The sequence below is a fragment of the Notamacropus eugenii genome, chromosome 2 (assembly GCF_028372415.1).
Source record: "Notamacropus eugenii isolate mMacEug1 chromosome 2, mMacEug1.pri_v2, whole genome shotgun sequence".
Taxonomy (NCBI): Eukaryota; Metazoa; Chordata; class Mammalia; order Diprotodontia; family Macropodidae; genus Notamacropus; species Notamacropus eugenii.
In genome coordinates, this window is record NC_092873.1 from 316,282,119 (window position 1) to 316,396,710 (window position 114,592).

The 114,592-nt window shown below is 36.9% G+C and overlaps 3 protein-coding genes across 10 annotated transcripts; 2 read left to right on the top strand and 1 right to left on the bottom strand.

The window, feature by feature from the left end:
- The first annotated feature begins 1,803 nt into the window (after window positions 1-1,803).
- On the top strand, window positions 1,804-15,923 carry TMEM220 (transmembrane protein 220). The gene is made up of 6 exons (XM_072645080.1): window positions 1,804-2,063; window positions 3,490-3,519; window positions 7,098-7,158; window positions 10,207-10,330; window positions 12,934-12,993; window positions 15,655-15,923. Exons 1-6 carry the CDS (start codon window positions 1,974-1,976, stop codon window positions 15,788-15,790), a joined length of 501 nt encoding a protein of 166 aa, XP_072501181.1. The 5' UTR covers window positions 1,804-1,973; the 3' UTR covers window positions 15,791-15,923.
- ADPRM (ADP-ribose/CDP-alcohol diphosphatase, manganese dependent) lies at window positions 8,168-41,169 on the bottom strand. Of its 7 annotated transcripts, none has more exons than XM_072645076.1 (5): window positions 41,020-41,047; window positions 23,134-23,759; window positions 22,698-22,814; window positions 20,486-20,611; window positions 8,168-8,935 (listed from the first exon to the last, which is right to left on the bottom strand). In XM_072645076.1, exons 2-5 carry the CDS (start codon window positions 23,732-23,734, stop codon window positions 8,721-8,723), a joined length of 1,059 nt encoding a protein of 352 aa, XP_072501177.1. In that variant the 5' UTR covers window positions 23,735-23,759; window positions 41,020-41,047; the 3' UTR covers window positions 8,168-8,720. The 7 variants fall into 7 exon arrangements, 6 of the variants coding, with proteins under 6 accessions (XP_072501177.1, XP_072501173.1, XP_072501175.1 ...); XM_072645072.1 differs by having other exon boundaries at window positions 40,621-41,026; XM_072645074.1 differs by lacking the exon at window positions 8,168-8,935 and adding an exon at window positions 10,356-10,868 and having other exon boundaries at window positions 40,621-41,026.
- Window positions 41,132-65,399, top strand: SCO1 (synthesis of cytochrome C oxidase 1). 2 transcript variants are annotated; one of them, XM_072645079.1, is made up of 6 exons: window positions 41,132-41,513; window positions 43,341-43,431; window positions 45,562-45,759; window positions 49,120-49,212; window positions 54,212-54,327; window positions 58,844-58,948. In XM_072645079.1, exons 1-6 carry the CDS (start codon window positions 41,220-41,222, stop codon window positions 58,853-58,855), a joined length of 804 nt encoding a protein of 267 aa, XP_072501180.1. In that variant the 5' UTR covers window positions 41,132-41,219; the 3' UTR covers window positions 58,856-58,948. The 2 variants fall into 2 exon arrangements, with proteins under 2 accessions (XP_072501180.1, XP_072501179.1); XM_072645078.1 differs by lacking the exon at window positions 58,844-58,948 and adding an exon at window positions 64,604-65,399 and having other exon boundaries at window positions 41,135-41,513.
- The last annotated feature ends 49,193 nt before the right edge of the window (window positions 65,400-114,592 follow it).

Sequence of the window (114,592 nt, forward strand, 5' to 3'; positions counted from 1 at the left end):
CCTTCTGACTTTAATTCTACTGGTTTTGTTTGTACAAAAACAATTTAATTTTACGTAATCAAAATTGTCCATTTTGCCTTCTGTGATTCTCTCTGTCCCTTGTTTGAATTCTTCCTCTATCCATAGACAATTTTTTTCTTTGTTATTCTAATTACTTTGTAATGTCACCCTGTATTACGTCTGTCATGTGCCCATTTTGAGCTTATCCTGATATATGGCATGAGATGTTGATTTATAGATAATTTCTGCCACAATACTTTCCAGTTTTTCAAGCACCTTTCATCAAATGATGAGATCTTTAGCCAGTATCCCAGATCTTTAGGTTTATCAAATACTAAGGCTACTGTGCTCATATGCCTCTGTATATTACGTAATTGCATACTGTATAATTGTATGTTATATAATGTATCTAATCTATTCCAACAACTGACATTGTTTAAGCAGCATGGAATCACTTTGAGAACTACTGTTACTACTTTTAATATAGTGTGAAATCAGATACTGCTGGGATCTCTTCTTTTCCATTTTCCCCCATTATTTCCTGTGAAATTCTTGGCCTTTGGCTTCTCCAGATCATTTCCCCCCTAACTCCTTAAGGTAATCTTCTGGCAGTGTAATTGCAATGGCATAGAATAAGTGCATTAATTTTGGTAATATTACCATTTTTACTAATGGATACTGTTACCCATGAGCAATTCATATTTCCCCAATTATTTAGATCCATATGTGTCCAAAGAATGTTTCCTAGTTCTGTTAATAAAGTTACTATGTGTGTCTTGGCAGGCAGACCAAGTATTTAATATATTCTCAGTGGAGTTTATCTTCCTGCTGGATTTTATTGGTAATTTGCAAATATGCTGATGATTTCTGTGGGTTTATATATTCCAGAACTCTGCAGAATTGTTCCAATTATTTTCGGTTATAAGTTTAATTTTGTATAAATTGAGTTTAGGATGAGTCTAGAATGTCTACGACATCGATTTTCAAAGTCCAATAGACAATAAATACATATAAGTACATATATGTATACACACAAACATACATTTGAATATTATATACATCTCATTTTAAAAAAATCTGTTCTGTGTTCCAAAATATCTGTCACAGAAAACCATCATTTTTCTATGAGGTTTCTAGAGTTTCCAAAGATACTAAAGAGCGTACAAAAATTTTTTATAATTAAATGTCATCCCTGTAAGGATGGTACTCGATACTTTTGGCCTCTGATTGTGCCAGTTTGCTCCTGGAAGCTGGGTGGTCTAGTGGGAGGAATCCACTCCTGGGCATTGTGGAAAGCCTGGGTTAGACCCGTCTCAGATTTTTAGGTGTGTGGCCCTAGGCAGGTAAGTCTCTCAGCCCTGTTTCTCCCGCTGAAAAATTGGGAGAATAATAACAAACATCCCAAGGGGTTGTTGAGGGGATCAAATACTTTTTTAAACTCTGAAGTGCTTTTTCACTGTAAGTGGTGATCGAAAAGCTCCCCGGGCTGCCGGGCTGCTAGAGCCAGCCCTCCCGCTGGTTTAGACAGCGGATGGTGAGCGTCTGCAACACGACGGGGGAATGTATCCATCGGGATTGGATTGTGTGGTTGGGATGGGAAATGTTAATAGCGCGAACTGGACTGAAATGAAGTCTACACTTCCCGCTGTTGCGGAGAGGCGGCTGCTGAACAATCACTGGACTTTGTCGCTTTCTCTGTCCCTCTATATTCTTACCCGTAAAATAAAGTGCTGACCTCACACCGGCGCAAGGCTGAAGCACAGACCTGAGGACCTGGAGCCGCCGCGGGCCTCCACGTGACAGGAGGCGGGGCGCTCCCACTTGGCCAGCACGGAGCGGGTCCAGGTCAGAGCGGGAGGGGTGGGGCCCCGGAGGAGGGGGCGTGGCGTGGGCGTGGCCAGAACCCAGCTGCTGCCGCCGCTGCGCTCCTGGAACCCACGGACTCCGGAGGTCTGCGCTCCCACGAGAGCGGCATGGCGTTCCTGACGTCCCCGGCCGAGGCTTTATGGAGGAGCTGCAACGTGGTCATGGCCGCCTTCTTCGCGCTGGCAGCCTACGTGCAGGTCGGCTCAGGGACAGCCCCCACAGGCTAAGCTCCGGATGTAGGCGTAGGTTCCGACGTCAGCTTGTGGCGCTTCAGTTTGTGGTTGGTGGGAGAGAGCGGAAGTGAAAGGGATAGGGGCTGTCTGACGTGGGGGTGGGTGGGTTCTGAAGTGTTGGTTAGTACCCCCCCAGTCCCCCAGGGCTCTCCCGGGGAGGAGTCCGTAAGACGCGCCTTCCAGTACAGCTTCAGGCACTGGGGTCCTGGGCATTCGTCAGTTTCATCCTCTGTCAGATGGGGTAATCATAGCGCCTGCCTCCTGTTTGTTAGGAGGACTAAAAGAGACGTTTGTAAAGCGCTTTGCAAACCTCACAGCACTGCATGGACGTGCTGTTTATTAGTATTAGGAAGAAATCTAATCTCTAAATTTCTGAAGAAGAAAATTCCCACTGTGGCTCCATTGTTTTACAGGTGGGAAAACTCCGTGCGGAATAAGTAACAAGATTGGGGTTCCTACCGAGGTCTTTTATCCCAATGCACCTCACTACTTAGGAATACACCTGGCCCTGTCACCTTGGGCAGGTGATTTAACCCCTGTGGTTCTCAGTTGTAAAATGAGGATGTTGACTGAATGACCTCAAAGGTTTTTTTCATCCCAGAATCTTTGATCCCTTGATCTGCAGGCAGTTTGGGATCAGTCATCAAAGTTGGTAACTTTGTTGAGTGGGAGGAACCCAGATAAATTTAGCTGTTAAGGATGAGCCCTGACATTTATTTGCTGTCCATTATAACTGTGGCACACTTCCTGTGAGCACCAAACAGTACTTAGTGGAAACACAGTGGACCCTAAATGCTTGCTGAATATCTGTAAATCCCACAAATGCTGTGGTAAGAGCTCTGGTTTGGGAATTAGAAGACCTGGGTTAAAATTCTGGCCCAGCTATTTACTACCTGTGTGACCTCCAGTTCAGTCAATAAATATGTTATTATTTAATGCTTACTTTGTGCTAAAGGGGGGGAAGACAAACACAAGTGAGACAGACCCTGTTTAGATTCCTCACCTGTAAAGTGAGAGGTTGTCCTAGGTATTAAATGATCTCTAAAGTCTTTTTTAGCTTTAAATCATATCTTTCCTCCTTGATACTTTTTTTTGCAGTGTAGCATCTTTTTTTTTTCTCAACACTTCTCTATGGTCACTCCAAAAACTTTTTTTCTTTTCCCATATCAGTCAGCAACCCCATTCTAGGCCTGACCTATGCACTTTAGAGACCCAAGATAGTTCTTGGAAATAGTAAAGCCATCCTTTGGTTTAAGCTGGAATGAGAACTTACTTTAATAAAGCAGCTGTATTTGACTCTCATAGTAGACTAAATTTGGTATGGAGTGTGGTTAAACAGTCTTCTCCTTATGTGCTTATCTAAGTTTCAGTGCCTGTTTTGCTGTTACAGATAAATGACCCAGATGCAGAACTGTGGATGGTGAGTATGACTTACATTTGGTATATCACACTCTATCTTTGTCTATCTGATTCTTTAAATTCTCTGAATTTACTTGCATATCAGACTTTTTGAAGCCTTTCTCAAATGAAGGGAAAAAAATAACTTTGCAAATCACACATACCTTCTTGTATATAAATTAAGCATTTTCTGGAGACTTCCAGACACTGGACAAATGATTACTACTTAATTTATTGAGAAGGCTGCAATATACAGCATTACCTGAATACCACATCAATGAAATCACACATCTTCTAAAATATAAAAATATGGAGACTTAGAGATCTCTATTACTTACATTAATTGCCTTTCTTGAATTGGCAGTAGTAATAGACCTTTTTTTTTATTTTTTAGGAATGCCAAAAGAGATTTCTAAGTCTGTAGCAACTGTTCATATTGTGTATATTTTAGCCTTTAAACCTGCAGGAACCATCTAGCAAATTCTATAAGACTTGTCCTATGAATTTTTACCAGGAAATCACATGAACCAGAGTTGTGCTTCTACTAAGTCTATAAGGGATAGTTACAAAATAAAATCAAAGTAGACTATAATTAAAATACTCAGTTCATCTAAACACTGTGATTTGGAGTACATGAGAAAGAGGGATTGTGAAGTCTTTTCCTTTGCTTGCATAATATAATGAGTAAATGAACTTCAAGATCTAGGTTTGATTCTTATCTCTGACCATAGATATGTGACCATGGGCAGTTGTGACCTTTTTCCTTTGAGCCTCAATTTTCTCACCATTTTGGAAGAGTAGTGGTACTAATCTGTGTTTTCACTGATGTTCAGTTAAAAAAAAAAAAATTCCCTCTACCAATGTAGAACAGCAATGATTCTGCAACTTTACAGTTATCTGAGCACCTAGAAAGTTAAATGACTTGTCCAATAGTCACATAACCAGTTTATGTCTCACCATAGCGGGAGCTTATTAAATGCTAAATTTGTAAAATGAAACTACTACTGCCCTATAAGGTTATTAAAATGTTTAAATCTTAAAGTACTATACAGTATCAAGTAATTATTGTTATACTATCATGGAATATCTGGAATTTTTATATCTAGAACTTATTCTATTGTTTGGTCTGACCCAGGCATGGTTGTATTGTATTTCTGTTATAAGGATTCCCAGACTTTTGTCTTGTTTTGAACTGTGTAGCAATAGTAGCCAATGTTCTGATTTTATTTTAATCAGTTCCCCTATACTTTAAATTGTCAAATTTAAATCAATTTACTGATTAAGCAGAATCTTATTGTAATGCTGCTTATATTTTTCTATTATATGACATAATAAATCATATTATTGTCCCCTTCTTTTTGTGGTAGGCCCGTGGGCCACTGTCAGTGTCACCCTCTGAGAACCAGTGAGTTAGTTATACCAGAGGTTTTCTCAAACCACTGGTTCCTCCCTGCCCTTACCCCCAGCCCTCCTTCTTGGTGCCCCCTGGCCTATCTTCTCTTCCTACCAAAGTTGAGGCAGTGGAAAGATCCTAAGAGGTGACTTGTGATCTTGTTTGATCTTAAGGTGGTGGTGGGGGGGGGGGGGATGTTTGAAGAATATCCAAAGGTTGACCTTCTTAGAGAAAATGTAACTCTTCTGTCCCTACAGCCCCTTCCTCTGATTGGTCAATTCCTCCCTAACCAGGCTTCCCTTAGATACCTTCCCTACCCCCCACCCCTACTCTCACCTCTTCCTCTTCAATTTTTAGCTTTCTTTTATGTATCATCTTCAAGTTCCTTGAAGGCAGGGACTCCTTTTCTTTGTCTTGTATTAATATCCCCAGTGCTTAGCACAGAGCATGGCACATCAGTGCTTGTTGATTATTCAGATGCAAAATAGAGGCAAATCAAATGCCAGAAACTTGGATAAATCTGATGAAACAGCTCCCAAAACTAACCTAGTATCAACATTACAAATAGATTTTGCTGTATTCATTGAGTGTTCACAGTGGGCATCGTTGTTTTCCAAGTACTATGAGACAAGTTTACAAGTCAATTAAAAGTAAATTTAAAAATCTCTGGCCTGAAGTTTAGTATTCATTCAAGAAGAACAAATGCATAATTTTAAAGATTTAAGTGCAGATCACTATGACAGTTGCGGTGAGAAAATAATTGCAAAAATTTTTAAATTGTGCTATCTTAGTAGGATTCAAAGTATTGGAGGAAGGGAAGGGACCTTAAAAACCACCTAGCTCAGTCCCTTCATTTTGCATATGAGGAAACTGTAGACCAGAAGTACCTTGCCCAAGATCAAAGGTAGTTAGTTGCAGAATTGAAACTAGAACCAAGGCCTCTTGGTTCCCAGCCCAGTGATTTTTCCACTTCAATATGTCTTTTGTGCAGTTATATTTAGACTTGTTAGGAATTGGTTCTTTCTTAAAGAAGCCAAATGCCTTTTCTTTCCTAAATGTCTTAGAGAGTTTTGAAAATAAGTGGAATGCCTGTTTTAGCAAAAGAAAACTTTTTCAGTGGTAATCAGGCATTGATCAAAGGGGAGTCAGACTTGAAAGGAGTATAGTGACTTAGGAGTGCTGTTGCCAAAATAGCTTTTCTAACCAAAAGATCATTATGGAGAAAACTATTCTGCTTGCATTTTCTAGCCTCATTCTTCTTTTGCTATAGTTGACAGGGAAATAAGATATAAGACTGAGTCAGAAGATAGGACTCAGAAAGTATCAGATTGACAGCTCAAGAGCTAACAAGACTTCATGTTTTGATTTTAATAAGCATCCAGATTGGTCTGGAGTAAGTGGTAAGCTTGAGCTACTATGAGCTGTATAGCCAACACCTATGGATGAGCTCTAAGGACTTTTACCTATAAAATACTATGACTATGGGCAGTTAGGTGGCATGGTGGATAGAGCACTGGCCCTGAAGTCAGGAGGACCTGAGTTCAAATCTGTCCTCACATACTTACTAGCTGTTTGACCTCGGCCAAATCAGTTAACTTCAATTGCTTAAAAAAAAAAAAAATTAAATACTATAACTAAGAGAAAGGCTTATCTTAAAGTGGAAAGTTAAGATTTCATAAATCAACAGTTATTAACAGTTAAATTTTCTAGCAGGCACCTGTCTAGCCTAGATGTTTATATTGCTGTAAGTCTTGCTGGTAGAAATTTCTTAAAACTAGCAGGATGATTTTAAGCCTAAATCTATTAAGGACCAATGCCATAAACTGGAAAACTGGATCTTAATGGTTATTTCTTAGAGGTAGTATGGTACAATGGAAAGAACAAGGGATTTGGAGTCATCAAAGAACCAGTTTCTGCCATACTACCTTGTGATCATGGGCAAAAAGACCAAACCTATCCAGACCCTCAGGTTTCAACTATAAAAGGTTTTAGACTAAATGATCTCTAAGGTCTCTTTACACTCTGTTTATGATACCATGATGTAAAAGTTCAGAAGAGTTACTCAGACTTAAGTATGAACAATGACATCCAGTGATTCCATCTATTTACTTTCTCTGTCTTTTGAATGATTTGTACTCTGGGTCCATCTCCTATGGTAAATAATTCTGCAATCATGTGATATTGGGGATATTCTGTTTTGCTAACAGGTTATATACATGATACCTGCTATTCTTACTCTACTTGTTGGACTTAATCCTCTGATCACAGGTATGAAATTAGCTTTTGAACTGAGCTAAAGCAGTTTTATTACCTTCACCCCTGCTTAACTTTTGAGAGGAAATGAGGCAATCTGTATTCATTGTACTTTGTCTTACAAGCTTCTTTTCTCTCTGAGTCTTCCTTATTCTTCTGGAACTCTCTTCTAGCTCTGGTCTTTCTTTTCCTTCAGCTTCTCAAGTAGCCTCAAATTTCACCTACCCAAATTCATTCTCTGGTCTTCAGAATTCCAAAACCTTCAAAATTTCTGATTCTCCATTACATTTTCTTCTTTCAATTTCTCCTACAAGTCCTCCTTTCAGAAGTGATATTCATGCCTCTGGAGATACTAGAAATTACTGTAAATGCTAAATTCATAGAAGTCATTTTTGATGGATTTGTATGTAGTTATTAAGGTAGAAATTTCCTCTAATAATCAGTGTCCATGACAGTGATCATCAAATGCTTCTCTCAAGTAAATTATACATTTAGTGGGGCTCAGCTTGCCAGGCATTTTATTGTTCATTGTTGCAAAGATCATAAACTAAGTGAGTTCTAGTATCTTTAAGAAATGTGTCATGAGTAGTTAGTTGTTTGTCTGCTATCTCCAATAATCTAATCATTCCTTTCCTTAGCCTAGAAAGAGGATATTGACAGAATATGATCAAAGCCAATGAAATCATAAAGGGCATGAATAAAATCAGAGGATACCCTGTGAAACTTAATGAAATAAGCTGTTTTACGACAATTAAGGAAGTATTTTATATTCTGCATAGCAAACCTGTTTATTGTAATTTTGAGAGATGGGTAATTTTAAATTGATTCCAAAAGGGTTTAGATTAAATACACATAAAATTATATTCTTTACTTTTTGAGATAGTTACTGTTATCTTCCCACATATTCGTTGATGCCACTTTCAGAGTCAGAGTGTATGGCCTATCAGCCTAATCCTAAATGACATTTTAAATTTTCTTATGTATAGAAAGTAAAACCAACAGGGCCATCTAGCAAAATGCTAGCTGTTCCTTTACTTATTTTTATTATTATTATTGTTTTTTAAATTCTGAACTTAACAAACATCATGAATACACATTTTTCCATATGCAAAGCAGAACAGAAAAAGAAGATATTTATCTCAAACCACTGATCCCTATTAGGTACACAAATAAACAGAACATCTTTTAAACACAGTAAATGTTCATGTACATTTCAGAATTGTCATGCAAATCTAGTGCTTAGCATACTGCCTGGCACATAATAAGTGTGCATAAATGCTGTGTTAGCAGTCATCCCATCTCTTTACCAGTTGCCTCATCCCTTACCATTTCTGGCTTGGAAGCTTCCAAAACTGCTGTTGCTGTTGTTGCCTCCCAGGTCTGTAACTGTTATTACTCTGGGCTGGCTCCCATTCCAGTATCATAGATCTCTCCTTCCAACCTCCTAGTTGTTTTGGGCTGGAAAAATGCCTCACCCTAACCTTTTGTTGGTTCTGCCACTCCAGAATTTGATTTGAGGCATTATTTTAAAGTTGTTTGGAGAGGAATGTTGGGAGGAATGGGCTGTAGTGCTTCTTCTACTGCATGCATATTGGCTCTGCCCCCAGATGTCTAAATCTCTTTTTAACATATGAATCCCATACATTATTTTCAAAACTGTCTTGCTTCTTTGTAGTTACTTCCGAACTTCCTTTTGTTCTATTTTGTGCATTTAAATCAATGGATTTTTTTGCAACACTGTTGCTATCTTCCTTTCCCCCTTCAAAATATTCTTCATCAGGCAGTTTCCTGTCTGAGGAAAGTGAGGCAAACAGAGATTAAGTGACTTGCCTAGAGGCACACAGACAGCTACTATCTGTCAGAGGCTAGATTTAAACTCAAGGCTTCTTGACTGACTTCAGGCCTAACTCTATCCATTGTGCCACCTAGCTACATAGAAATGATAGTTGAAACCATGGAAATGAAATGAGATCAGCAAGTGAAACAGTATAGAGGAAGAGGAGATGACCCAGGATGGAATCTTGAGAGAAGACAAGTACATATGCAGCATAAAGTTATTAAACATATATAAGACATATATATGTAAACATGTACCAAGTAGTTAAATACAAGGTACTCTAAAGGAAGGACAGAAGTAGTTGAGAGGGTCAGGAAGGGCTTCATAAAGAAAATGGTAGTTGCACTCCATCTTAAAGGAAGAAAGATTCTGAAGGACAGTTAAGAATGAAAGGCATTCCAGCCATGGAGGATGGACATGAGTGAGAAGACAAATTTGGCTGGATCAAACAGCATGAAAAGGAGTAATGTGGAAGAGAGATAGAAAAGGTAGGTTGAGGCTAGACTGAATGGTTTGAAAAGCTAAGCAGAGGCAATAGGAAGCTATTGGAGTTGGTTGAGTAAAGAAGAGTCACATGGTCAGATCCGCACTGAAGGAAAATTATTTTGGCAGCAATGTGTAGAATGGACTGGAGTGGTAAGAGATTTGAGGCAAGGAGGACATCTTTGGATTTAGACATACAACTATTTCTTATTTTCTTCATCCTTCAAAACCTAGCTTCAGACCCCATCCTTCATAAATGCTTTTCAGGTTTACTTCAACTCCAATAATTATATCCTTATTGCGACACTCTCTGATGCTTATAAAGCTTTATCACACATTTGATTGTTACTTTCAAATTATTTTGTTTCATATGTATGTATGTTTTATCTCCCCAAGCAGAGTGTATACAGGGATTATCTTTTATTTCTTTTTCACAGTAAATGCTTATAGAAGTGATATATTCTATCCTGGTGGAGAAATTTGTCATCTAACAAGTGCAGTGACTCCATGCTTGGCAGCCCCATTTTCATCAGCTAATATGCTTCTTCCACAAAACATAGATTGCCTGAGTGCAGCACCCATCCAAAAGTTTGCCTTGAATATCTGGCATTAGACTATTATTGTTAAGATCTTAAATATAAGGCAATTGACTCAGACTCTATAACCTTAATTTTCTCCTTACAGAAAGCCCTTATCTAAAACATGTGGTCATGATTAATATGCCTTAGTATTATTTGTCCTAGGTAATTTTATCTGGAAGAACCTTACCAAGTTGCACTTGTTCCTTTGTGCTCTGGGAATTGTTAACTTGGGCTTCTACCTCTTCTATCATACAGAAGGGAACATCTTACATGAGGAGGAAGGCAGGTGAGCAGTGACTTTTGGTTTGCTTTAAAAAGGTAGAGAATTAAGGAATCTTTAATTGCTTAAAGAAATGCCTTATTCTTGTTTTTAAATCAACTTTTTTTCAAATAACAAAAATTCATTTTCTCTTCTTCCCACCACCTCTTCTTCTAATGCATTAGACAAATAAACAAACGCTTGTAACAAATTGCTGTCAGGCAAACAAATTCCCCCCTTGGTCATGACTCACTCTACACCCTGGGCATATCAACACTGTTAGAAGGTGTGTAACATGCTCCATAACTGCTCATCAGAAATCATGGCACTGATAAGAGTTCTTCAGTCTTTCAACGTTGTCTTTACAATTTATTGTTACTGCATGCATTGTTCTAGTTCTGCTCACTTCACAATGCATCAATTCATATGAGTCTTTGGAAGTTTCTCTGAATCTGTTCTTTCAAGTATATCTTACAGCACAATAGTATTGCATTATATTCATATACCATACTTTGTTAAGCCATTCATTCCTTAGTTGTTGGACAATTCCTTAACAGTTCTTTGTCTACAAAAAAAAGAAAAAGCTGCTATAAATAGATCTGAGATATAGGCCTAGAAATGGTACTGCTGAGTCAGTAGGTACATACAATTTAGTAACTTTTGGGGGACTATTCTAAATTGCTTTCCAGAAGGATGACCAAGTCACAGCTTCATCAGCAAATATAGTGATGTAGTATCTTATCTTTGCACAGATCTTTAATTTTCAGAGCATTTTTAAATTATCACATGTGATTCCTACAATATCCCCATGGACTAAGCATGACAGACTGTATCCCTATAATGAAAATGAACAGATGGTGAAGCTGGCAATTAAATCCAAGTGTTCTGACTGCAGCTCCAGAGGTCTTTCAGCTGTACCACACTGCCTTTCCAGAGTATCTACTGCACATCATGGAACTGAATCAAATCTCTCCAATGACAAGCATCACTTTACTAAAATGCAATCTCATTAGCTCAGCAAATCCTTAAAAGGATTCTAAGGCAAAGAATCATGAATGATTCACAGTATTAGGGTTGTCTGTTTACTATTTCAGTGTTTCCTTTTTCAGCATTCTATTTCAGCTCTAGTTCAAGCTAAATTCTCAGTAATGTCTAAGTTTAATCAATCAACTGAGTAGTAACATTTGAGGCCTAACGCTAGTGAAATTTCCTTGGTTTATGTCTGTTCCCTATGTCCTTAGTAGTCTCCTCCCATCAGCCACTCCTAATGCCTATTTGTACATGTCCCCACAATGCAATGAACTTACCTTTCATCAACCTCTGTAGCTAATATTCTACTTTTATTCCCATAGTCTGTATTTATAACCATCTGTTGAAATTCAGAGACTTTACAGGTAAATTTATACCCACTAGTTTCTATTACTGTCTTCAGATCCAGTCTAAAACAGCTGAGGTCTACGCTCAAGCTGCCACAAGTTAAAAAGTTACTGCTTCATTGATGAACCTGAAAATAAACTATATAGCATATAAAATATTTGAATGGTGCCAATGAGCAGAGTGTATTGAATCTGAGGTCGAGAAAGGAAACCCAGCAGGATGGGATGAACTAGTTTTGTCAAGCCCTGTACCCATACCCAATAACTTTGGCTTTGAGCAGTCTATTTCCTACCTTATGTAAAAGTTAAGAGCCATATTTCATCATAACTCATACTAACTCCATCTAAAAGAGCATATGCTCTTTAGCCATCCCAAATTCCTCTTCTTCAGTGGTTACTCCTCCTTACTGCCAGACAACTAATTCAAACTCCAGCATTAAATGTGCAATAAACAGCTCTTGAGATGTGATTTTACCTTATTACAGTACTTTTTTCTCTATCAATAATAATAGTAATGATAATAATAGCTAACAATTTAAATTTATATAGAATTGTAATGTCTGCAAAATACTTATATTATTTTATCCTTACAGTAGTCCCATGAAGGAGGTTTGTTATCCCCACTTTACTGGTGAGGAAACTGAGGCTGAGAAATTAATTTAATGACTTTTCTTGGTTCATACAGGTACTAAATGTTTGAAGTGGGATTTGAACTTGGGTCTTCCTGACTCCAGTTCTACATCAAGCTGCCTCAGTACTAATGCAGTTTTAGAGAATTGTTTGGGAGTTGAGGAGTTAAGTGATTTGCCCAGGGTCATGTTGCCACTATGCAACAGGGGCAATTTTTAAAATGTATAATCTTGTATATTAGGAATACTATTTTTTTATATATTTGTAGGAAACAGGAATCACATTTCCTTGGTTCTTGTTCAGTAGCAATAGTGCCTGGCATATATTAGGTTCATAAATAAATTCTTGTTGATTTAACCATTTTGTTTGGTTTTTTTTGTTTGTTTCTTTTTCACAAATAAAGTTGAGAGTTACTTATATTGGGTTTTGAAACTTCTGAATAAAATGATTGATGACTCATCATCATTAAGGTGGGAAACATCCTTAGGAGCTGATACAGACTGAGGGTAGATATTCAATCAGAAACTAGTATTAGAGGAATCTTGGCTATGGTAACTAATTTGATTTGCTTTTCACTTTTTACCACTTTAAAGATATAAAAAATACCATACTTTTTCCTCCTAGGGAGCTGTGTGGACTTGGGATTATTATACTATGGCTGAGTCTTTGCCACATCTCAACAAAGTAAGTTTTCATCCCATTAGTTTAAAATTAAGGAACTTCAGGACTATCAAACCAAGTACTATTGATGAAAATGCCAGTGAAAGAAGATGGTGGAGTAAAAGCAGGGACTTGCTAGAGCTCTCTCCCCAAACCTAGCCAAATACCTGTAAAAAATGACTCTAAACAAATTCTGGAGCTGAAGAACACACAGAATGACTGAGTGAAGCAAATCTCCAGCCCAGGACAGTCTGGAAGGTCAATGGGAAGCATCATACTGCACCAGGCTGGGAGCAAAGTACATTCCAGGGTGGACCGTGCTGTCACAGACAAGACCTAAGCAGGCTTCGGAGGGACTGAATCACTGGCACCTGTGGCAATTTCCAGACTTTATGACTCCAAAATGCCAAGGACAAATTGGAAGGTTAGTGGAAAAAAAGCTGTCAGACCTATGTAAGAGAATAGAGTGGTCTGGTTCCACCCCAGGGTAGCAGAGGGGGCAGAGGAGCCCAGGCAGCAGCAGCAGTAGCAGAGGCAGTGGCAGCAGCTGTTTCTGGAGCTCTAAGTCCACAGAGTTTGGGGGGAACAAGCAGCTGACAGTACAACCCCCACCCGCACTGGAAGCACAGAACTACCACAAAGAGCTCAAAAGTCAAGTAATTGGCTGGGGAAATGAGCAAAAACAGGAAAAAAAATCAGTCTATAGAATCTTACTGTGGTGACAAGGAAGATCAAAACATACAAACATAAAGAGACAACAAAGTCAAAACTCCTATACCCAAAGCCTCTAAGAAAAATATGAATTGATTTCAGGCCATGGAAGAGCTCAAAAAGGATTATGAAAATCAAGTAAGAGAAGTAGAGGAAAAATTGGGAAGAGAAATGAGAGTGTTGCAAGAAAAGCATGAAAAACGAGTCAACTGCTTACTACAGGGGACCCAAAAAAATGCTGAAGAATATGACACCTTAAAGAATAGACTAAACCAAATGGCACAAGAGATCCAAAAAGCCAATGAGGAGAAGAATGCCTTAAAAAGCAGAACTGGCCAAATGGAAAGGGAGGTCCAAAAGCTCACTGAAGAAAATAATTCCTAAAAGATTAGAATGGAGCAGATGTAAGCTAATGATTTTATGAAAAAGATCAAGAAATTATAAAACAAAACCAAAAGAATGAAAAAAGAGAAGACAATGTGAAATATTTCATTGGAAGAACAAGTGACCTGGAAAATAGATCCAGGAGAGACAATTTAAAAATTACAGGTCTATCTGAAAGGCATGATCAAAAAAATAGCCTAGATATCATCTTTCAAGAAGTTATCAAGGAAAACTGCTCTGATATTCTAGCACCAAAGGGGTAAAATAGAGGTTGAAAAAATCCATTGATTGCCTCCTGAAAGAGATCCCAAAAATTAAACTCCTAGGAATATTATAGCCAAATTCCAGAACTTCCAGGTCAAAGAGAAAATATAGCAAGCAGCCAGAAAGAAACAATTCGAGTACTGTGGAAATAAAATTAGGATAATACAAGATCTAGAAATTTCTACATTAAGGGATTGAAGGGCTTGGCAAATGATATTCCAGAAGTCAGAGGAGCTCGGATTAAAACCAAGAATCACCTACCCAGCAACTGAGAATAGTATTTCAGGGGAAAGAAATGGTGATTCAGTGAAATAGAGAACTTCCAAGAATTTTTGATGAAAAGTTCAGAGATGAATAGAAAATTTGACTTTCAAATAGAAGAAATCAAGAGAAACATGAAAAGGGAAACAGGAAAGAGAAATCATAAGAGACTTACTAAAGTTGAACTGTTTACATTCCTACATAGAAAGGTAAAGACATGAGAGAGGAATATATTGGGAGGAGAAAAGGAGAAATAGAATGGGGTAAATTATCTCTCACAAAAAAGAGGCAAGAAAAAGCTTTTTCAATGGAGGGGAAGAAGGGGGAGATGAGAGGGAAAGTGAATCTTATTCTCATCAGATTTGGCTTGAGGAAATAACATACACACTCAATTTGGTATAAAAATCTTATCACACACTACAGGACAGTAGGGGCAAAGGGGATAAATGGGGAGGATGATAGAAGGGAGGGCAAATGGGAGGAATGTGTAATTAGAAGTAAACGCTTGAGGAACAGGGTAAAAGAGAGAATAGAATAAATGGAGGCTGGGAAAGGATAGAGGAAAATATAGTTAGTCTTTCACAATATGACTGTTATGGAAGTGTTTTGCATGACTACACATATATAACCTATCTTGCCCTACAGGAAAATAGAAAGGAAGGAGATAAGGGGGTGGTGATACAAGGGAGGGCAGATTAGAGGAAAGAGTAATCAGAATATATGCTGTCCTGGGGTGGGGAGAGGGGGGAGACAGGAAGAAAATATGAAATTCAAAATTTTATCTAAGTGAATGTTAAAAACTGAAAGTATTTTTTTTAAAAAAGTCACCTATCCAGAAGAAAAAATAAAATAGACCCAGAAAAAAAAAAAAGAAAATGCTAGTGAAAGATTCTACTTTTCTAGAGAAAGCTAATACTAGTTGGTTCTGTGATTTAAGACTACTACTCATACAGTAAGCTGTCTTTTCGTCCTAGCCATGTTACAAGAAGTAACACAGTTATTAGCATTTTTGAAGGGATAATTTTAAATTAAAATAATAACACTGATATTTTTGTTTCTTTCTAGAAATCTAGCTGGTAGAAGAGTTCAACTGATTGTTGCCATTGCTATTTCTCTTTGCCCATTTATCACATGGTTCTACATATATATAAACAAAGAGATGCGATCCACTTGGCCAACACATTGCAAGACAGTCATTTAAATGAATTTTACCATCCTTTTCATAACATGAATATTTTCATCTGTCACATTAAATTTGATTACAGTCTAGTCAATTTAAGTATTTTGTATGATTTAAGTTATACTAATAATACTAGTAAAAGATTTTGACCCAAGAGCTCTTTAAGATTGATTGACTATAATACAGTCTAAGATTAGAAAGAAATGACAAGTCATTAGAAAGTGCTATGAGATAGTGGAAAGAATACTGAACTGAGTCATGGGATTTGACTGCTACTCTGAACTATTATTATTTACTATGAGACAAGGCATTTATCTTCTCTGGGCCTATTTCTTCATTTTTAAAATGCCCAAAACGCTACATCTACTATTCACAAAGTTATGAAGAAAGCTCTTTGTAAACAGTAAAGCACCTTAAAACACAGGCTGTGTTACTTGGGCAACTGGTCAACTTCTCCCTGTTTATTTCCTTATCAAAAAAGGGAAGTATCTCCCCTTCCTACCTCATAAAATTATTTTGATGATCAAATAAACTAACATTTTTATAAATGTTAAAGTATAAAAGCACTCTACAAACTCGGAGTAGCATTGTTTTTAAAAAGAGCATGTTTAGTGGTACACATGTGAGAAGGGTAAAAGGAAGGGAAGATGGCTGAGATATATTTCCAAGACAACAAATAAGAGTCAAATTCGTGAATGGTTCACCATACTGAACTAGTATAGTAAGATAGAGGGATCTTGGATATTCATTATAATCTTAAGGTTGAAAAAGAACACAAAGGAATGTCTATTCTAAAAAGGTAAGAGTAAAAGAAGTTTGCTATGATGGGGAAACTTCAAGGCAGATCAGGAAATAGGGAAAGTATTGTCCAACACACTTAAAAGAGAAACAGACCAAAGTCTGGCCCTGAGTTTTTCTTTAGAAAAAAAATTTAAATGAGATTAAGATGCAGCTTCTTAAGACTTGATAAATAGCACTACTAACCAATTAAATGAAACAATTAGAATGTAAAAGAACTGCAATTATGCATCTTCCCAAAAGCCTGAGGCATTTTATATTACTGCTGTAAAGGAAATCAGTAGATAAGCTTTAATTGACCTATGTGACAGAAAAACTTTTAAGTTTTTTCTGTCAATGCCTGTCACCTGTCTTATACTTCTGGCAAATATCAAACTTCAGTTATGAATATAGGCTTATAAGAAAACGACTGACTCAATTCAAGCAGTAGGATAGCTGATAACAATTACTGTCTTAGAGACTGGATCAGTGTGCATATATCCATGACTTCAACTTTTTTACTGTCAACAAGAGGGAAAACATAGGGCCTTATACATAGATTCGAAGGAAGTCATTTGCTGAATAAACATGAAAGGATGTCTTCTGTAGATTTGCATGTAGAGAAAAAGAATATTATAGAACTGATAGCTAGACAGATAAATTTCATTAGCAAGATGCCTTACGAAGCAACAAACTGTAAGAGGCTCTGAGTAATCAAATATTCGTTGCTTTTAACAAAATTATTTGACATTGATGGCTAGAATATTCATATGTACAGCACTTCATATACATCTGATTTTTTGTCACAACTGACATGAAAACGTCTTATGCAAAATTTGCAAATAGAATGTGAACAAACAATGAAATTACCTTTTAAAATCTACTTTATGTAAGAAAAAGAGTAAAGCTTTTTTAGTTTCTGAATTCTCTGCTTCAACTCAATAAAGTGTTTTTTTTTTTAAAAGCCTCAATTATTACCCTGGGACAGGTCTCATTTGCCAAATTGTAAATAGATTAATTTCAGCCTTCTTAATATATGTCAGTTTGCCTCAAACACTCAACATTTTTCTAAGGAGAGTGTAATAGTGAATAGAAAATTCATTTCTACAGTGAGGACAGTATGTGCAAGGTATATTGTTGTATCCTAGAATACAGAGGTAAAAAAATATATATATATATAGTCCTTGCCCTCAAGGTACTTAAAACATGATAAGCAACATGATGTAGTGGAAAGAGCACTGAAGTTGCAATCAGAAGTCCTGGGTTGAACTCATTTAAGAAAACAGGCTCAGGTTATCTGCAGGATGGAAATAATAGGATAATAGATTTAGAGCTGGAAAACATGTTAAGAGATCATGTAGTCAGATTTTATTTAGGAGATTGAGGCCCAGAGAAGTTAAGTGACTTGTTCAAGCCCACAGAGGAAGTAGCATAGCTAAGTTTCAACCTAGATCCTCAACTACCAGTCCAGTACTTTCTACTACCCCAAGCCTCAGGTTTTATGGAACTGTTTTGCAAAATTTAAAGCTGAGTTTTGAAGAAGTAGTCAAAACTATTGTATATTTCGGATAGTGCTACCATGGTTGTAGTAGAGGTGGTAACAGCTAAACCATTTGGCCAAGGACGGACTCTGACAGATCTTCAGTCACAGCTGAACCCACTGGGCAAGAGTCTCTGCTTCTTCATGTTCTATGTACATCGGTCTGGGATAAGACTGGCCAGGTTCTTTGTCTTTTGGAGCTACAGTAGGACCACTTCACCCTGGCAGAAGAGATACTGCATTCTTTTGGCCTGTTGACTGCAACACAGTTTTATGGATGGTGGAACACTAGGGGAATGGGACCACAACTGTGGATAGACACATACTCAGGAGGACAAGATGAACCTTAAAATCTTATGCTTTGGCTAGTAAAATATTATCTGCTTTTTCAAAGTGGTAAACATTTCACTATTATTTGTAACATCTTACTTGTGAAAAGTTGATTTTTCTGCTATAGCTGTTATAAAGACAAAATATCAAACTTAATTAATAGCTGCCCCCTCTCTCACTTATCTTCAGTCTTTCCTTGTCTACTGGCCACATCCCTACTGCCTACAAACATGTCTACATCTCCTTCATCTTTACTTGTTTTATTCATCCCCACTACCAATTTCCCCTTATCCCTCCTGCCTTTCATGGTTTAATTCCCTGAGAACCATCTGTAAGAAACACCACTTTAGTTTCTTTTCATTCTTTTTTACTTAACTCTATAGTCTGGTTCCAACCTCATCATTCAACCAAAACTACAATATCTAAATTCCTAAATCTGAAGGTCTTTATCAGTTCTCATCTTGGAACACAGTAGATGTTTAAAAAATGTTTGACTGACTAGCTGGCAGGCAAATAGTTGCATTTAGTGATATCATCAATGACATGCCATGTTTTGAGAAACTTTACAACCAAAAAAAAACCAAGCCTATTCTTAACAACGATACCTCAATAGAATGTAATCTTGATAGCAAGAGATTTTAACTTTGTCATTATTTTTTCAGTGTATAATACAGTGCCTCACATAGGTGCTTAATGCTTGCTGATTTATGATTATTTTAATAAATAATAAATGTGAACATTGTAAAGGATTTATCATTGAAAGTATGTTAACAGTAAGTTGAATATTGCTTATGTACCTTTGGGCATCGTAATCTCTTTGGGACTGAGTTTCCTTATTTGTAAAATGAATGGGTTGGCTGGATTAATTGGTAACTGAGGTCCCTTATGAAAGTGGTTATAAAAATTTTTTTAAATTTTTAATTTTATTTGAGTGATGTATGAGCTAAGAATTATTTTCATAGCATTTTATGAAGCATGACAATGTTTCATAAAGGTAACCTTTACTATATAAAGTTCAGAAACTACTGCCTTACAGCAGGATATATGAATGATTAGCATTATTAAAATAAAGTGGGGGCTTAAGTACAAAAAAGTATAATAGAGGATATTCTTGGACTGGACTTGTGAATTCATCAATATGGGAAACTTAAGAGTATGGATAGTTCTTCTGCTAATGGAGATCAGCAACTCCTCTCCTTGCCTGAAGTACTGAAAAGTTCAGTAACTTGCCCATGTCACACTGCAAGTATAGGTCTGAGGCAGGACTCGAAAACAGTTCTTGACTCTAAGTTCAGCTCCTTCATATCAGGCTGGCTCTCACTGCCCAGGCCTCTGATTAAAAGTAGCATGTGACCTCTGACTGGTGACTTCAGTATACTAGGTTATTGCATTTAGTATCTGAGTTAGTTACGGTTATGATGATAACTTTTGCAGAAAGGTCCCCACATGGTGATACACAGCCTCTACATATTCACCAATGAACCGATTCCCTACCTTATTCATGAATGACCAAATTAAGTAGCTTTCAGAGCAAAGAATAATACAAGTATCTACCTTCTAGAGTTGTTGTGAGGATAAACTACAACCAAACATTTATAAAGCACTTTGCAAACCTTTCAATCCTATGTAAATGCTTTATTATTACTTATTATTGTTGCTGTTGTTAGTAGTTCCATGACAGGTAACAGGAAGATAGTAGTTATTGTTCTAACCACAAAACAAAAGAGAACTTCTAAAATATCTAATGAACATGATAACGTGAAAATATATTGTTTATTATATGTATTAGACAGGCCGAATGTAGACTAAGTTATTTATTAACAAAAACAAATTTACTTCTATATTTCTTAAAATTAACCGAAAATAGAAAAGCCATTCCAAGGAAGAGAATTTCCCTTTTCAGTCCTTCTTGTAATACATGATCCTATCTGGAACTCTGCCTCTCCCTTTCAACACCATTTTATCAGGATAAACATGCACTGAACCAAAAGCCTGGCTGTCTGGTGGGGTTTCAATAACCCCTTCCAGTGTGATATGGTGCACACCATGAGTATCTATGCAGTACCCACCATCATGATTATGACCAGCAAAGAAACACACCACACATTTATGAGACCAAATGACTGAGAGAGCATCTCTGTAATTCCAGGCAAGGCATTCTTCTTCAGAGGTGTCTGGGTGAATAGGAACATGACCTGTAATTAAAAAGAAAACACTATGAACTAACTCAGGAATACTGTCACGTCTTTCCATCAAAATTACTGGTTGCTGAGAACTATTATTTGGCAGTAATGTGAAACACCACCTTGATATTCTGACTAATGAGGACCAGGCATGACTCAGATTAAAATTCAAATAGTCTAGCAAAATGTTTCAAGACTGTCCCCCTTTCTAGCAAAATGGGGTGAGAAAGTTTATAGTGACAGAAACATCATCCTTCATAGTTTGATGTGATGATACTTTAAGCATGTGCATAATCTCAAGGTAATAAGCACAATGCCTTGGTTTGAGGGAGTAGAGAGTTGCCCTTTATGCAAGCTAAGATAAAGAGGAAATTAAAAAAAGAAAGAGATCTGTATATGTGTGGTTAGGATAAATAAGCTTGCGTTTTCCTCTTAAATCTAAATAGTTTACATACATCAAACATGGAATCCAAAGGGTATGGGCTCATGCATGCAACACAATTAACTTAGAATCCTGTTTCTGTCTTTTTTAAATTTTCTTCCTCACACCTGTACCTGTGAGGTTCTGTGTGTTTACAGAGAAGAAAACCATTGGAAAAGGGAAAATATTTCCTCTGTGTCCCAGTATAAGTGTCTAAGTATAGCCAGAAAGACCAAGAGCTCCTGAATCCCTACAGGGATACATGATTTACACGAAGACTCTCAGTTGCCTGAAAAATAGACTAGGTGCATGCATGCTAACTAACTGTTGTGGTAATAATCAGCAGTATGAACCTTCATTAAAGTGATACCTCATCAGGCTCCTGAGGGGTATATGCCAACAAAGCATAAGCTCTTAACAAGCTGCAGAGTCATCTGAGCTGAATTCTTATATTTCAATGTATATAATTCATTAATAAATTCTATTTTATATAAAATAATCACATTAGTGGTTTTGTCTTGAGATTCTCTGCCAAGGCAGACTGAAACAAAGAGCACAGAGGAGAAAGATATACATACAGTTTAAGAGTTCATCAATATAGTACTTGGCCAGAAGGTAACCTTGTATACTGGTAACCTTGTATATTGGGAACAAAGCTATGATTCAAGGAAGTAATTAAAAATATGATTCTGCGTCAGAAAGTCTACGCACTTTACTATTAGGAAAGAATTTGAAGGCTTCATTCAAGTTTATTTATGCTTATCTTACAGATAAAAAAAGTGACAAGTTTGATTTTCTGGTTTTTAGGTACTTCCACTTCCCTACACTCATGGTTATATCCCCAAATCTCCAAACACTGAAACAATGTCTTCTCAAGACTGAGACTCTTTGAAATTTGTATGCCAACAGGCAGAGTATTCAGTACTACCTTCTATCTATTCTGTATATTTTGTTATGTACCTTGTTATTTACATATTGTATTATCTTGTACATTACTTGGTGGCAGTGACCATTTCTTGCTTTCCTTTGTATCCCTAGTGTTCAGCAAAATGACTGCTTGGCACAGTAAATCACTTCACTTCTGCTCAGTCAATTTTCACTGGCGAGAAACTTTCTAAGATTTTGTTTGAGGTCCTGGAATAATTCATTTCATTTTATATTTGACATATATTTCACATCTGAGGGAGACTTTTAAAAATTTAAATGTGGATTGACACAATAAATACATGGTTGCAGAAATAATAGTAGGAAGAGAACAAGTAAGAGAGGAAGGAAAAACAATATCATTTACGTATGCATGACTGGGCAGTACTCACTAGAGCACATTGTGGTAACTTGTAAGACTTTAAATTGTAGGACAACTACCAACCTGTACTAAATGAGTGAATTTCCTCACAAGGGGCTCCTTACCCTAATTAAATGACTAATTCAAATGAAAATGTAGGGGTTTAAGGATAGAAAAACATTGTTATTTTATAGTCATTTCTTGATTCACCCTGAAAAATTAATAACATTCATGTATTTCCTAATAAGAAAATGAAACAAAACATCCATTTTATAAAATTGGGATAGCAAAATAGAGTAACTTTCTTTTCTTTTTTTAAAAGCAAAAATTCTCCCATTTCCTAAAATATTCAAGTAGAAAGTAATTCAGAAAGGCACAAAGCTAAAACTTACCCACAACCACTACCTTTTCTTGGTTTGTGTCAGAGAAGGTAAGAACTGCATTGAACCAGTCCAACTGGTCCTGACTGAATCCTCCATTATACCGGACAAACTGAGGTTCGGAAAGTCCTGTAACAAATAAGGCAGGTCAAACTTATATGTCTGATCATTTGAATATTTTGTTTTATGTTAAGACTGGGAAAGGAATAAATATTTATTTTGCTTAAATAGATGTAACACGTTAAAAATCACTAGATCTTTCAGTTAAGAAACATAAATCATAATCTGTAGCAAATAAGCTAAGTGACACTTATGTTTGTCACTGAATCCTGACACTGAATAGCAACATTATAGTTTTACCTTAATTGTTCATCTTCCTGCTGAATAAAAGGTATCTGAAGAATTTTAAGAAAATTTATTACATTCTCAGTTCAAAGGAATAATTCACCTTGAGGGCTATTCAGTTCCTTATTTGGATTCTTCTCCTTCAGCATCTTCATACAATCTTGATATTTTGGAGAAGATTGATCCAGTCCAAGGACACTTAGATCATAAGCATCAAGTAAAACAAACCGAAATTTAGGGAAAGGTACAAAGTGGTAAGCATAATAGTTTTCTGAAGGTATGGTCTCAGGACAATGTGCAATTTGATCTCCTAAAAATTTTGTGTTAAGCTTAGAGTTTTTTAAATAGTCCCTGCTGAAGTTGTAGAATTCATGGTTTCCCCATGAATGATGAACAGGGGCTTTGAGTTTTTTAAATTCCTTCAGGACATTCTCTAGTGACTCTTCTGACACTTTATACTGTGCATTAAATCCATCAATGATATCACCAAGTTGCAACACAAAAAAGAGGTGATTGCTTTCTTCATTCCATTCTTCAATAGCTCCTTGAAGATGACAGAGACTGTATCGGTAGTATCTCGTTCTGGTTCTTAGGAAATTATAGCCATCTTCTATATCAGCATATTGAATATCTGAGATTATTCCAAAGCTGAAACATGGTTCTGAGATCTCATCTATGGCTCCTGAACTGAGGTTTTTATCCATAACTTTTAAACTGGTTTCCTGAAAACTAAATTATATAAAAAAAGACAACTCAGTTTTAAAACAATAATTTTCTAGTTAAGGACTGACAATTTATTCAGACTAGAAAAAGTACTGAAATGACTAACTCTGAAATAAATTCTAAATGAAGCTGAATGTAGGTTTGCATAAACTAAAAATAACTAATACATTTAAGACCAATAAATTAATCATCTTCAAAAATACATGCAAAAATGACTAATCTTGGCATCACAAACACTTAAAATAAGTTCCTACAGCTGGCACTTATGAGCTGTGTGATCATAATCAATTCACCTAATCTTTAAGTGTCTAACTCTCTAAGATTAAATTACAGGTAAGTTGTTAGAAGAAATCTCCACAATGGGAGTTGCCAACAAATGAAATTATAGATTTAGACTGGGAGGTTTTAATTTTATAAAATAAATGTTTTGCTTCAATTTCTCCTTAAGAAATACAGAAATGTCATTATTATTAATATTTCAAGATTTCAAATATTTCAAGATTTCATCAATGTAGGGATTCCCTTGTGAGAAAATGGCAACTGCTGTGAATCTAGAACTGTTCTACAACTTTAAAAGTCTTCTACAATTATACAACTGCCAAAGGCAATGTGCCCTACTGGTTTGTCCAATATCATAGATATTGCTAGCTATAATTATTATTAAAAGTATATGCTGTATCAAATAAACCTCCTGCTGCTCAGTCATTTTTCAGTTGTGTCCAACTCTTTATGACTCTATTTGGGGTTTTCTCGGCAAAGACACTGGTGTAGTTTACCATTTCCTTCTCTAGCACATTTTAGACATGAGGAAACTGAGACGCACAGGGTTAACTGATTTGCCTTGGGTCAACCAACCAATCACTACTACGTTATTTATAATTATGGTTCTTCCCCCAATTGTGTAATCTATCCCCACCTCCCTTTCTGTAGGTAAATGCTATTTCATATTTGTTCCAGTACTTGAAATGGTGACAGATGATTGAGAACTTATTGAGTAAGAGGAGTGACATAGTTTGGCAGCTCTGTGTAGAATGGACTAAAGCTGGGAAGGAACTGAAGTAGTGACCAAATTAGGAGACTAATTCAGTTCAGGCAAGAGGTGATGTGATAAATTACGGTGGGGACCTTTTGAGTAGAGAGAAGGGAAATGATACAAAAGATATAGTGGAAGAAGAAACAAGTTTGGACAAAGGATTAGTTGTTGCTATGGGAGTGTAATGTTAATGAGAGTTAAAGATCTTCCTGCCCATTAATAGGCCTTTGGTGGAGGACATTAAGGGAAGCTTGCCTAGGGGAGGTTCGTATGCTTTAAGGCTTTCACACCTTTTGGTAAAGCAGTGGGTTTTGATGCCTTCTGGCTCTCTGTCTCTCCTGAGGTTAGCATTTTGCTACAAGGCTCACTCATTGGAAGACTGTCTGTGTGATTTGGCCAGATGAGACTCTAAGGTAGCTGTTAAGGAGCCCCTGGCTTTGAAAACCCAGATGTTGATGCTTCTCTCTCTGGTAACTATGTATGTATATAATGGTCAGACAGCTGGATCTATTTGTTGATCTGTGATGTATGTATTGCTTATGGTCACACTGTTAGAAGCCCTGTCTGTTGGTCTTTATTTCTGTTGGTAAATGTGATTAAAGAAGATTGTTGACACCTCAAAAGTTGCTTTTGTTTTAGAAAAGCAGATCTAAGAACCTGTGTTAGCAGGACATCCTGGATGTGTCAGGGTGCTTGCTGCTACAGGGAGGTGAGGGGGAGTGAGGTGTAAAGGATAAAGCTGTAGTTTAGTACATGGATTATTAGAACCATCAACTGAAATAGGAAAATGAGTGAGTAAGTTTATGGGGAAGGATAATAAGTTCAGTTTTGGACATGATGAGATTGAGATGGAATATCTAGTACTTGAGAATGTACAATTAGACTTTAGGAGAAAGATAATGATGTGTGTACACCTTCTGCAATTCATATCTGTGTTTCCCACAGATACTCTACAAAGATCTACCCAATGTGCTATCTGTTATCTTCATTCTTCATATATACATGGCTACCTAGTCCACCCCATTTACCCAATCATGTTTGCTTTATATTATTTCTTGAAAACACTGCTTGTAAACATGCTGCAAACTACTTATGTCCACCACGTTTATCTCCATTTCCCTTTGGATGAACCACAGTTTTGATTTTTCAAAGACTGGTATTCTAAGATTAACAATCACATGGCATCACAGAGATAATAGTGTTATTTTAAAAGTGAGCTTAAGTGTTCCAGAACACCTTGCGATCATTAAAAGTACCGTGCAGTCTATCTGACCAGAAACTGACTTAAATTGGACAATAAAATAATACAAGGTAAAAAGAAGCAATGTAGATGATAATGTATCTATGTTGAGGACTAATAATGTCACAGAGGTAGGAACTGTATGGAAGCATTTTAAAGCTACTTTTTCAGTTTCTGTAGAAAAATTAAGAACTAATATTTCTTTAGTCAAAAAGCCCTTTACAGATTTGTGTTCCCCTCTCCCTCTATCCCTTTAAAAAGATGGGTTAAGTAAAGGGGAAAAAGCTTTTCTTAAAAAAGTGAATTAAGGGTAGACATTAATCAATTTGTCTGATTTAGAATATTTAGAATTTAGAATATTGCCTTCCCTACTTCCCGCCATGACTGGGCTACTGAGCCAACTAAGGATTGAATTATGGTCAATTTTGAACACAAGGGGGCAGCCCTGGAAATACTTGAGGGAAATGGTCAAGAAAGGAACTGAGAAAGGACTGCTGTTTTGGAATACTAACCCTAAACTGTATTTTAACACTTTATAATATTTTCCTTTTTCAAGATTCCTATGTCACCTCAAATCACTTAGAGGCAAAGGGAACCAACCGTCTGAGAACATGGGTGATGTAGGCCCATTTGGACATTTTTCTGGATGAAAAATGGCTTGATTATTAATGTTATGTTTTTAAAAATTGCTTATGGCAGCCTTGTAAAGGAAGAATATTAATATTTGTTTCTTTCATAGTCAGTACCTGAAGATCCAAGAGATTAAGTGAATTGATCTTCCTGATTCCAAGTCCAACTCACTCATGACACCATCAGACTGCTTCTTGATAATTACAGCTGACCTATATCTAAAGACTGATCTTTACAAGTTCTCTATGATGTAAGTATTATACGTATTACCCACTTTTATGGATGAGGAAATTGAGGTTTTTATAGAATTTAGGTCACAGGTCACATAACTAGCCCATCAGCAATGGACTTCAAATGTGGGTATCTCCTGTCTTCAAGCCCAGTGTCCCTTCTATTTCTCCATGCTCTCTCTACAGATAACCAGGAGGCTGGGAAAAATGGAAAGTGAATAAAATGAGTGTAGACAAATTGGAAAAAGAGAATTATTATAATTAGATGAGCAAAAATGAGATAGAAAACCTGGATCCCAATTAATCAAAGTAGGAGATAGATATAATTATTTTAGGAAAGTGATATTTCAATTCAACAAACATTTATGGAGCATTTACTGTGTAGAAAGTACTGGGCAAGATGATGCTTGCCTAAAGAAAGAGATTTCTTAGAATGGAAATCAGAGAAGACAGAGCAGCAAGTAATTTGGCTGAAGCTAGAGGCTGTGCCTGGTATCAAAAGCACCTTGAACCTCAAAGACTAGAACAGAATAAAAAATAGTCTTCTAGGTAGTTTATGTAAATCATAGTGATACCGAGAGAACCTAAACTTATCAATTAATCTAGATTACTTCTATTTTACAACTATACTTGTATTTTTCCTGATTATATAAAGTTTCTACTTTGATATCTCACACTAAGGTCATTTCTAGCATATTAAACAAGTGATTGAGTATATAATCATTTATGTAATTTTTTAGAGAAGGCCTGTTGAGGAAAACTAAGTAAAACAGCACTCCTAAAGCTGTAGCTTCAAGAGAACCTTTGGATCATTCAGGTGGCATCAGCAATGAATACAGAACAAGTAGTCTTTTTTAATAGATCTACCTGAAATTTTATCTCATAGAGCAATACAAAAGGAATCCTGAATGCTAATCATTTTAGGATTATAATCCTAGATTATAATCTAGCTCTAGATCTGAAAAAGTGAGATCAGAAGACATTTAGTCCAATGGCTTCATTTTACGGAAAAGGAAATTGAAGTTCAAGGAGTTTAAGTGATATGTGCCAAGTTTACATAGCAGGTAAGTGTCAGAGATGGGATCTGAACCCAGTTGCTCTGACTTCAAAACCCTTTCTATGAAGGTAGAAAAACTAGAAAGAAGATGTAATTGCTCTTGAGACTTAAAGCAAAGATAAAAAAATGTTAACTGCTCTAAATTAGTATGTAAATTTTTCATAAAAACTTTAACTGAATAGATTATGTTTTAATTTTTGTCTTGCTTTATTTGCAAACCAAACATCTCTTTTGGTGAATATGATGAACTAGCAGTTCCAGCAAACAAATTGTCATAGAGGGCTTTTTTTCAAAGCTCCTGGCAATAACTGGTTCCTGGTGCAAAATGAAACATTCCTGAATCTCTTTTACTTACCAGACTAATGATCAGTAAAGCCTGCTTTCCCTTGGAAAAGTAATAACATGAAACAGAGGGGTAGGGATGGGGGTAGAGACAGTGTTTTAAATATTCATCAATTATCTCATACATGTGTTTTTGTTCATTTGATCTGCAACCTTCAATACGGGGCAGAAGCTGGGGAAAAAGTAAGGATTTGAGGGAAATGATGTGATGCTAAAAATATATTGAATTTACATAATTTTTGTGTTTAGGAAGATAGTGATCTTATACCTGGAGCTAATAATGCCTGGCATTTGTACTAAAGACATCATGTAACTCTACTCAATCAGTTTTAGTGGATACCTATTACTTTTAGGATCAATTATAAACTGTTTGGCATTGAAAGACCTTCATAACCTGGCCCTTCCCTTGCTTTCCAGACTTCCTTCTATGCACTCTATGATCCAACTACACTGACCCACTTGCTGTTTCTCCAACCCTACTCTCTGTCTCCCATCTCCATGACTTTGTGCTGGCTTTCTCCCTTGTCTAAAATGGTCTTCCAATGACCTCCACCTCTTAGCTTCCTTGTCCCTTCAAGACAGGTTAAATCTCACATTCCCAGGATGCCATTCCAGTGGCTAGTACTTTCCCCTTGGAGATTACGTTCTATCTATTATACCTATATCTGGAATGAACTTATTTGTCTGTTGTCCTCCCAAATTAGAATGTAAGTCCCTTAGGGGAAGAGACTGTTGCTAGTTCTATTTGTACTTCTAGTGCTTAGCACAATGCCTGGTATATACTATGTATTCAATAATATTTGCTGACTGATAGATGAGTCAGTTGTTATGGCTGTCCCCTCCTAATGAGAGCAACAAATGGTTAAGAGTAAGGTAAAGCTTCCTACCTATAAAATATCAGCTAACAATCATCCACTCAACACCCTTCCTTGACAGTAATATCTCTGACACATTCTGGCTATGTGACCCTGGGCAAGCACCTCAAGTGCTGTGGGCATATATACAAAAACAATAACTTCCAGAGAAGTTGCCAATCTGTACTTGTAGGGGGAGATCCTCAATGAGGAACTTCCCTCTATCCATGAAATCACAGGTCCTGTCCCTGTCCTTATCCTTATCGTTCCTATTCACTACAATAGCAGAATGGTTTTATTCTCCCTTCTCGTCTGACAGTCTGGTAATTAGCTTACATTTCTGGGCCCTTATACAAACTGACCTCCGTGTATGGAATGCTTTTCTTTACATCAGCCTCTAATAATCCTTAGCTCCCTTCAAGGAACACCTCAAGTGCTACTTCAAATATAAGACCCTCAATGAATTAGATTTAGAACTGGAACGCACTCCTGAGGCAACTTCAATACCTTTATTTTTCATATGAGATAACAGAAGCCCAGGGAATTATAAGATTGAGGCAAAATTTGAACATGTGTCCTCTGACTGCAGAACTAGTGCTCTTTTCAGTATTATTCCACCTCCTTTCCTTCACGATCTGGCCCCCAAGAAAAACTGTCAGTGTTTTCCCCACTCCAGAAAATTATTTTATTCCCCCTTATGTGTATATTGATATCTCCCCTCTTCCTCCTATCCTAACCATAATACGTTATATATAATATCATAATAACCATAATAAAAAGCAGGGATGGTTTTGGTTTTGTCATGGTATCTTCACTATCACATACCACACTACCTGGCACACAATAAACACTTAATAAATTTTTGCTAAATTTAATTGACAGGCACACTGATACATTGCAAACTGTTCTAACCACTCTGGAAACCATTTGGGTCTAGACTTATAAAAGTTACTAAAGAGAGAGTGTGTAAAGAAAGAGTGAGTATACACACACACACACACACACACACATATTATATGCCCTGACCCAAAGATTCCACCACCAGAGATACACTACTAAAGAAGTCAAATTGAAAGATTTGTCCACATGTACAAAAATATTTATAGCAGGTTGCATGTGTTCAAATTCATAAGTTGTAATTATGTAAAATGTGGTAATTGGCTCTAGTGCAATGGAAATATGTAATATGCTTTCAAATAATGTGATCACTTGTTATAATTCATTATTCCATATACTCAGGACCTAACTGTGCTTTTTTGTGGTAGCAAAAACTGGTATCCCTGCATGGGGGAATGACTGAACAAACTATGATATAGGAATGTAATGGAATAGTATGCCATTAGAAGAAAAAGACAGAAGTGAATAGAAAAAATCAGAGAAATTTGTGAGAACCTATATGCACTGATGTAGAACAAAGTCAGGAAAGCAATTTGCATAATGACCACAATAATGTAAAGGAAAACAACACTTAAAAATACCAGAACTCTGATAAATGCAATGACTAATGCTAACTTTGGAGGAATGACAGTGAAACATACCTCCCTTTCCTCTCAGCTGAGGCACAGTACACTGTTGGTGAGGAATGAGTCAGGAATTGTCAGGAATGGCAAATAAGTTGATTAGTTTTACTTAATTATACTTCTTTGTTACAAGGGAGGCTTCTTTGTGGGAACAGATGGATTACTGTGATGTAACAGTGATGTAAAAATTTTTTTAAAGTTGTAACAAAATCATATTTTATTTGAAGTTTTCCAACCGTGGTTTTGAACATTATGATAACATTACTATTTGTGCCCGAATTCAACTCAACCACGTGGGAAGTTGGTCTGAGGTTGAGCTTTTGAAGGGTTGCAATTACTACAATTCTCATTTTATATTTGGTACATAAAGACTCTTTCAAAGAAATGTCTGACCAAAAAAGAAAATGATCTAGTTACAACGAGAGGAATAACCAATGGATAGCCAGTATAGTTCAATGGTGCAGTGTGAGCAATGCCTAGATTTAGGCGTTTTTTTTTTTTAAAAGGTACAAAAACTATCCTCAAGATTTAATTAATTCAAGACATTTAGGCCAGCTATGGCTGTTGATGCAGTTTCTTCATTGCCTTAGGACACAAGTCATGAAGATCTGGCCCTGCCAGAGACTTGAAGCTTTAGACATAAAGATGACCATAACCAGGAAACTGTGCTCAACTGCTAAATATTAGATCAGAATAAAAGAAAGCAATCTCAACTGAGCTTGACTTGGTTACAACTGGCCTACCACAACAGACATAGCAAGCATATGGAAATGGAATAATCTCCTGGATTGGCCCAGGTGTGGAAGAAGGTGAGCTCATTGTGTTCTCCATGTTACTGGCGATGCCTCTGGCATTATTATTGGCATTATTTATTGGCATAAATATTGGCATTATTAGCCAATATTTATTAGACAACATAGGGAAAAATAGTTCTTTTCTTAATATAAGAAGTAGCTGTCTAAAGCCAAAAATAGACAAAGAGGAAACAAAAAGACCACTTTTAGTGAACCATATGATGTTTAGAGACAAAAAAAATAATTGAAACAATTAACTTCAGGAAAGTTGTAGAATATAAAATCAACTCACATAAATCATCAGTATTTCTGTATGTTAGCTACATGATCCAGTAGGAAATGATATAAAGAGAAATTATTTTCATAACTACAGAAATTCTCAGGAGTCAGCTTACCCAAACATAGATAAGAACTATATGAATACAAAACATTCATTATGCAACTAAAGACAGATCCAAATATTGGAGAAATATTAATTTATTGTGGGTAGGATGAGCTAATATGACAATACTACTCAGTGCCATACTAATCAAACTACCAAAGGATTACTAAAAGTGGGAGAGAATGGGCTCAAGCAGTACCAGATTTCAAACTATAAACAAAGTAGTAATGACTGAAATAGTTTGGTACTGAGTAAGAAATAGGTTGATTAGTGAACAGGTTGGGTACACAACATAAAGATACAAAGAAATATAGCTGTCTCATGTTTGATAACCTTACCTACTGAGATAAAACCTCACTATTCATAAAACAAAACGTATTCTGGCAGAAACAGGATATAAACCAGTACCTCTAACTGTCTACCAAGATTAGCTCCAAATCACTGATTACAGCCAGCCATGTCTCGGCCTTGGATCACTCCTACCATTTGCTGCTTTCACTTCTGATGAGACCACCAAGTGAAACAGTACAGAGGGGAGATGGGAAGAAGCCTGCTGCTAAACAAAGGTGAAGAAAATCATGCAACTGTTCTGATTGGATCCACTATAAATTTACATTACATAATCTCAATTGGGCAAGCAACCTCACTACTGCCAGACAATCATACTATACATCCCTTATCACCTCACTACCCCACTTCACAATGGCTCTTATAAGCTTTGTCATCCCTCTTCAAATCTCCCTTGGCTCCCCCTTCCCTGTTTCTTTCAGCTGAGAATCTTGCTTCATATTTTACAGAAAAAAATTGAGGCCACTTGCTTCTTAGCCCCTCTTCCTCAATACAGAGATCACTCATATGCCTTCTCCCATATCTCCTCCTTCACCTCTGTTTCACAGGAAGAGGTTGCCCTATTCTTTACACAGGCAACTAACCCCTCTACTTGTTTAAGGGATTCCATTCCATTCCATCTTCAACAGACTCTCTAGCATCTTCACTCTTTCACTTATTTTCAGTCTCTCTCTCTACTGGCTCATTTCCTACTGCTTACAAATATGTCCATGTTTTCCCTATCTTGAAAAAACCCTCTCACTTGATCCTTCCATCGTTGCTATCCTCCTGTACCTTTTCTGCCCTTAGTAGCTGAACTCATGAAAAAGGTCATCTACAATAGGTGCTTCCACTTCTTCTCCTATCAGTCTCTTCTCAAACCCTTATAAATCTAGCTTCTGACTTCATCATTTCACCAAAACTGCTCTCTCCAAAATTACCAATGATCTCTTTGCTGCCAAATCCATTGGCCTTTTTCAATCCTTATTCTCCTTGACCTTTCTGCAGCCTTTGACACTACTGATCACTCTCCCCTCCTTGCTACTCCCTGCTCTCTAGGTTTTCACTCTCTCCTAGTTCTCCTATCTGTCTGACCACTTCTGTCTCCTTTGCTAATTCTTCCTCCAGATCATGCCCTCTAACCATAGATGTCCCTTAAGTTCTGTCCTGGGTCCTCTTCCCTTCTCCCCTCTATACTATTTCACTTAGGGACCTCATCAGTTCCCATGGATTTAGAATTCTCAACTCTACCTATCCTGTCCTAATCTCTCTGCTGACCTCCAGTCTTGCATCTCCTTTCAGACATCTGAAATTAGATGTCCAGTAGACACCTGAAACTCACTATGTACAAAACTAAACTCATTATCTTTCCCCCTAATTTCTTACCTCCCGATCCCCACACCTTCCCTGTTACAGTAGAGGGCAATACCATCCTCCTAACCCCACAGGCTCACAATCTAGGAGTGATCCCAGATTTCTCACTATCTTTCACCTCCCGTATCCAAGCTCTTGCCAAGGCCTGACAATTTCATCTTTGCAGTATCTCCTCTTCTGTCCTCTGACCCTGAATGAAGTGAGGAAAGGGGGATGCAAATAAAAGGACACGGTAATTAGATTTCTGTTTACAGCACCATGACACCCCATCAAAGATGGTGTAAGGAGAGTCCCCTCAGTGCAATAGGAAGCAGGAGGTCATTGGGCAGGCAAACCAATTAGCTTAGGGGGATGAAGGCAAAAGAGGAGATGTTAAAAGAAGGGTAAAGTAATACTATTCCCTGATTGCTTCTGACCATTCTAACTAAGTTGGACTGTCAACATAAGATGGAAAGTAAAGTAGTCTAACACATTCAACAACTAGAGACAAAGCTATTGGCTTTTAAGGACCATATAAAGAAGGCAGAAGGGCAACTTCTTAATGGAATTAATGGAGCTGGTGATGAACTAATAAGCAAAAGAAGATCTGCTGATGGGGATGCAGATTCAAAAGTTGCAGCCAGAAGTCCTTTAGCCTGGGAATGGAGGGAACAGAGCCATAACACATGAGAACCAGAGAAGTGAGAAGAGAGAGACTTGGGAACTCTCACTGGTGCTAAGAAAGCCCCAGGTTTATCCTGTTATTATACCTGGAATGTGATTTCCTCCACTAAGGAAAGAAGAGTGAGCCAGTTTCACCACTGAGAAGTGACAGAAATTGAAAAAGAAATTTAAATAGCAACCTAATGAGTTACTGTAGTAATGCCACCTGAGGGTGTAGCCTAATAGAACTAATGGAGAAGTTCTCTCCACAGCAGAGCTCCAAATGCTTCAGATGTACTCTGGGGACTTACTTTTACAGTCAGCCAAATCAATTAAGGACTCTGATAGAGATTGTCTTTTGTCCGTTTTTTAAGAGACTGAGATGAAAGAGTTACTCATACCTGGTCCCATAAAGATGAATTCCTATTGCAGCCAGCACCCTGATGGGGATCTGCAGGGGAGGTGGAGATGCTAAAAGGAATGGGTTTGATAGACTAGATATATATGCCTTACCATCATCCCAACACACAGCCTACTAGACCTTATGACAAGGGTACCTATGGGACAAATTAGATACCACCTTCTAGGTAAAGGCTCACTTAAATGGTCATTTCTCATTAGGATGCATGCTAGACTTTTCTTCAGAAACCTCTTTATCCTAGAAGTTCATTTCAGCCTTAGAATCCACCCCTTGAAAATACTTTCCAACCCTACCATCTCTCTCTGTCTGGTTGAATGGCTCCTCAAAACCTCCACAGATGAAGAGCACTTGGGCCAGCCACCTCTTCATTTCACACTAGGCTTCAATCCAGACATCTATCATGCCCCTGCAGACTGGGTAACTTCCTGCCTACCCCCTCCTCTCCCACCTTTTCAGCTCTTTTTACGTGTTGCCTTCCCCCATTAGAATGTAAGCTCCTTGAAGTCAGGGACCATCTTTCTCTTTGCTTATATTTGTATTCCCAGTTCTAAGCACAGTGCTTGGTCCATAGTAAGCACTTAACAAGTGCCTGTTGACTGACAGGTGTCAATCTTTAGCAAGGAGTCTTTCTCCCTAGGTATTGGCAGTTCAACAAATCAAGATAATGGCTAGGAGGACAAATATAGTGGTAAATGCAAATTCACGTTCTAAGGAAGAGGTTCTACCCAGTTAGGTGGCTGGAGGGGTATGACACCCTCTCCTTCAGGGACACTTGGGTGTGACTCCTAAATCAAAAAGTTGATAAGAAAGCAATGGTTGGACAGCTTATAGTTGGGGGTGGTGTTGGAGTAAAACTATATAGGGAAATTCAGCACCAGGCCAGTAGTAGAGGTTCTTTCAGAGGTTACAAAAGACAGACCCTCTAGGGAAGAGAAATCATAAGCTTCTGGGAGTCCGGAGCCCTTTTGACAACCCTTACGTAGGGTACTGTGGCCAAAATGTAAAATCTTGGAGTTGTCCAAACTAAACAGTGTAGTTAACATCATACAATACTGACTCTCCATCTCTATAACCAATCATGTTGCCCTTAAATCCATGAAGTCATCTACCCTGCTCTCTTTTGCTTTGTACTCCCTAAAACCCTATAAAAGGGGAAGTATTCTCTTGCTTGGGGTCTCTGGCATCAATGGAGGCAAGCCACAGACTCATTTGCTGGGTAGCATAGGTAGCATGCCTATGCTAATATAATGGAGACCTGCCTCAGTTTACACTTTTGTTAAAATCTCAATACCTCCCCAGGCTACCTGAACTCTCCCTCAATGACACATTTTGGTGGCACTTGTAAGAGGCTTCTTCCTAAGGGCATTGATACACATCACTAAAATGACAAAATAATGTTGGACAGGTCAGATGAAGCCATAGTGGCAAAGGCCCTAGATTCCTATATGGTGGTAGCCCATATGAGGGTAAGAACCAACCCTAAGAAAATCTAGGCTCTAGCCCACTCAGCCTAGTCTTAGAGAATATAGTGAGTAGGGAAACCTTAGAGGACTCCAGGCATATTCTGGACTAAGTTGCTAACATTCGTTTTCTCAGGAGACTTACTGGACTCCTCAGATTTTGGAGAACCCACATTAGTAAATGTGGATTTAGCTGGAAGAAAAGGATTCAATCCCCTAGCTGACTTGGTGAAAACTATGAGTCCTTGGATGAAGGAAAAGTGAGGAGACCTCTCAGATGGAAAAGATTTATATCAGCCCCCTGATGTGGCTTTCAGAAAGGAGTTTTTGGTGGGTGAGTCAGGGAATACTGAGTTGGCAGAAGTGTTGAGACACCCTCCTTACCAACTCTGATTCTGTGATAGCATGCAAGAGGCTTATGATCCCTTAAGCCACTTTACTACAAATACCCACACTATGCCACAGGTGTTGTCATCTATACTGTGGCCTTGATGTTCCTAGTGCTAGTTCCTCCTCATCACTGTCCTACATCAGGAGACCCACTATGAACAGCAAATGTTTGGCATCACCTAACACATGGACCTGACTGTTGAGTTCTGAGACTTAACCTTTTTGTTTTCTTTCAAAAAATTTTTTTTTTAAATTTCTAGTGATTCCTTCACAATGGGGAATATAGGAAGATTGTTAAAAAGTTTTCATTATATTCTGTTGTCTGGCTTTTGGTTTGGGGGGAGAAGTTTTTGCTTTTTAAAAATTTTGTATTTTTTTCTCTTTCCTCCCCCTCCCCCCTTTCCCCTTAGTACTGCTGATGACAGGAAGGTTGTCCCAGTAAAATTCCTAAAAGAATTTAAATGGTAGAATATTCTCTATCTTTGGGACGTAGCCACCACAGGATATTATGTGATAGAACAAATATCTACTAGGCCTCCCTGCTCTCCCCACAAGATGGGTTAGGCTAGTTTTTCTCTAAAAAGCAGTAAAACTATCCCCAAGACTTGATAAGCTCAGGGAGGATCAAGGTTCAAGTTGCTACTCTAGGTGTACTGGCAGGACTTCCTGATCACTTAAGGGTCACCCATGTTGGATCAGGGTCCTTCAGACTTGGAGGATGTCCCAAACCCATGTGATTTACCATACTCTATCCTGCTAACAGATACATTTACATATGGAGATAGAGGTGTGGGGGTAGCTGTCCAAGCTAAATGCTGGTATCCTTTCTATGATATAATACCTGTTTTAAATTGTTGAATGACCAATGACTACTTCCTTTCATCTCTGTATCACACCTGAACAGGGTACCTACTATCCAATTCATGTCTGCCTTTAACATCCCTGTAGTATATAAGTCAACATATTCTTCTGACCGAATTCTTGGCAAATTCAAAGTATAGGGGAGCAAACCCCAACTGAACTAACTGAATATATTTTCCATATTACTGAGTCAACTTCCTTTTGTGATAAGGACACTAAGAGTGACTCATTTAGTTCTCATCCTGAGGCTGAACCAGCTTAAATCATTTGTCCCTGAAATGCACAGTGGCAAGGCATATGGCAAATCCCTCCCCCCTGCCCATCATGGTTTAACACTAGTATCCTGGTAGATGGTATGAAATATGTTCTAGAGGTCTGGGAACAGCTAGAGGTAAGAAAAAAAAAAAGAGAGACATGGAATTCTATTAGCAAAGACTTCATTCTTTATCTTGGACCACATTGGATTTAGTAAACGTCTATGGAAAAATAAATTCCTTGCCATGATTGTAGGTGAAGAACACTATTTTTATATGTGACAGTCTAACAATCTATCAACAAGCATTTATTAAGCTCCTACTGTGCTAAGTACTGAGGATACAAAGAAAAAATGAATACTTTTATTTGGGCTTAAATTATATTGATGGAGACAAATCATGTACTTATGTAGAAATATACAAAAGATAGAAGGTAATTTTTGATAGGCAGAGGTTTTAGCAGTTGAAAAGGCTCAACAAAGACTTCAAGTAGAAGGTAGTACTTGAGATAAGTTTTGAAGCAAACTAGAGGTTCTAAGAGGAGAGGAGTGAATGTACTCCAAACAATGAGGGAATGACCAATTCAAGTGCCAAAGCATGAACTAGGGTGAATGGGATGTTATGTACAAGGAACAAATAAGAAGGTTAATTTGGCTGGATGATAAAGTTTGACAAAGATAAATAATATATAATAAGGCTAGAAAGTTGGAGTTGTGAAGAGTTTTGAATGCCAGTTCTTTCTCAACTCTGAAACTGTGTATGTGATTCTATAAGGGAAGTTAGTCAATAAACATTTATTCAGTGCCTACAGTGTGCCAGAGCACTATGCTAAGTGCAGGAGGTAAAAGCACAGTAAAAGAGAGCTTGAAATCTAACAGCATACAGGCCAAGATTTCCCCTCATCTAATCCATCTTCAAACAAAATAGGTTATTCTCTCCTTCTGATGCTCATACCAGAAGTGAATGCTTCAGATTCTTATGCCATCAAATTCATACCTCCAAGCCTCTTCATCTCAGTGGAAATCCTATTAATTTTCATCAAGGAAAACTATCCTGATATTCTAGAACCAGATGGTAAAATGGAAATTGAAAGAGTCCGCTGACTGCCCCTTGAAAGAGATCCCAAAAGGAAAACTCCTAGGAATACTGTAGCCAAATCCCAGAGTTCCCAGGTCAAGGAAAAAATATTGAAAGCAGCAAGAAAAAAACAATTCAAGTATAGTGGAAACAAAATCAGAATAACATAAGATCCAGCAGCTTCTACATTAAAGGATATGAGGGTGTGGAATATGATATTCTGGAGGTCAAAGGATCTAGGATTAAAACCAAGAATCACCTACACAGCAAAACTAAGTGTAATAAATACTTCAGGGGAAAAAAAATGGACATTCAGTGAAATAGAGGAAATTCCAAGCATTCTTGATGAAAAGACCAGGGCTGAACATAAAATCTGACTTTCAAATATAAGAAACAAGAGAAGCATGAGAAGGTAAACAGGAAAGACAAATCATAAGGGACTTATTAAATGAACTGTTTACATTCCTACAGGAAAAGATGGGGTGAGAGAGGAATATATTGGGAGGAGAAAGGGAGAGATAGAATGGGGTAAATTATCTCACATAAAAGAGGCAAGAAAAAGCTTTTACAATGGAGGGGAAGGAGCGAGGGGAATGTAAGAGAGAATGAGCGAAATTTACTCTAATCAGATTTGGTTTGAGGAGAGAATAACATACACACTCAATTGGGTATCTTACTCTACAGGAAAGTAAGGGGAAAGGGATAAGGGGGGGGAGAGGGAGAATGATAGAAGGGAGGACAGATTGGTGGAGGGGGCAGTCAGAAGCAAACACTTCTGAAAAGGGACAGGGTCAAAGGGGAGAAGAGATAAATGAGGGGTGGGATAGGATGCAGGGAAATACAATCTTTCACAATATGTCGATTATGGAAGTGTTAGGCATAACTACACATGTATGACCTATATGGAACTGCTTGCCTTCTCAATGAGGGTGAGTGGGGAGGGAAAGAAGTGGGGAAAATTTGAAACTCAAATAAAACAAATGTTAAAATTTGTTTTTACATGCCACTGAGCAATAAGACAATAAGATATATAGGCAACTGGGTACAGAAATCTATCTTGCCCTACAAGAAAGTGAGGGGGAGGGGTATAGAGTGGGGTACAAGGTGATTGAGGGGAGGGCAAATTAGGGAAAGAGTAATCAGAATGCGTGCCATGGTGGGGGGAGAGATGGGGAGAAAATTTTGAACTCAAAATCTTGTGGAAATAAATGTTGAAGACTAAAATAAATTAATTTTTAAAAATCCTATTAATTTTTCAATATCTAAATTACAAAGTATGAAGCCAATTTACTCTCCCTCCCCTCCTCCCCCAATGATTTCTTCCAAACAGAAGGCTAGAGAAAGAATACAGAAGATTATATTTATATAAAGTTTACAAAGGGGTTTTTGGTGTTTTTTTTTTCCTTATAGTAACTGTAGGTCTAGAAGGAAGTTTGGAAATAAAGCTTTGGAGGGGCAGGAGGCCTCCTTAACATTCTTTATCTTCCCGCACCCAATACAATGTTTGGAAAATAACAGGTGCTTAATTGTGGAATCACTTAAGGTCCTAGTCCAACAACTTTGCTTTACTGTGGATGTAACGGAGACCCAAAGAGATGAAGCAACTGCATTCTCCAGCGCTCTGCAGCACTTTTGTCATACTTTTTTTTTGTCATGTGGCATAAAAGTGCCCAACATCTTTATTACTGGAAAAACTTGTGTAACATCTTATCAGTCCTACCCTTACATAGTTCGCTAAGGAAAGCCATTTATCTTAAACTGTCACAAGATGGCCATTCCTCTCCTGAGCGCCTAGTTCAGAACTCTGCAGACTGCGGGAGTTTTAAATGTAGTTACTGAATAAATGAATCACCTTAGTCTGATTCTCTAATCTTACGGAGCCAAATGATGTTCAGAGCTGGGCAGAATAATCACAGCTGAGGACAACCTTACAGATCACCCAACCCCTTCATCTTACAGAAGCACAAAAGCCCTCTGACCTGAAATCAACTGTTCTGACTCCAAATCCGGTATTCTTTCTACCACACTTATCTCCAATGACAGCTGAAAGGCCTTTCGGATAGACAGTCCCAGGGGCTAGCACAAGGTCTACACAAGACGCGAGTCGCAAGGATCCACCACCTCCAAACCATCTCAGAAGTGGCTCAGGACAGCCGACGGGGAGGTGGGGGAGGGGGAGTTTTGGGGGGGAGGGCTGTCCCTCCTGACCTATGACCCGACCACCCTCCCTCCATCCGGCAGTATGGCGGTTCCCAAGGAGCCTCAGCCTCCCATTTCTCCCTCTTTTCATCTATCTTCTACCTTCCGCCGACTCGCCTGATTCACAGGGATACTTGGGAAGGAGAAGCCGTCTGTGGAGACACTAAAGAAAGACCCACCTCCAGCCCCAGCGCAGCCACACGCTCTAACTTACCGCTTCCTCTCACCGAGACCTTCGCATCCCCTAACCACCCGGAAGGCGACTCTCATTTCCGGTGGAACCATCGAGAGCGGCACCAAGCATTCTACGCCTTTTCCTTTCAACCGGAAGTTACGGCGGCGGGCGGTGGTCGCCGCGGATGTGCTCTCTGCTCAGCCAATGGCGAGCTCCTTGTTCGCGCGGTGGTCCTGCCCGGGCCTTATGGCCCCTGGCGGGCGCCTTGGGGCGTCGTTGCGAGATCTGTGGTGCAGAAGCCCGGCACTGGGGCCTACGGGTGCCGGCGGAAGGGTGCCTCCGGGGCGGGACTGGGCCGGAGGGAAGCCGGCCATGCGATCTCCGTCTCTTTGGCCTTCAGCGGGGGGCGTAAGAGGACTCTGCGGGAGCCGGCCCTTCTCCACTGCGGGGCCGCTACCGGGAGGAACCAAGGGCCCGAGTGGCCCCCGCGCAGGGGGGGTAAGTAAGCCCGGGTCCGGACCCAGTCCGAGGTGTTCCGAGGGATCTGCCAAGCTTCCCCGTGCCCTTCCCTCATTTCTCCAAGCCAAGCCTGTCCAGGACCTTCACCCTGGTTTGCCATTTCCCTCTCCTCATTTTACAGGTGAAACAGGGTAAAGTGACTTGCCCGGGGTCGCACAGCTAGTGAGGGTCAGAGGTCAGATTTAACTGGAAGATGAGTCTGACTCCAGGCCTGGCCTTCTATTCACCGGGCCTCTTTTACCCCCACCCTGATCATGAATCCCAGAGAGGAGGCCTTTCGGCTCGTTACTTATCATTATTATCATTACTAATAATCACGTCCAGGAGCAAAAAAATAAAATAAAATAATCAGTTTGAAGTTCAAGGCCCTTCATAATGTGTCCCTCTAGGCCCCAATCTTCCTACACCTCCGTACCCTTCCCTCGGTCCAGTGACGCCGGTCTCCTGACTGGACCTCGAACAGGATGCTTTAAAGAAGTGTTTGGATTAATAAATGTTTTTTGACTGACTGCATAACGTGTTAGTTTTATGGTACTTAAGGTTTACAAAGTTTCTTCCTTTAATCCTATGGAGTAACACCCGGCAGTACTTTACCCTTTTTTTTCCTGTTGGTTAAGGGCCTGTGATTTCATTGGTGTTGGACATTCCTTCTGTCAGTGCCGATCAACAGCTGTTTTGGGAGGTTAAGTGGTTTGCTTACTGTCACACAGCCTATCTATAATGTGTCAGACTTAGGACTTGAACCCAGCTCTTCCTTACTTCAAGGTTGACTTTCTATGTACTTATTCACGACCTCTAATCTTAAGACTAATTTTTGTTTTGTTTTCCAAGCCACACACCTCTCATTCATATAATTCCTTATATTCACAAAGTATGGTGCACATTGCCTATGATAACCTTTTCAGGTAGGTAGTGCAGTGGTCACCATTTTATAGGTGAAGGAAAAGACCCAGAGATTAAGAAACTTCTGCATAGGATGTGAAAAGCTGCTTGACCTTGGGCAGGCCACTTAAATAAACTACTCTGTGCCTTTATTTGCTGTCCTTAAAAATGAGTGGCTTAGACTTAATGTTGCTAAGGTCCTGTCCAGTTCTAACATCCTTTGAACTATGACAGCTGAAATCATAACCAAACAAATTAGATGAAAACACCTTTGCATAGATTTATTTAAATCTGTGTCTTCTGACCTCATATCTCTGTTTCCACATAGAGCATTTTCATGGAGGCAGTAGGTTTTGTAGGAGAATTAAATATCTTCTAGGCCAAAACAGTGTTTCATGCTCCTAGGAGGAAATTGTAGCCTTTATCTGGGAAGAGGGATTCAAGACTCATAGTTTTCTCTACAATTTATACTACTTCTGATCCTAAGGATTTGATTTGAAAATCTCAGATAACTAACAAATACACACAGGCAAGACCTATTTCTCAAATGAGAAATCAGTATGATCACAATATTGGCAGTCACTGGGAATGAGAAGAGGTAGAAGCACTTAGAAGTGGAGTTGCCTTGTTTCATTTTTACTACTCCTTCCGGTCCTATGATTAACATCTTCAGCTTATTTTCACTTGTATCAGGGTACAGTATGTGATTCTGTATGATTATTCCTTTTCAACATCAAAGAATAAATAGAAACTTATTTAAGTTCAGATACATTGTATCAAACAGCTGGGTTGGTTATTGTATATTTGTTTAAGTATAGATTTTATTCCACTTGTACTGACTCTAGTTTTATTGTAGTAAGATCAGTAGAATTACATAATTGCATCCTATTATCATTTTTACCATTGAAATTTCTGTCCTAGTAGCCTGTTTCCTGGAAGTCCCTGGCATTCACATTTGCTATTGGTGGAGCTTTGTTGGCTGGAATGAAGTACTTCAAGAAAGAAAAGGCAGAGAGTATGTACATATCCCCTGATGGCCTTTGAACAGAGCATTTTATAATTATGTACTAGCAGGGATGTTTAGAACTTATTCTTCGGAGATTTATAGTTCAGTGATTTAGATTTGTTTTAGTACCTTGTAACATTTTAAGATGTTGCCTAAATCTGTTTGGGGACTCATTCCAGACTATTATAACATTGTTAGTTTTTTTAATCTGAAAATGAGAATGTTGGTTTAAGTCCCTGGTTACTTATTCTTACAGTCTGTGCCAAACCTCTTCCCTGCTTGCCATCTATACCAGTCACTTCCCTCTCCTCAGAGCATACTTTGCCATGATAATCTGGCATGAAATTCAAAGCCATCCATTGTGAGAGTCTTCTCCCCAGTACTACACATTGAAATCATTCTTCATTTCCTCTTCCTTTGCTTCCCCCTTCTTGCCAGGGTCAGCCCCTTTGTACATGCTTTTATTCCCATCCTGTCCTTTTCACTCTGAGAGTTGATTTCTTCTATCATCTCCAGTCTCTTTATAGTCTTCTATTTTTCTTTATCCACTGGCTCTTTTGTTCATTAAAAACCTTGACCCATCCCTAACCAACCTTCACTTGATCCTGTCATTCCTTAAAGCTGTCATCCTATATTTCTCATCCTTTTCCTTGCCAAACTTCTACAAAAACCATCTATACTTACTGGTTTCACTTTCTCACTTCTCACACTCATTTCAAAGTCCTTTTTTCATTTCTTGACTTGTGTAGTGTTTTCTACTGTTTATCGTACTCTTCTGGATTCTTTCTCCTCGCTGCTTTTTTTGTGATATTTCTTTGTCCTGAGTCTCTATCTATCTGATTGTTCCATTTTAGAGTGTCCTGAGTATACTCTGGGACTTTGTCAGGGGTAGCCTTCTCTCCTTGGTGATATCTTTGGTTCTCTTGGTGCCAAATTTCATTTCTTTGCTGATAACTAAAATTTAAATGCCTGGCCCTTTATTCTCTTCATCTGGATGTCCCATAGGCATCTCAAATTTAGCATGTCCTTAATAGAACTAAAAATTTCCTTCTCCTTAAACTGACACTTATTCCTGACTTTCCTTTTCCTGATAAGTGTAGCACCATCCTTCTGGTCTCAGGTTTACTACCTTGGAATTATCTGCACCCCTTCACTTTCTCGTATCCCATTGGTTGACAAGCTTTGATAATTCTCCCCCCTTCACTCTCTCATATCCCGTTGGTTGACAAGCTTTGTTAATTCTGTCTCCACAATGTCGCTTAAATCCATTCCTTTCTCCAGTTTCACAGCTAGTATTCTAATTTAGGACCTTATTGCTTCTCATCTAGAATATCTTAGTAGCCTCCAAATTATTCTCCCTGTCTTTAATTCTTTCCTTTTTGAATCTGTCTTCGATACAACTACCAAACTGATATTCCTGCAGTGCTTATTTTCCTGCTCAGGAATCTTCAATTTGGTTCCTTCTTTCTTCTAAGTAAAGTATAAATTTCTGTTCGTCATTTAAAGTCTTTCACAATCTAACTCCAACCTATGTTTCTAGAATGATTTCACATTCTTCCCTTCACAAAATCAGTTCTCCAGTGAAACTGGCCTACTTGTTTTTTCCCATGATAGTCTATAAACCACACTCATACCTTTGAAAGGCAGACTCTCCCTCTTGCCTGGAAATGTTCTCCTTCCCCACCTTTGCCTTTTAGAATTACTGGATCCTTTTCAAGTGTGAGCTCAAGTGTTACCTTCTCTATGTGAACTTTCTTCATTAGTATGACCCCTCAAATTACTTTTTTTTTGGTACATATTTGGTACTTATATATCTATGTACATGTTGTTTCCCCTCAGTAGATTATACGCTTCTTGAGGGCAATACCTATTTCATTTTGTCTTTGAGTTAATAGTGCCATAAATGCTTGTTGAATTAAATGCAGTTCTCCAATTTTTAAATCAATTAAGTTATAAAGCCTAATTCTTATACTAAATGATTTAGTATTCATTTTTATTGTCAGCTTGTTTCATGAGTATTACAGGCAGGAACCATATCATATTATTTGTGTTTCCATTACTAACTATATTCCTCAGCTGACAAAGTGATGAACTGATAGATTTCCTAATACTTACTGATTGTTTAATATTTTGTTTTAGAGTTAGAGAAGGAACGGAAGCGAACCATAGGAAAGCCTTTACTTGGAGGACCTTTCTCACTCATGGATCACAATGGAGAACCCAAAACTGATAAGGACTACTTGGGACAATGGATACTAATTTACTTTGGTTTCACTCATTGTCCCGATATCTGTCCAGAGGAACTGGAAAAAATGATAGCTGTAGTGGATGAAATTGGTAAGAGATCACTCTATGAATAAAATAAAATACCTAGTTACCTAGTCTATATTTTTCCATGTTACATTTCTTACTGCTGCTTTGTATTATGTCATTAGAAATTTAAATTAGTCTTATAGGAACATTGTTAGCATCAAATTAGTCTGTTGCTTTGGTGAATCTACAAAAGAAGTTTATAGTCAGCCTTGAAAAAGATGATTTGTTCTTGTTCATTCATTTTAGTCATGTTCAGCTGGTTCATGACTCCATTTGGTGTTTTCTTCACAAAGATGCTAGCATAGTTTGCCATTTTCTTCTCCAGGTCATTTTATAGATAAGGCAGACAGGATTAGGTGACTTGCCCAAGGTCACACAGCTAAGTATCTGAGGCTAGATTTGAACTCAGGTCTTCCTGACTGTAGGCCTGGCACTCTATCCAGTGAGCTACCTAGCTGTCCCTAAACCAAAAGATGATTTGGGGATTGGGGTTGGCAGGGGGGGGTTATTATTGGAAATAGTTAATCCTGTAATTTTGATTTGAGGTTAGCAAAACCCATTTTTCAAATTTCCATTGTACGTAGCAGTAGTCCATGATGATGCCTAATTGTTTATCTTTTTCTCATTTTTCAAAGTCATCAGCTAGTTTACATAGATTAGGATGGTGTTACTTTCCTTGAGTGCCATGGTTCTTATTTTGATTCTTTTGGTTTGATATTGAATTTGATCTTTTTGCTCCAAATGGTCAATGGTTTGACTAAAGTAGCTACTTCAGAATTAATTTTCATATCGGTAAAAGTCATTTTCTGTCTTTTAAAAATAGAACCAATTCCAATTTTTGTAGTATCATTTCACAATATCTAGTGCATACCAATTTCTCAAAGAAGATACTCATGAAATATAGGCATGAAACTTCCATACTTTTTACAAGCCTTTGACCTCTCTTCTTTTTCACTCCAGAGTCATATTTTCCAAGTTTTTATTATCCTCCTTTCTTATATCCACTTTGCATTGATGCCACCATGTGTTTATTTAATTTGGGAGGTCTTAACAAATTCTTTATAGAATTTATCTTTCAATATCTCCACCCTTTCCAATGGATATTAGCCTGAGTTGTACATCAGCGCAATGCAAAATAAACAAAATTCCCATGAAACAATGTTTCTGTGTTGTCTGTGAATACATCATAAAACCAATGCTACTTTCATTTACCTCTCCAAAGACAAACTGTGGATCATCATTCTATTCAATTGTAGCTTCGTTTTGTGTTCCAGTTTCTTTTATAGCAAGAATGTCAAGATTTATATAATTTTCTTCCCCCAGTAATATGTCCACTCATTGTTCACTGGAAAAGAATCTCATACAAGGCTGCATACAGCTTAGTTCATTTCGGTAGACAGTCTGTGTAGTCTGATGCTAAGACCCTCTGTTCTTCCTCCCCTTTTTCCTTTTTTGCTTCTCTGTCACTGCTATAGCAGAAAAAGAATACATGGAACTGAGAGCCCTTTGGCATTTTCTTTGATTTATGGATTGTTTTGGTCAAAGATTTTTATTACTAAATGGTTGGACTTTCTTATTTCAATCATGTGATTATGTTGTGGTCTCATAGAAGTTGATAACTCTCTCCTTAGGTGCCCTTGCCCTTCCCTTCAACATGCTGGGGTCATAGACTACCAATTATTTTTCCTCAGTCTTGCAATGTCACTTGTACCTTTTGCAATAGTTGTCCATAATGACATCCTTTATTTTGCTTTCCTTTCCATTTCTTGTTTTTTTGCAGTCCACTCATACCAGCTGTGTGTTTCTACATTGCTTTTTAGATAACCCTGACATCTAAGCCTTCAGAGACTGTGGTGCTCCATAACTCACAGCCATGCAGTATCACTAGAATAATATTACTTTTGCAATCCTTTCTAACTAGTAAAAAAAAAAAGTTAGCTTGATATTAAATATTTATCTTAAATCTGAACTTGCTTATAGTAAATGCTGGATATTAAAATGTTCCAGCACTGATTTTATCCTTTTTCTGGGTGTGGTTCTCTTAGGCTAAGATGTTTTCTTCAATTGAGTTTGTTTTTAGGCTAACTGATATCAAGTTAAAATTTAAAATTTGAAGTTTGTCTTCTTGAAGACCTAAGTGAAAATCCTTGATATACTTGATATTTGTACCAAAAAATTATAAATTGCTGGAAACTCTTTAAGTACAGTAGGCTCATGCTGCTGGATGTTGAATGGAGTGATTTATAAAGTAGTATTCCATCACTTTACAATAGCTTGAGACAATTTGTGTACCAAATATTTTCAGATAATAAAAACTTGCCTTTGAAAATACTAAAGGAATAAATTCCTGTTTTCAAAAATATAAAGTACTTAATAATTTAGAAAAATATTTAATCCACATTTATAGGGAATAGGGCCCGAGGAGAACAATGTAAAGAGGCATCATGGATAAAGGACCAGCTTTAAACTAAGTAATAGAAATTTTTCTGATCTGTATTCACTCTCTAGTGAAATCACAAGTATTAAGTAATCCAAAGTAATTAAAGGATAAATGAAACAGTCTCCAAAGAGAAGCAATATAATAAGCTTTTGAAAAGGAAACATGATTGGGCACATGTAATAATAAATTGATAGAGTCAGAAATTGTAATTAATACTAGCACAGAAAGTCTTAAAAAGAAGCATGGACAGAATAAGTTCTGTTTTTCTTGGCTCTTTGATTAGTTCTTTTTTCTGTTTCTTACCTTAATTCCTCTCTCGTTCTATTCTCTGATCTTTTTCTCTAGTTGGCTATAATGAGCCACAGAAATTGCGTGTATTACTGTGACCTAACTCTCCAGTCCTTGTAAATGTACATGAATATGAACAGATGTCATATGTAATCATCACTTTTCAGACACCAATGCCTATTATTAATTGTTACTTATCATAAATGAGTATACTCCAGAGGTCTTATCAAAGGATAAAAAACCATATGTTTACAAAATTTTGTATACAATAAGTGACTGTCTATGTAGTGCATAATAAATGAAACATTTAATAAATGTTTCATAAAGCAGTGTGGTGCAATGTAAAAAGTACCACAGTTGAATTCAGAATACCCAAGTTGATATGCTACTTCTGAAGCTGTAAGTCATTTCTTCTGGGATATGAAAAGAAATAGTATTAGCATTTTTATAATAAACTGAAATAGAATTGCTTCTGACATTTCTGTTAAGTGCTTTCTTTTTGTAAAAAGGCGTTGACAAAGATAAAAAGCCAATCTATAATGATAATTGCTCTTAAGTCCTCAGCCTCTTATTTAGACTACTGAGCTAATCCGTTAATTAACATTAGCCTGATAATAAGTGGTTTTGGTCTCTACTAATAAAAAACTTTCTTTCAGACAGTATTCCAACTTTGCCAGATTTAAAACCACTTTTCATCACTATTGACCCAGAGAGAGACAACAAAGAAGCTATTGCAAGGTATGTAAAAGGTAAGATATGCTAGTTTTATTTTTTTTTTTGCTATTATCAATGGTTATAATAATAATTTACAATTATATTATTTTTTATAGTCTTTTCAAAGTGCTTTCATAAATATTATTTCATTCAAGGCAGCAACTCTAAGACATAAAGGCATTTATTATCCCCCTTTACAAAAGAGGAAAATGAGGCTGAGGTAGCTTAAAATAACTCATTTAAAGCTCAACTAGTAAATGGTAGAAGTAGGATTAGAAACCTCAAGTTTTCTGACAACACCTTCTTTAGTGTTTTTGGTCATAGCAGTATAAAAATAGACCTTAAATTAAGCCATGAAGGATCTAGACTAGGAGAGAACTGGAGTTCCCTTCTAGTTCTATTCTTAGTTTTCATTTTTAAAGTCATGAAAATAAGTGTGTGCGTGTGTGTAAAATATAAAATTTTAAAGCATTCTTAGTTTTTAGCAAAAGCCATTTATTGTGGGAAAGCATTTATTAAGAACTTACATGACAGACTAAGCTTTGGAGATAACAGATACAAAGAAAGGAAGACAATCCCTGCCCTGAAAAAGCTTACATTCTGACAAAGGAATACAACATATATAGGGGAGTAATCTGTATGATAGTAGCATTATGGTTATAAGATTTTGAAAATTGGCCATTTTGTTTAATCTCTTTATTTTGCCAATGAGAAGGATGAGGTTAAATGGGTTGTTTAGGCTCGCACAGGTTGTGATGTCAACCAGTCTTGATTCCAAGTGCAGTACTTTTCCCACTACACCCCATACAACCTTTTCATGTCTAACAGCACTGGAATTTTTAAAGCCATTGTTACCCTCAGGCTCTGCGATAGGTGGATCAGATAACTAGAGATCTCTGAAAGGATCATGGGGCTTGACCAGGTGGGTGGCCTGAGTAAATTTGTGGGTAGGGTTACAGAGTAATTATAATTATGTCATTATAATACATGTGTACCGAGCACTGTGCTACATGCTAGGAGATACATAAAGAGGGAAAAGACAGCCTCTACCCTCAAGGAACTTACAGTCTAATAGGGGAGACAACAGGCAAACAAATACATAAAAAATGAGCTTTATCCAGGATAAATAGGAAATATTTGAAGAGGGAAGGCACTGGAATTAAGAGAGGTTGAAGAGAGCTTCCTGTAGCAGGTGGGATTTTAGTTGGAATTTAAAGGAAGCCAAGGAGATCAGTAGTCAGAGCTGAAAAGAGAGCATTCTAGGCATGGGGGACAGCCCGAGAAAATGCACAGAACTGAGAGATGGAATGTCTTGTTAGTGGGACAGCCAGGAGGCCTTTATCATTGAATCAGAGTATGTATTAGGAAGTAGTAACACTGGAAAGGTAGGAGGGATCTAGGTTATGAAGGGCTTTGAATGCCAGAGCATTTTGTATTTGTTCCTGGTGGCAAAAGGAACCAGTGGAGTTTATTGAGTAGGGGTGACATGATCAGATCTATGCTTTAGGAAAATCACTTTAGTGGCTGAATGGAAGGAGTTTTTATTTCAGTGGGAGTGGAGTGGAGTGAGGAAGACATACTCACTAGTAAACTATTGTAATAGTCCAGGCATGAGGTGATACGGGCCTTCACTAGAGTGATGCAGGAGAGAAGGGAACATATTTAAGAGATATCACAAAGGTGAAATCGCCAAGCCTTGGCAGCAGCTTGGAGTGAGGAATCAGGATGACTTCTAGGTTGTGACCCTGTGAAATTGGGAGGATGGTGTTGCCCTCCACAGTAATAGGGCTGTTCCTTTGCACTGAATATTTTTATTGCCCTAGGCCAGTCTTGTCTTAATCAAACACTAACTGTAAGAACTTGGATAAATCAATAAATCACTTATGTACTTTGATAATGATGATCAAGTCAGTTAACCATTTTATGTTTCAGTTTCTTCATCTATAAAATGAGGGGAGTTAGATAAGGTCACTTCCAGATTCTAAATATTGTCACAATAACTTTCCTACTTAAAGGTAGACTTAGGTATTGTTTTTGTAACAGACACATTATACATTTTAAGCTAGTTATCTAGGAATAGATCCTCATTTTCCTACATTTGGCATCACCCAAATACCCAGGACAACTAGTACAACACAATAGACTCTAAACCAACTGATAATGCAGCTTAACCAGGGCATTTGAGGCTGAAGCTCCAAGTTTGATCCTTCTACTTGGTTTGCCCTAGTCAGAACTCTAAGCTAGACTTATCTCACACCTTGAGCCAGCCTTATCTCTTTAGCTTCAGTTATCCTTTGATCACCAAATACCATCTGCCTCCATGAGCCAACCCAGAATTTCCTATAAGCAGGCATACTTTATAGAAGTAATAGATTAGTTCCCACAATCTCATTAAATCCCATTTAAGGCAAGTTCTTGAGAGGTTCCTTAGGTTTCAAGATTCCCATAAGAAAATTAGCCTGGCAAAGCTATAATGAGATCACTCCTGACTATCTCGAAGAATTATATTCCCCTGATCCCCTGGTATCTTGACAAAGTAAAACAGCCCTTAGTGCTGAGTAAGAATATGGGAGAATGAAAAAAGGGGACTTTCCTGGGACCTAGACACTACCCAAACAATACAGTCTGGACCTGGGACTGTGATTGTAATAAGGAGAACCTCCATTAGCTCTTGGTAAACTAGAGCTTAGTTCTGTTAGCTAGTGACCCTTGCTTCATTTTCTGTTATCCCCTACTTTACATGAGGAACCGAATTTAGACCTTGGCCCAGAGATGAACTATTCATCTAACCTCTCTACCACTCAAAGGTAAGTAACTCAGAAGGAAAGAACCGTTGTCAGTCATTCTCTCTGTCACCTTTTATCTTTTCTTTGCAACTGCCCACGTTTTGAACGGTATGTATTTAATGTTTGTGTGTGTGATTTCTTATATATTAAAAAAAAAATTACCTAATGTATGCATTCAGTCTTCTAGTATGGGTAATGGTGACTTGGGGAAGAGAGAAAGAATCTGAGAACAGGCCAATTTAGAAATCCCCTCCTTGGAGGGGTCAAGTGTTAAGATCTGAATGGGTTTCCTCAAGTAGGTGAGCATGTAACCCTTCTCTTCCCTATCCCTTCCCCCTCCCCCATAAACTCTAATGTCTCCCTGTTACCTCCAGGATTAAATATAAAGTCCTTTGTTTGACATTTAAAGCTCTTTACAACCTGTTTCCCTCTTGCCTTTTCAGTTTTCTTAGAATCTTCCATCCTTCTACACACTCTGATCCTGCCTGCCATACTGTTGATTTTCCCTTTATCTCGCACATATTTTTGCATTGGCTACTCCCCATGCCTGCAATACTCTTTTATTTCACCCTCTGACTCTTAGAATCCTTGCATTGAATGCAGTTCAGTCACCAGATCCTCCAGAAGACCTTTTCTAGTACTTCCCCTTGGTGATGCCATTCCCTCTATATTGTATGTATCCTATAATTTTTTTTGCCTGTTGTCTCCCTCTGTACTTATTTTGTGTGTTCTGATTTATATACATTGTCTCCCCCTTTGGGATGTAAGCTCCCTGAGGATATGGATTGTTTGGGGTTTTTTTATATTCTAGCACTTAGCATATTGTCAGAAACATAGTAAACACTTAATAAACGCTGATTGTCTGATTAATTGAATGTCTTTTCTAATAAACTTTACAATTTCATTAGAGAACAAAATGATGATATGGCTATTTTACTTACAAAAGCAAATGGAAGCAAATGCTTCATGAGGGCTTTGGGAACTGAGTCATCTTTATTTCAATCCAAATCATGGCTTTTGCATCTTATCATATATTATTTAGGATGGTTACAACCATCACCAAAAATAAGATATTTTAATTGTTTAACTGAAGCACCCACCTTACATATTGTAACTATTTTTATTCAACAAATAAATATAGCATTAATGAAATTTATATGTATGGTTTTGAATATTAAATTTCTCAGGTACTTGAAATTAAGGATTTCTTTAGTAGCAAAAAATAATCTTATTTCAGCAATCAGTAAGAAACTAAAAAATATGCATGTGTAGCTAATGGTCTTCATCATCCTCTTCCTAAGCAGAATGAAAAAAAAGCTGCTCTACTTTTCATTCCTGAACAGCTTACTCAATTTAAAACGAATTAGTCCAAAAATATATACATATATTTTCTATGCCTGTGGAAAGCACTTTTGATAGCAGAAGACTTAATTTATGATGAATCTAGGTGAAATGTCTTCCACATTTCACTAATTTGACTTTCTTTAAAACTTCGTCAGATAGATTCTTGAATGGTTTAATCTTAGCCAAGAATTTCATTATCGTTGATGTTCTGGAAAGCTGACCCAGCCATAGCCAACTTTTATTAATGTTAAATGTATTAACAAGAAAATTACCTAAAGATAGTACATAACTTGCTATGAACTACTTAGGACATTTTCTTTAAAAGGTTGCATAATGTTGTTATTGTTACTATGTACCTAAAAAGTTTCCATATTTTTTTGATCATTTTTTTAGCTATATCTAGTAAGTGAAACCCTTTCTTAAGTATTGATTTAAAAATCTATTCACCTCCAAAAGTGATTTAAATGAAAAGAAATGATTGAAAGAGATCTGGATTTGACTTCTACTTCTACCCCTAACCCTTGAGCAAGTTACGTAACCTGGCTGGACTTCAGTTTCCTCACTGGTAAAATGAAGAGATTGGGTTAGATAATTTCTGATATCCCTTCCAGTTTAACATTATGTAACATTCTATCAGTATTTAAAATGAATGTACCCTGGAATTGCAGTGATAGTTACCATTAAAGAGTTTGATCTGTATTAGAATAATTTTCATGAACTTACCAAATGAAATTCTTAGCACCTTAGCAGCTTAGAATTGGTTAAGGCCAAGCAAAATCATGGTTTGCATCGAAACCAACATATTTCATTTAACAATGAAAATTAATGCTGACTTCTTAAATAGAGAAGGTTGTTTTGCATGTATTACGTCAATACCGTTCTCATTTGTTGGTTTCCTTTTTAGAATTTTCTCCCAAGCTAGTTGGCTTGACAGGTGATCCAAAAGAGATTGACCAAGTTGCCAGAGCATACAGAGTTTATTACAGCCCAGGACCCAAGGATGAAGATGAGGACTATATAGTAAGTAAATGCCTCGTTCCAGATTTAATTTCTTTTATTCCCATAATAACCTCTGGAGAATATCATTGGATTTATAGATGAGGAAAAAAAGAAATAAAAGAAAGAATTGCACCAGCTGCACACATTTCTTTAAGGAAGTGTCTTTGTTTTGAGATCAAAATGGATTAGGGATAAATGAACAAACTTCAAGGTTGTAATTGGACTGCACTCAGTCTTCAAACCATTTCAAAAGAAGTTATCATTTGTGACCAAATTAGATTTTCATTGTTTAAATTACTTAGTTTCCTCACTTATAGCATTATTTCTATAGGAAAATATGCTCTAAATTGAGATGGCTGACATAATTTTGGAATAGAATGCAAGTTGGGGTTCACCCATAAAAAGAGCTTGAATCCATTTGAGGGTCTCTAGCCTTGACACTGGCAGTAGGGCACAGAATAATCTACTCCCAGCCTTGCCCACTCATTTTCCGTAGTCCCCAAGTGGTCCAGCACCAGATTTCCTTACAAGCTTCTCCAACTGCCTGCCTCACCCTCTTCCAGAAGCCCTAAGGGTAATAATTGTCTTTGGAAATTAGTGGTTAAGTTTCAACGATAGAAGACAAGGAAAATGCAAAATGGTATGAGAGAAGCAGGGTATCTGAATCAGAACACCTTGGCCCAGATTTTATGTCTCTGCTGATTACCTGTGTGATTTCTCTCTCTTTCTGTGGGCCTCAGTGTCTTCGTCTGTAAAATGAGGGAGTTTCACTACCTGGCTTCCAAGGTTCTGTTAGCTCTAACTCCAGCAAATGTTTTTTCTGTGTTGTTGGGTAAGTTGACCAGTAGAGGGAGCCATAGTTAGGTCCTCAGGTTTTTGTTTCTAAAGCTTGTAATTATGTTCCTTGAGTAGACATAGACTTTTCCGGTATGGCAAAGGTGGTAGACCTTGGGATCCTTTGGAAAAGATTATAGGATAGTCATTTTAGAGTTAGGACAACCCTCAGGGGCCCTCTGATCTGCCCTTTGTTTTACAGATGAAGAAACTAAGGCCTAGTTAAGTGACTTAAGGTCCATCCAGTAGTAGTTATGGAGATAATCTTTGATTCCAGTGATTCCAAAGCTATTGCACTTTGCTCTGTACCACAATGGTTGCCTTCTCCAGTAATCTTTAAGAAGTTTTGACCCAGTGTGGTAATCCCTCTTGTATCTTTCTTACTGAGGAACCTGAAGCTACAGGGTATCTGGAGCTCAGGCATTTTGAGCTGCAGTGGGCTAAGGCTAAGCCAATCAAATGTTCACACATACGGTGAAACCTCAGTATTGAAGGAGGTGGGGCAGGGCTTAGGTGGCCAATGGAGGGGGCAAAATTGACTCAGGTTGGAAATAGAGCAGATTGAAAGTCCTGTGCTAATCAGTAGTGGGATTAAGGCCCATGAGTAGTCACTGTACTTCCTGCCTGGGTGAAATAAGGAGATCAGTCTTTTAAATAAATAGATAAAGGTGCGGGGTGAAGCCCCTTTAAACAGTAAAGAAAAGTAAAGCAGCCATACAGCTTTGAATGTTAAAGCACTGTCAGGCTTAGTTTGGAGAATTAATCGAGTACATCTAAGGTTTAAAAATCTCTATACCAGCAATCTTTGATCAGAGCCTCCATAAGTCCACTGAAAAATAAACCTTTTCTGCAAATACTCTTTAGTGTTTAATTAGAAAAGCAAATAATCTGTTTCCCCTTCCAGAAAATACAATATCATTTTCAGAGGAGAGTTTCAATATGTGATAGATATACTCTAAAATCTGTTGTTCAGGTAAATAGAATATGTAACAAAAAGAGCTTACCACTGAACCAGCTTATTAAACTTCTCTAACTTACCTTCATAATTGTCTTTTTATCACTTTCTCCCTCTTTCCTTTTTCCTTTTCCTTTCTGGTTTTCTTTTTCCTGTTTTGTTCCAGTCCACTGTTTTCCTTTCTTATTCTCTTCTTTTCTCCTCTATCATCTCTGCCTTTCTTCTGTAACCTTAATGTGGAGAATCTCCTTTTCCTAAGTTACGATGTACTTAACATTTTATCTTCTTCTCTTGAAAAAAATGGTCCTAAAACAATAAGTAGAGGAATACCACAAGAAAAATAGGACTGCTGTATTTATAATGGGAAGAAGAAACTGGCAGTAAGGGAACCATTTACAGATCTCTTACTCTTCTTTCTATTTCTATTACGATTTGATGTAATCAAAAAATATTTTTCTTTTATATTCTCGTATCTTCAATTCTCAGCCCATCTATCTCTTTAGAGCCCCCAAGCCTTGCATTTCATAAAGAGTCTTTCTTCAGTTTCCATAATTATCTTGTTCTAAGCTGATTTGAGCCTTTTCTCCCGGGAATGTTAATATCACTTAAGTACTATTCTAATTATCTATTTTTAAATAATTTGCCCTAAGGTGTAATGTGCAGTAGGCTCAAATCTGCAAGTACTAGCATTTTAATAATGATATCTCTCTAGTTGGTAGAATAATGAGGATTTGTTACAGTCTTTTCATCAGGAAGCAACATGGAATCATTACAGCCCCATATTACCTACACCTTCCTCTATGCTCCTTAATAGTCAATTCTGTATTCCATTGAGTTTCCATCTTCGTTTCACCTAAACAGTCATCTCTTGGGGGAAGGTATGGTGTATGTAAGCTTAGCAAATCCCTAGGATAACTAAGGAGAGATGTTGAGGGACAAAAGCCAAGATTATTTTAAGGTAGTTTTCCAAATTGGGGCTAAACTCCCATTTTAAAATGAGATGTTTTAAAATATAGTTCCCACCTGAGTACATAAAGTTCAGATCAAAGTCAATGAAAATATGATCAGCCCAGCAAATTTGTTCTATTTGGTAGGGAGCAGAAGAAGGGAAAAATACAGTTGTTGGGCCACAGATGTGGGCAACTGGGGAGGAGTCATTTACTTTTCTTCACCTTCATGCTCTTCCCATCCTAGATTTGTGCATTGCCCTATTGCAGAGGGAGAAACTGGGACATACCACTGGAGGAAAGTGGCAGGCAGTTAGAGCAGTGATTCCTTCTTGTGGCAATCAGATACTACCCCTGTTCCTAGAGGTATCTAGCTTGCCTTGCATAGAGGATTAAAGATTCAGAGATCTTTTTCTTTTTTTAAAAAAAATTATGTTTTCAGTTTTCTACAATCACTTCCATATATCTTAGATTTTTTCCCTTTTCCTCTCCCACTTTCCCCCTCCCTCCCCAATCCCTTCAGGATACAGCATGCAATCTTATATCAGTTCTACACATGCATTCCTATTAAATACCTATTCACTTTAGTCATATTGCATAGAAGAATTAAAATGAATGGGAGAAACCATAAAACAAAACATAACACTAGAGAAAATGGTCTGCTTCATTTTGCGATCCAATTCCATAGTTCTTTCTCTGGATATAGATGGCATTTTGCCTCGAATCCATTGGGGATTTTTTAGGTTCTTGCATTGCTGTGAAGGACTAAGTCTGCCAGAAAAATTCCTCGCACACTGTGGTTGTTGCTGTGTACAGAGTTCTCCAGGTTCTGCTCCTTTCATTCAGATCAGTTCATAAAAGTCTTTCCAGGGCTCTCTGAAGTCTTCCTGTTCATCATTTCTTACAGCACAATAGTATTCCATTACATTCATATGCCGTAAGTGTCCAGCCATTCCCCAATTCATGGGCTTCCCCCTGATTTCCAGTTTTTGGCCACCACAAAGAGAGCTGCTATAAATATTTTTGTACATGTGGGACTCAGAGATCTTTTTCTTTTTTTCCCTTTGCCTTTTGGAAAGTAATGTGGTACAGTGGGAAAAAAAGAGTTCAATTTTCACTCGGAGGGTCTGGGTTCACATTGAGATGAATGGAAAGTCTGAGAAACAGTTTCTTAGCAATTAATTATAAATTTATTAATTAGGCTGGCTGTTAATAAATTGCTGGTTAGTGGTTTCTCTCCATAATTAGGAAGGCAAAACTATGGAGATCCCTGAATGCTTAAATACTTTTGGAAAAGGAGGTACCCTGACTTGTGAAAATCAAAATTGTTGGTGAACAGTTAATGCAGGGGTAGACATTGTAATGAGGAGGTAGGCTCAAAGCCATCAGCTCCTCCTGCTGAGAAGTGACTTGATCATGAGACTGCTGCCTACGACAATTTGGACAAAGAAATCCATCTCTACCCAGACTACTCTAGTCGATTTTGTCCTCCATAAGATGAGTCCCCCTCAGTCTGAGGGAGGAGTACAACATGACATGTATATATTTTCTAAGGTCAAGAATTTACCTGGATTAGATTCTATTTGTAAAGTTTTCTAGTTAGGTGGGGTCCTGCCTAAGATCGAAGAGTTATGTACCTGAAGGATCTGAACAATCTAATCTATCAGCAGTGCCCTTTAGAGATTAAGTGGCCTTCAGAGGTTGGTCCCTGAATGAGGAAATAGAAAGGAAAAACCTCAATCCTAATTTAATAGTTGGTTGTTAATGTAATAGAAAGATAATCACTTCTCTCACAATGTAGGCTCTAAACTAACATGTGCTGTGTGATCTTGGGCAACTTGCTTGAACTCTCTAAGCCTCCATTTCCTCAACTTTAAAATGAAGCAGGATGAACTAAATGACCCTGAAGGACCCTTTCATTTCAGAATATATGACCCTGTGATCTTGTGTGACAGTGAGTAGAGCACAATAAAGTTGGATTATTTTATATATTTTATTATATGTTTAAGCTTTGTGTAGTTTGAAATTGTAATCCATTTTACTAGAATAAAATACAAGCTAAAGAATCACTTGATTATTTTATAAATTAATGTGAGGACACAGATTTTCTTTATTCGTAAAAAATGGTGTCAGTTATATAAAGTTTAGAAACCACTATTTTGTTTTTTAAGTAATGGTGTTAGTATGCAAAGGGGGGAAAAGCAATTTTGTTTAATTCATTAACAGCTCATCATTGATTAAGAGATAAAAATCAAGGTTATTTTAAGACAGTTTTCCATACCTAGGAACTTAACCTAGGGCAAGAGTGGAGGACTTGCTGTAAAACAGGAACCAAAATCTTTGAGATTGGATAGAGGATCAACCTCAGATCCTTGACTAACAAAGTTGAAGTCCCACCCCTGACATATTCTGACTATGTGAGTGACGAAATCATTTAACCTTTTCGTGTTTTTTGCAGAGAAAATTCCAATCTGCATTGGTAGGAGTTTCCTCACTTGAGAATTCTCTGAACCGATGAAATCCCATATCTAGCTCCTATTTTTAGCCTTCAAGCTACCAAACCTCAATTTTTTTTAACTTTTTAAGTTTTTCATCTTTAGTTATATCTAAGGTATATTCGTAATTCTTGTTCACCATATTTTATCGGTCACTTTAAAGCATCTTACTTACCATATTTTATTCAGCACTTTAAAACATTATCTGAAATACCAAGCTTTAGAGATATTCAAAGCTTATGTTTCATCCAGAAAATTGTAATAGAAATATTGTTTTTCTTTGAGCTTTCTTTGTAGTATGTAATATAAAATGTCTTCATTCTATCAAAGTTGAAATTTGTTGGGCATTGGAATATAATCCCATGTTTCCCTTTCAATAAAATATTTGCAACCTAACGGTAAAAGTTCATAGCTTCTTTGTGGTGAATGTCATTATCCAACATTGTAAGGGAATAGTAAGAGAATTTTGTGTTTGATTCAATCATTAAGCATCTGTTATGTGTCAGAGACTGTACTAGGATCAGAGACAAAAATTGAAAGAAACAGTTTGTGCTGCTTCCTACTGGGGGAGAAAACCATATCTTTACAGATCAGTAAATACTTTGCATATATTTTATAATTTCAGGGTGCAAAAACGCTAACAAGTAACAAGTATGACCAAGAAAGACCTCAAATAGTAGTTAACACTTGAACTGTTCTGAATAGGGTTACAGATTCTAAGAGGTGATGGTTAGAAGGGAGAGCATTCCAATAAAAAGGTATGGAAGTGCGAGGTGGAATGTTGTGAATCATAAGCAAATAGACCAGTTCGGTTGGAATGTGGCATGATACATGAGGGGGAGTTAATGTTGACTGAATTGAATTGGTAGAAATCCCTGATTAGGTCTAAAGGCACCTGTCCACTTCAGGCAGGTCCTTCAAAACCAGAAATACTCCAGCCACACAAGGATATTTGACAGATTAGATTAGGTCTGCATCCATAACTAACATTAAACCTGAACAGCATTATTTTGCATTGTAATAATGTACATTAGCCTTGTAATTAATTATCCAGTCTTAGACGGTAAGTCAGTTTTTACCACATACATATATATTAACTCTTTGTGGGCACTTAGTTACTATGTTCATATGTTCCAAGGAACCATGGTACCATCGGTAAAACTCTTGGACTTAGTGTGTCAGTGAATGTCTTCTATTTTACGCTTTAATTATAGCTTATATTTGCATGGCCCTTTAACATGTAAAAAGTATATTCCTCAACATAATTAAAGTGTTATTCCCATTTTAAAGATTTGGAAAGTGAGCCTCAGATAGAATAAGTGATTTGTTCTGCCGGTGAGTGTTGCAGCCATCCCTCAAATTGGGTTCTAATTCCAAAGTCTAGGATTTTTTCTAGTATGATGTATATCATTTTGGTGGTAACCAGTTAATCCACCATATCTTTTAAAAAAGTGATGAAAGTGGGAGCTGCTGAGGGGTAGGTGGTGAATATTTAGAAATTGTAGCCACTGATGGTAAATGGTATGATTGCAAAGGCTGCTTCATTTAGATCCCATGTGTACTTCAGACTGATCTGTTTTTGATTTGTAACCCATTGTTTTAATTTTGCGTTTAGTCCATAACCAGACTAAAGAAAGTCATTGAAAACCTTTGGCTGCTATTAGAAATCCTAACTGGTTTGTATTAAAATAGAATGCATATCAATTTTACTTTGAAGGGGAAAGGAATAAAAACGTTTATATAATACCTGCTCTTGGCCAGGGATTATGCTAAGCACTTTGCAAATATTACCTCATTTGATTCTCATAACAACCCTGTGAAGGAAGGGCTATTATCCCCATTTTATGATTGAGGAAACTGAGGCAGAAATTAAGCAACTTGTACAGGGTCAGACAGTTCTTCCTAACTCCAGGCAAGACAAAAGAGACCATTAGCTGTTTTAATTCCCTCAATTCTTGCTGTAAATGAATAAACCTTTGGCATTTGACGCTCAAGAGAACAATACATATGTTTGCAGATAAGAAATAATCTTACACAATGCATGTTTGTATTTATGGATGTGTGTCACCAGTTTAGGTTTAGGTATGCATTCCAGTCTTTCTTGCCAAATAACAGCCAAGCATACTGTTAATCTTGAGGACTTTGGTACTGAGTATTATGTTCTTGATTGCTGGATGTAATACTTGAGGTGTTCTTTTAAAATAGGACTTTCTGGAGGCATTTAATTAAGAAAATTAGTGTTTAATCTTACCTTACATTAGAAGAGAGGAATTTTTGAATAGGACTTTCTGGAGACATTTAGCTAAAATTAGCTAGCTAATCCAACCTTAAATTAGAGAAAAGTAACCTAGGAACAGTTCTAGGGACACTTCCAGAAGGGGGAAAAAGGATAATGGATTTAAGATGACTTCAGAAGGGTGTCGTTACATGCCTCTTGAGGAGTTTGCAGGGAGCTTTACTTGAGATAATATTACTTGGTGGGTGAAGTTTATAAAGGAGAAGATAAAATAATCCCCTTCCCCCTTAAGACTCCACATTTGAAATTCCTGGCAGCAGTATTAAATTCAGCATTCACATTTGTAGACCAGATTGCTGATTTGGTTCTCTTAGCTTCCTGGCTCCTTCCAGGTTTATGCACAGTTAAGTATTAATAGTATAGGTAAGCTCAGATTCAATCCAGCTCAAGACTCTGTCTAGCTGGGATTCTATCTGGCCCGCTTGTGAATACAAGCGTTACAAATGCTTAGGCTCCTTAAGAGGCAACCCAATTAGGCGAATCCTTAATAAACTTTGCTTTCTTTGGCTTTAAGAAGGCTTGAGTCGAATTCATTCGAGCACGACCCGGACTGTCGGTATTTTGGGGTCCCCTTCACCCCAAAACCTCATCATTTATGGTTCCCTGATCCAGACCTACCACTCTTTCGGTAACTATAATTAATCTGCAAAGACAAATGGGACCCTTTTTTCCATCCGAAAGAAAATGACCAAAGAAAGCAGACTGCCAGGAGAAAAAACATCTTCTTAATTGGAGAAAAGCAAATCCATTTGGCCCAGTGCAAAAACTCACAAATTTGTGTTTTGTGTTTCACACTCGACTTGAATCTTCTGGGATTTGAATTCTTTTTGTGCTTGGCAAGAGACAACATGTTTCTTCAAATAAAAACATCTTTAAGAGGCTCAGGAGGCTTTGTGGACATCAAATGGCTCTTATAAAAAATCCACTTGGATGATTTGATTGTAAATGAGTGAAAAACATATGAATTTCATTTTGTTCAGACCACACATGGATTTATATATTAGAGAGGAGATTTGCTTCATAAAGATTCATTTAGAATCTTATTGAACCCTGTGCTAGGAAAATAGGTAGAGAAATTCCTGCCAATTTCAAATGCTAATGTTTTTGTCTGTTTTGAAGTCATTCCCTAAAAAGGGTCAGGGTGCATTGTAGGGAACTTTATAATCTGGGAGCAGCTTTTTGTTAATGACTTTCCACTTTGGATGTGAATTAACTGTTCACAAACATCATTTAATGATCAAGAGAGTACATCTGAAGTTCAGTAGTCATATGCAAGGGCTTCTGAAATTGTCCATCTTGTTATCTTTCCTGACATCACCATGGTGAAGTCTTTCATATCTCTCTGTATTTTTTTTTCTGACTTTTCATAGAAAGGCCAGTATGTAAAAGAGATTTCAAATCCAATTTCAAAAGAAAATTTAGCTCCATAATATTGTTTTGTACTAGAAGGATAAACATATTAGCTACTCTACACTTAACCTTCAATTATATGATAATTCAATTCAGTTTGGTCCTTTTTGGAGGAAGAAGGAATGACTTACAGGAAGAGAGGAAAAAGTTAACCATGCATTTTATGGTCTTCAGTTTCTCTAACAAATGGAAATGTATGCCTGCAAGTTGTCCAAGTTAAATATATAATCCTTAAAAAAAAAAATAGTATAGGTAGTAAACTGTCTTGATCAAACAGACTTAACTCCACTTCAAAATAAAAGTTCCTATGCTTGATTTTAAACATCATAAAGAAGTAACATTCTTATTGATACCATTTTACACTTTATTTCCTAGGCTCTATAAAGAAGGTATATTAAACGTTCAGGAATTGGATGAAATGTTTTTTCATAAATTAGTATAAATGCTACTTTTTAAAAATCAATTTTATTTTATTAACTTGAACAAAAAATAGCATTTCAGTGCCCATAATACAAAAAAAGAATTCTATATGAAACTCTGGATTTTCATTTCACACTACTTGCTTTCTTTAAAAGCAGGTAATAAACTCTACACATTACTTCTGAAAATTGTCCTGATTTTCTGTATTTACTTCTGAACTTCCTTCTGTTCTCTTCTGTGCATTAAAAAAATTGCTACGTCCCTCTTTTTTTTTTTGCATCACTTGCTTCCTTTCTTCCCTCTTCCCCCATATCATGTACATGCTCTTAAATAGCATTTCCAAGTAGTTGTATTGAATAGGTAGAACCTCCTTCACACTTAGCACCAAGGCAAGAAAATTTATTCACTGAGATAGCTAGTCATTTGCTTCTTTTAGCATGGTTAATGATCTCTAAAGTAAACTTTGGAAAATCTAGCTGTTTTCAATGTAAAATTATTCAGGTTGGGAAGGAAAAATGAGGAAGCATACTCAACCCACGCTGGACCATGTAGGGGTAGAAAGGATGGAGCCCCTGCTTGAAGTCAGTAATTTCATTTTTAAGAATGCTTTTTTTTAAAACTAATCAATGTATCTACTCCTTGAAGATTGAAGACTGGGGGTAGGAGTGATTAAGAGGAATCAGAGAATATAATCTCTGACTAGTATATCAAGACATATCTGATACAACAACATTTCAGTAAACAGAAGAATATTTAGTCAGTCCTTAGGAAGTTACTGTAACATAATTTGACCCAAATTTTACATGGCACTTTTGCCCTACAAAGTCAGATTTGATAATGTAACAATACTTTTTAATAATCATAGGTAAAAGTTAAGCTATCCTCTTTGTCCACAGCTGTTGCTTGCCTCACAAGTTTATATTTTCCTCTTTCTGTACAGGTGGATCATACAATAATAATGTACTTGATTGGCCCAGATGGTGAATTTCTGGATTATTTTGGCCAAAACAAGAAGAATTCAGAAATAGCTGGTTCAATTGCTGCACATATGAGGGATTACAAGAAGAAACACTAAAACCATTTTATTTGTGTTGCAGTGGTATTTTCTTACTAGTGAGAAAACTTTATCTCCCTTAGGAGATGGTGTATATGTTTTTCAGCTGCTCTGAATCCCTATACGCTGACTGCATTGGACCTTTGCCCTTCCAGACTAGGAGAACAAGACAAGTATGCTGAATTCATTGAATTATAACGATTAAAGCAGGAAATCTCTCACGAAGTGCTTTTCATTGTGTTACTGAAGTATGGGGAGAAATCGAAGCAAAAGCTAGTGACAGCAGAAAAATCGTAGACATCCCGAGGCCCTCTTAGTGCCTTGTATTTCATCTTACTGACCTTCTGGCTTCACAGACACTCCAGAACTGTACAGTTATTTCCACAGAAAAGGAAGAATCTTCATAGTACTATTTCTCTTCTCTCTGAGTTTTGGTGGGTGCTAAAAAAAATAATCTTACTGGGACCATGACTGGGCAAAGATAGTTTTTGTATTTAAAAGCAGAATGCTGCCCTTATTGCTTACTTAATCTACATCAATCAGTCTGGGGAGGGGTATCTGATAGAAGGTTTTGATTTTTTTTTTTTTAAGTTGTATTGGGCCCTTCATGTGTTTTTTGTCCTGCTAATGAAGTCTTCAGTGGAAATAATTGAAAATAAAAGTGAGCTATGATTATAAATAATGGTTTACAGTGTTGTATAGTTGTACTGATTGTAAAATAAAGGTGTTCTCTTTTTGCATAGTTTAGCTCAGGAATTTTTTAAAATTTTATTCTAATAGAACCAAGATCTTAGTTCATATATGTAAGCATTCAAGCCTAAATTGGCAATATACTGCTTTAGGGATAGGAGGTTACAGGGATAAAGATGATCTGAAGATTTTTACCTCCTTTTCATGTCACTGAATTAGTTCAGAGCCAAACACAACCTAAGTGTTGAATAAATATATTCGTCATATGAGTGATCAAATTTCAACCTGAACTTTCAGAATTTGTCTATCCTGTGCTCCCAGACTTCACTATCAATTTTATTTCATGCGTAGTTGTCACTGATTAAATTGATTAAATATCCTAATGTACAAAAGGCATAGGGCTAACCTGGTTATTATGAAAATACCCTTACTCAACAGGAGTCAGATAGTTACATTAGTTTCTTACCATCAGGACTTCATCCAGTCTTAGAATATCGAGATACCAGGACCCAAGTTGCTATACATCTTGAAGAATCTTCTGACTGTATCATCCTTTAATATCTTAGGATGAAGCAAAGGAACTTATTTTGAGTTGTCTTTCTGAGAAACCCATTTACCATGTATTTACTAATCCATTTGCCGTATGTGATCTCCCTGAATAACTTGACTTACTCTTACAACATTATTGGACTTCCAGTGTTGCGAGCCCTAGTCATATGATACTGCCTGCCCTTCTTAAGGCTAGCAAACTCCCATTTTCTTTCCTAATCCTTTTGACTTAGTGTTTCAAGGCACCCAGGCAAAACTGCTAGCAGTCATGATTCTCCCATTCTCATTCACCTCATCCTTACCCCACCTCACCTCCTGACATAGCCTCCCCTCTCACTGTGACTCCTTCAGCTTAGACCTCTTCATTTTATGTCTACTGACACTTCCGGAAATCTATCTTCCCCACAGAAGTTTCTTCACCATCCTTTCCAGTGCAGGGTACACTTTTTCTCTTGCTCCTCACCGCTGGGTTCAGACCTTTCTCTATTACTATATGCATAACTGAACAGTTCTTTTAAGGTTCATTCTAATTTGGTTATTGTACTCAAATCGTTGTTGCAATTATCTACCAACCTTGAGTTATTTCCTAGCATTTTTTAAAGATGATTAGAACTTGACACAGTCTATTATGGGGATAATAGCATCTCTCACAATGTTGTGAGTACCAAATGAGGTAGTTTTTTTAGTGTTAAGCATGGTGCCTGCCACATGGTAGATGCTGCATAAATGATTATTCCCTCTCTCCAAGCTCATATGTGGAGATTTCAGCATATAAATATTTTTTCAAGCACTCTATCCTCCTAGTTCATTAACTGTAGTTCCTGTGGACCTACATTTTCACTCTACCTCAGCCATGTCATTGGGCTCACCTTGATGTCATCAATATATCCTAATCTAGAACCATAAAATCTCCAACCAAAATCTCTTATCCCACCTCTCCCTCTGGTTTACTCCTAAACTAATTCTGTATCCTCACTTTAAACTCCAATCACTCCATTCTTCACTGCTTTCCCAATTGTTGGAGTTTAGTCCAACCTTCCTCATTTTAAAAGTCTAACTTTCTTCTCTAGGATGATAGGTTCCTAGTCAAGCTTATTGAATTGTGTTTATACATTTAACACTTTACAAAAATTACTTTTTGCTTCCATTTTTAAAAGTTCCAGTCCAATGGTAGTTTTTTTTTTTAAATGTTTCGATTGATATCTTCTGTTTCTTTAGTCATCATGGTTGTCCCAAATATTCCTGTCTCCCTCTCCCAGGGAGTCATCCCCTATAACAAATAGCATTTTTTGAGAGAAAAAAAATCAGCACACCTAATCATTATGTTGAAAAAGTATGAAAACATGTGCAATGTATAATACCTGTGAAACTTCTATCTCCAAAGGTATATGTTAGGGGGCCTTCTCATGTCATATCTCATTATTTGAGTCCTACTAGATCTTTATAATTTTGTTACATTTGCTTTTGGGTTTTTTGGTGTGTATTTTCCATTTACATTGTTGTAGTTAATGTGTATTTTTTTTTTGGAGTGCTTAATTTTACTCTACGTCAGTTTATGTAGATCTATCCATGCTTCACTGTATTCATCATATATATCACTTCTTGCAGCACAGTAATATTCCATGACATTCGTATTCCACAATTTATCTGTTCTTTAATTAATGAGCATCTACTTTGTTTCCAGTTCTTAATTATCACAAAAAGTTCTGCTATAAATATTTTGGAGTATATGAGGACTTTCTTCTTATCAATGACTTCCCTGAGTATAAGCCCAGTAATGGAGTCAGTAGTTCAAAGGTTATGGACATTTTAGTCACCTCATTTACATAATTCCAAATCATATTTCCAAGAGTTGTACCATTTTGCAGGTCCACTAACTATTAATTTGTCTGTCATTCCACAATCCCTCCAATATTGCCATTTTTTTCATTTTTGTAAATTTGCATGGGATAAGGTAAACCTCAAGGTTGATTTGATTTGCATTTCTTTTATTATTAGTGTTTTGGAGTATTCTTTGCTGTGATTGTGAATGCTTTGCAGTTTTTTTGAGAACTGTTTTGTTCATCTCCTTTGACCACATATCTGTTGGAGAATGACTTAGACACACATACATATATGTATATGAATGTGTGTATACATATATGTGTATTTTTATGTGTCCATCTAGTCAATCCTGGATACCAAACTTTTATCAGAGAAATTTATTACAAAGATTTTTTTTTTCCCATTTGACCACTTCCTTTCTTATCCAAGGTACATTAATTTTGTAATCAAAGTTATCTGTTTTATCTTTTATAATTCCCTCTACCTCCTTTTTTGGTTAAGAATACATCTCCCACGTCTAGCAGTGAGAGGTATATGATCTGTTTTCTAATTTTTTAAAGTATCATCTTTAGTAGAATATGGTGTAAGGTATTGCTGTAAGCCTTATTTCTGCCAGACTGCTTTTCAATATTTCCAGCAACTTCTATGAAATAAGGAGTTTTTTCCTAAGTAATTTGTTTTCCATTTTTATCCAACACTAGATTTTCAAGTTCTGTTGTTTCTGATTCTCCCTTGTCTAGTCTATTCCACTGCTCTGTCTTTTAGCCAATACGAAATGTTTTTGATGACTACTGCTTTATAATAGTTTAATGTATGAAAGTGTTATTCCCCCTTCATCCTTATTTTTCTTCATTTCCTTTGACATTCTAGATTTTTTTGGTTTTCCAAAAAATTTTCCAAATGAATTTTGTTGTTTCAAGAAGTTCTATAAAGTAGAACCTTCGTAATTTGGTATAGCAATGCTATTTTCTTACATGATTATTTTCAGACCTGAAAAATGCTTTTTAAGTTTCAATTTTGTGAATTTATTAAATACCTATGATGTACAAGGTCCTACTATTTGTGACATGTGTGCATGTGACAATATCAAACAAAACAATTTAGAAATCAGTAAACTTTATAAGTCATTCTTCAATTAGTTCCTTTATTAAGCAGCTGTAGCACTTGACTTATAAGAGACTATAAATTAGAAGGGCTGGTTGTCTCAGGGAACCTTCTCAAGAAGGTGAAGAATTTACTAAAAGAATATTTCCATGTAACCTGAGAGAGCTTAGCTGAATCTGAAATGCCAAGTAGATTAAAAAAGATTGTGTGTTTTAAGCCATCAAACATTTGCCTGGATCAGTTTGCGCTAAGTGCGTTGTATGGGCTGATAACTTTGAACCTTCATTCTCAGCTGTTGCAGGTTAGACCTCGGGTAGTCATCTTGAAAAGGAGGCAACAGCTTTTGGGGAAAAAAAAAAGTCTTCTGCCTTGACTTTTCATTCCAGCGTCAAGTTTGAAGGGTGACATTTGTAGAAAATTAGAACCAAAATGAACCTTAGAGATCTTTCAGTCCAATTCCTTCATTTTACACATGAGGAAATACCCCGGAGAAGTAAAGTGATTTGCCTATGATAATGCAGCAAATTAGCCCTAGAAGGAAGGATTACAACACAAGCTTATCTCCTCAGTTCTTTCATAGAAGTGTAGATGGTTAGAGTTGAAAGAGACCTTAAAGATCATATTGTCTAACCTGTTTTATAATTCACTGGATCATAAATTTAGATTTGGAAGAAACCTTGGAGTCTATCAAGTCCAAACTCCTCATCTTATAGATGATGACCTGAGATCCAAAGAAGTTAAGACTTGACTAGGGTCATACCAGTAAAGTGACAGAATCAGAATTCAAATCCATGTCAATTAAGTGCCTAATATGTTCACTGAAATTCTAAATCTAGCCCTCTTTCTTGCTGTATCACCACAAAGGATTCCCTAATTTCAGAAGTGAGGAAACTGAAGATTAGAGAAGGGAAGAACTGGCTCAAAGTTAAAGAAGTAGTAAGTAGCAAAGTTGAGATTTGAAATGACTCCTACCTCCAAATCCAGGATCCCTCCCATTATTTCATGTTACCTTATCTCTCTTACCACTTTGTTACCACTGCTTCCAATAGACTGTTACCCTCAGTCTTCTGGGATTGGTGGGGAAGAAAGCTGGAGAAATTTCGGGGGCGACTATAATGGTACTAGATTGCTCTATGCCATATGGGCAGTGTTGACTTGTGACTTCCAGCTCTCTTTACAAGCAGATCCCAACTTAAAAATGAGTAGAAAAAATATTTAGTGAAGTTCCACAACTAACCCACAAATTCCCATTTGATTGATGGAATTAAAAATTTGATGTAGAACTGACCACCATTTATTCTAAGAAATAATGCAACCAAAATAACTATGGGACAAATAGTATGAAAGTTGCTGAAATAGTCCTGTTGGCATTATAATATTTATTTCAGTTATGTTATATAGCACAGATTGGTCACACTAGTTCAGCTATTATTTCTATGGAAAACTCTAACAAAGGTTTAAAAGCGATCATTCATACTTCACCCAATGCAGCAATTTTGGCCATCTTCCAAGAGAAGAACATGGTGGCTCCCTTTCCATAGATCTATGAGGAGCTTTTTCCCACCTACAGCATAGAACATGCCAGCCATTTGTATGTTCAGTTATTCATTACTTTGGTACTCATTTTATGTGCAAAATGATATATAATCATAAAAACTATAATCACTTTGTTTCAATTTCTTTCCCTCACTTCTTTGCAGACTATCCACTCTCCCAGTTATAGGGCAGCTAAGTGGTGCAGTGGATAGAGCACCAGTGCAGGAGTCAGGAGGACCCGAGTTCAAATCTTACCTCAGACACTTGGCACTCACTAGCTGTGTGACCTTGGGCAAGTAATTTAACCCCATTTGCCTCATTCTGGGTCATCTCCAGTCATCCTGATGAATATCTGGTCACTGGATTCAGATGGCTCTGGAGGACAAGTGAGTCTGGTGACCAGCACAGCCCTCCCTCACTCAAAAACAAAGGCAAGTGCCTTTCATTTGGCAAGTGCCATCATTTGTCTGATAGCATGCTCTTCTTCAGCAACAAAGGACAAACACACTCTCCCAATTGTATAAACCCTAAACATAAGCCATGATCTGAAGAGCCAATGTATGCTTTCATCCATATTTGTATGTGGGGAAATGAAGCAATTCATTTTTTTTGTAAATAGTATTTTCTTTTTTCCAATTACATGTAAATATAATTTTCAATATTCATTTTCCATAACATTTTGAGTTTCACATTTTTTCTCCCTCCCCACCATTCACCCTCCCAAAGATGGCAAGCAATCTGATAAGGGTTATACTGTACCATCATGTAAACATATTTCCATATTAGTTATGCTGTGAAAGAAGAAACAGAACCAAAGGAAAACATCACAAAAAAAGTGAAAATAGTATGCTTTGATCTGCATGCAGACTCCATTGTTCTTTCTTTCTCTAGATATGGATAGTATTTTCCATCATGAGTCTTTTGGAATTTCTTGGATCATTATATTGGTGAGAAGAGCTAAGTCAGTCATAGTTGATATCATACAGTGTTGCTGTTGCTGTGCACAATGTTCTCCTGGTTCTGCTCACTTTACCCAGCATCAGTTCATGTAAGATTTTCCTTGTTATTCTGAAAGCAGGCACTTATCATTTTTTATATATGTATTCCATTACATTCATATACCACAATTTATTCAGCCACTCCCCAATTGATGGGAATTCCCTCAATTTCCAATTCTTTTCCACCACAAAAAATAGCTGGCAATGAATATTTTTGTACAGGTAGGTCCTTTTACCTTTTGATCAGAAATGAGGCAATTAAAAAAAAAAAGATGTAGTTTGTCCCCACATGATAACTTTTTACTTAACTGGTCTTAAAAGTAAGTGCTCAAGAACTCATCGGAGCAACCCAACTGCACCCTTGAAGGTAGATAATTCATTCATAACCCGTTTTCTTCTCACAGAGTTTACACCTCCTTAAGGAACTGTTATCTCTCTCTTAGAAGATTTTCTCTCATTCCTGAATCCAACTGAGACTTCATAAGAGATTAATATGGGGATTTGAGACAAAGGCTATGGCTAGGAGCTGGGAATTTATTTACTATAGTATCTTCATCTTCATCCTTTGGTTCAGGGGTGTAATATTCTCTGTATACTTTAGTCACCTGATCATTTTCTTTTTAAAGTATCCATCAAGTCAGCCAGTTTGGGAGAAAATGCTGAACAGAAATTCAATTCTCTTACCTTGTTATTATTCCTTTTGTAAAAAAATATCTCTGGTGGTCATTTGACTTAGAATATTTAGAGAGGAGGAATTGGTACTAAAATAAGATAAAAAAACAAATGAGCCTAAATATGCAGTTCTTTGGTCTTAACAGGAAAAGAGTAAGAAGTTTCCATAGTTAGTACCATAGTAAGGCAGAGGATTATTTGATAGAGATGCCTTGATGAGCTCAGGGGCTCTTTGAACTTAGGGACTTCTCGGAGTTCAACTTTTCCAAAAAGGGATTTGACTAGGCTCTGCTCCTGATTGGCATATGTTCTATAAAAGGATCCAGAGCTTTCTTTAATTGCACTAAGCATCACTGGTATTTTGATGAGGTCTGAGAGAAAAGTTGTCTCTTGTTACAGTTGTATTTTTGGAACTGGAATCCTTAGCTTCTGTTCTTTTGCTCAGAGATTATTTCTGCATCTACCTCTGCTGTTGATTTTCTACCTAAGATTATTCTTGTGGGGAGACAAAGGTAGTATTCAACCAATCAGTGAATCAGTCAATAGGTGTTCATTAAGTGCCTGTTACGTGCCAGTTATTTAGTTAAGTCTTGCAGGAAAAAAATCAGGAGAAAGTAGTAGTGTTACTAAAACTCAGAGAGGAGGACAGAGTATCCAGGAAGTAATCAACAATATAAACTATAGCAGATAAGGCAAGATGAATTAGGACTAAGAAGAGACCATCTTACACATACATTTCAGGAAAATTGGCACCATCGGAGACAAAAGCATGAAAATTATACTGGGTATGTGTTTCTCGGAGTGTCAAAATATTTTCAGTAGGTTGGGTCTGGGAACATGGCTCTAAAGAATTATATTCTATCCCAACCCCTTCTACCACCCACTCTTAAAAGCATGGTCTAATCTTTGACAAAGAGGTGGCCTTTCTTCTTGCCCAGACCAAATCTTCTGTAAGTGTAGTTGCTTCCATTTATTTTGGTTTTCTCTAGCAAATTGAAATATTTCTTTTTCTCACCTATCTCAAATCCTGAAGCTTTCGTGTACTACTCTCTTCCGTATTGCCTTCAGACATGCCCCTACCTTAACCCTAAATTCATTTCTAACCATAAATTCCTTTTGAAAAATAAATTTATTTTTAGTTTTCAACATTCACATCCATAAGATTTTGAGTTCCAAATTTTCTCCACATCTCTCCCTTTCACCCACTTCAAGATGCTGAACATTCTAATTACCCCTTCCCTTAATCTGTCCTCCCTTCTATCACACCCCTCCATTCTCACATCCCCTTCCCTTCTCTTTTCTTGTAGGGCAAGATAGATTTCTATGCCCCATTGCCTGTATGTCTTATTTTCCAGTTGCATGTAAAAACAAATTTTAACATTAGTTTTTAAAACTTTTCCAGAATTTCCTACTTCCTGCCTCCCCTCCCATCCTCACTGAGAAGGCAAGCAATTCTACATAGGTTATACATGTGTAGTCATGCAAAATGCTTCCATGACAGTTATAATGTGAAAGACTAACTATATTTCCCTCTATTCTGTCCTGCCCCCTATTTATTCTATTCTTTCTTTTGACCCTATCCATCTCCAAAAGTATTTACTTCTAATTACCCCTCCTCCCATTTGCCCGCCCTTCTATCATCCTCCCCACTCCTCTCTCATCTCCTTACCCCCTACTTTCCTGTAGTGTAAGATAGATTTTCATATCAAATTGAGTGTACATGTTATTCCCTCCTTAAGCCAAATGCAGTGAGAGTAAGGTTCACTCTCTCTTACCTCCCCACTCTTCCCCTTCATTGAAAAAGCTTTTTCTTGCCTCTTTGATGTGAGAGATAATTTACCCCATTCTATTTCTCCCTTTCTCCTCCCAATATATTCCTCTTGCCCCTTAATTTCATTATTTTTAGATATCATCCCTTCATATTCAACTTACCCTGTGCCCTCTGTCTATATGTATAAAATTCCTCCAACTACCCTAATACTGAGAAAAGTCTCAAGAGTTACAGATATTATCTTTCTGTGCAGGAATGGAAACAGTTCAATTTTAGTAAGTCCCATTTTCTGTTTACCTTTTCTTGATTCTTGTATTTGAAAGTCAGATTTTCTATTCAGCTCTGGTCTTGTCATCAAAATGCTTGAAAGTCCTCTATTTCATTAAATGGCCATTTTTTCCTCTAAAGTATTATACTCAGTTTTGCGGGGTAGGTGATTCTTGGTTTTAATCCTAGCTCCTTTGACCTCTGGAATATCATATTCCAAGCCCTCTGATTCCTTAATGTAGAAGCTGCTAGATCTTGTGTTATCCTGATTGTGTTTCCACAATACTTGAATTGTTTCTTTCTGGCTGCTTTCAATATTTTCTCCTTGACCTGGGAACTCTGGAATTTGGCTACAATATTCCTAGAAATATTCCTTTTGGGAACTCTTTCAGGAGGCGTTTGGTGGATTCTTTCAATTTCTATTTTACCCACTGGTTCTAGATTTTCCTTGATAATTTCTTGAAAGAAGAAAAGTCTAGGCTCTTTTTTTGATCATGACTTTCAGGTAGTCCTGTAATTTTTATATTATCACTCCTGAATCTATTTTCCAGGTCAGTTGTTTTTTCAATGAGCTATTTCACATTGTCTGCTATTTTTTCATTCCTTTGGTTTTGTTTTATAATTTCTTGATTTTTTTCATAGTCATTAGCTTCTATTATCTGCTCCATTCTATTCTTTAAGGAATTATATTCTCCAGTGAACTTCAGTCTGCTTTTCCATTTGGCCAACTCTGCCTTTTAAGGCATTCATCTCCTCTTTGGCTTTTTGGATCTCTTCTGCCATTTGGGTTAGTCTATTTTTTAAAGTGTTATATTCTTCAGCATTTTTTAGGTCCCTTTTAGCAAGCTGTTGACTTGTTTTTCATGATTTTCTTGCATCACTCTCATTTCTTTTCCCAATTTTTCCTCTATTTTTCTTACTTGATTTTCAAAATATTTTTTGAACTCTTCCATGGCCTGAGACCAATTCATATTTTTCTTTGAGGTTTTGGATGTAGGAGCTTTGACTTTTCTGTCTTCTTCTGTTTGTATATTTTGGCCTTCCTTGTCACCAAAGTAAGATTCTATAGTCTGATTCTTTTTCCAGTTTTTGTTCTTTTCACCAGTCATTTGCTTGACTTTTGAGCTATTTGTCAAGATAGTTCTCTGCTTCCAGTGGGAGTGGGAGGGTGTATGGTCATCATCTTGATCTCTCCATAATCTGTGGGCCTAGAGCTCCAGAAACAGCTGCTACACCTGCAGTTTCCCCTGCTGCTGCTGCTGTGGCTGCTGGAGGCTCCTCCACCCCCTCCGCCACCCTGGGAGTGGCGCCAGACCACTCTACTCTCTCACACAGGTCAGACAGGTTTTTTTATACGGATCTTCCAATTTGTCCTTGCCATTTTAGGGTTGTGAAGTCTGGAAACCACCAGAGGTGCCAGAGATTCAGTTGCTTTCACACCTACTCAGGTCCTGTCTGTGCTGGGGCAGCCCACACTGCATTGCACTCTGCTCCAAACCCTGTATGATGGATGCTTCCTGTCTTGAGGTGGAGATTTGCTTCCCTCAGTCATTCTATGGGTTCTGCAGCTCCAGAATTTGTTTAGAGTCATTAATTTTTACAGTTATTCAACTGGGCTGGCGGGGAGAGCGCTAGCAAGTCTCGGTTTCTGCTCCACCATCTTGGCTCCTTTAACCATAAATTCTTATCCACACCCCCCACTTAAATAATAATAGTTAATAAAGAACTTCTCTAGAAGGTTTAAATATTCATTTCCTTAAACTATTGACTTATATCTCCCCTCCCATTGTGATGATTAAAAAAAATTCTGAGAGACTGTTTCTGAGTAATTCAATTGCTTTAAAAAAAATAATACTGGCATTGTAATAAAATGATAGTCATTTGGCCATCTCTCTTAGACCAAAGGGCAATGGGCTCACAGTTTATATGCTCTTCAAATAATAGATTTTTCCTGAGCAGTGACAGTCACACAATAGGAGGTGGGCTATATATTAAAATGAGGATCTTGGGGTATATGATTTAGATCACCCACATCTTAGTCAATGAGGCATCAATTTTCATATTACTTGTTAAGATAAAAGAAAAAAAATCAACATTTCCCGGGACCTGTCTGAGCAGACACAATGAGCTGGAATACAACCATTAGCCCAAACTTAGAATTTCTTTTACTGTCTGTTAAGATTTTGGCCTGATAAAATCTTTTAAGAGAGATTTCCCACATTAGTTGATTTCTGAATGAAGAAGTAGAAAAGAGAAAAATCCTTGGTCTTGATTCAATAATTAGTTATAAAATACAGAAAGTAATTATTAATTTCTCACACTGTTCTAAGCCAAACTCCTTGAAAAGGTATCTACTTTTTCAGTGCCTACATATAATCTCTCATTTACTTGTAAACTGTATTTTGGCTTCTAACATTATCCCTCAATGGAAATTACTCTCCTCAGAGTTATTGATGATCTTACTTTTTTATTTAATTTTTTAATTAAAGAAAAAATTTGAACAGATTAGATTCAATTTGTTTTATTTTCAGTTCCAAACAGTCTCTCAGCCCACGCACTGAAGAGGCAAAAAATACAAAACCCATGACAAATATGAAGTCATGCAAAACCAATTTCTGTATTATTCAAGGGAAAAAAAGAGAAAGAGGGAAAACATTTCAACCTCAATTCTAAGAGAAATTATTATTTTCTATTGTATAAATAACCTATTATTAATTAGAATCCAGACTTTTAATTTCCTTATTAACCAGCCCCTGTAGATTAGTCAGCCAGTCTCTGAAAGGCATGGCTGATAGAAGAGGTTGTCCTAATCCTTGCGGTACATACTCTTCAATCTTGGACAGGACCCCAACCAACCAGGAGACCTTGCTTCTGTTTGAAACACAAAGAAAATCTAATCTAGATGAATTCCTACCCAAAGGAATAAGCCCATGTCCTTGTACCCCTCCATTAGAGTTCAGGGTGACCCAGCTCATGAAGGAGAAAACCAACCAGAGTGGTCTGGTTGGAGATGGATTCTTCTATCCAGATTGCTGGAGGCAACTGAATCTCAAGATGAAGCCACGTTCTCAGCAAGAGGAGCTAAAGACTGTTAGCCTACCTTCTAATTAATTGTTCATCAATCAGTGTTGGTTTTCACCTGCCAGGGGCATCCTCTTTTCCAGAGATATTTAAAGCATTCGGTGATCCATGATTTTGTCTTTGGTTACTGAAAGAAACCCACACCATCAATTTATTGATGATTAGCTAACCTAATTAATTAACCAGAAATACTTTCTCTTGGGCTTTTTATTCCTCTCACTTCTCAATCTGGAGATGAATATTGTTTTTGATTGAGTCCTTTGGAATTGTTCTGGGTCATTTTGTTAATCAGATGTACTAAATAATTCATCGTTGAATATGTTGATAATATTTCTATGGATGAAATTCAAATTAGTTAATGAAATACCCGTTATATCAAGGACCACTTAAAGCCACTTTAGGAAATAGTGAGATTAAAGTAGGCTGACCAATGAAGTACTGAAACTAACAGGTGCTCCTGTTATACATACATACATACACATATATATGTATATATACGTATATTCACATACATAAAACCATACTATGCATATGTCTATCAGTTCTTTCTCTGCAGCTGGATAGTATCTTCCTTTATATGTACTTTGTAGTTGATTTGACTATTTATAATACTCAGAATAACTCATTCAGTTATTCTTTGAACGATATTGCTGTTACCGTACACAATATTCTCTTGATTCTTCTCATTTCACTCTTCATTATTTCATACAAGTTTTTACATGCTTTTCTAAAATCAAATTGCTCATCATTTCTTACAGCAAGGAAGAATTCAATTGCAATCATGTACCACAACTTGTTTAGCCATTCTCCAATTGAGGGCCATCCCCTCAATTTCCAGTTCCTTGTCACTATAAAGAGAGCTACTATAAATATATTAGAACATATAGGTTCTTTTCCTGTTCCTTTTTTCCTGATCACTTTGGGAAACAGACCTAATAGTGATATTGCTAAGTCAAAGGTCTACACAATTTTATAATTCTTAGGGCATAATTCTAGGTTGCTTTCCTAAATGATTGAATTAATTCATAGTTCTACCAGCACTGTATTAATGTCCCAATTTTTCCATATCTGAAACATTTGTCATTTTCTTCTTCTATCATTTTAGCCAATCTGGTAGGTGTGAGATTGTGAAAAATATACTCACTCAGAACAAAGAATAATACTCTCTATGAAGCCAGGATAATTCTCATTTTATTTTAGTCAATTATTCTACATTCCTAGTGAATGGATTATTCCCTAATGTAGAGGACGCTTGCTCAGACAAATGCAATGCTTTTTTATTGTTCCCAATTTGAATTTCCCACCTCTCTCTTCATTGGCTAGATGTCCTGAATCTCCCACTTCATGTTCTCCTTCCTGATAGACTCCCCTTCAAGCAGCTCTTTAAGCATGTATATAAGCTTCTGACCTTTTTCCTCATCAGAAGCCTGACTCTGCTAGGTGAAGATTCTGATTAGAATCAGTAATCTCTGACTTACATTCTGCTATCACTCAAAGCTAGGAGGAGTTTTATCCTGTGGAAACAGAATTCCTCCTTTTGTTTCCCCACAAGATATCTCAGAGTTGTTTTACTTTGCATTTCTCTGATCAATGGTAATTTAGAGGAATTATGAAATAATTTTCTCGATTCTTCCTTTCCCTTCCCTCCCCTCCCAATACAACCTTCTTTTTCACCCTTCCATTCTTCTTTTGAGATCATCCCAACATAATAGAGTAACACCAAGGCCCTTTGACTTAGTAGATTCCCTCTAAGATCCCTGTTGATAAAGTTAAATTTATCATCTTCCTACATATGAATGTAAACAGTTGAATTTTGTTTAGTCCAGTTTGATTTCTGATTCATGTTTACCTTTTTTTATGTTTCTCTTGAGTCTTAAGTTTAAATGTCAAATTTTCTAGTCAGTTCTGGTCTTTTCATTGGAAATACTTGAAAGTCTTCTGTTTCATTAAATATTCATTCTTCTTTTACCCGCCGCACCTCCCCCCCCATAGGATTATACTCAGTTTTACTGACTAGGTTATCTTTGGTTGCTATCATAGCTCCTTTGCCTTCGAGAATTTCATATTCCAAGCCTTCTGCTCCTTTATAGTTATAACTACTAAATCTTGTGTGATTTTGACTGTGGCTCCATAATATTTGAATTATTTTTTCCTGACTCTTTCAGTATTTCATTCTTGACTTGGAAGTTCTGGACATTGGCCATAATATTCCTGGGAGTTTTCATCTTGGATTTCTTTCAGGAGATGATTAGTGGATTCTTAACAATTTTTTTTGCTAAGTTAATAAAGTTAATCACATTACCCTCTAATTCTAAAATATCTGGAGAGTTTTCCTTTATAATTTTAAAAAATTCTATAACTAGACTTATCTCTCTTAATTTTTTTCCAGGTTAGTTGTTTTTCCTGTGGGATTTTTTTTAACATTTTCTTCCATTAAAAAAAATTTTTTAATTCTTTTATTGTTTCATGGTATCTCATGGAGTTATTAGTTTCCACTTGTCCAATTATGATTTTTAAGGAGTTATTTTCTTTGGTATTTTTGTGTTTCTTTTACCAAACTGTTATTTCTCTTTTCATAATTTTCTTGCATAGCTCTCAATTTTCCCTCTACTGTTCTTATCTGATTTTAAAAATAATTTATTTTGCTCTTAAAAAAAACTTTCTTCTAAATATTTTTGTGCAGCTTGTGTCCAATCTACATTTTTCTTTGAGATTTTGTTTATAGATGTTTTCAAGTAATTGTCTTCTGTATTTGTGTCTTGAGCTTCCTTATTACCATAGGAACTTTTTATGATGGGATTTTCATTTTGTTGCTCATTTTTCTAGCCTACTTCTTGACTTTGGACTTTATTTTAGTGTTGAGGTCTTCTTACTTCTGCAAGGGGAGGGAGTATCGGTCCTGAGCCTCCATCTTTTAACGTTCTGCTGCTTTTACGGTTCAGTTTTAGGGAGTATAAGTTTTTAGTGTTTCCAAAATGGTATAATCCAGGGAGAGGTCTCTTCTCTGTCCTCCTGGTCTGCTCTCTGCAAGTTCCTGTCTCAGTTTTGGGTATGTTGGCTTATTTGTTATTGAACTTCAACAGATTCCTTCTGGACTTGGTTACTTTTAGCCCAAAGGAATGTTCTCCAAGTTTTAGAGTGACTTAACTGTTGGCTCCCTCTTAGTTTTAGTTTCCTGCCAGAGTTTATTCCAATGCAGGCTTATGTGCTGGGATAAAAGTAAGAACTGAGTCTTTCCTCTGTTCTTGGGCTCAGAACTACACATCTATGTTTCTGCAACTTGTTTCTGGCTCCTTATGTAGGTAGGGCCCCTGCTCTGTTGCACCTGCTCTTCTCTGCCCTGGAACTGGGACCTGGAACAGAGCTGTTAGATGACACCCATTCTGGTACCCATATTATTACAAGAATCTCCTGGAATCTCTGCCCAGGTGTTTCCTGCCCTAGTTTTCAGTCTCATTATCTTCTCTGAGCACTGGAATGTTCCCTCTTGCTGTTATACCACTACCACTGACTTATGCTCCTGGCCAATCCCCCTCCCCAGCGTCTGAAAACTAGTATCTATCTTACTGAGTTGACCTGAGCTGGAAAAATGACTCATTGTGACTTTTCTTGGCTTTTGTGATTGGAACTTGGTCTATAGTTATGCAGAAGTTATGAAAGAGCTAAGGCAAAAATGTTTGCTCTCACTCTGCCATCCTGACTCTATCTTAAAATTTTCTTTTTTCAAATATAAAAAAATATTTTGGGGGAAGGAGAAGATAAAAAACAACAACTTTTAACAAATATGCACATAGTACAAGATAATTAATTTCTATTTTGGCAATGTCTAAAAAATATGTCTCATTCCTCACCTGGTATCCATCATCTCTCTGTCAGTAGAGAGGTAGGATGCTTCTTTCTAAGTCCTTCGGAATCATGTTTGGTTGTTTTGTTGATCAAAGTTCTAAGTTTTTAAGGGTTTTTTTGTCTTTACATTGTTGTGGTTTTGCTAACTTCACTCTTCATTAGTTCATACAAATTTTCCCATATTTCTCCAAAAGAATCCCCTTCATAGTTTCCTAAGGCAAGTGTATTGCTACATTCCTGCACAATAATTTGCTCAGCCATTCCCCAATTTATAGGCACTCTTCAGAGATGCTTAAATCATTTGGTACATCTGACTCCTTTTCCTCTTTTTTTTTTTTTTTAAATCTCTGGCATATAAGCCCATTAGTGGTATCACTAAGTCAAAGCTTAATAACTTTTGCTGGCATATTTCCAAATTGTTTTCAGAATCACTGGATCAACTCATAGCTCCAAAAACAGTGTATTAATGTATTTTATTTTTGCAGCTCTCCAATGATCCCTTAATTACCAAATCTAATTTTTTTTCTCAGTCTTCATCCTTCTTTATCTCTCTTTTGCATATGAAACATCATCCCATGCTCTTCTCTAGGATACTCTCTCTGTTATGCCTTTTCATATGTTACATAAGATTCATCTTCTTCCTCCATTTATCTTCTTCAGAATGTTCTTCACATCCTTCCTGTCTGGTTCCTGAATTTCTTCAGAAGAGCACATGTTAATATTGTATTATATTGTAATAGGCAATACTGTTCTACACATCTTCCTGAGTCATTTCAATCATGGTTCCTGTTCTAAGAAGTGTCAGTGATGTTCACTTGAATCAAGTAACCACACCCTCGTGAGGTTAAGATCTTTGTTGTATATAGTTCTTCTATTTATTTTTGCCACCCTCTTATTAAAGGTGAGAGTAATAAAAGTGAATGTAAGAAAACCATTGAATTAATAAATAAAGCTAGGAGTTGGTTTAATGGGAAAAAAATGAAATAGGTAAGCTATTGATTAATATGGTTTATAAAAAGAGATAAGAAAGCCAAATCACTAGTACTGATAATGGAAAGAGTGTATTCACCACTAATGATGATGAAATCAAAGCAATTATAAGATATTTTGCCCAATTATATGCTAATAAAATTAATAATGTAAGTGAAAAGGAATAATATTAACATAAATATAAATTACCCAGATTAATAGAAGAGGAAATAAAATATCTAAATAAGCCTATTTTAGAAAAAGATATTGAACAAGTGGTAAATGAGTCTCCTAAGAAACAAGCATCAGGATCAGATAGATTTACAAGTAAATTCTACCAGACATTTAAAAATCAATTCCAATATTAAATACATTATTTGAAATAATAGGCAAAGAAGGAATCCTACCAAAGGCCTTTTATGAAACAAATATGGTGCTGAGAATTAAAACAGAAAGAGCAGAAACAGAAATAAAATTGCAGACAAGGTGGCGGGGCAGAGCCAAGATGGCAGAGTAGAAGCAGGAACCTGCCTGAGTTGTCCACCTCAACCCCTCAAAATACCTGTAAAAATGACTCTGAACAAATTCTGGAGCAACAGAAGCCACAAAATGATAGAATGAAATAGATTTCCAGCCCAAGACAATCTGGAAGGCCAACAGGAATGATCTATTGCACTGGGCTTGGAGGGGAGCACCGCCCAGAGTGGGTTGCACTGGCACAGATGGGACTAGAGCAGGTCTCAGGGCTCTGAATCATTGCACCGAGGTTTCCAGACTTTTCAACCCACAAATGACAAAGATTGCTTCAAAGGTCAATGGGAAAGCTCTCTCACCTGGGTGAGAGGGATGTGGTCTGGCTCCAACCCCAGCCCCAGGGCTGTGGGCACTGCTGCAGAAGCCAACTGTTTATAGAGCTCTTGGCCTACAGATGGTGGGGGAAATGAGTGGCTGATCTGGATCACAGTCCTGGGTGGCAGTCATGGGGCAAGAAGGAGTGCTGGCATGGTAGAGCTGGCGGCAGCTGTGGATAGGGGATCCTTCACACAGATTCAGAGCAGAAAAGAGTGCCTGTGGTGCTCACAGACCAGATTGAAGTCCAGGAAAGGAATAAACACTGCTCCTTTGAGCATACCACTTTGGAGGAGCTGAAAATTTAGAGTTTGCTGGAGATATCTCTGAAAGCAGCTGCACAAAACCCCTCAAAACTTGGGACAGTGCACCATCCACTTAACAAAGAGTTCAGAAGTCAAGTAATTGGCTGGGAAAATGACCAAAAAGGGGAAAAATAAGACTCTCTTGGTGAAAAGGTATTTTCTTATGATGAGGAAGATCAAAGCATACAGCTAGAGGAAGACAGCAAAGTCAATGCTCCTACATCCAAAGCCTGCAAGAAAAATATGAAATGTTCTCAGGTCATAGAGGAGAAAAATATGAAATGGTCTCAGGCTCAAAAAGGATTTTGAAAATTGAGTAAGAGAAGTAGAGGAAAAATTGGGAAGAGAAATGAGAGTGATGCAAGAAAATCATGAAAAGTGAGTCAGCAACTTGCTAAAGGAGACCTAAAAAATGCTGAAGAAAATAACACCTTTAAAAACAGACTAAGCCAAATGGCAAAAGATGTCCAAAAAGCCAAAGAGGAGAAGAATGCCTTAAAAAGCAGAATTGACCAAATGAAAAAGGAGGTCCAAAAGCTCACTGAAGGAAATAATTCCTTCAGAATTAGAATGGAGCAGATGGAAGTGAATGACTTTATGAAAAATCAAGAAATTATAAAACAAAACAAAAAGAATGAAAAAATAGAAGACAGTGTGAAATATCTCATTAGAAAAACAACTGATCTGGAAAATAGATCCAGGAGAGATAATTTAACAATTATTGGTGTACCTGAAAACCTTGATCAAAAAAGAACCTTGACACCATCTTTCAAGAAATTATCACAGAAAACTACTCTGATATTCTAGAACCACAGGGTAAAATAGTAATTGAAAGAATCCATCAATCACCTCTTGAAAGAGATCCCAAAAGGAAAACTTCTAGGAATATTCTAGCCAAATTCCAGAGTTTCCAGGTCAAGGAGAAAATATTACAAGCAACCGGAAGAAACAATTCAAGTATTATGGAAGCATAATGAAGATAACACAGAATTTAGCAGCTTCTACACTAAGGGAGCAGAGATCTTGGAATATGATATTCCAGAGGTCAAAGGAGCTAGGATTAAAACCAAGAATTACCTACCTAACACAACTGAGTACAATAAATACTTCAGGGGGAAAAAATGGAATTTCAATGAAATAGAGGATTTCAAAGCATTCTTTTTGAAAAGACCAGAGGTGAATAGAAAATTTGACTTTCAAATACAAGAATCAGTAGAAACATGAAAAGGTAAACAGGAAAGAGAAGCCATAAGGGATTCATTAAAGTTGAACTGGTTACATTCCTACATAGAAAGATGATATTTGTAACTCATGAGACCTTTCACAGTATTAAGGTAGTTAGAGGGAACACACATACACACACACGTGTACATATTTATGTATGTATGTGTATATTATATATGTGTAGATATATGAATATGTACATATATGTATGTGTATATATCTATGTATGTGTGTGTATACACACACACACACACACACACACAAAAGGCACAGGGTGAGCTGAATATGAAGGGAGGATACCTAAAAAAATAAAATTAAGTGTTGAGAGGAATGTACTGGGAGAAAGAGAAAGGGAGAGGTAGAATGTAGTAAAGCATCTCACATAAAAGAGGCAAGAAAGAACTTTTACAATGGAGGGGAAGAAGGAGGAGGTGAGAGGGAATAAGTGAACCTTGCTCTCATTGGTTGAATTTAGCTTAAAGAGGAAATAACACACATTCAATTGGTTATGGAAATCTACCTTATCCTACAGGAAGGTAGAGAGGAACGGAATAGGAGAAGGAGGATAATAGAAGGGATGGCAGATTGGGGAAGGGGTAATTAGAAGCAAATACTATTGTAGGGGGATAGGTCAAGGAAGAGAATGGAATAAATGGAGGACAGGACAGGATAGAGGGAAATGTGGTTTGTCTTTCTCAACATGACTGTTATGGAAGTGTTTTGCATGACTACATATGTATGGCTTGTATCATATTGCTTGCTTTCTCAATGAGGGTGAGTGGAGAAAGAGGAAGTTAGAAAATACGGAACTCAGAGCTTTAAATATGAATGTTAAAAATTGTTTTTGCGTGCAACTGGGAAATAAGTTGTCCAGGCAATGGAGTATAGAAATCTATCTTGCCCTACAGGAAAAATTGGGACACTAATTCACTCTTGGTGGAGCTGTGAAGTGATCCAACCATTCTGGGAACCAATCTGGAATTATGCTCAAAGAGTTATAAAACTGTGTATGCCCTTTGATCCAACAATACAACAATTAGATCTGTTTCCTAAGGTGATTAAAGAAAAAGAACAAGAACTCAAATGTTATAAAATATTTATAGCAGCTTTCTTTGAGGTGGAAATTGAGAGAATGTGCTTCAATTGGGGAATGGCTAAACAAATTGTGGTATTTATGATGCAAAATTGCTGTACTATAAGAAATGTTGAACTGTTTGATTGAAAAAAAAAAGGAAGACTTGTATGGAATAATGAAGAGTATAATGAGCAGAACCAAGAGGACATTGTACACAGTAACAGTGATGTTGTTTCTAAGGGCAATTTTTAATTACTGTCATTTTGAATATTATAAATACTCAAATCACCTACAAAGGACATATGATGGAAGATGCTATCCCATCCATTGAAAGCACTGATGAATAGAAATATGTATAATGTGGCTTTACATATATGTATATGTATATATATATACATACCTGCATACATACATATATATGGCATCCATATTTGTATTTAACCATAGCCTTGTCTAGGGCAGGATGTGGAGGGAGGAAGAAAAAAATGAAAAGTGCAAAGCATAGAACCAAAGAAAACTTAGAAGAAAGCACGGAAAAGCAGGGTTGTTTTGAAAATGATGTGTAGTTTTTATTATATGGGAAACAATGTGAAATGGAAATTCATGGTTTTAGATTGAATCCTCTTTTTCAGTTGTGCTGTGTACGTGGAAATGTTCCTTTTTTTGTCTTTTTATGTTTAAGTTCAAAATGAACAGTTTTTTTTAAAAAAGAAAACCTATGTCTTTTTGCTATTCTCTGGAATTCTGCATTCACACGATATTTCTTTCTCCTTTTCCTTTCACTTTACTTCTTTTCTTTCCTCAGCTGTTTGTAAAGATTCATCAGACAGCCAATTTGCTTTTTTGCTTTTATTTTCCTTTGGAATGTTTTTTTGTTGCTGCCTGTACAATATTGTGAACCTCTGTCCATAGTTCTTCAGGCACTTTGCCCACCAGATTTAATCCCTTAAATCCCTCACCTCTACTTCATATTCACAAGGGATATTATTTAGGTCACACCCATATGGTCTGATGGCTTTGCCTATTTTCTTCAATTTAAGTCTGAATTTTGCATTAAAAAGCTCATGATCTGAGCTACAGTCAACTCCAGGTCTTATTTTAAATGACTGAATAGAGCTTTAGCTGTCTTGCTGTATCAAGTAATAGTATGTATTTGTGCACATCCTTGCTTCACTCTCATATTTATTACAAAAGGTTCCAGTGTTTCCCCATTGCATAGGATACTTGCTTTTGGTTTATAGATGCTTTTTTGATGTCCCACTATGCCAGTAACAAGGTATGGCTGTGAGAGTTGGACTAGAATTAAAGCTGAGTGCCAAAGAATTGATGCTTTCAAACTGTGATACTGGAGAAGACTTTTGAGACAACAAGACAGCAAGGAGATCGTCAGTCAATACTTAAAGATATAAATTCAGTCTATTTGCTATAAGATTCTGAAGCTGAAGTTTAAATACTTTGGCAGCATAATGAGAATGTGGGACTCATTGAAAAAGATTCTGATATTTGGAAAGATTAAAGTCAAAAGAAAAAAATGGATAAGATGGATAAATGGTGCCATGGAAACAATGAACATGAACTTGAACAGACTTTGAGAGAGAGTGGAGGGTAGAAGGACCTGGCATGCTCTCCATGGGGTCACAAATAGTTGAACTCTATTGAACAACTAAACAATCACAACATTGTTATACCATGTAGAGTTTTTAGCATAAACACTTTGTCAAAGGCTTTTTCTGCCTTTGATCACATGTGGTTTGGGATATTTGGATTTTTAATATGATTAGTTATGTTGATTATTTTCCTAATGCAAGAAATCCTTGCCTGTCTGGCATAAATCTCATTTGATCATGATGAATGATTTCTTGGATTAATCACTGTAGTCTATTTGACAGATTGTTGTTTAAAACTTTGAGTCAATTTTCATTAATGATATTGACATAGTTTTTCCTCTGTGTTTTATATTTCCCTAGTTTAGATACTAGGACTATATTTATCTAATAAAGGATTCTGGGATGGTGCTTTCTTTCTCAATTTTTGAAAATAATTGTGAAGTCTTAGTACTATTTATTCTCTAAAAGTTTGATAAAATTGACATGTGAATTCAATAGTCTCGGGAGTTGTTTTTCATCTCCTTTTTCAGTAGTTCCTTTGTAACTAAATCTGTTTTCTGAAACTGGTTTAAGATCCCTATCTGGCTTTTTGGGTAGTTCAGATATTTTATATTTTGAAGATAAACAGTGTATTTTCACTTCTTGTCTGTTTTTCTGTCCCTTGTCGTCTCTGTCTCCTAGCTTCCCTGACTTCCTTCAGGTTTCAGTTAAATTTATACCTTCTATAATAAGCCTTTTCCCAAGTGTTATTTGTTTAGTAGCGTCCAAATCTTCATGATCTTAAGGACCATACTATCTATGGGGTTTTCTCGTCAAAGATAATAGTGTTTTGCCACTTCCTTCCCTGGTGTATTAAGGCAAACACAAGTTAAATGACGTATCTAGGATCACACAGCTAGTAAGTGTTTGAGGCCAGATTTGAACTCAAGCCTGTCTGACTCCAGGCCCAGTGTTCTATCCATTAAACTACCTAGCTGTCTCCTTAATGTTAGTGCCTTCCCTCTCAGATTATACTCATTTTATTCTGTATATTTCTTGTTTGAATATATCTGTTGCCACGTTGTCTTCCCATTAGACTATGGCCTCATTGAGAGCAGAGCATTTTTTGTCTTTCTTCCTATCCTTAGAACTTAGCAATGTACCAGGCACAGAGTAACTTATTGACTAGACTTGCTTCTTCTCTGTAGATATTGGAAGTTGAATTAATGACTTTATGATCACCTGTATCATAATTGTTCTATCGATCTAAGATTCTAAGGTTCCAGGGTAACATCTGGCCAGGATTTTTAATTTTTTTCTAAAATTTATTTATTTATAACATTCATTTAAAAAAATTGAGAAGGCACGTTAATGTATCAGTTATACATTTGAAGTCAAGTAAAACATATTTCCATATTAGTCCTGTTGCAAAAAACAAACATACAAGAAGCATAAAGTGTAAAAAGTACGCTTCAGTCTGCACTCAGAATTCATCTGTTTTTCTCTCTGGAGGTGGATTACATTTTTCATCGCAGGTCTTTTGGAATTGTCTTTGATCATTTATTTTTTATCAGAGTAGCTAAGTCTCTCATGGTTGATCTTCACTGATGATGCTGTGTACATTGTTCTCTTGGTTTGGCTGAATTTATTTTGCATCAGTTCGAATATGTTTTTCTGAAACATCCTCCTTGTTATTTCTTATAGCAGAATAGTATTTCATCATAGTCACATACCACAACCTGTTCAGCTATTCGCCAATCAATAGGCATTTCCCCTCCAATTTCCAATTCTTTGCCACCACGTAAAGACCTGCTATAAATATTTTGGAACATATAGATCTTTATCTATTTTCTTTAATCTCTTTGGGCTACAGAGCTAGTATTGCTGGGTATGCACAACTGTACAGTCCTTTGGGCATAGTTCCAAATTGATGTTCAGAATGGTTGGACCAGTTCGCAACTCTGTCAGCAGTGCATTAATATACCTATTTTTCCACATCTCCTCCAGCTTTTATCATTTTCCTTTTCTGTCATGTTAGCCAATCTGATACATGTGAGGTGCTACTTCAGAGTTGTTTTAATTTGCATTTTTCTAATCAAGTGTGATTCGGAGCATTTTTATGTGACTGTTGATAGCTTTGATTTCTACATAAAACTGCCTGTTCATATACTTTGATTGTTTATTGATTGTGGAATTGCTCTTATTTTTATAAATTTGACTCAGTTCCCTGTCTGTTTGAGAAATGAGGCCTTCAGCAGTGAAATTTTCTGTAAAAATCCCCCCTCCCCTGCAGTTGCCTGCTTTCCTTTTAATTTTGGCTGCATTGATTTTGTTTGTGTAAAACCTTTTTAATTTCATGTAATCAAAATTATCCATTTTATATCCCATAACGCTCTTATTTGGTCATAAATTCTTCCATTATTCATAGATCTGACAGGTAAAATAAGATATCACCCTTTATATCAAATCCACTTTATCAAATCCATTATCAAGCAGTGAGTTCTTGGGCAGGATACTTTAAAAGATATGAGAACTGAACCATGCATAACTAAGATGGCATTTATCTTCTGTTGGGCCAATCAAAGATGGGTTGCATACTAGTAAGCTAGAGCAGCTGCTTAGGTACATGGTGACAGTAGACCAGTCCTATGTGTAATAGTCTATCCTACTAGATTTGGTAAATCTGAAAGTCAGAAAGGCAAAAACAGAAACTGAAATGTAAAGGCAAACATTTACAATTTTAACAGGGTCTGAGGCTTAAATAGTTTAATTGCATTTAAACAGAAAGTATGGCAATTATGTTAAGTGGTTAAATGGAGCTAGAGTCTTTAAACGAGGGGAACATAGCCAATGGGGCTCAGGGCGATGTCAAATAAAAACTGCACCTCACATTTCTCACCCTGTGTGAGCAAAGAGGGGTGTACAAAGGATATGTTGTTAATGGTAGAAATGACAAGATATGACAATGACTTGTATATGTGGTGAGTTAAAGTGAGGAGTGTAGCATGATACTGAGGGTAAAAACCTAGTTTAACTAAAGGATGTTGTTAACTTCCACAGAAAGAGCAAATTTAGAAGAGGGAGGGATAAGTTTGGAGGAAATATAAAAAATTTTCTTTGGACATGTTGAGTTTGAGATGACGATATTATATTCAGTTCTAAATATCTAAGAGTTAGTTGGAGATGTGTGGTTACATTTCAGGAGAAAGACTAGTGCTGGTTGTATAGATGTAGGAATCATTTGCATGGAGATGATAATTTAACCCATAGGAACTAATGAGAGCATTAAATATAAAGTGATGAAATACAAGGTCACAATTTCAGGGACACCCACTGTGAGTCCATGTGACCTGGATGAAAATTAAGTAAAAGAGACTGAAAAGGAGTTATTGAATGGACAGGTGAGCCAAAAGAAAGTACTGTCATTAAAACCTAAAAGGGAGAGACTCTGCAAGAGGAGAAGAGATCAACATTGTCATAGCATCATGTGCAGCAGAGGTCAAGAAGGATGAGGATTGAAAAAGGTCATTTTAAGAATCATTTTTAACTGGAGAAGGCAGTTTTGATTTATGACATCAGTAGCCACACTACATCAATTATTAAGAGAGAAGAAAGGAAATCATAATCATAAGTGGTTGTAGGTGACCTTCTCAAAAAGTTTGCCACAATAGGAAGGTGAAATAGAGGATAACTATAGTAGAACCAAGTGAGGACATTTTAAGGATAAGGAAAACACAGACACATTTGTGGGCATAAAAGAGTTGGTTTATAAAGGGATTGAAAATAAGGGTGATGGGAAGAATAATGGGGACAATTTACTGGAGAAATGAGGAAGAGATAAGATCAAGGATCCATATAGAAGGGTTACCCTTGTCAAGAAAAACAAAGGTTATGTCTTTATCAGAAATTGAAATGAAAGAGAAGATGGGGATGGGGATAAGATGCCTGAATGATGTCAAATGAGAAGGAAGCCAGAAGGGATAGTTCTTCAGGACTGGTATTAATATTTTTGGTAAAGTATGAGTTGAGGTCCTTATCTAAGACAATGTATGGAAGGCATCCTATGAGAAATTTGAGGGAGAGAAGAGTATTTGTCATAGTCACTGTGAAAAGTAAAATAGTGTATTAATTAGGTGGTGGGGATAGACTATTTACTTTGGTGCATTAAGGGTCCAGTTGAGATTAGATAACATAAATTTGTAATAGACTGAATCAGCTTGATTTTGTGATTTCCTCCAATTCTGTTTAGCAACATATTAATTGTTCCAGAGGAGGCAGGTGGTGGGGGAAAAAAATCTGTGGTTGGAGTTTGGTAAGGTGTGATGAATGACAGGACAAGGAGACAACAGATTTAAGAATAGAGAGTAGGGTAAAGTTGAGCTATTTTACCAAGAGGGTGAAATTAGGAAGGGAGGAAGGTGTAACCAGTGCTAGGATGATTGCCAGAGAAAAAGCAGAGGGGAGGAGGCAGTAAAGGTCACAGTGAATGAAGGCAAGAGTTTGGGGTCACAGGGCATAGGCAGAGATGAATTGATAACAGATTATAATCAGCTAAAAGAATGCTAGAGTCTGAGAACAATGAAATAGAATATTCACATATGGGTTTTGGCAAGATGAAGGATATGACCATTTCTGTGCATATAAGATAGTCTGAGAAGGAGAACACTATCTGTTGAGAGGATCAGTAAAAACTTCATGGAGGAAATAGTACTTGACCTGCATCTTGAAGGAAGAAAATGATTCTGTAAGCAAAAGGTGAAGAGGGACTACATTCCAGGGATGAAGGACAGCCCTTATAAACACACTGAGAGGGAAAATGGAGTATGAGACCATCTAGGTAAATGGAGTAATGTATAATGAGACTAAACAGATGAAATAAGGCAGGTTGTAAAGGGTTTTAAAAGTTTAACAGAGGAGGTTATGTGTTTTAAAAGTTCAGACAAATAATGCCACTGGAACTGAAAAAAAAAAAAAGGTGGGATTATAATTGGCAAGGCTTTGAGGGAATTTGATAGGATTGTTCCAAAGATTTTGGGCACCTCCTGGGATCCAATAACATGGGGAGAAACATATAAAGGAAGACGTGAGGTACAAGGGAATTCTGCAGGGCAGGCATGTCTCTTATTGGCTTGAGTTAGTGGCAGCTGGTCATTGTCAGTCAGACCCTGGGCACCTGTTCTGTCCATTCTTATGCCCTTATTTTTTGGGCTGTCTCACTGAGGCTCCCCTTACACTTAGGGCATATGCTGCATTCCTGGGTGGGGGCCACAGCTGACAGGTCTTTATCTCCTTTCTATAAAAGAACTGGATCAAGGGGCAGGTGGAAGATGGGCTTTTTGGATATGGGAGGCTGGGATATTTTTGTCGGATTCCCTCCACTTGGTAGCAAGGATTCTGGGATTGGATAGGCATCTGACTTTGGGTTGTTCTACATAAACCGTAGTATATAAATGTAATGGAATGCTATTACATCATAAGAAATTATGAATGTGAAGAATTAAGAGAAGCTTAGAGGGAATCATATGAATTATTGCAGAGTGAACTAAGCAGAACCAGAAGACCACAATGACTAAAACGATACAGATGAAAATAATATTAAAAGGCATCTGAACACTGAGAAATTATCATAGCTAATCTTGGCCTACTAGGGCAAATGATAGGTGTGATACTGTGGATGTGAAACATAGCATACATAATTAGGTATGCTTTTGTATCAGTTGATCTTTCTTAACTTTTTCCTTGTTAGACAGGAGGGTTCAATTGTAGGCGTATATCAGGAAATGATTAATGTAAAAACAAAAGGTACAATTTAAAACAAGAGACTATTCATGATATAACAAGTGGGAAATGTCCAAATAACCTACAAGTTTCTTTTCCTATTCTTCCATGTTCACTATTGCAGTTAATTCACTGAGTATCAATGTATACGTTGATGTGATTTGAAGGATCTTTTCAAAAATTCCTTCTAGGATTGCTTTTACTGTTTCGTCCTTTGCAACAGATATTGACAAATAAATTTCAACAATCTTTATTGTGTTCTATGTGTTCATCCTGAATAATACAAGGCAAGATTACAAAGTGTCCTATTAAGTAATATTTCTTATTGTCCTTGGATGCATGGCATGCTCATCAACTCCACCAATTTCTTATGTATCGATCCACAGAGAATCTATGAGTTATCATTCTATCAAACTTCCATTCTTTGTCTTCTGTTTTCATATATAGGAAAAATGTCCAAATGGTTATAGTTTAGTTCCTCCGTTGATTAAACAAAATCACATATTAATTTATCAAAAGGAATTAATGTTTGTTTGGCACCTTTAGCACCTTTACCCCCATTCCACCACTTTGCAGCTGTCAATGCAGAAAGAAAAGGGAACTTCGTAGGATGGTGAGATTTATTTATTTATTAACAAATTATTTATCTGTTTGTAGGTTAGGGGACAACATGCTATACACACAGCATATACAGTCTTTTTCTGTGACTATTTAAAGCTTTACAGCTTAGTAGAATATACCAGAGCTTTTACTAGCCATATATGTATATATATATATATATATATATATATATATATATATATATATATATATATATATATATATATATATATATATATATATATATCAAGAGCCAAGAGTCCCTTCCATGCCATATCAAGAACTTTATGGAAGAGACGTAATATAAGAAATTATTGACTCTTTGCCAGGACAAGTGAATGCTCTGAATTAAGTGTTGCAAAATTCTTTCAGAATGCTGGCCAGCTATGTTCAAAGCTTCCAAAGAATCTGTGCTGGTGTAATCGGTGTACTCCAGTTTGTCCAGGAGCTACTTTTGCTGCTTGGAACAGAATCTGAGAAATACTAAAGGAGGAAAATATAAGAGCTCAGGTCATACAGATAGTGAGTAGCAGAACCAGAATGAAAACCCAGGCTTCTTGATTCCAAGTTTAGTATTCCTTCCACTGTACCACAATGCTTCTGGTTACCTCTAACCCCTGTCAGTGGTGTCAGTGGCCTAGCAAAAAAGTACTCCCCACAAATCTTGCATTTTCACATTTTCTCCTCTCTAAGCGCAGTAGAAAGAAGGGCTGGGATGGTGAGCCTGTGGGAACCATTTTCTGAAAGGAAACAACCTGAGGGATCACATGAGATACCATAAACATAGTGCAATGCCCATAGTTTTTTTTTTTTAAACTATTCTTATGGATATCTTTTATTTTTACATCATGTTCATTTCCATATACATTTTTCTTCCTCTCTACTTAGTGAAACATCCTTTAAACAAAGCTTAAGAAGAAGAGAAAAAGAGAAATTCAGCAAAACCAACCAATATGTCAACTGTGTCTGACAGCATATGCAACCTTACACATCCATAGCTCCACACCCCTGCAGGAAATAAAATACAATAAAGGGGAGTGGCACAGTTTCTCAATTCCAAGTCAGCACCAAAATTGGCTATTAAAATCTCATAGTGTTTATTTTTTTTCGTTTTTGTTCTTTCTTATTACAGTATAGTATTGCTTAACCATTGTTACAGTCATTGGTCATTATAATTGCAAAATTGGTCATTACATAGTACTTTGTATTTTTGTCTCTTGTTGCTTTTACATTTACATTAGTATAGTCATTGTGTATACTGTGTTCCTGTTTCTTCTTGCTTAACTCTGTATCAGTTCTTCCAGATTTTCACATTCTTCTCTGTATTCTTTACATTTTTTGTTGTGTGATAATATTCCATTACATTTACATACCACAGTTAGTTTAGGTATTCCTCAATTTATAGACATCAGTACTGTTTTTAGTTCTTTGACACCAAAAAAAGTGCTACTATTAGTATTTTCGTAGATAATGGACTTCTATTTTTGTCTTTGATTTCCTTGAAGTATATGCCTAATAGTAGGATCAAAGGGTTTAAATATTTTCATAGTTTTATTTCCATGATTTTAAATCATTTTCCAGAACATTAGGAGCAATTCATAGTTCCACCAACAGGGTATTAGTTTACCCATCTTTATGCAACTCCTCCAACATTAACTGTACTCATCTTTTTTCAATTCTAATTTGCTATCTCAAAAATTTTTTGTATTTTTTATTACCCATTATAAATGTTGGAGCTACATCATACACACACACACACACACACACACACAAACACACACACACACACACACACACACACACACACACTTAGTATATTCTCCCTCCCAAGAGGGAGAGCTGGATCAGTGACTTGATAGTCATCCTTCATGACATTAGCATGTGGCTAGCAAAGGGTCCTCACCTGTGGCAACTCAAATCAGATGATCTTGGGGCTAAAGAAAGAGCCATAGCTGAGCTCAAGTTCTGGGGTTAACTGTTGTCTAAGGTACTGAGCTGATGTAAATACTGTTATGGTTTTCAAGATGATGAAGTAGCACAGTTCCTTAGTGGGGAGAAGAGGAGGTACAGAAGAAGGGGGTCACTATTAACTCTTTGGCTCAGTAACTGCCACAGAGCCTTAGAACAAGGAATTGCTCTCTCTTTCTAGGTCTTGGTGGGAATCATAAGGGAAGAGTAATTTGATTTTGGCATGAACAGAGGAGTGCAGATAAGTTGTATGAGTAAGGAGAGGAGAGAACAAGTAAAAGTTGGAAATGATTAGGTTTAAGGAATCCCATGCACCTGAGAACTAGGATCCATCAAGATGAGATGTTGGCCGTTGAGGCCAATAAGCATGGGTATATAGCTGAATCACAGTGGTATATGCAATCACTATAGTATATACGATACAATATACATAAGTGTAACCAAACAGATGCAAGTGTCTCACTGCCTCTACGGAGAAGTGACAAAGGTGCTGTGTTCACAAACATGATGATGTGTGGTCATCATTATGTTACAGGTAAAACAGTGACAATACCTGCCCCACCTACCTGCAGTCAGGCTTGGGATAAATAGCAGAGAAAGAAAAGTGCTTTGAAAAAGTTTGCAAACCACATAGTAAGTCAAAGGAATATGATCCCTGGGCTCAAGATGACTGGGAACATCACTGGGTTCAGAGAAAAGTTAAATGGGAGCTCATGATCCATCTCATTGACAAGCAAAAGTTGATGTGAGGAAGAGGTGGATCAGTTGAATTGGTTTTCCACTGTCCTTAGCTTATGTAACCCCAGCTTTCTCTATACTGTGCCTAGGCTGTAGTTCATGTTCCTGTTTCTACTTCTCCTTGAAACCTTTACTATTTATTTACTTCAAACCTAAAGCTCATCAATGAAGTTGATGTGTGCTTTCCTATGGCTGTCCATATCTCAAAAATTAAAATAACAACAATTTCAGAGTGATCTTGATTTTCATTTTTCTTATTAATAATTTGGGTCAATATTTTGTATGGTTCTTAATAGTTGTACAAATATATTCTTTTAAAATAGAGTGTTATTGATATCTTTTGTTTTAACATTATCGTTTTCCTCTTGTATCTCTTCTTCCATGTCCAGAGAACTATATCTTATTATAAAGAAATTTTAAAAAGAAAAATGTAAAAGAGTAAGTAGAATTTTAAGAACCAACAACAATTTATGTTATGGACATTTTAGTGACTATTTTCACAGTTCCACATTGTTTTCCAAAATGATTGTACTAATTGACAGTTCCATCAATAATTAATGTTTGTCTTTTTACAGTTCCTCTATATAGAGGACAAATTGGGAGTAATCTCAGTGGGAAATCACTAAGATTAAGAAAGACTTAGAAAGACTTCTTGCACCCACCCTGATGGATACCTTCATCATCTCATGCCTGGACTATGGCAATAACCTGCTGGTTTGTATCCTTGCCTCTTCTCTCTCTTCTTAAATCCAGCCTCCCCTTAGTGGTCAAATTTACTTTGCTCAAATGCAGGTCTCTTCGTATTAACCCTCTATTCAATAAATTCCAATGGCTCTTTACTATCTCCAGGATCAAATATAAAACCCCCTGTCTGGCAAGATTAGGTGTTATAAAAATATGAAGAATAAGTTTGACCCCAAAGAAGAGGTAATAGAACATATCTTTCCTTACTCCTTTGTGAAGTTTCCTTGGTAAGTCTCCTTACTGGTCAATTTCCATGGACATGAAGTATTGCATATAATATCATACTTTTTATTTTGTTTTGTTTTATGTTTGAGATAGCTCCTACTCTCAAGGAGCTCCTATTTTATTTTTTAATAGTATTTTATTTTCCCCCCAATTACATGTCAAGACAACTCTTAGCATTGATTTTTACAAGATTTTGAGTTCCATTTTTTTCTCCCTCCTACTCTTCCTTCCCCTCTTGTTAAAATGGTAGGCAATTTGATACAGGTTATTCATGTTCTATCATGTAAAGTATATTTCCATATTAGTTGTGAAATAAGAAGCAGATCAAAAGGAAAAAAACATAAAAAAATAAAGTGAAAAAGGTATGCTTTGATCTGCATTCAGAGCCCATCAGTTCTTTAACTAGATATGGATAACATTTTCCTTCATGAGTCCTTTGTAGTTGTCTTGCATCATTGTGTTGCTGAGAAGAGCTGAGTCATTCATAGTTGATCATCACACAGTGTTGCTGATATTGTGCATAATGATTTCCTGGTTCTGCTCATTTCACTTTGCATTGGTTTGTATAAATCATTCCAAACTTTTCTGAAATCTTCCTGTTCATCCATTTCTTATTGTACAATAGTATTCCATTACATTCATATACCACAGCTTTGTTCAGCCATTCCTAAATTGATAGGTGTCCTTTCAGTTTTCAATATTGTACCACCACAAAAAGAGCTGCTATAAATATTTTTACATATCCTTTCCCCTTTTTTATGAACTCTTTGGGTTACAGATAAAGTAGTGGTGTTGCTAGATCAAAGTATATGCACAGTTTGGTTGTCCTTAGCTCTCCAGAATGGTTGGGTCAGTTCACAACTCCAGCAATAGTGCAGTAGTGTTCCAGTTTTTCCCACATCCTTTCTAACATTTATCACTTTCCTTTTCTTTCTTCATATTATCCTATATGATATGTGTGAGGTGGTACCTCAGAATTGTTGTTATTTTTCATTTATTTAATCAAAAGTGATTTAGAGCACTTCTTCATATGCCTTCATATATATATTTGATTTCTCCATCTGAAAACTTCCTGTTCATATTCTTTGACCATTTATCAGCTGGGGAATGGCTTTTATTCTTATCAATTTGACTTAATTCTCTCTGTATTTGAAAGATGAGGTCTTTATCAGAGACACTGCTGTAAAGATTGTTTCCGAGCTTTTCTTCTATCTTGGTTGCATTTGGTTTTCTTTGTGCAAAAGTTATTTAATTTGATATAATCAAAATCATCTATTTAACATTTTATAATGCTCTCTACCTCTTATTTGGTTATGATCCTGTAACTCACTTAACTTTTCCTTTAAGAATTTGGATGTGATACCACTTGAGGCATATATGTTTAGTCTTGATATTGCCTCGTTGTCTATGATACCTTTTAGCAAGATGTAGTTTCCTACCTTATCTCTTTTAATTAGGCCTATTTTTGCTTTTGCTTTGTCTGAGATCAGAATTACTATCACTGGCTTTTTTCTTACTTCAGCCGAAATATAATAGATTCTGCGCCAGTCCCTTACCTTTACTCGGTGTGTGTTTCTGCTTCAAGTATGTTTCTTGTAAAGAATATATTATAGGATTCTGGGTTTTTATCCACTCTTCTATCCACTTCTATTTTATGGGAGAATTCATCCCATTCACATTCATAGTTACGATTACTAACTGTATTTCCCTCTATTCCATTTTTTCTCCTACTTGTCCTCTTTCACTTTTCACCCTTTCCCTCCTTGACAGTGTTTTGTTTCCATCTACCACCTCTCCCACTCTGCTATCTCTTCTGTCAGTCCCTCCCTCCCATTTCCTTTACTTAGTCTCCTTCCCCACTTTCCTATTAGGTAAGATAGATTTCTATATTCCTAGTTGTGCATATTGTTCCCTCTTTGAGTCAATATTGATGAGAACAAAGTTCAAGTGATGCCCATCACCCATTCTCCCATGGTTCCCTCCACTGTAATAGGTGTTTCATAACTCTTCATGTGAAATAATTTGCCTTTTACTAACTCCCCCTTCCTTCAGAACCCAGTGTACTCCTCTTTCTCATCCCTTAATTATTTTATGTCATTCTTTCAAATTCACCTTATATCCTTACCCTCTGACTATATATATATTCCTTCTAGCTGTACTGTTGGTGGTACAATTTTTAAAGAATTACAAGTATTATCTTCCCCATGTAGGGATGTAAACAGTTGAGCTCCATTGAATCCCTTATGTTTTCTTTTCCCGTTTTACCTTTTAAGGCTTTTCTTGGATCTTGATATTGGAGATCAAATTTTTGTTCATTCAGGACTGTTATGAAAGCTTGAAATCCTTCTATTTCATCGAGTTACCATTTTTTCCCTTTGAAGTATTATGCTTAGTTTCAGTGGGTAGGTGATTCTTGGTTGTAGTCCTAACTCCTTTGCTTTCTGGAACATCATGTTCCATGATCTCAGATCCATTAATGTTGCAGATGCTAAGTCCTATATAATCCTGATTGTGGCTCCCTGATATTTGATTTGTTTCCTTCTGGCCACTTGAAATGTATTTTCCTTGACCTGATATTCTGTAATTTGGCCATAATGTTGCAAGAAATTTTTATTTTGGGATCTCTTTCCTGAAGTGATCAATGGATTCTTTCCATACCTATTTTGCCCTGTGGTTACAGGATCTCAGAATAGTTTTCCTTGATATTTCTTGAGAGATGCTATCGAAGTTCTCCTTTTGATTATGACTTTCAGGTGGTCCAGTCAATGGCCTCCTAAATTGTATTGCCCAAAATGAAACAGTGGCACTCTAAATGTGGTTTGACAAGATAAGGGATTAACAACTTCTTACTCCTGGAAGTTAAACATCTCTTAATGAAGTTAAAGATCACATTAACATTTTTGGCAGTCATATTATAAAGTTGGCTCATAGTGATCTTGAACTCCATTAAAGCTGCTAGATTTATTTTTCATCCAAATTCCTGTCTAACTATGCCTCTCCCACAATGCATTTGTGAAATAAATTTATGCAACCCAAGTGTAAAACTTTACATTTCTTTCTTTCATTTAGGTGGCACAATGGACAGGGTACTGGGCCTGGAGACAGGAAGACCAGAGTTAAATTCTGGCCCCAGATGTTTACTAGCTGTATGAACCAGGCACTTAACCTCTGTCTGCCTCAGTTTCCTCAAATATAAAATGGAGATAATAGAACCTATCTCACAGGGATGTTGTGAGGACCAAATGAGGTAATATTTGTAAAGTGCTTAGCCCAGTGCCTGACACATAATAGAGATTTAATAAATGCTTATTTCCTTGCTTCCTTATTAGATTCAACTCAGTATTCTAGCTTGTCAAGTTCTTTTTGGACCCTGACTTTTGTCATCCCTTATATAATCTATCCCTCCCACCTTTATATTATCTACTAATTTTATAAGAAGGGCATCTATACCTTTATCTGAGTTATTAATAAAAAAAATTAAATAGCACTAATCCAAACACAAGTCTCTGAGTCACATTGAAGAATTATTCTTTTTAACCACAAAAGAGAGACCTGAGAGCGATGCATGGAAGTTTTAAAGAAGAAGATTTGATCTCTGTGTCTGGAAAAATTTTCTATCAATTAGAGCTACCCAAAAGTTGAATGGATATAAGAGAGATAGAAGTTTAGATAATCTTAACAGTTATAGAATATTCCTGAGATCTGCTAAGTATATAAAAAAGATATCCTGTCTGTTTTACAGATATAGTACACAATTTTAGAAATAATGCAAAATCTTCTCTCAGTGAAGTTTCTACTCTGTCCCCCTTTGCTATTCCAATTGCAGAGATTCTTTGCCTAAACCTTTGCCTGCTGCAATCATGAGTGTACGCCAAACTACTCAAGGGGATGGAGAAAAAGAAATGGAACTTCACTCGTTGGGAATTAATTCTGAATTAGTGTTATTTGGGACCTGCAGCAATAATAGAAAGAAAAAGAATTGTCTATATTAGCTCTCACATTTAGAAGCAATGGTTCTCTAACTGTGTGATTTTATAGTAAGCTAATTGTCACATCAGAGAAAAAAAAAGCAGTTCATTAAATGAATGTATGTTGACCAAAGAAAACATTTTGTTTCTAGAAGTCTCAAGAGAGCCAGAGAGAGATGGTAGGATAGAGGTGGTAGTGCTGTGGTTCTGTGGGGTTTTGTTTTGAGTTGTATCTGCAACATCTTTTGGGGCAATGCAGATGCCTATGTTTTCTGATCCATGAAGTAGATGGAATTGGGGGAGAGTGGAAGCTCCTCAGATAGCTCATAAGAGTTGAACCACCCAAGAACTCCTAGACTGAGAGGTCTCTGGATAGGTTAGTAAAACAAAAGAGTTTCAACAGCTCTCCTATTTTATATAGAATCTCAGTTGTGTTAGTGATGTTTCAGTTGTCCAATGTGTAACAATTCTAGATCAATGATTGCCTAAATAGGATGATTGGTATTAGATTAGATGACTTAGTTATCTCATCTCTGCTCAGAATTTTGAAATTTGTTACAGAATTCAGAATTAGATGATATGTAAACTACTCCATTTGGGCCAATATGAAGGTAGACATGGTGCATCCAAACCCCAACTTTTCTCTTTCTCTTCTCTCTCATTCAAACTGCCTTCAAGCTGGCAGGTTTAGGGGGTTCTCACAGGGAGTGACCAAACTTCTATAACTTATTCTTAGGGTCCTAGTTAACAATTTTGGTGGTAGAGAATACACTACCACTATTTACATTCTCGCTTCTGAATCCCCACTGGTGTACTTCCCACTTAACAAATAAGACACAATAAAGTGATTATTTTTTCCTGTGTGACTGACACAGGCTAGATATGCCATGGGCATTTATGGGCCTGATCCCATGGATTGTTATGGAAGCTTCAACCTGTTCTATTTCCAACATGTGCCGTTTGATTCCTCCTTGGGAAGCCTGATGGCACCCTCACCTCTCCCACTGCCAAGGGCTCACCATATTGGTGCAGGACTTAGTCAGGGCATGGAATTGGCTTTAACCCTACTGCAACTCAGAACTCCTGAGTTTAAGCACTATACCAGCCTTAGTCTCCCCAGAAGCAGGCTACCATGTCTGACCACCAGTAAATCTTAATTACAGACATTTACTAAACAGAAGGCAAAATAAGAATCGTCATAACATCATATTACACCAATAAATCTGGGATACACTTTCCCACCAATGAACACAATGTTCATGTTGGGGAATAGATACCAACATAAAACAGTAGCCTAGAGGCACATGAGTAGGGGACACATGGTCTTGGCACATCTCACAACACAGAACTGTAGATTTTGATCACAATAATCTCCCTCAGAGATAATTATACCACAAGCCCTTGATGGCCAGAGCTGATCCTCTTCCGGGACTTTTCTTCCTTCTAGGGACTTTCCTTCCTTCTAGCAGTACTGCTTCTCTGTTGACTATAATACTCAGGTTACTTCTCTTCTGGGATGCTAAAGTAGTGTTAAGCTCTTTCAGCCAAAACAGATATGCTAGGGCTGAGAACTGTAGAGTTTTCTTAGGTCTGGTTCCTTGACTGGGATCTATAAACTTATAATTAAAAAAAAAAATGGAGAGATCTTTTTCACTAATGTAGTGATATAAAATAAAATATTGGAAAGCAGTAACTTGTAAAGCAGGAAGACAGGAAATCATTATCTTAATAAGAATCTCTTTATCTCTTAAAAAAACCAAACCTTGACAACCACCAAAGGAAATGACCTTTTACTTAAGAAACTCACATTTTTTCCTTAATTTTTTAGGAAGCAACATCAATTTGTTCACAAAGGAAGGATAACATTTGCAATTTAAACAAAAATCTAGATAAATATATCCTTACATACTTTACAAAAGAGCTATAACTACTAAATGAGAAATGAAATGCATTGTGGCAATTACAATTTAGGTGGCCCTAACATAGGATATTATTATTTTATGTTGCTCTACTGCTTACTTTTATTCTGAATAAAGGTTCTCAACTCAGTGGTAACATGGGACTGAATGACTTAAATGTAAGTTAACTTCACACATTTACTAAATTTTCTGAGTGATAGAAAAATAAGACAAAAAGGTGAATAATTAATGAGAATCCACCAAGTTATAAACCTAGACCCAAATGATCCAGAACTACTTAGGGCCATGAGTTATACCTTTAATAATAATTAAGAACTGACATTTAGATGGCAAACTTTGTACTTTAAAGCTTTCAAAGTACCTTACACAGATTATCTCACTAAGATGCATACTACAGGTATTATTATTTTATATACAAGGTAACTGAGGCTAAGGAAAGTTAAGTGACTTGCCCACTGTCACATAGATAGGAAGTGTCAGATATAAGATTTGAATCTATATCGCCTTAATTACAAGTCCATTACTCAGTGCAGTAGAACACACTGAATGGGTCATATGCTCCTAGTGCCAAATACAGTGTTCATTTTTTGGCCATTTCTCTAATTTATTCAACATTTCCTACAACTGCTGAGTTAGCAATAAGCCATGGAAGCTGTGGCCTCTCTTCGTTATAACTTTCCTCTTGGGATGCGCAGCAGGAGATTGGGACTTCAAAGCATGTCAGGGAACAATCCTTGCTCAGAATAACCAAGATCTTAACTTTCCACCGACACCTAATCCTCTCACAGTGTCACTGAGGAAAGGCACTTGATCCAGAAGGCATCTGCAGAAGAGTCTGACTTCATGCTGAAAGCAGAGGGGGGATCTGAAGAATGCTGCTTCTTGATCTGTGAGACGCTGTTTCTATTTACATCAGAAATAAAGGGCAGAAGAAATATAGCTCAGGGGAAAGTGTGAGTGGCATACAAAAAGACAGAACAAAATTTCCATCTTTGTATCTATGGATTTACATTGTGTTCTTAGAGAACTGGATATTTTTTTTCCACCTCAGTTAGGAGTAAGTTTCATTCTCAGTTCTGGGTGTGGCAATAAAATATTGCTGGGCAGGAATTAAAAGAGTTAAGACTGCTCCTGTCCTTATGAAAGACTAATAAAATAGTTATTGTTAATATGACTCTTTTGTATAACATCAATGGAAAAGATGACATTCTTCCATAAGGAAAATTTCCCCTTGAAGTGCCAAAATGCTTGAAAAAATTAATGGCTAGTTTTCTCAAATATATTTCACATATTTCTTCCTTATTAAGAAGTATTTAAGGAACATAATTTAATCTTTTTTTGATGATTAAGACTCTCATTGTGGACATTAAATACTGAGCTAAGATACAGAAGATTCTCGGGGCTTATGAGGTATGTGGAGCTGCATTAAAATAATCCAGACTGTTTTTGTGTTTTCACATATATCAATGTATATATATATATAGTTTTTTGTCTCCTCTTGCAGTCAGGTCGTCAGCTGTCATTTTTTGCTATTATTAGTATACCTGCCTCTAGCTACACATTCATTTCTTCCTTCTAATTAACTGGAAAACTATTAACTCACATTAAAATGTAGTTCTCAGATGGTATGGATAATTATCAGGCCAAGTACACTCCTGTATAGAGTAAGAAGCGGGTTTTTCAATCATTAACAGGAGACTAGTTAGGATGAGGCTGAGTGATCTCTCTCCTCTAGTCTCCAAGAGCATCTAGTAGGTAGAATTGTACCTTACTACTATCTCTCAGATATCTCTAGTGTAGGGGTATGACTCTGAGTTCTTTTTTTTTTTTTTAATTTTTTTATTAATTTTTTTATTTTTTTTAATGTTTAACAATCATGACTCTGAGTTCTTAAAAAAAAGAAAAGCCACTTCCCTTATTGCTCTTAAGGGGAGGGTAGCCCTTAAGTTACATTCACCAGTTCAGCCTTTTCTCACCGAATACTAATTACACAAAAGACCATCACTGAAAGTAAATATTATGTAAAGATATTTATCTGAAGCAAAATAGTGAATTGTAGTCAGAGAAGTTCTATGAATCAGAATCTACCAAAAAATATATGAGTAAATGAGATCTTAAGATGGAGGCAAAAATAAGATCTCAGCTCAAACCATGAAAGAAAAGAACAGTCTCAGCTTGGGGAGATCCCCTCAAAGCAGTCTCTAGAGTAACAGGCTCTAGAGGTTAATGGAATTCATTTCTCATATATGTGTGAAACTCTGAGGTCTCCAGTCTGCCCTTCAAAAATACATGCCTCTACATGAATGCAGTGCTATAAGAAATGATGAAACTGAGGAATACAGAGAAGCATAGAAAGATTTAAATCAATGGACACAAAATGAAATAAGCAAAACCAAGACAACAGCATGCACAGTGACTATAACAATGTAAAGGGAAAGAACAAGTACAAAAAATTTAACATGAGTGTTCTAAAATTATGACATATATTTCCCTCTCCTCCCTCTCCTCTTCCTTCCTTCCTTCTCTCACAGCAAGAAGCGCACCCTGTCCTTCCCCCATTTCGCCTGGAAAGGACTGAGTGTCACACGGACATATTGACATATTGTATTTATGTGAGCCTTGAGTATTTTTTACTGGTAGGGAAACTCTCTGGCTGCCTCCCTGAATTAGAGAGCTAATTAGGAATTAAGTGCCCAGCAGCAGCATGCTGTTTGCCTAGACTTGTAGGTGTTATTGTGATACTAGGGATTATTCCATATGGAAAAACTGTATTTCACACACACACACACACACACACACACACACACACACACACCCCAAAATTTCTTGAAGGTCAAGTCTAGATTATCCACATAATAGTCTCAACCCTCAGTTTCTCTTGATCTATAAAAGTCTAGTCTCCAAGTACTGTCAGACTCAAGTAATTAACAAGGATCTGTTATTTACTTACTATGTCCTAGCCATTATTCTAAGATCTGAGGATCCAGAGAAAAAGAAAGCAAAAATAGTTCTTGCCTTCAAGGAGCTTACATTCTAATGGATGAGGGCAAATAATGTATATAAGATAAATACAGAGTAGAGGGAAGGTAATAGAAGCCACTAGCACTTGGATTAGAATCCTGACTCCAAGCCCAATAGTCTATCCACTATACCATGTTGCTAGGTTGTGAAGCGCTTCAGATGCCAAGCTGAAGGGTTTTATTTCTTCCTAGTGGTAATAAGAATCTGAGTCTGTGTTTGTAGGTTTGGGAGTGGGGGGGGGGGTGACATGGTCAGAAACTGTGCTTTAGGAAAATTAATTTGGCAACATTGTGTGGAGGATGGATTGGAGTAAGAAGAGATTGATTATGAGAGAAAGACAAGGAGTTCTGTTTTGGACACGTTGCATTTTGAGATACCTATGGGCTGTTGGTAATGAGTGACTAGAATTCAGGAAAGACACTAGGGCTGGAAAAATGGATCTGGGAATCCATCTGCATAGAATGATCATTAAACCTAAGGGAGCTGATGAGATCAAGTGAGAGAATATAGCGAGAGAGACTTTAGGATACATACAGTTGTAGGAATGATAGTAATGAAGATCTAGTGAAAGAGGATGAGAAAGAGAGTTTATAGAGAGAGAGATTAGCCACAAAAACACAGAGAAAAAGAAGAGTATACAGGAAGAGGTGGTGCTTTAAAGTGTCAAAAGTTACAGAGGGGCTAAAAAAATATACCAGATATTGACCTACATCTCTGCTTCTCAGCTAGATGTCTACAAAAATCTTCCACTTCTCCACTCATCCTCTTCTAAATGCCCTGTAATCTGGATTCAGACCTTATCATTTCTCTCTCCAAAGTTAGCAATGATCTCTTGATTGTCAGCTCCAATGGTCTTTTCTCAATTGTCTCTCTTTTTTAACCTTTCTGTAGCCCTTGACACTGTTACTCACCCTCTTCTCTTTGATACTCTCGTCGGGACACCACTCTCACCTTGTTCCTCTCCTGGCTACCGTTACTCCTTCTCTGCCTCCTTTGCTGGTCATCTAGCTTCATCCAACAGTTTATGCTCACTAACTATAGGTGTCCTATAGGCCTCTGTTCTAGGCTTTCTTCTCTTTTGTCTCTACACTTTCACATGGTGATTTCTTCAACTCCCATGGATTCACTTATTATATCTATTCTCAGATTTACTTATACAACCCTAACTTCTCTGCTGACCTCCTTTCTTCCATTTCCAACTACTTATTAGCCACCTCAAACTGGATGTCCTGTAGACATCTTAGACTCAATATATCTAAAACAGAATACTTTATCTTTTCCCTCAAACCACTGCCAAACTTTCCTATTACTATAAAGAGCATCATCATCCTTCCAGTCCCCACGCTTGCAAGCTAGGGATCATCCTTGACTCTTCATTGTCTCTTATTCCTAATTTCCAAATTGTTGTGAACACCCATTGATTTCACCTTTACAACATCTCATGAATACTCTTCAAACTCCCTTCTGACACTCATGCAACCCAGGCACAGGCCCTCATTTCCTCACATCTGAACTGTTGCAATAGCTTGCTGATGGGTCTGCCTGCCACAAGTCTCTCCTCATTCTAGTCTATCCTCCATTCAGCTGCCAAAATGATTTTTAATAAAGGATATATCCAACCATGTCACTCCCTACTCAATAAACTCCAGTGGCTCTCTCTTACCTCCAAGATTAAATATAAAAATTTGTTAGGTGTTCAAAGCCATTCATAACTTGACTCCTCCCCAACTTTCCAGTCTTTTTACACCTTATACTATGCCCCCACCACAAATTCTTCCAGTGACACTGAACTCCTTGTTGTTCCTTGAATAAAACACTCTATCCCTTGGCTGAGAGCATTTTCACTGGCTGTCCTCTATGTCCGGAATGTTCTTCCTTGTCTTCACTTCCAGGCTTCCTTCTTGTCCCAGTTAAAATCTTACCTTCTACAGGAAGTCTTTCCCAATCTTTCTTAATTCTAGTGCTTTCCCTCTGTTGATTATTTCTTATTAATCCTACAAATAACTTGTTTGTACATAGGTTTTTTATATGTTGTCTCCCCCATTAGACTGCAAACTGCTTAGGGGCAGGGACTTTTTGCCTTTCTTTGTATCCCCAGAACTTAATATAGTGCCCAGCACATAATAGATGTTTAATAAATACTTATTGAATGACTGACTTTAGCATGGAACTGGCTCACTCAGATGTTAAGATTAGGAAGGGAGAAGTATGTAATTAGAGTCAGGATGATGGTTTGTGATAGTACGAATGGATTGGAGGGATTAGTCAAGGTAAGGACTAGGGAGAAAGTGTGGTTTTTGGAAGATTAAAAGTGTGGGAGTGTGGGAAATGGTAATCTCAAAAGTAAGCCTATACATACAGTGGAATGAAGGAATCATGGTACTTGAGTGGACTGATAAACTTGGAAGTCAACATATTTGAAGGAACATCCACATGTTATGTTGAACTCCCTTAGAATGAAAACAGAAATTGATTTAAAGAAGATTGTCATCCAGGAACTGAATGCATTGAGATAGGATAGACAAAGTCCTGGAGTGTCAATAAACAACAGCTGCAAGAATATGAGTGGGATTATAATTGAATAAACCTCAAAGAAAGAGAGATTGGTGAATGATGTTAAGTAGAGGGAGAATTTAGAAGTGATCATGGAGAGCAGGGAGCCGTACAGCAACTTGACTGTGATCAGAGAGTATGACCAGGGAGTATAGATGTGAAAGAAGGTTGCAACCAGCACTGGAAAGGGTGACCAGGGATGCAAAGTCTTTAGAAGCCAAGTCTCAATGTATATGGAAAGAGCAATATTGGAAAGTGGTATAAAATGAGAGAAAATTTGTCCAATGGACTGTTCCAATTTTCACTTTGCCTTCTGCTTCTAATAACTATAGGAAGTTTTCATGATTTTTCAAACTATGAAGTTGTTTTTTCCCCCTGGATTCTTAGGTTATCTACCCTTGATCTGTTTTCTAGGTCATATATATATATATATATATATATATATATATATATATATATATATATATATATATATATATATATATATATATATATATATATATATATATATATATATATATATATATATATATATATGTCTGTATGACAAATACATATCTACATGGTTCGTTCCGGGTTTCAGGGAATCTGTTACTGGGATTAAGTTTTATGCCTTCTGTACTATGCTATTTACCCTCCTTATGTATTCCTTATTTTTAAGATCCTGCTTCACCCCATTAAGGATTTCTAGTAGGACTTGTGGTCAGGCTTTGTTCATTTAAAGCTTTACTTGTAGATGTTGTAGATATACTTTGTTATTTTGAATTTGTGTCTCTGAAGGCCTCTTATCAAAATATTACTTTATTATTCATGTCTTTTGTTTATCCACTTTACCCTGAGTTGAAACATCAGAACTAGGATGTTTACGAATGGGGAAAGTCTTGTTTGGGTCCCATTAGGATCTTGATTTATTTTTAAATAAATTTTTATTGAATTTTTTTGTTTTTACATCACCAAAATTTATCCCAGTATTCCTTCCCCTGATGTATCCCAATATTAAACAAGCATTAATTTTTCTTTTTCTATATTTTTTCTCCCAATTGTATTTTAAAATAATTTTTAACATTTTTTTAAAATTTTGAGTTCAAAATTCTGTCCCTCTTTCTTTACCTTTTCTGCTTTCTAACACAGTAAACAATCAGATATAGGTTTTAGAAGTAAATTATTTAAAACATTACCATATTAGTAATTTTATATAAGAAAACTCAAATAAAAGAAAATGAATGAAAGAAAGAAAGTGAAAAATAGCATCCTTCAGTCTGTATTCAAACACTATCAGTTCTTCCTCTAGAGGTAGATACATCATTAGTCCTTTGGAATTATCTTTGATCATTTTGCATAATTTTGTATTTTTGATAATTGCTAAGTCTCTAAAAGACTACATCATGTAGAAGAAGGATTGGACTTGTTCTCTTGGCTACTGGGCAGCAATGCATGAATGTTACAAAGAAGCAAATTTACTATTTCTAAAAATTTTTATTTTTTTCAATTTATGGAATGAAACAAGCATTTCCATAACATAGCATAATTTAAAAAAAGATGATTTCACATAAAACTGCAAATCTATTATGTACAACGTTATTCCTTTAAAATATATAATAAAATTATCATGTAAATTTTTTTTCTCCCCTCCCCTCTCTATCCTAGAGATCATTGCCATTAGACTCGTGTGTGTGTGTGCGTGCATGTGCGCATGTGTGTAAAACCACTCTACACATGTCTATTTATCAGTTTTTTCTCTGAACATAGTGTCTTTCCTCATAGGACCTTTGTAGTTAATTTGGGTATTTATAATAGTCAAAATGACTTGTTCACTCAAAGTTGTTCTTAAAATAATATTGTTGTTGTTTTATACAATGTTCTCTTGGTTCTGCCCATTTTGCCCTTTGTTATTTTGTGCAGGTCTCTCTATATTTTTCTAAGATCATCAGACTCATCATTTCTTATAGCAACAGTAATATTCCATCAGAATCATATGCTGCAATTTAAATTTAGTCTTAATGTCAGGAAAAACTTCCAAAAATTAAAGTCATCTAAAAATAGAATTTAAAAGTGGAATGAGAAATATTGGTTTTCCCCTTCATTGGGAGTCTTCAGACAGAAGCTATTTGACCACTTATTGTGGAATGTTATAATGAGATTCTTTCTGCTGAGGTCCCTCCCAACTCTGAAATTCTGTGTATTTCTATGACGCTGATAACTAGCCCTTACTCATGTATGATTAGGGGAGGACAGAAAGAGCTAAGCCAGGAGCCTAAGGTTCATTTAAATTAAGATCTTCTAAAAACAATGCTCCCAGTCTGCATATTAACTCTAAGGAATTATGCTATTCTGATTCAGGTCAGATAGGCAGAGAGGGGAAGGACATGGCAGGCTTATGGAAACGCTATTGTCGGATAGTGGGATCCTTGCAGCGTCCTCATAGTCTTCTGTGAAGGTGGTTGCTTATTTTGCTTAGAGAATCAATACACAGGAGATTGGTTGACTGACTAATCAGGCTGAAGTTATTTAAGAACCATTTCAAAGGCTTTTCCAGGAGACTTCTTCTGGCACGTACACATTATGCCTTTTAGACCAGCCTCCTATCTCTGGGTCTAGTTTGGAGGCATATTAGGGAAGGACACTGCCTGTATCAATGAAGTGGAGCTAGAAATTGTGAATTGTTTTCTATTTGAACTGAATAGTCATTGGATAAGCTTCTGATCTCCTTAAAGCTTCAGTTTGTAAAACAAGATTTGGGGATCACTGAAAACTTTAAATCCATCTTAACCTCCAAACTTAGGGAAAAACCAGAGAAGTATTTTTCATAGTATATTTAGGAAATGTCCCAAATTTGCATTCTCCCTTCCTACTCTGCCACACCCACTCCTCTCCTACTCCTCACCCCCCAGCAGCTGGTCTTTCCTAATTGGTAATATATCTTAATAACAAAAGCTCTTAGAAGCAGCTGTTGCAGAGAACACTGACAAATCTAATACTTGCTTGTCACTGAGTATTAACTTGTTGGTCCTACTGGTAATTAAGAAAAGAGCAAGTTGATGGAAACCTAATTAGAGGGAATGCTAGACAATTAAAGAGAATGACTTCTAGTTCATCTTTAGCTATGTGATGAAAGTTGACCTGACTTAGAATTCCTTCCCTTTACATAATATTCTGATGGTTTTTTTGTTAATAATAATAGTTTACATGAATATAGTACTGTAGTTTAATGAAACTTGATTCAACAATTACCAAGTACCCATTACATGTATGGCACTGTGCTAAGCACTAGAGATATAAAGATAAGACAAGATAGTCTCTGACTTTAGCTGGTTTATAATTTAACAGAGAATTTGAGATGTAAATATTTTTCATAATTTTCAAAACATTTCTTGCTCATCTCATTTAATCTTCATAAAAAATTCCATGTGCAAGTATTATTGTCTCTATTTTCAGATAAGAAATGAGACTCAGAATAAGTGATTTGCCTATGGCTGCAAGACCAAAGATTCTAGTCCTCTGTCCATTTCCTTAGCCTGCCAAGTGATTTTGGATGAGCCACTTACTATTAGTGAAAACTTGATACTAGTGTGAACAAGACACTTCTATTAGAGACTCATTTTCCTCAATTTGAAAAGTAAAGTGTTGGATTAGCTCAGTGTTTCTAAAATGAATTTGACTACAGAAACATACCAAGGTGATTTCAATTGTAAGAAACAATGAAAGCCAGGTAGAGATCTGGGGTCATGGAACACCTCTGAGATAAATGTGGGTTATCGAGAGCTGGGGATGAAATAGAGGAAATCAAGCTTATTTTCATATAAAAAAAAATTGTTGCACATAATGCTGCTTATCTGCATTTAAATACTGACCTTGTTGCCTTTCTCACTTGTGTGATCTTGGGCAAGTACCTTCACCTTTCTTTTGTAAAGGTTTCCTCATTTGTAAAATTAAATTGTTCAACTAGATGATCTCTAATTTTTCTCCCTGATCTAACTTCTAGGATCCTGTAAGTATTTCTAAAATAGGTATGATTGAATTATACATGATTTCATATTTAATATTTTAGAGGGAAAATATTGGTGGGATATTTTTTCTTGTAGCTACTATTTATATCCTACCAGAAGAAGGATTACAGTTGGGAAAATGCAGAACTAGATGTTGCTTGCAACTTTAACATTCTAAAGAGGTTAGTTCAAATTCTGACTTGAATTTAAGTTTTTATCTATCTCCAAGTATTTTTGTTGGCTACATTCATATGAATGGGGTAGTGAGAATGATAGGCAGCTTTTCTGATTTTATTCTGTCTCTCTGCTTTATGGCATAGTTTGCCCAATTTAGAATGACACTGAGATCATTAATCCTGAATTTGCATGCCCCCTACATCTAGGTATGCTTTGCACTCTGATTCCTGGGAGAGAGCAAGGGCTCACATATCATGTGTAAAATGAAGAGCCTGCTTGTGCTTCAGGGACAGGAATTCCAAACCCACCATGTGAGTTTTCTGCATTTGGAAAAAATCGTCATGGATCTTTCTCCCTTCCATATATGTTTTTCCTGGCAACAACCAAAAGAAGGGGTGGGTGAGGAGGTTGCTCAGCCTCTATTGTTGGACAACAAGTCTTCCAAATATGGCAAAGGGTTGAACCAAAGCAGAATCAGTGACGCTATAAAAGCAGAGGGATGAACAGGTTCTTGGTAGTTATCAGGAAGGTTGAGGTAAGTCGGATGTTTTGCTTGCATGTATCTCTTCTGTTTAAGTTGCTGGGAATGTCACTAACTCAAGTGTGTCTTTCTCTTCTGGGCAGAGGTGAACATTGTAAGGTTAGAAATTACAGAATTGTGTTTCCATTATCTTGGATTTCCACTGAATCATCCAAGTGTAGTACCTTTTATTCTCCCTATTCTCACCCAAACCCATAATCCCTTTCTATAACCAAAGCTAGTTGGGAGAAAAATATAATGTAAGAAAAATATCTTACTCCTTTTTTATACTTACTCCCCCTCCCCAACCCTGCCATTACTATGCCCTTATCAGAGCAGGGACCCATAGATGCACCTCATTTTCTCAGACTTGTCTCTCCATGGCTAATTGGACATCTGTCCACATATTGGTCCCTATATCCAACTACCCAGAAGATTTGACAAGGAAAATGATGAAGTTCCCAGTTTTTGTTAAATTTCCTTCAAGTTAGTGCTATTGAACTCCAGACATCCACTACCCTCCTTAAACTGTCCCCTGATGCCACAAGGTCCTTACCCATTCCTGTTTGCCCAGGACAGTATCCTATCTCTGGACCTCTTTTCCCACCCAACTTACCTAGAGTGTATATCATTTTATAGGGAGCTGCTTTCATTTTTATGTCTTTCCTAATAATTTCATGCCAGGGTTTTAATGCCTAACGACATTTTCATGCATTACTCCTCTAAAAAGTACTTTGTGTTTTGTAAGAGGACAATGCCATAACCCAGCAGAATGAACGGGTAATGGTAGAATATCAGGGATGTGTGTGTGTGTGTGTGTGTGTGTGTGTGTGTATGAAAATGTGGATTTCCCATTGGTTCTCAATTTATATCACATAGGTAGATTCCTACCCCTAAAAACTGGCCTGGACCCTTCCTGCATCCTGCCTACTAGCTGTAGGACCCCAGGCAGGTTACATAACCTTTCTCATCCTTAGTTACTTCATCTATAAAATGGAAATAATGATAACAACTATTCATAGCTGTTGTGAAATAATGAGATAACATGTATAAAGCACTTTGCACACCTTGAAGCCCTATATAAACGTTAACAATGATGCTAATTGTCCAGAACTGGGTTCTCTACCCAATTCTCTCCACCAAATGTTGCTTCCTGATGACCCAGGGTTTCATGTTGCTATCTTCTTCTGCCTTAATTCGCTTAAGGAAACTTCCCCAACTATAACTCATCCCCTCAGAGCCAGGTTTATGATGATTTCCAATTTACATTTAGTAAATGTCACTAATTCATGCTGATAAGAGCTAACTTAAGTTTCCTTTTAGGAAATATAC

Excerpts from the sequence above, each read along its gene's own strand:
- SCO1 (XM_072645078.1), top strand. The coding sequence starts at position 41,220 with ATGGCGAGCTCCTTGTTCGCGCGGTGGTCCTGCCCGGGCCTTATGGCC. Across the intron at positions 41,514-43,340 it reads GTGGCCCCCGCGCAGGGGGG|CCTGTTTCCTGGAAGTCCCT; the intron begins GTAAGTAAGCCC and ends CTGTCCTAGTAG. Across the intron at positions 49,213-54,211 it reads TATTGCAAGGTATGTAAAAG|AATTTTCTCCCAAGCTAGTT; the intron begins GTAAGATATGCT and ends TTTCCTTTTTAG.
- TMEM220 (XM_072645080.1), top strand. The coding sequence starts at position 1,974 with ATGGCGTTCCTGACGTCCCCGGCCGAGGCTTTATGGAGGAGCTGCAAC. Across the intron at positions 2,064-3,489 it reads CGCTGGCAGCCTACGTGCAG|ATAAATGACCCAGATGCAGA; the intron begins GTCGGCTCAGGG and ends TTGCTGTTACAG. Across the intron at positions 7,159-10,206 it reads ACTTAATCCTCTGATCACAG|GTAATTTTATCTGGAAGAAC; the intron begins GTATGAAATTAG and ends TATTTGTCCTAG.
- ADPRM (XM_072645072.1), bottom strand. The coding sequence starts at position 40,931 with ATGAAAAGAGGGAGAAATGGGAGGCTGAGGCTCCTTGGGAACCGCCAT. Across the intron at positions 20,612-22,697 it reads AGAAAAGGTAGTGGTTGTGG|GTCATGTTCCTATTCACCCA; the intron begins GTAAGTTTTAGC and ends TTTTAATTACAG. Across the intron at positions 8,936-20,485 it reads TGCTGGTCATAATCATGATG|ACAGGAAACTGCCTGATGAA; the intron begins GTGGGTACTGCA and ends CACTTTCCTCAG.